The sequence below is a fragment of the Anarhichas minor genome, unplaced genomic scaffold (genome assembly GCF_050575085.1).
Source record: "Anarhichas minor isolate MPS153535 unplaced genomic scaffold, ASM5057508v1 ptg000049l, whole genome shotgun sequence".
Lineage (NCBI taxonomy): Eukaryota > Metazoa > Chordata > Actinopteri > Perciformes > Anarhichadidae > Anarhichas > Anarhichas minor.
In genome coordinates, this window is record NW_027466495.1 from 3,390,640 (window position 1) to 3,532,193 (window position 141,554).

The window sequence follows — 141,554 nt, forward strand, 5'->3', positions numbered from 1 at the left end:
GCGCGCTCCAAAAACTTGCTCCATCCATCACCGGCCAGATGTTCTCTGAAGCCCTTTCCTTTTCTCCTCAAGTGGGACCCAATCCCCCCTGAAAATTAATTCACTTCCCATTCCACTTGCGTCCACAACAAAGGCCTTCATGAAATCTAATTGGATAGTTTGCGGTCTTTGCGATCACGCAATCAGGCCAAGGAGCCGGTTTTTCGGAGAACAAGAGATGTTGTTGTTGACGGACGATCACTCGGGACACGTTTGCACGCCGTGACCCCACTTAATACTGCCATTAGACCCCCAAAGCTTCCCCATCCTGAAGACTTCAAATACACTGCGCCCGCTGCATTAGGACTCTGAGAGGAACCATTTCCTTGAATAAACATCAAAATCTGTTGCTTTCGTGGCCAGTTTCCTTTTTTGAATTCCAGCTGAGTGTGGCATCCGTACAATGCGATGAAGCCTGGCAGCTGACTTAAATCCATCATGTGTCGAAAGCAATAAATCATGTCGTTATTGCCATAACTTCTAGAAAAAGGAGAGCAATTTCATCCACTTCGATAGAGATATCATTGTCACAGCCTGTATGGTTTGCAGCAATGGTTTTTAGAGGCTTAAACCGATATATTCACCTGAATTTGTGTTGGAAAAGAATGAAACGGCGCACACACGCCCAGTTTGTTTGTCAGTTCAGTGTTATCTCTGTCCTTCAATGTCCCTGATTGGCCAGAGGACACTACATTAAATAGTTTCTAATTCCTCTGGTAAGCACAAAGCTACCGCTGATATTTCCCTCCTGTGATTACTTCCTGTTGTGACGCAGTGATAGGCCTTTACTGTGAGACTTGTTTACGTTCGCTAAGCTAGTGAGCGTTTCCCAAAAACTTTTTGTCGGGAGAGTGTTTTGACACTTTGCATGAACAGAATACGTTTTATTACAAGTTTGCCAAACGGTTATCTTATTGCCAACAAACTTTTAACATTAGGAATACAACAAAAAAATGTTGCACACATCAAAGATTTTACATTTTAGGAAAAGACATTACGGCACTTATTAGCTGATTTGGGTATTGGAAATGGTAACTGGAAGGAAAAAAAGCATGATTGATGCATTCTGTAAGATCAAATTTCACAAAAAATTTTGTTTTAACACAAAAGAAAATTGCAAAAAAAAGGCAAAAGCAATGAGAGGCACAGAGAGAAAAGTGCCAAATCAAACAAAATGAAAGCACACAAAAAGGATTTGCTTTGCTCCGTCGCCCTGGCAGGTGCCAGAATCCTGATTTACAGCGACTAACATTGGTGCTTAGAGAGATGCATGAGTGTCTTTTAAGGGTGCAGCCTCCAGCGCACCACAAGCACCTTCAAATCCCCATCCAGCAAAGAAAGGAAGAAAAAAAAAAAAAACCTGTTTCTGGAAGGTTCCACTTTGCTGCACAAATCAAGGGAATGGAGTGAGAGCAACAAGACCCTCCAAGAATCACTCGAGGTATGTCATTATGTCACCCACAAAGGAAGGCCTATTCCATTTAGGGTTGGAGCCACAGGCCATTTGGCCCACACACACACACACAAGTCACACGACTTCCAAACAGCCACGGACACAAATATAGAGTCCCATTCTTTAGTTCAATAGCAATGCAGAGACCCTGACCTGAGGGGCGAGGATGAAAGGACATGGCCACCGCATAGCAGAGAGGGCGGTAGGCAGCAACTGTTGACGGGCCGGTCTCTGGAGCGAAGCACTGGGTCACTCTGGTGTGTGTGAGAACAGATAAACGACCAGTGCTGACTCATGCCGCGCAGTCAACGCTTGCACAGATGGGAATGCTTGTCATGACCCACTTGAGCAAAAAAAAAAAAAACGAGTAATTGTTCAGTCTTGATATGTGACAGAGACACGAACCGATCAAACTGACGGCACTTGTTGTGACACAGTAGTCAGTGAGGGCGTATCACTGTTCAGCTCATGGAGATGATTCAATTATATATAATGCAGTTTCGTAACAGAAACAAAATCTGTTAATATAGGAGAATTAAGGACTCGTCTACAATCAGTCATTTGTGTTTTTGTAGGGAAAACACAATCAAAAGGTCCTCCATCAGCAGCTTCACACTGATGCTCATGCGCATTGTAAGTCCATTAATGTGCCAATTTTGTGATTTTCTTCCCAAGAGGCCTAATTAAAGTGCACATAATCAAGCCAGCACTGGACAGTGGCCTGGAAAAGAGTTGCAAAGCCTCAAGCGCTTCTCTTGTCACCGACATTCACTGATTGCAGCGTGGACGTGCTCAGCGGGGGGGGGGGCCACATGGCAGCCAGGGTGTCTAAAGCCCAAATCACCTTGAGGTGCCATTTGCACCTGTCGTGGTCATTTACACATGCTGACAGTGGCATCCCCCGCCCCTCTGTTACAGACCCAGAATCTGTCTGCAGGCCAAACAACTGCTTTGTGTTCCACTCACAAGCTCGTCACTAAGCATGTGTCAGCTTTTATTGTCTGCACGAACTATAGGCCCTTTAGGAGATAACTTATTTCGGTAGGAATTAACTGAGTGTGCTGATTTTATAAGTTTGTTCAACGCTGGACTGATAAATTTCAGGTCTGACATTAAAAGGTAAAAGGAAGGACGGTTGTTGTATATTAATTATGATAAATAAAGACTTTAAATACGCAGAAAATTCACCCACATTTTATCACAGTATTTTGAATGTATTCACACTCTCATTTTCATAGTTTCCTGTTGATTACTGCTTGTTTAAGATATTGTACCATTTTCAGATTTGTAGACAATACCACACTGTCCCATCACACATCATCTCATCCACTGTGCAGCAGCATTGGACCTGCTTCAGCATCACTGGAGGAAGAGCAGGACCACAGAACACTTCAATTCATCCCAAAAGAAAAAGAAAATCATAATGGGTCCTGTATATATCTGTAATATTAAATCAATCCTGTAAAAGATTATAAGCCTTTGCCGTTTGGATATAATAAAGATACACATACCCAAAGCACCTGGGTCCCCATTGCTTTACAATAGTAAGGTGTCATTTAGAGAAACTTAAAAGAAGTTGTAAAAATAATACTACAAATAAAAAAATAAAGATAAACAGCCAAAATAACAGCGGTTTTGTGGTGCATCAACTTCCCAAACGCATCTAAAACTGAAGCGAGGCGCCTTCCTTTCACATGTCCAATGACTGAATTAAACGTTGTGTGAATGTGAAGCTCACCTTCGCACAGACAGCGAGAAGAAGCAGTCCAGTCGTCCACAAGCAGCCCCCGGTCATCTCTGACGCCGCGAGCGAGATGTTATTTCAAACTGGAGAGACGCAGTAGTGGTTGCCCGCTCTCCGTCCGACTGTCCCACCAGTCTGTCCCAGTCTGCCCAGTCCCTCAGGGGGAGAAAGAGGTCCGCTCTCGTCTACGCGCTGCGGCTCCGGCTCCAGTTCAGAGAGAGAGAGAGGATGAAGGTAGAAGTCAGCCAAGAACTGCCGGAGACGGCATGACACTTCTCGGTGGCTTCCAGATATTTTGTTCCCCCCACAGCAAACACGTTGCTGCTAAATTTATGTTTGCATACCAGGCGCGCGTCAGGAAAAAGGGGCTCACCCACCTTACATTTCTTAAAGAAACACACTCCCGGTCCCGTTACACGCCGACAGGCTACTCGGTGCGCAGGCATGCTGGTGATGCTTGGTGGTTGTTCAACAAGTCCACCCGCTGAAAAGTCAAGTTTTTCATTTAAATTGTGTCCTATTTTTAATGCCCATGTGAGTTCAGGTGTTTGCATGTCCAATCTTGTTTTTTTTGGGGGGGTGAGATAAACAGGGTGAGGTCAGGGACAACCTTTTGAACCCATGATCATTTTATTGTGCACAAAGACTCTTTTGCACCATGAGGACTTCAGGACAGTTGGAATTTTTTTACATGCTTTGCCCTGAGACCTGAGACTTTCCCATGAAGCCACAGCTCCGGGAAGTTTGGCCTTGAGTTGTCAAAAAAACAAATATGACATTTAAAATGCACATATTTGTTTCCTTGGCGAGCGTTAGATGAGAAGATTGATACTGGTACTCTCACATCTGTACAGTAAATATGCAGTTGAAGCCAGCAGCTGGTTAGCTTAGCTTAGCACAAAGACTGGAAACAGGGGGAAACGACTTACCCGAACATCTAACGCTAACTAAGTACCATGTAACCTTCAGACAGAGCCAGGCTAGATGTTTTCACTTGCTTCCAGTCTTTATGCTAAGCTAGCCATCCACCTGTAGATTTACAGTACAGACCTCTAACACAACAATAAGTTGAACAGTTCTCTTCATGTCAGCTGCTTGTTATAAACAGTTGGCAATACATATTGTTTCCTTTGTTATGACCCCTCTAAATGTCCAATAATGTGTCAATGTAGATTCAATTCTTTCATTTCAAGCTGCATGTGGTTTCTCTCTTATATCACAATTTAAATGAATCAAAAAAAATGAGCTAAACATTGGCTTTAAACGTTGCTTTATTAATTATTCGCATACTTATTATCCTGATGGTAAAACAACATCAAAAAGTCCTAATTCTCTTCCTCAGGCCCTGCCCCCTACATCATGGGGACTCCAGGTACTTGGGCTTCAGTTGGAACGTGGACCATGTGTTGTCGGCTGTGCACCAGTTGAGGATTTCGCCTACTTTTCACAGCTTTAGATTTAGTCACAAGTATGAAATGCATTAGTCTTTCAAGTTATGCGCCCAGCGCTGCCAACCATGTGCCATTTAAGGTCAAGGGGAGTTTTAGCTGAATCAAGCTCTGAACTGCTTATGAACTGAGATCAATTGGAATGAAACATTCATACTCTTGGCCTTTGCATGGCGTATGAATGAAATCGGCTGTTGTTTCTGATTTACCTTGATGAGACCCATGTCATTCCGCTCCGGCTCCGGGGGGAAATAACAGCTCCCTCTGTTTTTGTGAGGATCGTATTTTTCTTGCAACTTAATGAAGGTCTGCATTGTATCTTTGGACATGAATGCCTCCCACACCGGCGAGATGCATTTTGAATGCAGGCCTGACCTGACGTGTTTCATTTTTCTGAGTACAGTAAATGACTTGTACTAACAGACCTACTTCGCTGTGATTCTATCACATTTAAAATAAATATCTCAGGGATTCAATAAGGAGTACGACATTTTCCACTTCAGTAAGAAAGGAATTCTGTATTCCAGTATAATTGATGGCTGGGGTCGGCAACTCCTCTTCCTTTTGATCCCATACCTTCATTAAAGTAAGAGACATTAAGTTCTTTGAAGCAGCAGCCCAAAGTGGTCGTGCATTAGGACTTGCGTGTCGCTTTTGAAGCTGTCCAGGACCACCGTAATAACAATGTTCCTAGAGATTGTCATCTGCCCTCAGCCAAGCTCAAAGGTCTGAGGGAGATGCCCATTGAGAGCCACACAAATAGTACAGGTATGTATGGAATGAGCCACCTGAATTGCTGTCTGACACGCAGGCCTGAATTCAGCTTAATCTCTATTAACACGCTGAGCCCAGGAATGTAAATGTTTACTTTCCCCGGGGAAGGAAAATAAATCTTTACCTGAAGCCTGAAGAGGGGGGCTTAAACTGTTTCCTTTCCACCTTGGGGTTAAATTATTGTCTTTAATAGCTCCTTGAAATTCAAAGACAACCTGCTCATGCCACTCATCATGCAAAGGCCACTGTCTTTGAAAGAGCAGGGACTCCGGGAGCCCCCTGGTTGAACTTTGACCTCCCACACGGCACCCCGAGAGCACAACAGACACCCCACAAAGCAGGAGCGAGCGGTGGATAATGCTTCGAGACATGAATAGTTCACATTCACTGCGACTGGCGGCGCATAGCTAAGCCACGTCCTCATGTTTCAAATGCTGTTGCTCTTATTGATGGACATGTTCAGCGGGGATCACTCGCTCAAAGCTACCATCAGCGGAGTTGCATAATCACTGCCCTGAGCACAAATGTATTTTTAGGGACTCTACGAGCCTAAATAGCGTCTGTCAGTTGTTCACTCGACAGATCTCACAGGGACTTTTCTGTGTGGGAAGACAAATAAGGGGTTTGAGGCAGCAGCTAATGACAGTCTTTTAGCTGACATCTTTTGTTTGAATGCAATGATGGGCTGGATGCTAGATGCTCATTGACACTGTTTCATGCTTCTAGGCCTTATTAGAGGCAGCTGCGTATGTTTTTTACTCTGCAATTTATATGCATGAACACACACGCATGTAGGTATGACTTTACAAGTGCAAAATAGGGCCACAGTATGTACAGTACATGTGTTGGTTTCCTAGCTAAACATACTTGCAGCAGGTCAGTGCCCCCCATATGAGTAACCTAGTTGTCCCCCTTCGGCTGACACCAAACATAGCTGTTTGATCAGTGATATTTGGCCTGAGAGTCAAAGCGCTGCTTGTCACATGTGTTCAAAGAGAGGGCAGGAATTTGCCGAGTACCAGCGAGAGAAATTGCCCTTCACGGGACACCAGCTAGCTTGTTTTTGCATTAAAGAGGCAGCTAACAGATTTGTTTTTTTCTCCTGCAAGCAACGGAAACTTCATGATTCAAGAAATACTTTTTGGAAGTACAATTATTCACTCTCCAGCCAAGAGTTAGATGAGAATATCGATACCAATCATCTGTTTCTGATATGAAGCGACAGCCAGGTGATGGATAGACTAATTTACCGTAAATACTGGAAAAAGGAGGAAACAGTAGGCCTGGTTCTGTCTAAGGGTAATAAAACTACAAGTTCACCAATCAACACTTCGACCAGGCAACCAAAACCAACACCTCTTCATGGCAACCTCTCGACACGACTCTTGGAAGTCACTGAGAAGAAATAGTCCTGAATATAACCCTTAAGAAAAAAAATTAACTTGGCGTTTCTACACTTCGGTTTTTGTACGAATCGGGCAAACAGGATATATCATGCTAACTTGTGAGCTTTAGAGGTGCTAATGAGTGAGTTTGTTACCTTTGACAGAGCCAAGCTAGCTATTTTCCCCTGCTTCCCGTCTTTATGCTAAGCTAAGCTAAGATTTGAGAGTATTATCGATCTTCTCGTCTACTTTCGGAAAGAAAAGCTAACAGTCATGATTCCTGAAACGTCACACAAACACCTCATGTTGTCGAGGCACCTCGTTATGGCTTCCAGTACCCCGGCATGCAGTTTACCGCCACTCGGTTACCTTTCCCATCTGCCCCTGATTGCATTTACGGCTCTGTGGAATTTGGCACGCTATCAGTATGTGTGTGTGTGTGTGTGTGTTTTTTCGTGTGTCTGCTCATGCTTGAGACTCCGAAGGAAACAAAAGCTCCCGCCATTGCTGGGCCACAGTGTCCCGGGCATGCCAGGCTTGCTAAGGGTACAGTAACCTGTGTGTCTGTCAGCGCAGATCGGTTTCAGCTACAGGCATCGCGTTACATCAGGCATGTCATATCCAGAGCGTGCTGTCTGAGGGCATCATGCCACAAACCACCAGTCAGACATGTAGACAGTGGGCACAACAAGATCTTCACGTTGTTGCCAACGATCAGTCAGCCTGTCTGAGAGCCCAAGGGTATAATCTTTTCCTTCTTTCTTTCTTTAGGGAAGTATCTAATTACGTACAAATCCTAGCTTGGAGCTAAAACCCCAAAATGCTGCTGGATGAATATTCATGAATCTGCCTGAACTATTTAGCGATGAATAACTGCCGATGAGTTCCACCGAAGAAGATTAAGGCATCGCACTACACAAATCCACGATTTCCTGTCATCAGAGCAGCAGACACGTATGTTTGTGGATTTGGGTGTCTGTTGTATCAGTGAATCTGCTGCAGGCTGATAGCTGGCAGAAGAGTTGAACGGCATCATTTAGGGTGAAGAGGACTAAACATCCCCTGGGATTACTTTAATCTGCGAGGATCGGGGAAATAAGTGCCCAAGCATGTTTTTCACATTTTCCTCCCCCTTAAGTCTTCGTCTTTTTTTTCTTTTTCTTTTTTAAATCACAGCTTACCCTATAAAGGCAGAGCAGTATTACAAAAGCAGTGATGTTAAAACAATGAGGTTTAACAACATTTTGACCAAATATGACTGTGTTTTGTCTTTGCAGGGCAGCATCATCAGATAATCTTGAACCTTTCCCTTTGTTGTATGAACAACAAAGGTTTGGCAATACTTTTTGGTTAGCATTGTAATTAGACAGGTGTTCCGTAAGACTTTTGGGGGATTTTGAAAAATATGTGTGCTTGAAATTGTGTAAGTACATCACAATTCATGACTCATCTCCTTTATTTCCAGGAATATGAAAAAAAAATGAATTGCTGTGTGGAGATAACGAGCATCGAGGGTCATGTAACGCAAGCCTGGACCTCACAGTGAATCCTGCTCCTGCCAGTGTGGTTGCCTCAAATTTCAGCATCTTTGTACTGGGCTGCAGACCACTGGCTACCCATACAGACCACCTGGGCAGAGGCCTGGTTGGGTGCATGTCGTCTGTTGACAACGCATGTGTGTGAAAAAGAAAAAAAAAGCAGAGAAGGAGAGTGAAATGACAGACAGCTTGGCCCCCGCTGTCAGCTGCCACTCGGTTCCCATTACGACTCCTCTCATCTCCGAGCCGCGCTCCCTTGGTTCCTCCACACTTCTGCACGCCTCAGGTATTGTTTTGGAGGCTCTATAGCTGAATGTCCGTCTGACAGAGATTGCAAAGGAGAAGCCCGGAGAGAAAGCAGAAATGAAGCAAGGGCCCATTTCCCACGTTGTTCTTGGCTCCTGTCTGCCCCAGAAGACTTAAGCGAACACTTCCAAAACAAAGAGATTGTCTGTGTAGGTGCCCAAATAGCTAACCCACGCATATATGCACACTTGCACACAGACAGAGACGCACTCATGCTGGGACATAAAAAATGTTATTCTAAATCCTTCTAAGTGCCTATTTAAGCAGCTGTTTTCTGTAAACACTGGCTCCGACAGCAGAGCTCGGACATTTGCTTTTGGATTACTCTCAATTATATCATAATTACCAGGACTCGGTCTGGTTGTCAGCAACAGCAACCAGAAAATATAGCTGTGAATTGCTGCCGCTTTGCCAGCACAAACAGCCGGGCCCGCTAATCCCAACACGGCTCTGTGAAAACTGCCTGTGGCGGGATATTGTAGAAACATGGCGGGGTCATGCGGGACGGTGTACGACCCACACGACAGATAGCCTTCTGTGGTCGTTGCCTCCCCTCCCATCTGACCCATTCAAAGCATGCGCTCATTGACCCGCGAGACCTTTTTTTTTGTCCGTCCTGAGAAAATCATTACTGAAAATCCTTAAGGTGGAAATGGGTCAGGGTGTGGTCCCACAGCGAATCTCATTTTAAAGAACATATTGACCCCTTTCTCACACTTTTAACCTTATAGTTGTTGACCCTTTTAATGTCCTGATCCTCGCAGTGGGAAATGTAGACGGTTAACTTGGATGTCTTAGCTAATGAGCCGGGGTCATTATCTGAGGATTACATCCGACAGGTGCACAGAGCCCTGCTTAACAAGGCCCTGGTCTTGTATATGTGTCTATATTGTAGCCATAAGTCTGCAGTTACTGGCCTGCTAAAGAACACATTGTCTGCGTAGATCCGTTGTTTATTGAAGGCTGAAGTAATGGTTATTTCAAGAGGGCAAGCATCATCTTGTTAAGATGTAATTAATTTCTGCATGCACGACCTCTCCAGCTCCGGGGTTGGGCTGAAGCTAATAGCGCCAAATTTAGCAGTCGGGCTACACAACATTTTGGGGCTATGTTGGTCCCAGATGTTTAAAATTCTGGTGTAAATTCACTCTCACAATAAGAAATCTGCCAATATTTATTGTGCAAATGTAATAAAAATGGTTTGATTCTAAACAGAACAGAAAATGCATCATCTAACTCAACTCAACAGAGATAAAAGATAATGGGTGCCTTTCAACAAACAGCTGCAATCATGACTGTCACCAAAAACATCAGTGACTATGAATTAAGATGTCCTATTTTGCAAAAAAACAAAAAAGATTTTTAAGAATTTGACTATTTTATCATCTTTGATTGGTCCAGCTGATTAACTTTGTTTTAGCATAAAATTAAACAACCAAAGACACTAAACATGTTTGACTGTCTGGCTTTGCTTAAAGCTGCTATAATCGATATTTTTTTATTAACGATAAATCGCATTACTACTTTTAGGTGAGAGTGGTCACTGGTAGTGATGATCCCACAGAGAATTATCACCAAACTGCAGTTCCTTATGGAGCTTTAGAGCAACTTTTGGCTAATTGTTTTTCTGTTTTTTTTCGGCCCACAATTTAACTACTTTGGTTTCCTCTCATAGCATAATGTTTGGCCACAAAAACAAACAAACATTGAAACAATTGTATGCCACTTCCCCAGCTCTAAATGACAGAGATACAAAGTTAGCTGCTAGCTGGTGAACATAGCGAAGCATTTAGCAGCTAAAGGAGCTAGCTTGGTTAGCGGGAAAGTTGTCCAGAAATTAGATCCCTGGGCAGTTAGCTAATTAGTAATAGCTAATCCAGGCTGCTAGTTCCTGTGTTTACTTTCAGTAAGACTGTGTTTAAGAGTTTAGGAGTATTTTTTTGGTTTATTTGGAAAATTTAAGAAGGTTTCTGCAGTTTGTCCTGACACGCAACGTTTTGCCAGACTCCTGAATCTCTACAATGGAAAAAAAAAGTAGTTTTAATTTCTTTAATCTGCATGTGACATCTTGAGAACCATAATACGGTCATTTAGAGAGCTCTCAGCTATCTGTAGTGTATCTGTATTCATAATCCCATTGCATCTATTGTATCCACAGCGACTTGTTACAGGTATGATGGACAGTCCAGCAGACTGTCGTCGCTCAGGCTACACTGTCTGTTTGAGGGTAGAGTTAACCAAAGCATACCGCTGCTCCAAAGACATGTCACTTTCTTTCTCCTCTGCTCTGAAGCCACATCTTTCTCTCTCTCTGTCTGTGCTCTTTCTTCACGCAACGCCTCTGACTGTGTTTGATGCGGAGGTGTGACACCTTCCCAGTAGCCCACAGGTATCCGTTACCCAGCCAGGGGGCCTTGGCATGCTGCCCACAGCCCTACCTGTCTCAGAGGGCACAATAGAGGGATGCCGTGTGAGGATCTCCTCTCCAGTCCTGCCAGACCCGGTAACCCCTTGCTGCCACCTGCACACCAACGGACCCCCTGGGGAGGGAGAGCGCCTCCATGACTGATCTTTCTTTTTATCTTGACTGTATGTAGAATGAGAGAAACAGTCCAGACTTGGCTCACATCACTACCGCCTGTGTTCTGTTTGGAACTGTGCACATGTCTTTTAAATTTGTCCCGAAAAGATGGATTTGCTTTCTCACCTAATTTTCATTTGAGATCTCGTATGCCCCACTTGTCAATGTTCCCTTGGATGCATGTCATTTTTATTACTGCAATTAAACCAATGCATTCCTAATTGTGCCCAATCATTTTTACCAAAATAAAATAATGAATAATTGTATCTACTATTTCTTTAATTTCTTGATATTTGCATGCCTGTCAATATTAAATAGCAGGCAAATAAATGAACTAGAACAAGGGGTGGCATGGAAGGGGAAATCCAGGGAAGATAGGCTGTGAACTTTTTCTACTTTGCTGCTCTCTAGCGGCCTAAATCTGCAAATACTAGGAAGTATGCTTGAACTCAAATACAATGACTTCTGCTAATGGTTGATATCTTCTTATCCACGGAGATCGAGGGACTACAGCTCAGTTAAACAGGTGGTCTTAGATTTGAATACATTTCAGTTTCTGTTCAAATTTAAAAGGAGTATTCATTTTTTTCAGTTAATTGGCACTCTGCTCACACAAAAATGGTCTGTAACTGCGTTCAAAACAATGAATAAAGAATTAATTCCAATATGTAGTGCTTTCATTGTGAAATAATCTATTGCAAGACTCTCAGGTGATTTGCAACATCAAGTTAGGACACTGAACTGAAATGACTCTGACTATGTCACTTTGAACTGTGTTTACGCAAGGTGAGTCAGAGTTGAGTCAGAGTAGCGCTCAGCCATGTGCACGGACATACTCGACTAAACTGTATTGGTCTCATTTAGCTGTGCTGTTCAAAAAGTTTGTCACTTTGAAATGTTAAAAGTATATTTATTCTTTGAGGGACACATTTAACATGTCTTCACTAAAACTGTTGATTTCTAACCCTTAAAACTGGACATTAAAACACAATAATTTCCACTATTTAAAATATGTTGACCCTACAGTAATCCTTATAAGCCCATCATCATTTATTTAAGAAGGTTTAATATTACAGAAAAACTGAAGGCTTATTATTATTATACCCCTGAAAACCCAGGAGTATGATAGAGTTCATCGTGTAATCCCAATGAGTCATTATTCTTGATCAACTGGTTGTACTTTGCTTTCCATCACACCACATAAAGCCTGATTAAAGTGAAAGCATATGACGTGGACAATAAAATATGAGCAGATCAATGTCCATTACAACGTGGTATCTCTGTGTGTGTGTCTGTGAGAGGCCTATGTTCTGTATGTTATACTATAATACCAACTAACTTAAACTCTTCTTCTGCAGACATTCCTTCAGACAGAATCTTATTAAAAATTAGAGTCTGTGGTTTACTGCAGCCAACATTTTCATATGGGGTCCATTTGAGTCATACAAGGGCTGATAAATGGGCCCAGACGGGTTCATCTACACAGAATCTAATGTGTCAGCCAACTGGAGAATCTGATCTAAGACCGTGTTTCCTCATCTGGCGTCCAAATGTGTTGAATAAACGATACTGCCTTAACACTTAATTTACATTTTTAATAACATAGAAATTCTTTGCAGAAATGAAGCACTGGTGCATAGAAAAAAAATAGGGAAGTGCTCTCGAAGTCAAAACAGGGTCACACATCTGGCTCCGATGAGCTACTGGCAAACACAGACCTGTTCATCGGTTCACGCTGATGTATGGTGTTTATTCAAGCCGTTAAGTGAAGTCATCAGAAATGTATTAAGCGAGGTGTTAGGTTGGTCACATTTCCTGCATTCATTTAACAAATAGCATATATGTTTCTCATAAATAGCATGACCTCAAATACACTGGCTGTTTTTAGGTATTTTCTCTTGGTGGCAAACTTTACTCTATGATGTGAATTTCTCAAAGCAGAAAAATATCATACAAGTCTCACTTCTTTTTAACTTTGAAAATACTTGATCCAATTCTAACAAAATCTATCCGATCTAGGATCGTCCACCATCGTCTATTATCTCTTCCAGTGTTTTTTTTTAAACCATGATGACTGTCTAAGGCAGGGATTCCCAAAGTGTGGTGCTCGCGCACCCCAGCTGCCTCTAGGGGGTGCGCGAGAGGAAAAATATAATGGTGGTCTAATGGTGTAATAATTAATATTAAATATAATTTTCGCAAAATAAAAACATGAATTATAAAAATTCCCTTTGTAAGATTTCAATTTCAAATTAAAAACGTACAATTTAATAAATAAATGCACTTTTACATACACTAGCTAGCCTAGCTTGTTCAGCTAACGTCAGCTAACAGCTAACTTCATTCATTCAGCAACATTCATGCAAATATGCTAAACTGGCTGAAATCGGGGAAACTGTCAGGTGGGACATTTGAAGCTATCAGTCATAAAAGAGGAGAGGGACAGAGAGAGAGAGAGAGGAATCGGAGGCGAGAGAAACGGAGAGGTGCGTTAGGGAGAGACCGGGAGAAGAAATCGACCCGGAGTCAGGGAAAGATGAGACGGAGGAGACCGAAAAGGAGGAAGGGATTGCACAGACAAATCGGGAGCACATGGCTGAACCTTAGTTGTTTCCTGTGAAGATGGAAGTTTATTTTGAAAAGACAGTATGCAAGCGAAAACAGACTCATGTTGCTGGACTTTTGCAGGAAAAACACACGAAAAGTGAGGAGTAATTTTTCGTAAAATATCAATAAAACGGGGATGAATTTATATCATTGTATAAAGAGAGTGACATGAGAAGATCAATCTCATGTCTGTAAGTTAAATCAGCTATAATCACTATTTTTAAGTGATTAGTGACTCGTCTAAAACATTTTAAAAATGAATAACTTCAATAGAATCATTCTATACACTGTAGCTTCTTTACATTATATTAGAATGTAAAGAAGCTACATTGTATTAGAATGTAAAGAAGTTACAGTGTTGCCTTTTCTTTTCTTTCCACAAGAACGCAATATTGTCAGGTTGATAAAAAAATGTCACTTTACTTCCTGACATTATTGTTATTTTACCGCAGGGGTGTCTAAACTTTTTTCACCTTGACTCCGCGAGTCAAGGTGAAAAAAGAGGAAACGAGAGTGAGCATCAGACTGGGAAAAAAAAGAGGAAATATGATGAAAATGATCTGGGCTTCACTTGGATTGGCAATGCAGATTGCCCAAAGCCAAAGTGCGTGGTGTGCAATGAGGTTCTGGCTAACAGCTGTCTGAAGCCCTCTTATTTACGTCGCCACCTGAACAACAAGCATGCCAGTGCAAGTCAAAAGCCCCTTACATTTTTTATATCGAAATTGGAGGAGTTACAAAACAGCCCAAAACAACTGCAGTCTCATTCTATGTATGGTTAATTGTAAATTAAATGTGATGCAATCTGCCTCTGAGCCTGTGCGTGTGTCCTCGCCATCCTTATTGCTCTTTCAAAGTGACGCCTTGTGTAACTGAAATTTATTGAAACTTTGTTGCAGTGTTTCAGGGTGTTTTCACACCTTCAGTTCGTTTGCTTTGTTCTGATTCAGGGATTAATACGATACAATGTTGCAGTTGCCCCTTTGTTCGGTTTGTGTTCACACTGCAACATTTAACAGCGGACTAAATATTGCAAACAAACGCCACGCGCGAGCAAACTGTTCTCTCATTGGTCCGATTTCTATGCGGCTATAAATAGGCTCTGTTGCTTCTTCTTTTTTTTAAGGTGTGGGGGATTGGGGGTGCGTGAAAACCCGGTCGGGATGTAGAAGGGGGTGCGTGGCCTAAAAAGTTTGGGAACCGCTGGTCTAAGGTATGTAAAGCATATGGCTTTGAGCCATGAAATGAGAGTAAGCCCACATGGGTCCCAAATGATGAGGCCTGTGCCACACAAAGTCCTCAAAGCTGAGTTTAATAAACAGCAGATGTCTCCAGGGCTTGTGAGTCACAGGGACAATCACAAAGCCCTCGGCTTCACTGTGCTTCACACGTTATAGTCGTCTGTGAAAAAGTTGATTAATCGCAGATTTGTTTGAGAACACAAACCACTAAAGCACGATATCATCTGAAGTAAAAAGGACCTTCAGCATTGTCTCAGGGCCCTTTCTTTTTGCAGAAGGGCCAATTTACCGTTGTTCGCAAAAGTTAAGTGTTTAAAAATGGCAGGAAAACTGAATAAATATGGTCAATTATGTGCACGGTGGCCTACTCGTGTACACTAGTGCACAGAGAATGAGAAGAAAGCCGGTCCTCTTGTAGTTTATGGAGGTTATGTGCTTTCATCAATATAATCTCAGAGCTGTGGTTACTGTAGGACTTTATGTTTTTCCAAGTACTGGCCTGTAGCCTACTTGAGCAGACATGAAACATAATAATGATAATAATCCTCATTTGACCAAAAAAAAAACCATGTAGCTGGCTTGTGTAATATTAAGAAATCAGACTTCTGTTGTGTGTCATAGCTTGTGCGCGTGACTGCCGGTCAGAGAGGAATTCCCCCGACTGAACTTTTACCCGTTCTACCTTTGCCCTAGAAACGTTTCTGTCGCTTACGTCAAAGTGCTGCGCTACATCTCGCGATAATTGCAGAATATAAATACAGCCACCGTCGTGTTGCAGTTAGTATCGGTTCAGCTCATTGACAGTTTGGAAACGCTTGTAACTACCGGTGAGTCTCTACTTGTCTCTTTAAAGCTACTTTGTAAACGGCGTCACAGCTGTAGTTAATGTTTCTGTAACAAATCCACGGGACCTGTCATTATACTGTAATAACTGCTGTAATACGGAAGTAATAGACCTTGTTCTTTTGAGTGGAGACGTTAATGTTGTGTTTTATCTATCGTAGGTTTTTGTTTTCAGCAGAAATGGCAGCAGCTACAGTTATCGCAAATCAGGTGAGTTTGCTACAACGAATCCAATCTAATAAAGGATATTTAGCCTATTTTGATAATATTTGTTGGAATGTGATAAAAGAAAAAGCTGCTTTTGGCCTTTTAAAAGTCAAGAAACGACTCTAGAAAGTAATGACACACTGTAATTCCATTTATTCCATTTTTTAAGTTTGGAAAAGTTTTCTCTATTACTCCTCTCATAGAAGCAGAAAGCCAGAGCAGCACAGTCAACTTGTGAATGAGCCTCCTATTCTGTTATTCCCTCACAGAACGTGGTGGAGAGGGTGACCAGCCTTCCTCTGGTGAGCTCCACCTACGGCTTGGTGTCCAGCGTGTACTCCAACACCAAGGACACCCACCCGTACATCAGGACTGTGTGTGAGGCAGCTGAGCAAGGAGTCCGGACCATCACCTCCGTGGCCCTCACCACCGCTTCACCCATCATCGGCAAGCTGGAGCCTCAGAGTAAGAGCCCTTGTAGTGTGGATGTTAGATCACCTGCTAAGTCATCTGTAGACAAGCGTACTGGATGTTAAGACAGAATGTGAAACTGTGAGGGTGATTATGTGCTGACCAGTTGAGTCACACAGAGCTTGAATCAGGAAGTTGAGGTCAGACCGCTGGTTCCTCCTCATCTTGATCTTTCACCTGTTTTTCCAGTTTTATTTCCAATCATCCTGATTTGAGCCAACAAAACTTTATGATCCCCAAATCTTTCACTTAAAGGAACATTTATTCACTTTTCTCCATAGTATTTTCAGATTCCATTTATTTATTGACATCTTTGTTACAGCTTGCCTTATTACATCTTATCTTAATTTTAAATTTTTTTTGTTTGCCTTCAGTTGCCATTGCCAATGACCTGGCCTGCAAAGGTTTGGACAGGATTGAGAAAACCTTGCCGATACTTCACCAGCCATCTGAGCAGGTATGTTCTGGATTAATGATCAATAGCATGTGCAGTTACATGGTGTCAAAGGTCACAGCAGTTATAATCAAGCAAAATTGTATTTGCTCAGTAAGTATTTGCTCATGATTTCCTCCCTGCCCAGATCATCTCCAGTGCCAAGGATGTGGTAACCAGCGCTAAGGGCGTTGTGACGGGCACAGTGTCCGGTGCCAGGGACACTGTCTCAGACACTCTGACCTGCGTCGTGGACAGGACCCGGGCCGTGGTCAGCGGGAGCGTCAGCACAGTGCTGGAAAGCAGAGTGGGCCGGCTCGTGAGCAGCGGCGTTGACACGGCACTCAGCACCTCGGAGAGTCTGGTGGAGCAGTACCTGCCTCTGACGGAGGACGAGTTGGGTGAGACCGTCATCTGGTTTAACCCACAAATACCATGACTCTATTGTTACTGGTGAACCACAGCCAATGATTTATCTTCCGTTTAAAAGATTTTAAAGAAAATAGCTTGCCGTTTTGGCTTCAAATGTCTAAATAAGCAAAATATAAGTAAGGCTAGTGAGATTAGGCTTGTTTTTCTTTAACAAGCGGCATCAAAGGTCAGTTACTAACAGGCAGCTGGAGTACATTGTTCAGGGTAGATTTAGTCCAGCTCCCAGGAAACAGGACTTGCGTGCTTAATAATGCGCTTCTGAGATTCAGAATTTGCATCAGCGGCTTGTTTTTCCTCCATCCTTAAAGGAGCTTTTGTTTAGAGTGAAGTGTGGTGTGCAGAAGTTTATAGAAAACAATCCTGTAAAACTATTTTAGTTTAAATGGATCCGTTTTAAAAGGATTGACTGGTGAATAACTCCATTTGTCATGGCTACAGATACTTTAACATGCAAAACTCAGCAGCAATTCGTAGCAGACAAGTCTCGTATTTCATCAATTTAAAAACACGAAGCAGTTATACTTTTACCTGTACCCTTCAAATCTTACGTCAGGATTTTCATAACAATAACAGAACTCAAAGTAATCCTATGTTGCATTTTTAATGAGTCGTTTCCCTCCCTTGCGACAGAGCTGGAGGCGAAAACTGTGAAAGGCTTCGACGACAAAGAGCCAAGCTACTACGTCCGCCTGGGTTCCCTCTCCACCAAGCTCCGAAAGCGGGCGTACACCAGGGCGGTGGCCAGAGTCAGGGACGGCAAGCAGCAGAGCATGGAATTCATCTCTGAGCTCAACTCGACCGTTGACCTGGTGGGTCTCCTTAGTAGACATAAGGAAGCTGAATATTCATCAACATTCTGAAAGGAAATATTTTTAAAAGGACAGAAAATAAAGATTTAAATGTTTGTTTTTCTAGATTGAATATGGCAGAAAGAACATCAACGGGGCTAACCAGATGATAAATGACCAGCTGACCTCTCTGGCGGCGTGGAGGTCCAACGGGCCAAACCAGCAGAACAGTCACAAGACAGAGGTAAGAAATATGCAATGAGGTAACATACTTAAGATGAAAAGCACACACTAATAAGTGTGTCAGGTTATTTATATGGTTTCATCCCCTCCTCTCAGGTTATCGAGTATCGCACCTTGAGCCTGGCCCATTCCCTCACCCAGCAGCTCCAGACCACCTGTCTGGTCCTCGTCTCCAGCCTACAGGGCCTCCCCAACCACATCCAGCAGGAGGCGCTCTCCCTCAGCCGCTCCGCCACGCAGGTCTACATCAGTTTCAGCAAGGCCGGCTCACTGGGAGATCTGCCAGACAGCGTGCTGACCAGCAGCAAAGTCCAGCTGGGCAAAATCAAAGATTCCCTCGACAACGTCATGGATTATCTGGTCAACAACACGCCGCTCAACTGGCTGGTAGGTCCTTTCTACCCCCGGCTGGCCCCGGAGACGACTCACGCGCCGGCTTTGCCCTCCAGCTCTCCCTCCACCCAGTCACACCAAGAGGAGCCCATGGAAGTGGAAATGGACACACTTCATTCCCAGCAGATATCCCAGCGATCCATTACAGCTTTATGTTCAGAGTAATATATTCCTCTTTGTAGGCAAAGGTTTGACTTTACCATTGTTCCATGTCAAACACCACGCTATTTTAGACTCTTTAATTCTTGCTGAAATCTCGTTTTTATATGCTAGCAAAACCTGTAACGCTTTGTCTTCTACATAAACTCTACTGGAATTAAATTAAATACATTTTTTACACTTGTGATAAGCATCATGATTTTTTAATTGGCCATACCAGACGCAAATTACACTCACAATGGTAGAATGTTAAGCTTTATTATAGATTAAAAAAATAAAAGAAACTTCTATAAATTAATTGAATTAAAGTAAAATGTATAAAATAGAATTAAATAAGAGGAAAGCCTGTTCACAGTGGATCCTTAGTCATCGCTGGCAGCGACCTTGCCTTGACAGATAGTCCATCAGACTCTGAAATCCAAAAATCAAAAAAGGTACATATCAAATGTTTAACAAAATACTCGCGTCACATTATAAGAAAGGAATGCGTATTACCGAAAGCTTCTTAATCTGGCACCATGCCACGTCATCCAGCACGTCCAAGTTGATATCAGCCTTTGTCTCGTCAGAGAAGCACACACTCTGGGAAGGAAGAGAAGAACATGGAGAACACATGCATACATATTTGGGTAAAATCTAATAATCCAGGTCTATTTTAACACTTGGAAATAAGTCTCTTGTGGGCTGGAAGGGTTTCAGTGCTTCATCCAAATGCTTTGAGGAGCATCGTCTCACAAAGCTCGGGGAAGTTCCATTGGTTTGAATGAAATAATGAAAAAGCATTGCTTCCTCAAAAGCTGGTACCAAGTGACAAAGATTAAAAAATAAAAAAATAAAACTAGTACCTGTCCCTGTGCTGTGGTTACAGTGATGTGTGCAGCAGAGCCCGCCATGGAACAATACAGCTCACCAGCAGAGACGACAGACCTGGGACGCGCACACAAGATTCACACATCTTATTTAGTTAAATACATTTGTACAAGTGCAACTCTTAACAGGTTTTGCTCCACTGAGGGCAATAACAGACCTGAGTTTAGGTTTGCCATTAGTCTTGGTCAAGACGCTTCCAGTTCTTTTGGCAGAGACTGAAGAGTCCCTGTAGAAAATAAATGCAATCTTATATTCCGTACTCCTTTACCACACGTAAACACAACAACGTCTTAACCTCCAGTATTTACCCGATATTTCCAGTGCTGCTACTATTGACTAGTGTTCTAGCCCTTTTTGTCCCCTTTCCTCCCTAGAATATAGAGAACAATAAAGTAAGCAAACCACAATTGGATACAATTCCAGAAGCGATGCATTTGTTTAGAAGTTGTGTCACTCAAAGCACCAAGTTAAAGCCAGTTTATCTCGCTGATGTGTGCGAACATTAGCCGCTACATTGCTTACCTTAGAGGCCTTGGATGAAGACCTCCAAGGTGGGGTGGACTGACCCGGTGAAGAATCTGTTGATTTTACTGTAAAAGAAAGAAGATTGCTGTTATAACAAAAGTTGAATTTCAAAAACAGGATTTTAAACTTTGCTTTTCACAGTCAAAATAAATTGTTACTACTACTTGGGTTTTGAAGGAAGTCGTTTTACCTCTTTTGCTGAGCGCCCTCCTGAGGGGCTGCTGCATCTCCAGGGACTCATTCTGCAACAGGTGATAATCAGGACAGTTATAAATCTAAAATTAAAACACCTCGAGATGGCGGCACGCGCGATTTAACAGACTCACCTTCATGGCAATTGACACCTCACTTGCTGAGATTTCCTCTAATAGAACAGAGAAGGTGGTGAAATAAACACGACAGGAATGACTGTCATCGTCACTCAATTCTGCTACATAAATGCAATTGACTTGACTTCTATGAGTGATGGCTCACCGCTTATTAAATCCCCTATGCGCGTCTTTTGAAGAGAATGGGGTATCTTCATCAGTTCCACTTTGAAGGCCTTGTCCACCGTTGCCAACAGGTTCTCCTTTTTGGCATACAACTCGTTCATACGCTCCTGTGCTGTGAGAGGGGAGAAAGGTCGCCATGTTTAGGACCACGGTGTTGTTTTGATGTGAAACCTGCTATTTGACCAGCAGTCACTGCCAAACCTTCTTTCTCAAACTGTAGAATGAAGAGATCCAGTCTGCTCTGTCGCATATCCCGGCTCAGCTGTTCTTTATTCGGGGTCTTTCCTGCGTTTCTCGTCCGCGTCGTCGACATCTTGCTGTCCCGTCTTCTCAAAGTTCACCGTGTGTGTGTACGACCGCTCCCGGGCCGGTTCGTTAATCCCACACCTGGCTGCGCAACGTCTAATTAAGATATCCATGCGCGTGTCGGCAATCACCCATGAGGTTTTAAGAGCTGCGTGTGTTGCGTGGCGGAAGGATACGCTTCGTTGTTTTTTTATATGAAAAGGGGCACTTTTGTGTCATCCCTGAGAATTCCTAATGAAGAAGCATTATGACACCAGAAGAAGGATTAGTTTCATTGCATGTGCAAAGTTCATTATTTATCGGGGAAGAAAAATCCACTATTTAGGAAAATAAAATGACATTCAACTCTTTTCTTTGTATCCACTGTGGATGGGGCCCTACTTTTTGAATACTACATAAGCATTTTGGCTATTCCAAGATATTGCACCTTGACAATTAGTCTACAAGAGCAGCCTCTCAAATGCAACACTAAACAACAGACGCCACAAAATAAAGGCAAACGTAGGCATCCGATTTTCACAGGCTGCAGCCATCACATAAAAGTGCCCTGTTGTCTTTTTTGGGAGACGGTTTCCATTGCAGTCCTACATGCACTCAAAAAGACAGGAGAAAAAAAGTACTGCATTTGTAAAGCACTCAGAATATTCTGGAAAATATCAAGAGTTGACTTTCTAGCTGTAAGATGACCCTTGATTATCAGACCTGCAGTGACTGCAATAAAAATCCTGGGTGACGAGCAAGTGATGGAGGACGAGATGAAGGAGACGGAGGAAGATGTCATTTAGGAAAGGAAGAGTTGGGAGGATATGGAGGTAGTAATGAGAGAGCATGACAATTTACTTTGGGAGGGAATTTGATGCTGACCATCAAATGAAAAAAGGAGTAAGGACATCAAGGCCTTCGCAGAAGTACTGACAAGCTAAAAGCAGCCATCAGAAAGATTTCAAAAATAACATGAATCACTGGAGCTTCTCACACGCGGCACTGAACAAAACAAATTCTTATCAGAATAGAGACAAAAAAAATGGATACATTTTGTTTTTCAATCAGTTCACAAACTCGTTTTATTGCAGCATACATAAGTGTAGACATTCAATTCCTTTCCACAGGACGGTAAGAGGTCACCTAAATCTATTGTTACAGAACGGTCTCTTCTGTACATCCTCTGCCATGAGGAGGTCAGATTTACAAAGTCAGTACAGGATGAGATCCTTTAAGACGGATTAAAAGGGGAAGGGAAGGCTGTTAATCATAAAAATGCTAAATTACACCGTCTGCAATCCAAATGTCAATGATACAAAAATAAATAATTGAGAATTACGTTTTGTTTCGGAGCAAAAAACGACTGTGTTAATTGTTTTCATGTGGTCTCATCTCATCCTCACCCTGGGTTAAGGTCAGGTTGTGATTGATACAGTGCAAATTGGATATTTCACAATATCATTGCGTCTGTACAAAGTCAGTCCATCTACACCCACCTCCCCAACAGCTCATCATAGCACTCTGCTTGCTCCTGTCCGTTTCTGCATTTACTGGAATGTCGTGCTGTGAAATTGTTTCTTTATTTAACAGTGTCAGCAGTACTGAAGAAGCCCCCGTGCAGCATAAAGCTCTAATTGCTACCACTAACCATAAAAGCAATCTCGTCTGCAAATGGTATACCCAATTAAAAAAAATAATAAACTGGTTTGTTCTATGCTAGATTAAGGCGTAGCCCCATTACGTGTGAGTTTTACAGTTCTAATTCAACATTACAATAAGGCATATTAGCTGAACGAGTAAAGTATATTATTGTTAAAAGACGCAGATATTAAAAACACAAGTTGGATTGAATGCTCGGTCAGCTGTCTGTCCCCGCAAGAGAACACACGTCTTTGTTTTAAAGTGTGGGAATCTGTAGCGTCCCATCGATGCGTTTGTGGATAATAGCTTCCTTCAATCTGCTGATTTCATTCTGTATGCTGCAGAGATCGCTAATATTTCTTTAAGACCTGTTTTGATTGCAAGGCATCTGGAATGTTGCAGAATCCATTTTTAGTGATTGATAATTAGTGATTGTCCTCAGTCCTCTCCCATTTACGCGTGTGCTTCCAATGCATATTTACACAGAGAGCCGCGCTCTGATCCTGTACACTTACAATGAAACAAACTTGAACATTCATTAAGACTCGGATCACACAAACAGTCAAGGCATCGAGGAAAAACCCTGCTTTCAGATTTCTCCCCCAAAGTAAACATTGTAATATGTACAAAAAGACGGGTGGACATGAGTTACTGTTATTTCTTTCAAAAAGTGCACAAACGAACAATCAGGGTACGTTCAGTCTCAAACAACTTAGACTGATGTAATGGGGAGACAGCTGGGACAGATTTAGGCAAAGTGGGCAAAAAGGCTACAACACACACACACACACACACACACACACACACACACACACACACACACACACACACACACACACACACACACACACACACACACACACACACACACACACACACACACACACACACACACACACACACACACACACACACACACACACACACACACACACACACACACACACACACACACACACACACACACACACACACACACACACACACACACACACACGATATATATTCTGTACAATGATTTATCAATCTATACACCATCTGTAAAGAAGCACACCTCAACTCGACCCAAATAATTCACTGCAGCTCTCCAAGCCACTTACAGAAACAGTCCCTCCTGTAAGTAGCTGCTTGGAAAGCCTCTGAAAAGCATCATACGGTTGTAAAAAAAAAAAAAAAAAAAAAAGCAGACGATGGGCATCTTCCAAGACGAGCGGAAGAAGAAGTACCATGTTCGGGCAACTGGAGGTGTTTCAACACTAAATCATTTTGCGCTCACACCCCGGGCCCGCCACCTGTCCTTCCCTCCTGCTGTCGCAATTGACCAGTCCGATTTTTTTCTTTTTTGTGTGTCAGATGACGGGGGTCCCGAAGCATTTAAGGCAGCACTGGACGCTGGGGCTGGGCAGTTGATCGATGCGGTGCAAAGACTGGAGCTGCTCGGCGCTCAGTTCATCGTAAGCCAAGCGGTACTCCCTGTCGAAGGCCTCTGCAGGTACACAGAGAGATTCACAAAGTCAGAGAAGAGAGTAAGCATCTTTTACTCTTTAAGGATAGTTAGTAGAGTTTCGTATATGAAAACCATTAAAAGGCTAAATGATACAACCTTCAGATGGTGGTGTGATGGAACTGGTTGACTTAACTTACCTACGTCGATGTTCTCCTTCCCCAACGCCACCAGTGAGAGGAACAATATTTCTCTATAGATACTCCTGAGAGAAATACACAGGACACAGGACATGAGACATGAGGTGCTTTCATTAACATTACACATATTACATACACATGTCCAAATGCTTGGCGGGAAAAATCTTGAAGAAAGGTTAAATTGGACACATTTTTTTAAGGAGGAGGACAAAGACGGACCTCTGCCTTTTGACACCCTCTGGGCGCCGTTTGATCTCTCGGATCAACAGGTTGATTGGCCCGTAGACGTCGTTGGTCTGGATGTTGCGAACAATCGTGTTGAGGAGGGTACGAATCTCCTGGTGGTCCGTCGGAGCCAGCATCCCCTTCTTCTCCACTGGAAAACAACACAAGCGCCATCAGAAAGACTGTTATCCTGTCCTTTTTAGTAAGGAGCCTCAAGTCTTCTGGCCAACAGTGATATTGTGACTTTTATTGTGAAGGTTTCGGCTAATATTAAACCCATAACAGCATACTCTATGTCAAACATTCATATTTAGCTCAATTTGCGACTAATACATCCCCACACTTCCTTTGTGACATTGCAAATACTTGTCTTTGTCTCTCCCTAGTGGTGTAGGTAGTTTCTACAAATAAAAAAAGACATTAAGAATCTTCATATAGTAGCATTAAAAGTGTATGATTCTGGATGTCAACACTCACACAAGGTCCTCCAGAGCTGGTAGAGGGGCTCTCCATGTTCCTGGTGTAGATTGATGTTGTCCCACAGGAGCTGGACGTATACCTGCTTCGTGTCCTGGGACAGTGACGTCAGGGGCAGCTGCAAAGATAAAACCTTTAGTTATATTACGGCAGAAGAGACCACAAAGGAAACATCTCAACAGTCTTGAGTAAATTGTTTAGGACAGGATGAGTTCGATGACTAATAGTGGATGACGAATAATGATAGATGACCCGTTAAGTCTCTCACCTGTACTCCCTTGTTGCAGTGCTCAGAGGTAAGGATGAGGCCAGGGAGGTGAGTGGGAAGGTCCAGGCGACGGAAATACCAAACCAGGTTCCAGAAGATGATGGGGTGCTGGCTGAGGAACTTGTGGGTGTAGATCACCTGGTTGGACATAGCAGAGTAGCTCAGCAGCTGTGTGGCAAACGTTTGCTGTAAAACCGACTGCAGGATCGCACGCGTGTGTGTGTGTGTGTGGGAACTTTTACCTGATCGCCCTCGTTCTCCAACAGGGTCTCCAGCTCCTTGCGCAGCACCAAGGGGCTGAGGTACGGTACGGACACAGGCTTTGGGTTCGGCCTTTTAGTCCCCATGCCATCCTGACAAACACACACACAGATCATTTTTCACTGTACTGCAGCTATGGTGGTTTTGGCAAAATATCTACACACACTGGTTTTGTGACAGTAAGGAGGACTGACCGACACCTCTTGCAGGCTGCAGGGCAGGCTGGTGGTGGAGACGCCGTGTCCAGGTCTCTGGGAGTAGTCCAGGCTCTGCAGCGGGCCACCGACACTGTTGCTGCGCGTCAGTGAGGTCCCACTGCAGCTCCGCTGCTTCCCCGCTGCCTGGTGCTCCAAGAGACCTAAGGGGTCCGACTGCACCGGCTCTGAAATCAGACTAGAAACACAACAGGCAAAGAGGACTCAGGAAAAGGTTCTGCCACAAAGTATTTAGCTTGAGGTTAATACGTTTGCAACATCATCATCATCCTGGCCATGGCTTTTTCACATCCGGTGTCAAACTGACTTCACATGTCACAACTTTGAGGGGCTTTCGTTTGGCGTGTACCTCTTATGTGCTCCAGGCAGAGTGTCTGGAGTCTCCCTAGGTTCCTCTTCAGGGAAAGCGATAAGGTCTGGGGTCTTTATGTCAGCTGAGCTGCTGGCTGTGGGCTGGGCACTGGTGCTGTGGATACTGTCTCCTGAGGCACTGGGTTTCATGTAGAACCTGAGATGGAACATTTTTCAGCCAGTTTGTATGTGACTCTCTCAGTTTTATACCTCATCTTAATATTACTTTAAGATAGGTACACAGGAGAAGTGACAGATTCTTACCCGGTCGTAGTTCGCAAGTCGTGAAACTCGACATGCAATAAGGGAAGAAAGGCTGTCTGACAGAAGGGACAGTTGGTGTTGAGGTTGGAGTCATCAGCTGTCCAGCCTGCCATTATCTCCTCGTCGTACACCAGGGCTTCACAAGAGCGGCACTGGGAGCAGCTGGACATCAGCACCTGTCAGCAAGGAAATGTGTCCAACCGGTTAGTTACGGCCATGTACGTGCTGGCGTAGAAAGCACAGCAGTGCAGCACAGAGCAGTTTACTGACCTCCAGTGCACAGTTCTGGTAAATGCTCGAGGAGGAAGCGTGATGCGAGGAGCCTTGCTCAGAGTCTGGACCCCTGCCTGCTCGTCCAGGAGTTGGATCTGCGGATAGAGCCAAAAAAAAACAAACGAATTTCACAGGCCAGCGAACATCATCGGGCCCTTTTCTTTCTCTCCCCACATATACGTGCACTACAGAATGAGTGCTTACGTGTCTGGTGGGTCCCTCGGCCCGTGTCACTGCTGCCACTGCTGCTGCCCAGGCTGGTGCAGCTCTGGTGGAGACCGTTGGCCACCAACCCCGGGATGACTCCTCTCTCGGGGCTATCATCTGCTTCATGTGCAGCCAGCATGTGTTCATCCATATGGGACGGGAAGCCGCCGCCACCCTGAGCTTGTTCTTCCTGCGGAGTAAAGTTAGACGGGATTAAAGAGGATTGCTCGAAATCATCAGCGGTGCTGACAAAATTCTGGGGGGAAAAAAATGATGCAGCTAATAAAATAAAAAGGAAAAAGCATCCTTTAATAACACTCACCTCGTCATCCGAGTAGGAGTAAGCTGAAGCAACTGCTCCCCACACTTTGCTGGCCACATTTGCCGCCTGTTTCATGCTCGACCGAAGCACATCTATCTTAGGTCCCGACAAGAGGTGGTCCATCTTGATGCCTGAAATGGAGTTGATGACCGAGCCCAACGACCCCCCCTGGGAGGACTTGACCAGCGCCGTCAGCGAGGACGATCTAGGACCGGGGCTACCCGTTGCGCTGCCGGGGGTCTTCGTCTTTGCTGCGAAAGTCTTGGAGCGAGTAACAGTGGTGGGGCTGCGCTTGGGTGTATCGCCTGGGGAGCCAGTTGGAGTTTTGACAGGAGGCACGGGGAGGCTAGACCTGCGCTCCAGAGACTGTTTGGGCTGTGGGGGGTCAGTTGAGTCTTCCTGGGCCTGCTGGAGCTCCATGCTGGAGGACTTCACGCTCAGGGGGCTTCTCAGGCTCATGTACATTTCGATTTCCTCGGCCAGGTTGCGGGACACCACAGCGGGCACGGAGCGCGGCGGCTCCTGGCTGCTGATAGAGGCCGACTCGTCGCTCTCGGTCACCAAGAGGGAAAGTGGGTCAGCACCCACCTCCACGTCTGCCCTCTCCAGGGTCGGCACTCGCAACCCCGGGTCCTCCTCGCTTGTTTCAGTGTGTTTCCTCTCTCGGTTCACCATTTTTAACTCCGTCCCGTCTAGCTCTTCATCCTCTCCCCTCCCTTCTTCTGCTGCCGCTCCTGCTGCTGCTCCCTCTTCCTCTGGCAGCTTCACTAATGTCAAGCCCTGATCGTCTTCAGGCTCTTCCTCCAGGTCTTTAAAAAGTGCTTTGGACACAATATTCGGGGGTGGACTTTGGCCTGCACAGAGCGCTGCCTCCAGGATTCGGGCATCGGCACCCATCTGACTGGCCATGTGGTCCACGCCTTTCTCTAGGAGCATCCCAGCGCGGGTTTCAGCGCTGAAGCTACAGCTGCGCTCACCAAAGGACTTATTCCGCTGGTGTTGAGTCTGGTTAGCCACACCCCCCGATGGCAGCGAGGCGTCGTCTCCTGGGAGAGACACGTTATCAGTCTTGCTGTGTCTCCTGAACAGCTTCCCTGTACCTGCAGAAAACATACAGATATAGTGAGGGTTGTCCTTTTCTTAATTAAACTTAAAGACCTCCTCTTTCTCCTCACCTGCTTCCCTGCCACCATCAAAGCTCCCCGTGGACAGCTTCACAATACTGGGGACAGGCGAGGGGACATCAACAGGACTGGGGGGCTCTGCTACTACTACAGCACTGTCCACTGAGCCAGCAACGTCACCTCCTGGTTATAAACGTACATTGTCAAAAGAACAATATAAATGTACAAGGAAGAAATGGGGTTTCTATTGCAGACACATTTAAATGCATAAGCACTGGAATGAGAGAAGCGTTTGTTACCGTTATGGTGCGCTCTGGAATCGTTTCTCTCCTCAGTGGACAGGACAGCTGAATGTGAAAGCACCTGGTGCAACTCATCCTTGGAGCCGTAGCCTTGATCAGACTGCCGTCCTGCGGAGCACACAAATCACACAAACCATGCTTTAACTGCTGTGGCCACTGGCGTCGCAGCCACTCCAGATCTCAGCAGCAGTCAGAGCCTCAAAAAACGTACCAGCAAATGTCGTTTTTTAAAGCCTTACACATGCAAAACCTGTCAACTTGAGTGGATCAGTACCTGTGCTGCAGTGGTTGTCTGCTGTGTCTTCCATGCCGTGGCTGTGGACGAACAGGTCGTGTTCCTCGCCGTTGACCTCACCTGAGCTGTCAGCACTTCCATGACTCAAACGGTCAGCGTCGGTGACTGTTGACCCGCCTATTGATGCTGCTAAAGACAGAAGGACACAAAGAAAAAAAAAAATGGGTGAGAAACAAGGCAACAGACTGAGAGGAAACGGTAACAGTGTCTCCAATTATCCAGCCCTATCATAATCTATGTTCCTACCTGTGGTGGGTTCCTTCTTGGAAGGTGTTCGGTCCACAGCGTTCTTGAACTGGGCCACTCCACGAAGCACATTACGAAGCTTGGTCCACATAAAGAGACCACTGCGGTTTCTGCTCGGCCATGGGCTCTCTAAGACGGCCTGCAGAGGGAGCAGACAGAAGGATGAGGACATGCGTAGGTAGACAGAAAGTCTTAAAATTGTCGCCGAAGTGGCTTATTGTCGTGCTTACATTTGCTTTGAGCTACAATAAAGATATATTTTAGCAATGTAAAGTGCTGCAGGTGACCTTGTTGTAGTATCCATATGTGATGGCGTTCGGCTGCACTCCAGCTTTCTTCATCTCAACCAGGACTCGCACGGCCATGACAGGAAGACCCCACACACCACAGAGCTGCATCATCACTCTGTAACACACCTGATAACCACAGAGATAAAAACATGAGAAAAAGCCACAAATAATGACACAAGTATTTCACCATGAGACAAAGAAGGTTTAAACATGAAGAAATATTAGTTAACTCTGACTGTACCTCATCCAGCACCTCCACCTCAGTGGTCCTCATCTTCAGGAGGACGTTGTACGCCTGCTGCATGGCACGGCTTTTGGACTTGGAGAGTCGCACGGCTGCTGGCAGGCAGATGAACCACAGGCTGTAGCAGTGACTGAACAGACAGCGGGCCCACAGCGGAGGGTTGGAGTGGAAACGCTTAGCCATCTTGTATGCTAGCTTGATCTCCTGTTGGACAAGGTGGACATTTAAAGCATGAATGGTTTGAAGAGTGCGATAGAACATCTAAAATAAACATCTGGTCCCTATAGGCAGATGTGTTCCAGTGACAGGGCATTGCTGCTACTTCTTCCGAGTGTGACTGTGCGAGCATGTGCCCACCTGTTTCGTCCTCTTAGCCAGTAGCGCAGGGCTGCTGGACAGACTGGCCCCCGCTTCTCTGCTGCTGAGCGCCGGGCGGAACTCCCTCGGACGGTCGAACAGCTCCATATCCAGCCTGGGGAAACTTTTATAGCTGGAGGATGAGAAGTAGGATTAGTGCAAGGTCACGTGCCTCAGACTTTTTCTGCTTTGGTATCAATATTTTTCTGTCCAATAAGGATCGTCTATACTACAGGTTTAAGACTTACGTGTATCTGGGGGCAGGTTCAGTTCCATCGCCCACTGGAGGTTCGGGGGGCATGACAAAAACAGTGTGTTCACTCCTCTGGGACTCGTCCAGCTCCAACAGTCTCGTGTCCTCAGATGACTCTCCTTCAACCTGCAGCAAGGATCGCATCCAGAGCCTTAGCGATACAGACTTGACTTTTACAGAAAGCGACCTCGGCAGGTCATTTCCTGTCTGATGGCAGGAAGTAAACAACTACAAGCGTAACACCATCTATTATGCTTCTCCAGTTAGGCAGTGAAAGACGTTTTTTAATCCGAGGTTAGGATTCAAGGGTGAGAACATTTATCGCAGGGAGAAAAAAGGTTAATCTAAATTACCTTTTAATGTTAGTCACAAACACAGAAACAGCAAGGCGTGAGGAAATCTGATTACAGTGTAAGCCCAGTTTTACCTTGGTGCCCTTGTCGGTGATTTTATCAGAGGGAAAAAGCTGCAAGAAGAGGAAAGAGAGCAAAGGGACCAGAATGAATGAGAGGAAATTTTGACTTCCTTACACACCCAGTGGACCAATGTTATTTTGCCAATAAAACATAAAACAAAGGGCCGTTCAACCTCCGGTGGAAGAGGAAAAACAAAAACAGCATAAAACCAGAGTACGGCGTGTACATATCGGAGACCGGCATGACGCCGGTTAGGTAATCACCTTCTCGACACAGTCGTCAAAAAAGGCCAGGCCGGTGTCCTTGTCACTGACAAAGGTGCACTCCTCGATGAAGCGGATGAATATCTGGGTCTTGGTGAGCTGGGAGTAGAACTTCTGGTGGGCTCGGTCTCTGCTTTTGAGAAACCCTGCAGGAAGGAGAGGACAGATTGTGTTGTCACTTCTTAAGTTCAACAGAAATCTACTTTGAAAAATTCACATGTCATTCTTATATTCACCTCAACATGTTATTATTAAATGAATGTGTCGCTGTTAAGACAACAGTATTAAAATATGCTATGTTACAAGCCCTTTCCTTCACTCCATCTGCATCGATCTCTCACAGTGTAGGTGAATGGAAGAGAGACTTAATTTCCCAGAAACAGACATCAGTGAAGTATTTTTACAGCCAAGGAGAAAGCTGATCGATTTGTAAAAACACTTAAGTTGAGTGATAAGTTAAGATGCTCCTCGAAATAGAAATGGCAATAACACTCAACATTAGGTGAAGCTATCGAAATTAAGGCCGGTAAATAAATTATGCAGAGGTTACAAAGCCGGGAAGCTATCAACGCACCCAGGTTTCTATAACATTAGGCTGTGCATAAACAAAACCATTACCTACATATTGATTTCTATGGTTTTACACATCATCCACCTTCATTTTCCCCTAGTTCCACATAGCCGTCACTCTCTTGCTCACCTTGCAGGTCGTAGAGGGAGTCTGCAGCCGTGGCCTTTTCGGAGGGCGCCTGGGTGATGGGTTTGAGGTAGTAGCGGTAGCCCCTCAGGATGGAGGCCATGAAGCGAAGGAAGGCCTCCTGGATTTCCGTCTCCAGGGCAGTCTTCTTCTTTTGCCAGGTGAAGTCCGCCTCGTCCACCGCCGAGTCTTCCTGTGGTGTTTGACGTACTGAAACTATAAACACACAACAAATTACAAGGTCGATTTAAACAACTGAAGTAAATTCTGATAGTGTTATATAAAAGGAGGCGATTGGCAAGGCAGTACATTGAAAATGATGCACATTATTAAACCAAGTACTATTAAGATTTACATATATAACTATGGATATAAGTATGGAGCCCCGAAAATGACTAAATGTAATACAAGTGTATCTTTTTTGAAACAGGGAGTTGTCTGACGTGAGGTTTCAGCTACAGGAGGAGGGGAGATGCTGTTCGTACCAGTGGCCAGCTGGTGGTGCAAGTTGCTCAGTGTGTTCATGAGACTCTTGCCGGGCTTCTTTGGCAGGTTCTTCCAGTTGCTGTGTCTCTTTTCGTCAGAACTGTAAACACACACACAACACCACAATGGCAGTTAGCTGGAAGTAACAGGATAATTTGCACTGTGCTCTTGGTTAAACAAATGTGTTGCTGCAATATTTGAGATCGTTGAACTTTACGAGAGCTGTAAATATATAGTAAAACGCTGGCAGCGACATGGGTTTAGTATCAAAGCACAGCATACAGGTAGATAGTGTTGGTGTCCAGATCCACACAGACAACATCCGGCGGGGGGTCGTAAAGGTCGAAGTAGCGGGAGTCTACGCCCACTATAAATGGACAAGGAGCATTGAGGACGCCTGCTAGGGAGAGCGGGCACAGGGGGATGTAGGGACACTGCCACTGGAAGGGGAAGATCATCTGAGGAGAGACAAGAGAGAGAAGCACAATTAAGAGCTTTACATTACAAGCTCTGGAGGTAGAAACATTGCAACACTTTAAATGCATTTTGGGGACTTTTAAAGATTTGGACATCCTGTGTTTTCAAAGAGGCATATTTGGCAAAGTTCAGTTAATATCTCGATCCAAACTAAATCAAAAAGCAGCCGATGCTGCTGAAACTCAATCTCGTCAGTAAGCACCACTGAACATGTTCGCGTGGTGGATGATACTCACAGCCACCACAGCCTCGGCCACTCCGGTGAGCACGGCGGGCCGCAGTGAGTGCAGCAGGATCTTGCTCTCCAGCAGGATAAAGTGCAGCAGTGTGGCGCAGTTCTCCGAGCCCAGATTCATCAGCAGAGTGCCGTAGTCCGCCCCGCTGACAGGGAGAGAGAGAGCACAGGTGAGATGAGTGAGTCTGTGCAGAGGGTGGAAAAAACAGGAAGCCGGGGAGAGGAGACATAGGGGATGAAGGGAGTGTGAAAATAGGGGTTCTGAGTTTGTAACTAGAGACAGATATTAGATAAGTAGGGAGAAAACAAGGCAATTAAAAACATACTAATGGTAGATAATGAAGATCCAAAAAGAGAAACAAATAGGTTGAGTTCTTTCAACAGTTTTAATTGTTAGTATTTTTTTTATCAACTTACACACATCTTAAAATATAATGTAAAACAACAAACCTGCAAGTCATACTTGCTTTGTGATGCTCATAATGAAAATCCTCTGTTGTGACTCTGCAACTGATTCAATTTGACAGGATGTCCAGTAGTTTCTAATGTTGTTAAGAGAATTTGGCCGTTAACTTTCATTTGATCAGTGTGGCCAAGAATCTACTTGATCCACTGTTTACATCTGCCGTCATCTTGCTGGGGACTGTTTCAGAACCTGATATGACCTTTTAGAAGGCTTGTTAATTGTGACTCAAAAAGGCAGCCACAGCAGTGTTATTTTTCAACATTGAGTTGGAAATAATTTAGCAATTATTCTTAGTTTTAACAAAGGCCTGACAATCAACATTTTTGTGGGTTTTCAATGAAAAAAAACAAACAGCATGCAGAGTTTTGTTTCCATTTCAGCTTGAAATAGAAACAAAATTGTCAATGTATAAAGAATAAATTGAAAGTGTCACCCAATGTTTGAAAAGAAAAAGTATTTCAACAAAGTAACATATTATTTATTGTAAAATCAATGTGTTAAGTTAAGCATTGTACCTGAGTGGTAAAGGTGTACACACAGGCTGGGAGAGGACCAAGGTGTCATACACCGAGAGCTGAGAGGAAATAAATACATAATGTTCATGGAAGGAATTATTAAAAACTAAATTGTACGCATGGTAAAGAACATATTTGACTCACAACATTATCGCAATAATAAAAAAAATAGAAAAAACATGTCACCTGGACCAATATTCTTGGCCTCTGAGGGGAAGGAAATGACACATTGTGCATGAAGTGCGAGATGTGCCTGTTGAGAGAAATACACAAAATGTGGTCTTTAAATTATCTTCAAAGAAATGCAGCCACCACATTTAACCTATCAAAAGGTGAACTTTGAGATGTGCATATTGGCATTAATGTCCCCAAACAACTGATATAAAAATGTCAAAAGTTGCAAGCAGATTTTTTACTTCTCAATAGGCAGCGGGTGAGGGCCGGAGAAGGAGAGCTTGTAGAGGAACATCAGGAACTTGCGGAAGGACTCAAAGAAGGGCCAGCGGGAGAGCAGGCAGATGCATTTATTGCTGTTCACGGGCCGGTTGGGGATCACCTTCTTCTCCACCGTGGTGAGCAGGCCCAGCTGGATCTTCTGCTTCTCGCTCAACTGATCCACCGGATGTGGCTCGTAGAACTGGATGGCTGATCCATACACCTGGAAACAGAGATACAGACAAATTCATGAATTCAATTTGTGGTATTTTTTGGCTTCCTGGCCAGTTTAACTTCGATAGAAATCTGTTTAACAATCTTTCAAAGGGCTTTTCAACTGTAGCCCAAGCCACAGCTTGCTTTTGATTGCTGCATTCTCACCTTTTCACCAGACGAGATGGTTAAAACAAACGTGGAGAAGATGGGCATAGGGTCAGGCGTGTTTGGTGCCCAACACTCGATCTTGGCGCCCATCGGCAAACAAAACAGAGGGACAGATTCTGACAGAGGAAATGACTCATAGTCCTCTTCTGGGTAACGAAAGATGAGACCTGGAGAACGGGGGGGGGGTGGAAGAGAACAAATAATTATGGCTTTATTTCTTTGCGAGGATTAACCAAAAGAGGCTCTAAGAAAAGGGAGATCAGTGTTTTTCAGGTCTGATGTAAAGTGCTAAGTACGATACTCGGAAGTTTCAGGAAGTAACTGTTCTACTTCACTGAGTAAACTGTTTGGTGAGATGTCGTTCCAACAAGACACACATTCTTCTGTGAACATGCGCATTACACAAACAAGCCTGCAGATACACAAATACTGGGCGTGGCAGGAAGTGCCGCTGTCTGAGATGAATACACAGCCGCCTCACAGGAAAAAGGCCGGACAAAAAGATAAAGCCAGCATGTGTGTGTGTGTGTGTGTGTGTGTCGGCAATGGGTGTGTGAGCATGAACACTGATTATACGCGTGTTACACAGCGAGCTGTTCCAAAGGCCAATCTGTTAAGGAAGCGTTCAGTCAGTGGAAATGTCACACAACAATTTAGAAATGCCAGCTGCAATAAGCAAGAACTATCTCGTGCAAGATCACAGATGCACTGAAGGTGCCGCTCGCCTGAGCTTTGAGACAAAGATGCAACAGAAGCCGATAGAGACAACACACAGAGCTGCACTATTTCCAACTACACTGCGTTTTTTCATATCAATACGTCAGAAAGACAAGTTATTATTATGGCAAAACATCTTTGACACCAATTGTTATCATAAAGGGAGTCTATTTACACCAGGAAACAGATGAATATGTTAGAAAAACATAAAAAAAACATTAACAAAAAAGACTACTGTGAACTTTTAACGTGGTAAACCATCAGAGACTTTTACTCACCAGCTTTGTAACTGATGGAATTGGATGCAGATACGGATTTCTTGTAACACAGGAACACATTGGAGCCCCACTGAAAGGTTAAAAACATAAATGTGACAAATCTGTTCCCCAAGGACGGATGGTGCACAAGTGCTGTAGCTTAAGGATCACAGTTGGACTCACCATGCCACAGTTGAGGTTCTTGTCGACTTTGCAAAAGGTATGTGGCGGTATCTCCCCTTTGCTCGTGACAATGACGCAGATGTCCGTCACCGCGAGGGAGTTCTGAGGCTGGACGGGCGGCGCTCGGCGTAAGGTGATGAAGATGCGCTGCGAGGTGGCGGAGCTGTTGTTGACGTTGGCGCAGCGGCCGTACGGTGTGGCCTGGATGATCTCGCAGCCCTGGATCAGGCGCTCCTTACCCTCGTACAGCACACTGGTAAACACAACAAACAGTAAGCAAAAAAAACACATTTTGTGTAAAAATAGAAAAATATCATAATTTCAGTGTGTTGCACAAGAAAAAACCAACAACCAACACAATGAATAATGGATGTTTTCTCCTGTTTCACAGCGAGGATCAGTGTGCGGTCAGCGCCACGGACTTTCTTCCTAAAGCGCTGGTTTCCCTTTGAGGCCTCGGTGAGGAGCCCGTCTTCAATGGGTGATGTGATTCAGACCTATTTACCAACTGACTCATTCAGATCCCAGACAGCAAAGGGGAAACTTTCACATCAAGATTCTCATATCCAGCTAAGAGAAAAATAAATGCAAGAATATGGATTGCTGCCCAAATGTTTTGTGCATCACTAGTTGCAGCAAAAAAGTTGCAGTCAGGAAAGCAATCAGTTTCCCACCATGTTGGATTTTTGTCTTTTGCATGACTGCAGGGCTTCTATGGCAGCATGCTCCATGCGCTCCCATTCCATCTGGACAATGCCACGTGGGAGGCCAAAAGCTGCGATCGCTGCCCTCTTTAAAACTAAGACCCCCTCCCCCCCCCCCTTTAAAACTAATTTATCTTGTGCAGGCTACAGGGCAGCCATCGCAGATACAATAGTCCTGCAACACTCCACTTATTCTGAAAAGAATGCAGGACAAACCCAGAGAGGCCAGGAGGACAGTTGCCAGCAAATTCTCATTTAGGCAAAAAAAAAAAAAAAAAAGAAGCCCGGCGTCCTAATGGGCACAGTGAGTCGTGACGCTTTGGAGCCCCCCCCGGGCTCTGCTCCGCTGGCTTCACTGGCAGAAGGAAGAATGAATGATTTACAGGTTGCACGTTTTTCCAGTTATTCTTTCGGTGGATGACGACCAGCAGGTGGGGACAGGAATCACATGAAGGAAGGCGCAACATGGCCAAACAATATTTACTGACCTTCTGTGTTGTAGTTCAACCAAAACAGAATGGTTAGGAAGTGAACCACACCATAATGCATTTGATTATGGTCTCTTTATGATATCCCTTTTTTTGCAGGGACACAGAAAATAGATCTGTGAGATCTGTTATTCAGTCTCATTAAACTGCATGATTGATTTGGTGCTTCACCCGATGAGAAAAGCAAAAACTATGAAGCGCATGCTTCTATTTCATCCACACCATATGTCTGTTGGCATGGTCAGCAGGATTGCGCAACCTCTTAAAGGAAACACGACTTGACATCCGATCTGCAGGGTTTCGTGAGGGGTGTTACGTAGTTCTGTAGTTTAAATGCCAAGTTTTAGCAGAAGGGGAAACACGTCGTCGACACGTGAAATCAACCAAATGAATCACAGAACAACGTGGATTAACGCTCAATGCGTTGCAGTCTTGTTCCATCAATGAGAAACCTGACATTAGCCGGGGGATTCTTTCAGAGAGTGAGCAGAGACTGACTGGAATCTCCAGTTTATTAGCAAGAGACACAGAAAGTTCAAGGTGTGTAGAAAACTGAAACGCCTCAGGCTGTTGCATCATTGCTCTCATTAAAGCGTGCCTAACAGATACAAAGCACTCGTGATGAAATGCGGCTAACGTTCTCTCGGCTCCTCTGTGAATAAGTAAAGAGCAGTTGTAGCTTCAGGCTTACTGGATTGGATTAAGTAAAACATGACGGGAGTTCCCTTTTCTAATGTGATATAAGGAAGCAATTGTATGAATGGATAGGAGCCAAGAGGTGTGGCTGAGGAGGGAGAGCTCCATGATGCAACGGGGCCGAGTGAATGGAGCAGTCAACGCACCTACTTCCTTCATCCTGACTAAACGCTTTGTCATCGAAGTTAAATCTAACATGACAAACACAAATGTTAGAAACATTTTCCTTGATGAAATTATTATAATATATGGATTAATATATCACTATAAGTAGTGACTGAACACTCGGCCTTTATACAGGCAGACATTAGCCGCGGTTTACTTTAGCTGCTGGATGTACTGACGTTACAACCAAACTCTTCTTCACTTCCCTTGAAGTCAACAAGCGACGAGCGGTTCTCGATGAACTGGATACAGCGTTGGAGGCGGGCCCTCCTTCATTCTTATGTTCTTTGGTGGCGCGTAGAGCCAAAACAAAAAGGTCAGACTGCCAGGTATAAAATGACCGTGTTTACTTTAACCCCGCCTCCCAACTGCTCATTCTTCCCTGGCTCACATGAGGAAGATAACTCTGCATTCAGCTTTAAGTGATTTAAATAAGATCTATTTCAATCTCCAAACTTCTTCTGTCCAACTGAATGATTCATACCAAGCTATTATCAAAACCAGACTCCAAACTGTTTATTGATTTGTTTTACTCACCCAACGTCAATGAGCGAGGACTTCCCCCGACCCCTCTTGTAGCACAGAAACAGCTCGGGGCTCTTCAGACTGCCATGATTGAGGTTGGCTGGCTGGCCGCTGTAGGTGCTGTCGATGCAGGTGAAGCCCTCGGGGACCGTTTCTCCCGCCGACCGGTTGATGACGGCCAAGTCGGTGATGGGCGCTTTGGGCCCGCTGGACTTGGTCTCCGACAGGTCCTGCTCCAGAGGGGTGGACTTGTCCGTCAGCCCGGCCACTACAAAGTAGTCGGTCACGCGGTGACCCTTGTCCTCGATCATGGCTGGGAGTACCTGGAAAGAAGTAAATAAGGAGGTATGAGATTCATTTAGAAGGAGATTCATACACCGGTGGCCTGGAGTCATGAAGGCCGATGTTGAAACAGCCCTTACATCTCGCCACGGGACAGCGGGATGGATTACAAACAGAATGTTAAGTAATACTGTGGCAAAGGCAACGAAAGGATCCTTTACGACCGCTGCACCGCAACGAAGCAAACAAACACAAGGAGTAAAGAAGGGGACTGGATTTGTTGATGTTCACGGACGCTCTTGTCATTATATATCACCGCGCTGCTCCGGTTATGTTGAGAGTTAAAGCTCCGTTGGCTACAGAGAGCCATGGCAGAGCAGCCGGGCCTGGTGGAATGCTAAGAAATGCCACCGTCGGCATGAATCAAGGAGACACCAAAAGTCTACAAAACACTTGAAATGTGTGTCTTTTGCCATTTTCTAATGAATGTATGCAAGCAATTTCCCAAGTATAGTCGGCGTTTCCGTTTTCTCGTTAACGTTTGAGTCATGACGCCAAATAGTTGATGACTCGGTAATCGAATGGACATTAACGACATAAAGACGCAGAGTTTCCATTTAGCTTTTCACAAGAAATGAAAGGGCACTTTTATCAACGCGCTGTGCCAATGAAAAGCACTTCACTTATCAAGCCTGGTCAAAAAAAACAACAACAGAGAGCAACTGGTTGTCTAAGGAGAAAAAAGAAACTTGAAGCTGACACGTCAAACGTCTTCTTCAAAGGGCTGTTTTAGGGCCAACACAGGAAGTTCTATTTTTCCAGTGGTGAGTCAGCTGTGGTGGGAGGGGGAAGAAGAAGACGAAGAAGAAGAAGAAGCCTCTTTGTGCGGCAACATCGAGCACAGACAGCTCTGGATTTTTATGACGCAGATTGAGAAGTGTCAATTGTAGTTTTTCTTCCATTTCTATTTTGGACTTTTTCCACCAGTCAAGACGATCACACAAGTACAGGCATCTTGAAAAGGCAACAAAGTTGTCGTGCAAAGAGAGAAACTAAAGGTTTCTAGTTTCTAGCAGTGTAGCTGGAGGACAGGAGTGCATGTGCTGGCGTCTACCGGCTGCAACGCAGTGCAGGACATCCGCTGGCTGGCGCTGTGGAAGGGGAGGCGGGGAGGCAGACTGACCTGCCTCGGAGGGAAACTGTTCAGCACGACAGCAAACAGCTGACACGTTACACACACTTTCCACACAAAAACAAAAAAATATTTTTCTAGACTGCGAGCCTGCTTTTTTAGATTTCCATCAACTGCACAGCACGCGGTCTTGGGACAACAATGGTGTGTGTGTGTGTGTGTGTGTGGAAGAAAAAAATGTTTAATTCTTAACCCGTATTTGAAAGCCTTATCTGATTTAATGATGAATTAGTTGAAGTGTAGTGCCAGCCTCACAGCCTCATGGCCCAGGTGGCTTTGAAGAACTGCAGCTGGATATTTGCCCAGAAAATGGCCCATATTTTCCCTTTTCCTTTTGAAAACAATGTCGGGAAATCAAGAGAGCAGAGAGTGTAACCTTATGAACACAAGCCTCGAGCGGCAAAAAAACAATACGGTTTCATGTCATATCCAAAAGCAGAGACTGGGCGACTTCCACAAACAAACATGGCAATAAAAGTGCATCAAGGAAGATTGATTCGCAGGTAAAGAAGAGAAACATCACACGGGATCAGCATTGTGGTATTTTTGCTGTGCTCGTTCCAAAAGTAGGACATTTACTCATTCTGAGGAATGTCACTGAGACTTATTTGTTCTTGTAAGTAAGAGTCGTAAAAAGCCCAAATGATTCCAGATGGGTGTTTTTTTTCGCTAAACAAAGAATAAAGTTTGTCCCACTCCAAGATCTTATTTTATGACGATGCGCAACAGCAATCTGGAGACATAGAAATGTTTGAAGACTCAATGTTCAAAAGCAAAATGCTGTTTTCAGACTATTTGTGCTTTATGACAAACCACATTGCTAAATGTGGTTTGTCACCAAAGGCTGGCCAGTAAACGTACTCTGATGGTCTACGTGTGTGTATGTGTGTGTGTGTGTGTGTGTAGTGAATCAGTCTGTTTATGGCTGAAACGAAACTCGCAAAACTGAACACACCTGTTCCACTCGCGTATGAATGAGGTAGAACGATGATGAAATCAATAAATGATTCATGCTTCGAGGTCTTCATCAGATATTTTTAAGGCGGTTGTTAAGTGCAGATGTCTATGCATGGGACATAGTCCCACACTTACTACATTAGTGCAAATAGAGAAGCCCACAAACCACACCGAGAGCTGAAAGCTGTGTGGAAGCATATGGCATCTAACCAGAAGTTAGAGTTCCAGCTACTCGTACGGATCAGGCAGTGCGTTGCACCTGTTTTCTGACACCTGTCGTGCACCGATAACATTTTCTCATTGGAATACTGCTGATTTCAGTCTCTGTTTCGACTGTTAAAGTCACACACATGATGCCCAGCAGCATATAAGCCAAGAACTGTTTTTGCTTTGCCAGGGGGCGGCGAAACAAGTGGTTACCATAAATTGACACGGCAAACTGGTGAGCAGATAACCTGTGGTTTACACGCCCAGCAGACGTGTTGCAACATTAGCTTTTACTTGGAGTCATGCGTCTTCCCACCTGACGAACACAACACCAATCGTAACCCCTGTATCATGATGCGTATCGTATCGCCAGATTCTCGCTAATGCACAGCCCTTGAATTAGCAGGTCTCAGGTCAGCAGGAAGGGATTGGATGTGGGTGTCGTGGCTCGCTTTCTCACTTCACAAAAGACCAATTTTTGATAATTTATGAATTAACAACCCAAGTCTGCTGAGTAATTTTAACCTTTGTCACAAACATTAGCCTCTGCAATAAGTCTGCTCTGAAATGGTAATATTGGTGTGAAAACATCAAGGCTGCGAGTCACACAGCTTCCCAACAGCACGGGTACAGATCACCACAAAGTGTCACAGCAGGGAACAAAGTAGAAGAAACAAAAAGAGAAAAACAAACACCAGCCGATCCCTTTGGTCCTGAATGGGCTTTGAACGCTGCCGGTGAATCAAAATGCACTGAGGACATTAATAAACATGGTCACAAATGACCACCGGCAACACTGAATTGAGTAATGATGTTTCCCTGCTAGGGCCAGTGTTAGCTGTGCACACAACTGGAACACCTTTGTGCCGGTCCCCCTCTGCCTCCACAACACACCCGACCACATCCATACAAATATCTCTTTGAGACAGCCCGCGATAGATAAACAGTGGCGCTGCCAAGGCAACCCAAAACCCCAAACAATGCCCGGCTGCGAGACCCTGAGCGGCAACTAGTGTTACTCCGGCTGAGGAAATCGATCTGCAAGTCTTTCAAGGGTACATTTAGTATGGCTGCCATTGTTCTCTGTAGCACAGCCTAAAAAAAAAGGCGAAATAAAGTCCAAGTCGGACCTAAAATGGCAGAGAGGGCTTGTTTTATTGTCTGGCGAGCAAATAAAACACGATAGTGGCCATAAACGGTGGTGGTGTTGACAGTGGATTAGACTAAAGAGCTTTAAAAGCTATCGTAAACAGAAGGGAGCATAACATTAAGGATTTTTCCGCCCTTCACTTGTGACAGCATGCAGGGCGGGAAAAAAAACATTCAGCAACCTCAAGGCATAGGCCGTGAGGCTTCTCGGGTCGAACGGTAAAACCGGTGCATTACATTTTCACAGTATTAAGTCTCGTGTTGAAACTCGAGCCTCTGCCTCCCAAAAAAAAGGTTGCACTCTGCTCTGCCCCTCCCTTCCCATGTGAGAACCTGTTCCTCTGTTAGTCCTGAGCGCCGGCGATCGAGTGTCACGCTCTTTGTCTGGGTTGCAACTCAGGGAGCGAGGTCACTGGGACCCGTAACAAAAATACTATGAAGCTCGAAGAGGACACGTACGCTGACCCGCTTCCTCAAAAAAAAAACGGGCTCTGACTGCCCTGTAGCTTTGGACTCTTAAATACACATTTACATTCACTTCCAGTACACTGTCACTTTAAATTTTGACTGTACACTTACTGTTTGTTTATTCATCACTAGAATTAGCTCAAGCTAGGTTTGGCATATGATGAGCAGGACTATTTAATGGTCATTTTGACATCAATGGAATAATATAACTTGATATTTATTTCATGATATTAAAGGTAGACTTCATCCACACAGTGCCCACTTCCGGCTCAAACCTCGGCCTTAACACTTTGAAGTGATTGACGCACTTTGCTTCAAAATTCACACACGCTCTTCTCAGAACCATAACTCAAATTTTAATAAAAAGGACATTGCATACGCACTCTTGGAATCAGCGCAACTTCCTTATTATTCCAGAGCATGTTTACCAAAAACCGACGTGCCAAATGACAGCATCTCTGAGTATCCTAACAACTTCCTCTGCAAAATAACAGCTTGTGGCATGACTAAGGGTCATAAGCCTCTGAATAAAGAGAGTGAAAGCCAAGCAAAAACAGCCACGCAGGACAGGTTCTTACCATTCAGGCCGCACTGACGTGACGGGTCCACGACTCGCTTGTCTGCTCTCATCTTACCATGTTGAGAGCACCACAGATGCTCCAACGAGCTAACTAGCATAACAGCTTACTTGAATGGTGGTCATAGAAAAATGAAAAGAAAACATTGTTTACATATTTCAGACAAATAAATGAAGCCCACAACATCAACTGCAATGCTCTGGTTAGCCATTTTTACCAGCTGTGGGAAACAGAAGTACAAGTTTGTTGTTTGTATCTGATCTTTCGAGCTGCTCTGTGATCAGCATGCAGGGGACGGAGGCCTATACTGTTTATACTCTGAGAAGGCAACACAACTTTGGAAGGTGTGCTGGAATACAAGGAGATGCAATGAATCCCTGCCTCCAGTACAACAGCCTATTCTTATTGAAGTCAGGAACTAGTAGTACAAGAGGAATACATTAACATCTCAGATTAGCAAGACCAAGCGAGAAAGTTCCACTTATCATCTGAGGTATTGTATTTTTTTTAAAAGGTTGTTAAATCGGTGATCACTCTCATTTTTTAAGATCCTGAGCGGATCGTTCCTCGAGGCCCCTGATTTCCCTGCACTGGAAACTCTTGTTCTCCGACGGCGGCACTGGTCTCAACTTGCTTGCGACCAGTGCCAAAGGCTGGCTCATGCAGCCCAACAGCCCCCCGAGGGCAGAGGAAAACTCCTTCGTCCGCCATGAATAAAAACTGGGGAGGTCCTGCTCTACAAACCTGGTGTGTGTGTGTGTTTACTTTTCGCACTTGTAGGGCGTTAATGGCGTTCACCTGGCCGGCCCCTTCACTTCCGAGGTACCAAATTCAAAAGAGGGACCGAGACATGAAGGGGACAGAGACATGAAGGGGACAGAGACCGAGGCCGACGTAGAAACAGAGATTTCTCTATTTCAGGACACAGACTGGAACCCCCTTACTCCATCTCCCCCATGGCCTGCCCCACAAATGATCTCATCCCTTTTCACACAAAAGAGCCTGGAGGCTAGTACCCCCAGGGGTGAAAGAGCCTGCCTGCCTGTGTTTGTGTGTGTGTGTGTGTGTGTAATGCTGGACAACAGACAGTGCCGTGTCTGTCCCGGTTATTTCAGCAGGAGCCACGCCATGCAGATCCACTCACAGCTCGACTGAAACAGCAGCTGAGCATGACACACGCACAGTTGTCATGCACCGAACCCTGGGACACTGCAAATGAGAAGAAAACGCAGTGTTTACAGAAGCGCGTGCAGAATGCAGTAATTATACTGGGCAGCGGGCCGACCCCTCGGGTATAAATAGGAGAGGCCGATCCTTCGAACCAACCCTCTCTATTGTGACAAGTGTGTGCGTGTGTGTGTGTCTGAGCTTCTCTGCAAAAGGAAAAGCTCATTTTATTGAAGCTGTAACCGCTTTCAACACATTACCCCACTGACAGCTCCTGCAGCACCGGCGTCCACCTCAAGTGCCACTCTGTACCTCCGCGCTTTGGAGGGTCCGCAGAGCAAAGTGGTCCTCCCTGCCACCTGTCATCACAGCGGGGCCCGTTAGCGGTGAAGGCCGAGGCCGTGTGAGAGGTGCCAATGAGGTGACGAAACCTCCATTTACTGGAGTGGCGTGCGGGTTTGAGGGGGAGATGAGCTCAAACCCAAGCCAGTTGCGTTTGCTTGTTTGATTGTGTTCATGTGGCGCAAGGCGAGCTACAGTGCGTGCGTGTGTGTGTGCACATAGTTGGCCGCCAAACTAGTCTGTAAAAGTGAATGGAATGAGCCACATCGGCCTTCAGTTTACGACACAGAAAATAAGTCTGAATGCCGACAGAAACGTGCTTAAGTGCACATGATAAAAAGCAGGGGATTTATTTAACTGTTCAATATTTGCTGTTCAGAGTGTTTGAGAGGTGGAGCATTCACAGCCTCTGTGTTTTTTTGGGGGGGGCTTCAGATAAGCCTGTGTGATAGCCTGTCACTATCATGTCCATATACTAACGACCTCTCTCTCTCTCTCTCTCTCTCTAGCTCTGCACGGCCCGCACAAAGCAAGAGGCCAACGGTGAACTCGGTTCCACAGATGCTAAAACGTAAAATCTAAATTTCATTTCGGGACTGATGATAGCCGTCGACACGCTTCTCAGAATAGGCATCCGACTGCCAAATCACACAGATAAAGTTTGCTGCTTTTTTCATTTCACTTTCTTCCTTTGGAGATGAGCTGTTCTGCTTGAACTGAACATGTTACTGAATCAGTGTCCTGATATTTTTAATTGTACCTTTACTAAACATGTTCACATTTAAGAAATTAGATTACTTGAAACATAATTCTCAAAACTGTCCATTAATTAACTGAACAACTGTTTCAGCACGAGAACAGACATCCACTAAAGCCCATCACAGAAGGCCCACGCTGTTCCCCTTTTAGTCATTCATCTCTATGCAACGGCACTGTTTTGTTTCATGTTTTGTCAAGATAACATCAAAGCAGGCCAGAGCAACAAGTTACTAGCGACTAACAACTGAAGCTGAAAATGTGCCTTTTCTTCCTTGTTCGCCGTGGGTCTGTAGTTTCCCTGAACACGTGATTTAAGACGCAGGTGTGCTTCCAAGAGAAAGTGAACACACTTGATCCGAAATATGACAAAACAACCAGGGCTGGTTAGACAACGAGAGCTCAGAGCAGCGAGGCTCAAGCGGAAACGTCACAAGACCGCCTCTCCCTCCTGGAGCGTGACAGCCCGGCGGACAGAGAGCATTCTTTCCACTCTAAGGAGAGAGGGCAAACTCATTGCCCTCACTAACTAGCTGGGCCCAGAGCGGCTCGAACCCGGGCCTATCGAGAGAAGACCACTGAGACACTAGCTGGCACATCACACCAAAGTACAAGGGTCAGAGGAAGGGAATAAGTAACCTGAGAGGAGGCTTTTAACCGGCTTATGAGATCCTCCTTGTTGCTCTTTGGCTAGAGACGACTGTCTGGAGTTAATATGTCTTAAGACGTGCAAACAGGCGGCTTAAATGCACCGAGGTGTTTCAGGTAATGGACTCGGCAAGACAAGAACTTACATCGCCAGCAGTCTCGGTTTAAAATCGGCAGTTATTTCTGGCTAATGAAGTAGAAACACCAATTAAAAATGTTGTTTTTAATAGCAATGGTGAGAGAGAAGATCAGCGCGTCCTTGAGCGAGACGATGACTCCCTACCGGCTCTGGTGCTGCCGACGATGATCTCGAGCCTCTTTATGGAGGAAGGCCTTCTTTGCACCGTGTAGTAATAAATATATATGTGACCATTCACAGATAAAACACTTGAAATAGTTGTAGAAGTTGAGGTGTTGGAACGCGGAGTTGCAATGTCAGTCAAAGTGCAGGTGATGAATTGACGAGGAGGTATGAACAGTCAGAAGTTGCAATGTCAGCCAAAATTCACCCTAAAGTGTCCGTTTTATAAGTGCCAGTTCAAGTGCAGACACTGAAATATGATGTCAGTTGAAGTGTTGGCTGACGTGTAAGCTGCTGCATTACCGCTTGAGGAGCGGGACATAAAATCGGTTGAGATGTTAGTTGACTGACTTCACTGAAGAGCTCTGCGCTTGTGTATCACAGCAGACATGTCAGAAACGGTCACATTTGTTGCTCTTTGGGGGGGAAACACTCCTCTCACTGAACCACTGCATTTTCTCACACCCGTCAAAATCCCCAAAATGTGACTTTTAGCCTAAACAAGCACCGAGTCCTTCAACAGCCCCGCTGCTGCTGCTGCTCCCTTTCGCCGATCTACTTCCCTTCCCTTTGTCACCTGACAGAGCCTTTGAACGCCCCGGCGGTGGTGACAAAGTGCAAGTTCAATGTACACAAAGCCACAGTGGAGCCGTGACCTACTTTCTACCTGCTGCCTGTAGCAGTTAGTAGGAGGCAACGGTCAACTCCACTCCTCTTTTCCAGCCGCCGTCAGGGCCGAGCCAAGGTCAAGAAAGGCATTTCTCTTCTTCTGCTGCTGCTGTGTTTCCACGTCCGTCAACCGCCCCGGTGCCGATGCGTTCCTGCTCGAGCAATCCTGCGGTTATTCAGTTATGAAGTGGACATTCCTGCAGCCACCTCAGGTAGCAAGAAATAAACTTTAAATATGATCAGTACAAGAGGAAGTGCCATTCCAGGCCCTGCTGGGACTTGTGCCTGGACTCTAGTAAAGGGAACATCACAGGCATGCCATGAATCACCAACGCGGTGATGATGGGGGGGGGTTAGTTAGACTGCTGCTGGCTGGCAAACAGTCAAATGCTGAGGCGTCGATATGCGAGCACCTCCACAACACAGGCATCTCACGCAACTCTGTGTCCTAGTGTTAGGGTCACACAGATGCAGACTTTGCATATTCAGAAAGAACCCTGGGTAAAAAGCGAGTCACGTGCCATTGGAGCTGGTCAGTAACTGCTCCCTGGCTTGCAGACACCTGCAAGGTTAGACAGGCTCCAGGAGAGCAGAGTCTGATTATCTGGCGTCAAGTAGGGGGGAGAGAGGAAGAGGAGGAGGAGGGGGTATTGTATTCCCAACTGTTGCATCCGACCTATAATCGGGTCAACTTTCGAGCAAGAAGCACACATCACCACACATAACAAAAGAAATGTCCTCCTGTGTATCAGCCCGTGCAGTGATACGTGGCTGCCTCTCTTTCCGCGGTTGGAGAACACACGATGAAAGGTGTAGAGGCATATATACGGAAAATATACGATATGTTTAACAGGGGAACTAATACTCACACGCAGCTTAAATAGTTTAACTTCTACGTCTTATTCTCACGATAAACTCCGCAAAGTCTCAGCTCTCTCCACGTTCAAACATATAAAAACACTTACCAGCTGTTTACACTGCGGCGAGAGACAATGTTGACATGTAGGCAACTTGCTGTTTTTTTTTTACCCGCTTGGTATATTCCGTATTTCTATTTCTGCAAACAGGTTGAAAACGGCACGGCGGGCGCAACAGAAATAAATAAAAAGGCACTTCGCAAATACTCCTTTGAAACTTTGCTGGACACTTCTTCGCCACACTTTCATCTGAAGTTGTCGGCGGAGGCGGGCGCCATGTTTGAGACTGCGCTGATAGTTTTGTTAGTGGGCTTTCTTCCTAAACGTCTCTCTCTCTCAGGCTGGACCCGCCCAGAGAGGAGAGGCCACAGTACGGTCCTTGCTGCGACTGACGGAGGCTGGCCTCCGGGAGCGCTGTCAAGCTAGCCGACATAAAACCAGCCATTTCCGGTGTGCCATTTCAAAGTAAACATGTGGGTCGCAGTTTTCAGAATAAAGTAATTTATTTTTGTTTAACACAAAGGGACATTGTCAATAAATATGAACTGTTAATTATAATATAGTAATTAATAGTATTGGTAGTAGAGGCACTACTTACTAACACAATTACAATATATTATATAACACATTAGTGTACGTTATATATTATGTCTTTTGTTTTATTAATTAGTCAAAGTTGTTCTGCCGTAATGTGAATTTCCCTTCTGGTAATCAATTAAGTGACATTTTCACACTTACTACAATGAAAGTGTCTCCTGTCACAGGCAAAACCCCTGTTGTGATGAGACTGAACAGTGCAAGCACAGTGCAGCTAGGCCTTGACGTCTGATTTAATGCCCAATTCACCCTATATTTCAATATAGTAGATTCCAAATATATACTGTATTTCTACCAGTTCATTTTAATAGGGTATGCAATATGCAACATATACTTAACAGACCCTTAAATCTATAATTCAACAAAGGCACATTTTGCATTTTATTGTGAAGTCTACATAGTTAGTCATCCTGGTTGTCATTGCTGGCTTGACTCTTATGCTTCACTGTTTAACGTTTTTAGACATGATCCAATGCATAAAATGCATCTTGGGCTGGTGGCTTAATATTCAATACAAGCCATCAATTTAAAAACGAGCACGCCCTTTTGTGAAATTGGTTTCAGATACACGGTATCAATCCTTGAGAGTATTTTTTCTCCTTTATTTCCAACTGTAAAGTTCCTTTCATAGTCATGGTTGCATACCTACAAACATTTTACATAATGTAAATACTGATTCAGAACCAAAAAATTAGGGAAAGTAGGGAAATTAAAAGGTTTCAGGAGTTTGGTCACTCTCTTCACAAGCATAACAACGAAGTAAACCCTAAATTATGTATACACAAGTAAAAAAAAAAAAGCCAATGAGCCATATGTCACAATTTTATTAAAGCAGTTCATGTCTTACTATTTTAAATAAAAGAAACGAGCATGAAAAAGAAATTAAGTATGAAAAAAGAAGGTTATTTTACAGCTATGAACAAATATTACATTATTAAAATCAGAGTAGACGAGGCTGAAAAGTGGTTTCAATATGAATGTATTCAACACTTCATGTCATCTATATCGGGGAGAACGTGATCAGCTGTGGGAGGCTGTACTCCTGCTTTTTCGGGGGTGAAGGCGTCTCCAGTGCGTCTAGGTCCAGTGAGAAGACCTTGTCTGTGGCTTCCACTGACTTCGCAGGCTCCATTTGCCAGTCTCTGTCTTCTGTCGGATCACAGGGTTTCTGGTTAAAACACTCGGGTGTCCTCTTCCTGCTTTCCATAAAGGAGCCATTACCGCACTCCTGCTGGATCTGAGCCAGATGATGACGCGTGGTCAGTGGCCATTGAGTCTCCTCGGTCTTCAAGGAGGGGATCAGGAGCTCCTCCTCCTCCTCGCTCTTCATGTCCACCGATTCGTCGTCGAGGCTCAGCAGACTGTCACAGCTCGGCATTTCAGGGAGCGTTTCGAGGTCGAGGCTGAACTGGATCTCACTGCTGCCTGTGCCACTCGGGCTGTCGAGGGCCGTGTGGAAGGTGTCCCACAACAGAGTGGGTTTGTGGGAGACTCCCTGCTCATCGAGGGGAGAGAGCAACTCCTTCACGCTGTCGTTGAACTTCACTAATCGCCCGATTTTCTCAGCTTTGTCTTCCTCAACTGCCTTGCGCCAGGAGTTCTTCACATCCAGAACTTCAGGAAGAAAAAAATAATTTTACCAACTGATGGCCCACCAAACATTCACACCATGCCAGTTTCATGAGACTGCATTCTTTAGTTATGCCATTCTAAATAAGCTCATCCCTTCATTATTTTCCCTTGATGGATTTGCACAGACTTTCCCTCAATTTAAGGCGGAGGGCAAATGCTTCAGCTTATTACTTACTCAAGCTCTCAGGTGTGCGTGTCAGCTGCTTTCTAGTAGAGAAGGGATCTCCATGAAGAGTGCCTAGAAGGCCATCCAAGTCCAGACCTTTGACTCGGCCTTCTGCGGGACTGGCTGTAGTTACAGCATCTGCAAACTAACACACACACACACACACACACAAACTAGTCAGGACTGTGTCACTATAAAATCCTCACCCCATATGTACGTCTCATGATGTCACTACCCGCCTCATTCCAGACTTGGATATAGTAATACAGCTTTAAAAATAAAAAAAAATCCTTTCTCAATTATATAACCAGACAAAGACCGTATTCATAATTCTAAGCTCCTGTATAGCAGCCTTTAAAAGTCATACCTGATCAGCGAGGTTATCACACTCCATGTCTAATATTGTGGTCTTGGTCCTCATTGGAGCCACCTTCTGGTGAAAATGGGCCGTCTTCCTCACACTGGCCTAAAAACCAAGCACGGCATTGTTAAATAGGGTTTAACACACAAATTTGAGTTTAACTCAAAACAGAGATCAGCTAAATATACTACTAGCCTGAGGTGGTGGTACTGATGGAGCCTTCAGAGGAGGGGAGGAAGGTGGGTCGAAAAGCCAGGCGAGGGAGCTATTTGCTTGCGACGACACATGAGTAGCGACGACAGGACTTTCACTCCTCACAGCTGTAGCAGGGCCAGAGCTGTTTCAAAGACAAAAAGCTTGATTAGTTATTCAGTAACAGTTTGCACACTGTGACGCACTGTCTGCACAGTAAAGTGTCATTTCCCCCATTATATTTCCCTCACAATGCAGTGAAGCTCAGGTACAGTGTCTGTAGCCAATCACAGCTCACTATGTGGCCTTGGCTCAGTGCGAACTCTGAGCCAAGTCGGCACATTGCCCCGCGCCCGTCTTCAATTCCACTGATGAATGGATGAGTGACTTCAAGGTCAGGCTCTTATTTTAGTAGCTTACAATGTCTGCAAGTAAACCGAGGTTTGATTACACCTCAGAAAAGCTGCTTTATTTATTGTGATGTGTAATAAGGTTCTTTTTAGACCCAATGTCTACACAATGACACTACCAAGTCATGCAGAATTAAAGTGTGTCTGCTCCGTATCTGTCCGTTGCGATTTCTCTCAATTCGCCTCGGTCATCAGAGAGCATGGATGCTGTAGGGAGGACTAGTGACGGACAGAGCACTGCTCGGGACTGCCCAGGTATCTGCCTCCCATCAGATGACAATACAACAAAAATGCAACATTACATTACCTCTTAAGGTTAGTAGGACTTGGTGGGATGCCCTCTGCTGATTTACTCTCTGCAGGCTTCTCTGAAAGATTTTAAGAAACATGATTAGAAATAAAAACTGATGTTACAGACCCAAATGAATGCATGCCTAATATGCATGTAATCAGATTTTGCTAACCAAGAAGCGTTGCAGGGTACTGAGAGAAGACACTACTTCTGTAGATGGCTTCAGCCGCCGGTTCAAAAGACAGTGGAGCCATTGGTGAGAGGAAGCCCAGAGCCTAAAAACAGTAAATTAAATATTAGACATGAAACTAGAGTAAAATGCCTTTTGAGTTGCAAAACATTTTGGCACCATCTGCGGTTGGGTAGATGATTGCCCTTTTAAAGTACATGGACCATACTGTGACATTAGAAAGACGAAGAAGGACCACTCACAGGATCTTCATTCAGAAAAGAGACTAAGGGAGTGTCTTTCAGAGTATCCATCCACTTCCTGTCCCACGCAGCCTCCAACTCTCTGATGGTATTCTTGACCTCAGGAATTTCTTCCTTGGAAATCCTCTGTCTTGGAAAAATAAATTGTTAATACACTGGTTCTCAACTCATCTATCCCTCAGTTAACAAGCAAATACCATTTCGATTATTCTTCCCCATGCTTACAAATGTTCCAACTATCGCAGTTTCCATATCACAAATGAAAGATCAACCTCATCAACCTAAAAATTAAGATGCATATTTGAGAAAACTAAAATAGCAAAGTTACAGCACACGTGGGTCAATGTATACCTGATGAGGTGAAGGTTCCACAGCGCTCGGGCCATCTGCCGACATTTCTCCTGCAGTTGCTGAGGACTGAGCTCAGGCTTTGGGGCATGAGAGACCCGACCTCGCTCCTCCCTCAGGAGCTGCAGCGCGTGTTTCATCAGCTCCAACACGCACAGGAGGTTCAGCTGGCCGGCCTCATACACATTCCCTGAACTCAACTGGGAAAAACACGCACATTCAAACCACAGCTACGGTGAGACTCGTCAATGTGATGCCAAGTAACAAGAGTGAACCGACTCATATCTTCATTCCTACCGGATGTGGGAGCTGTTCAATTCTCTCCAGCAGAACGCGAGGAATTCTGAGCACTCGATCCGTCCCGTCCAGGATGTACTGATCTACATCACCCTTCAAAACACTTTCCACTACATGCTGCTCCTCCTTGGTAGTTGACAGCATTCCATCAATGTCTGACCACAAGGAGCGCACCTTAAAGACAAACAAGTACGCATGTAAGCTCCAGGAAAAGTAAACAAATGCGTTTAGGTTTTGCAGGAAGTTTAACAAACATTAAATACCCTTTTGGTCTTCTCAGCTAGAGGAGCTCCCTCCTGTGTCGAATCACTGCTGTGACGTCTGAAAGTAGAAAGACAGATTGAACTACTGGACTCAGTCATAAGTACGGGGGGGGGGGAGAAAAAGTCATACATACTTGAGTAGCTCATCATACTTGGCCCCCTCTGCTCTTATGTCCCTCATAGACTTCACCAGGAGCCTTCAAAAAAGGGAAAACAAAAAAAACTGCTTAAAGAAAGAAAGGTGCAGTAGAAACCAACTTCCATGTGCAAAATAAACCTGTCCATGGCATGTTTAACATGCAAACTTCTAGAATCTTCAACATAATGTTGCTGTCTGTGCACATTTCAAGAGGCCCTTTTCCCAGCAGACATGTGGCATGTGATAGCAGAAACAGCACGGGAGTAACTGATAATATGGGTGCGCTGGCTCACTGACTTCATGTAAGGGAGCGGTCGTTAACTGAATTAGTTTCAGCTTTGATTGTACAGCTATGGCGAGTCAAAGTGTCTGAAACAAGGACACTGATTGCGAACACCTGCTGCTGTCAACTGGCCTCGTTAACCACGAGTTTACCAATTAGTTCACAAGAAACAGGTGGTGATTGAAACAAATATCCAATTAAAGATACAACATCAAGAGCGATGACCAAAGACTCCAACAGAAATACCTCATTGCAGTGATAGAAAATAAGATGAATCAAAGTAAACCAAACAAGAACAGAATAAGCAATAGAAATAATATGTCCACATACTGAAAGCAACAGGTCATACAGCGAATATATTTAACATGCCTTATGAAATAGTTTTTTTCCCAACATGGTTGTTAGTCTCAAGTGAAGTTCGTTTTATTTGAATTTCATTCAATTTTGTTTTATTTACAACTGAAATTGATTTTCTACTATGTGTATTCACACTTCTTTTTAATGCCAGACTTGAGCAAGTCAGAGAAATTGGATTTCATAACCTGACAAGTGGTATGTTGATAAGATTTACTGTAGTAACGTTAGTGAAGTCTAAGGCTTCTGGACCACGAAGGACTCACTGTGCTCGTCTCTGGTACTCGTGAAGAAATCGATCCTGAGATACGGCAGCCTTCAAAAACCTAGTATGGATCAGGCTGAGCCTCTTCACCGCCATGTCCAGGGAGGAAGCAGGCATCGCTGCAGCCTCAGGAACCCAGCTGTCATCTGACAATATTCAAGATTATGTGATATGAAAAAGAAAGAGAGTGAAACAATGCCTGGCCATTGCCGTGTCACTCTACACTTTCGGATTTAAGTCAGATTGTGTAATTGAGCAGTTGGTACCATCCAAAAATGAGATGGTTTTCCAACTAGACCTACCCGTGGTGAGTGTCTTCATTTCTTGCAGCATGACGTGATTGGCCAAGTGAAGCATCAAACTGATAAACTTGGGGCCCCCGGGTGAGAGGAACAAGGATGCTACCACTTTGGATCCTGCGTTTGCAGTTTCATCCTACACACAGATTAAAAATAGACTATCGAGTCACTAAATTATGCAGTAAACCAAACAACAAGCTCTTGTGTCAAATATATTTTCTTTCCATTTTAGATATTTCACCAGTGATGCAAAAAAACCCTAATCTACATACAGTGCTGGTGAGACAGGAAGTCTAATGTTTACGTCTACTGCAGTAGACAAATGTCTATTTATGTCCCTTTTTATGTTGTACAAAAACTACACAAACATTCATGGTAAGCGTGTAAGGAGAGGATGAGAGTGAGGAGCAGACATGGGTGAAAGGAAAGCCAGGAAGGAATTAAACAAAGGGGAAAAAAGATGGACACAATTTCCCCTTTGTGAGGACACAAATGGGGTATATAGTCTATAATAAAGATTATAAAATGGACATAGCAGTTAAACACTCTTACCATTATTTCTCGCAGCCAAGCGCAGGTTACTTTGCGGAACTCAGCATCTACTTTGTGGCTCAAAACAGGCCAGCAGTGCCTAACCAAAAACAAATTAAATTAAATTTTTTTGACAATAAATAACAGGCAATTTTATACATGAATAGTAAAAAGATAATTTCTAACTTTACCTGTATGCCTCATTAAAACGTGTCGGGTTGAGTCTCTCCAACAGGAACTGGGTGACTATGTAGAAGGCATCCTTGTTTGGTTTGTCGAACATATTCCTACAGGCCACACAATAAGTTAAGTTAGCAAACATTAACTGTTAATATCACACTGTATTCATATGCTAACGCTATCCACAATAAACTCACGGTCCCAGGTTAATGCGTTTAACATTGCTGGTTTGGCCAGCGATGGACGACACCGCAGTGTCTGGTGTAAGTCCGAGCCCAACAAGAGAAAACCACAGACATCTTCCACTCTTCTTCTGCAACAATACCGGGTTCGCCATTATTCCGAGATGGAAGAAGCAACGTGAGCGGGGCACAAAGCCTGCCCGGCTAACTTAGCTTAGCATTAGCTGCTAGCTACAGAGTTCACTGTTGGCTAAAGGTGTGCTAGCTTCCGGACTTGTTTGGAGTTTGTCAACATAACTAACGTTTAACAAACTGCTAAATAATCAACAAACACTGCAAAGGAAAAGTCATGAGTGTTATACGAGTAGGTCCAGATAAGCTACATTAGCTTTCACACGTGTTGAAACTAAATCTCATAACGTTTCGTCAGGAATAAGAAAGCGTAACAGCAAGAACACAAACCGCCAATTTTTTCCAATAGTCACCCGGATGTTGTTAACAACTACTTCCGGAGAACGAGCAAACGAGAAAGCACGAGTTTCTGTTATGTTTGGTGCGTTTATTTCTGTTACGTCATATAAGAAAGATATTTCTAATATATATAATTATGTGGGGGGCCTCGTGATACTTAACCTAGTGTAACTTTAGATTGTGGACAAGGCGAGCTGGTTCTACTGTACTAAAACTGGACCACATTAAAGGCTTTAGACCAGTGATTCTTAACCATGGGGCCGCAAAAAACTTTCAGTTTTGCACCTGTGGGCCGCGGGACTGCATAGGTTATCAATTGAAGACACCAGAGATATTACTGTTCTCCATGAGACGCTCAGTTACAATATAGCTTCCCACCACCCGGTGGCGGTAATATCAGGTAAAGTCCGTTGTTTAACAAGCTACAATAAGCAGAAGAAGACACTCAACTAGCCGCTAGCCAAATTACGGCCGTTGGCCTTTTTAATCCGGGCCGTCAAATATTGGTACAAAATTGACCAAACTATAATAAAGACTAGAGCTGGGCAGTATACGGCTTTAATTTCCCGTATGATATGAATTCTTCACACACCATTATATCGGTGCATAGCCAAAACAAATGCTGTCTGCTTTCAACAGGCAGCTAAATGTATTCTTTGCTGCTACTGTACAGCGGTCAGCGCTAGTTGTCTTATATGTATTGAGAGGGAACCCTAGTCATGGTCATAACTTTATAACACAACAATTAACAACCCACAACTAATGCTCTTTAACAGAGAACAACACAACAGCACACAACAGTCTGTGACACATAAACAATTTGTAACACTAATAATTGTACATTTATAAAATTTCACCGCCGAACTGCATGCTGGGTAAAGCTCGCTCGCGAGCCTGCTTGCTAGCACAACTGGGAGAGGCTCCGTCGCTCCAGTAACGTTACATTAAAGAACAGAACAGAGCGATGCAGGATGAACAAAGACAGACCGGAGCAGTGTTACATCAGTGTTACATCATTTAATGAATCATAAACATTATATGATTTAACCACTAGAGGGCAGCAGTGTTAAATCATTTAATGAATCATCAACATTACACGATTTAACCACTAGAGGGCAGCAGTGTTAAATCATTTAATGAGTAATAAACATTACACGATTTAACCACTAGAGGGCAGCAGTGTTAAATCATTTAATGAGTAATAAACATTACACGATTTAACCACTAGAGGGCAGCAGTGTTAAATCATTTAATGAATCATAAACATTACACGATTTAACCACTAGAGGGCAGCAGTGTTAAATCATTTAATGAATCATAAACATTACACGATTTAACCACTAGAGGGCAGCAGTATCAAATCATTTAATGAGTAATAAACATTACACGATTTAACCACTAGAGGGCAGCAGTGTTAAATCATTTAATGAATCATAAACAATACACGATTTAACCACTAGAGGGCAGCAGTGTTAAATCATTTAATGAGTAATACACATTACACGATTTAACCACTAGAGGGCAGCAGTGTTAAATCATTTAATGAGTAATAAACATTACATGATTTAACCACTAGAGGGCAGCAGTGTCAAATCATTTAATGAGTAATAAACATTACACGATTTAACCACTAGAGGGCAGCAGTGTTAAATCATTTAATGAATCATAAACATTACACGATTTAACCACTAGAGGGCAGCAGTGTTAAATCATTTAATGAGTAATAAACATTACACGATTTAACCACTAGAGGGCAGCAGTGTTAAATCATTTAATGAGTAATAAACATTACATGATTTAACCACTAGAGGGCAGCAGTGTTAAATAATTTAATGAATCATAAACATTACACGATTTAACCACTAGAGGGCAGCAGTGTTAAATAATTTAATGAATCATAAACATTACACGATTTAACCACTAGAGGGCAGCAGTGTTAAATCATTTAATGAGTAATAAACATTACACGATTTAACCACTAGAGGGCAGCAGTGTTAAATCATTTAATGAGTAATAAACATTACACGATTTAACCACTAGAGGGCATAAACATTACACGATTTAACCACTAGAGGGCAGCAGTGTTAAATCATTTAATGAATCATGAACATTACACAATTGAACCACTAGAGGGCAGCAGTGTTACATAATTTAATGAATCATAAACATTACACGATTTAACCACTAGAGGGCAGCAGTGTTAAATCATTTAATGAATCATAAACATTACACGATTTAACCACTAGAGGGCAGCGGTGTTAAATAATTTAATGAGTAATAAACATTACATGATTTAACCACTAGAGGGCAGCAGTGTTAAATCATTTAATGAATCATAAACATTACACAATTTAACCACTAGAGGGCAGCAGTGTTAAATAATTTAATGAGTAATAAACATTACATGATTTAACCACTAGAGGGCAGCAGTGTTAAATCATTTAATGAATCATAAACATTACACAATTTAACCACTAGAGGGCAGCAGTGTTAAATCATTTAATGAATCATGAACATTACACAATTTAACCACTAGAGGGCAGCAGTGTTAAATCATTTAATGAGTAATAAACATTACATGATTTAACCACTAGAGGGCAGCAGTGTTAAATCATTTAATGAATCATAAACATTACACAATTTAACCACTAGAGGGCAGCAGTGTTACATCATTTAATGAATCATGAACATTACACAATTTAACCACTAGAGGGCAGCAGTGTTAAATCATTTAATGAATCATAAACATTACATGATTTAACCACTAGAGGGCAGCAGTGTTACATCATTTAATGAATCATAAACATTACATGATTTAACCACTAGATGGCAGCAGTGTTACATCATTTAATGAGTCATAAACATTACATGATTTAACCACTAGAGGGCAGCAGTGTTAAATCATTTAATGAATCATGAACATTACACAATTTAACCACTAGAGGGCAGCAGTGTTACATCATTTAATGAATCATAAACATTACATGATTTAACCACTAGAGGGCAGCAGTGTTAAATCATTTAATGAGTAATAAACATTACATGATTTAACCACTAGAGGGCAGCAGTGTTAAATCATTTAATGAGTAATAAACATTACACGATTTAACCACTAGAGGGCAGCAGTGTTAAATCATTTAATGAATCATGAACATTACATGATTTAACCACTAGAGGGCAGCAGTGTTAAATCATTTAATGAATCATAAACATTACATGATTTAACCACTAGAGGGCAGCAGTGTTACATCATTTAATGAATCATAAACATTACATGATTTAACCACTAGAGGGCAGCAGTGTTAAATCATTTAATGAGTAATAAACATTACACGATTTAACCACTAGAGGGCAGCAGTGTTAAATCATTTAATGAGTAATAAACATTACACGATTTAACCACTAGAGGGCAGCACTGTTAAATCATTTAATGAGTAATAAACATTACACGATTTAACCACTAGAGGGCAGCAATGTTACATCATTTAATGAATCATAAACATTACATGATTTAACCACTAGAGGGCAGCAGTGTTACATCATTTAATGAATCATAAACATTACATGATTTAACCACTAGAGGGCAGCAGTGTTACATCATTTAATGAATCATAAACATTACATGATTTAACCACTAGAGGGCAGCAGTGTTAAATCATTTAATGAGTAATAAACATTACACGATTTAACCACTAGAGGGCAGCAGTGTTAAATCATTTAATGAGTAATAAACATTACACGATTTAACCACTAGAGGGCAGCAATGTTACATCATTTAATGAATCATAAACATTACATGATTTAACCACTAGAGGGCAGCAGTGTTACATCATTTAATGAATCATAAACATTACATGATTTAACCACTACACTGTAGTGGTAGAAAAAATGAAGACGACAGTGGTGCCATACCCCCCCCCCCCCCGCCCCCCCCCCCCCAAAAGTCTAAATGTGTGCGCAAGTACAATCCTGACTTTCTTAACACTTTCAGTGTGTGGAATGTGGGCTAATGCTATCAAACAAGCACTGAAGCCTTCAAAAATAAAGCGACACCTAGCGACGAAACATCCAACGCTCGTGGGAAAGCCTGTTGGGCTTCTTGTTGTGTATGCAGGTTTACATACACATGATAAATAAATGTCTTTGTGATCATCACATTGTATCATCTCATTTATTTGACAAGGGTTTTGCCTGTTCAACTCCGCGAGGACGCCGGCGTCCTCGATCCCCTCCCCTTCCGTTCCGTTCCTACGGCTTGCTTGCGCAAACTACGTCACAAAAAATGGCCGTGTTTGGTATCCCAGCATGCCCAAAACCCTCATCTTTGCAAATAAATCATTTTCATTTTCTTTCATTTCTTATGGATTTTTCACAAAAGGAGCCCAAACACACACTGTCCAAAGTCGCCATAACCGCTGCAAGTCGGATCTTGCAGCATTTCGACGGAAAAAGACACATTACAGACCCAACAATGTGCTAGCGGATGTTACCATGGAGCTAGCAGCTTCAGAAAACGCTAGTACTTAAAGTACAAACCTTATCTTTCTCTTCTATAATCTGTCAACCAACGTATAACGTTGCGTAACTGAGCTCGCCTCATACTGAAGCCTTCAAAATCCTGCGCTCAGTCGCAGCCATTACGCACAGTAAGTCCGCAACTTACATACCACGTCTTCGACCATACATATATGGTTCTTGCAATTTGCGAAGGCTAAAAATAAAAGGAAAATAATATAATATCAAAATATAAAGGGAGAAACACCTTTAGTGTGTCAGAATATCATTTGGTTACCACATGTCCATTTGGGTCTCCAAATATCCTTTTAGAGCTCCGCCTGGATCTCTTCATGGAAGAAACACTGTAGAATCGTCATACTTTGTCCAATCTTCTTCAAATTTGAGGCAGTTGTTCACTGATAGTGTAGTTACAGCCCTATACTGTCATTTACCTGTACAGATACAGCCACAGGCAGTTATTTATACTGAAAGATACTTTATTTTATGCAGACAAAAATCTTCAATTTTTACTGACTCCAAAGGCCCACTGCTCTGTTTCTGTATGACCTACAGGTTTTCTGACACTTTAATTTGGGTATGTCATTTTAGGCGGTTTTGCTCCAAAATAGGGGTGGAGTTGAACAGGTAACAATATAGTTATTGAATACAAATCAAACCAAGAGTGAGATCAATTAGTTAAACTAATAGTGTTAATATTTGAATGGGCCCCGGGACACTTTGTACTTGAAAAGTTGGGCCCCGAGGTCAAAAAGGTTAAGAACCCGTGCTTTAGACTCTTTTTAATAATTAAACCACTGAAAGAACAGTTACAAACTTGGAAAAATATTGTGTAGCATTGCAAATAGAGCTCTTATCCCGAATAAGTAGTCTATAGGTTAGCAGTTGGTTAATTTAATAAGAAATTAAGAAGCGTTAACCCATGAGGACATTTAATCATCACAATATCCACGTCCCTCACCAAAGCTGTTTTTCCCCAGTTACAATTTGCATTTCACTTGCTCTGTAATAGTACTTTATTCAGGTATTATTTCTCCAAGTCAAAGTGTTAAATGGCAGTAGCAAATCACACACATACACATTTATAAGCCATTATTACATGCATTCGGCCCACATTTACCCAACAAATTAGTCACGGGGCTTTAGAAAGGTGGTGCAGTAATAAAAACACAAGCTAAGTATATGTAGAGATTTAATTTGTCCTTTTTTATTGCAGAACATACAATTATTTAGGTCTCCACCACAACTGAACAGAGTGATAGTAAGAAAGAAGTGGCCCTTTTTCCCCCTCACATCATTGTAGTTCTTTCAAAACCAGCTGGCAACACTCGGCCACCTTTGATGGATCAGACACCGATGAGAACTTGGAAATCTGAGAGTTGACACCCAGGGAGCGAGCCAGGTCTCGGGCTGTCTGGTCTGAGGCCACAGTGGTTCCCAAGGCCACCAGCAGCCTAAACACAGCCTCCTTGTCTTGTACCGTCTCCAGAGCTCTACTGGCCACAGACAGGCACTGGGCCTTGGCATCGAGATCGGGTTGGCTGTGCAGGCAGCTGGCGTAGTTAAGCACAAGAGTGGCCAGGGCAATGTGGATGTTCTTATTGCAGACGCCGGCCAGGTCGGCAGCGCGCGATAGCACCGCTTCACGCTGGGCCAGGAGGAGGGCTCGGCCGTGGCTGCCTCCGAAGCAGTTGCACAGAGTCCGCAGCGCCAGCATCTGGTTGGCGGGACGCCCCTCAGGCCTCATCAGGCTCAGCAGGTGGTTGCACAGCTGGACTCCCTCCGACTCTCCACAGAGGCTCTCGTTAACCTGCGGATGGCGCACCGCCAGCCTCATAATGTCCAGGACAGGAAACACAATGTCTAAAGTCCAGGGGAAGGGAAAGGGCCATTTGGTTAGTGAACCAAATAATAATAAACTGAAGAACCTTAAAGGGACAGTGTGTAGGATTTGGTGGCATCTAGTGGTGTGGTGCAGATTGAAAGGGGTCATATGATAAAAATCTCACTTTATCACTAAAAATAAACCATAAAAATCAATCCGCAAATATGAAACGACCATAAATTGTGTTGGAATTTCATTTTTTGTACCTTCGGGCCAGTGAGCAGCCTTCCACAGCAGGTTGATCTCTTGGATGGTTGGGGGAGACTTGGAAGAGTTGGGCTCAGAGACGGATACAAGCAGCCTCTCAAGGCTTTCCAGAATTTCTTCGGAAAGCCGGTGCTCCTGAGGTGCATCTCCATTCAGCTCCTTTATCTTAGCTGGCGAGGAAAGAAGAAATCATTAACCATGACACAGTTGAAAACACAAGTGTAAAGCTAAAACAGTTTGATAATTAAATAATTTACCAACGTTTCAGCATGACAATACTGAAGTCTATAATGTGACATAATCTAAACTGTTCTAACTTTGTCAGAAATGGCCGTGTTCCCAAATGATCCCATCACACAGTAAGAAGCTGATCAGGAAAAAAGGTTTTTAGGGCCTTTGGACACAATTCAAGTGTCACTCAAAATCCATTAATAAAGTTCTTAGAAAGATTTCGTCATTCTCAACTGAGGGAATAGATATCCGCACACTTAAATCTATACAAAGAACACTGTATTTTTAGCTTTCGGTCTAAAGAACCTTCATGAGACCGTATGCTGACAGAAGAAGATGAAGCATACACTCTGATCAAGGTCCTTTACACCGAAAACTAAAAATAAAGTGTTCTCTGCATTGATCCAAGTGTGCAGATATCTATTCTACCAGTTTGAGCTTTTTGATGCTTCCAGCACCGTATTTAAGACAAAGCCGGAGGAAGCGTTGGTTGCATCAGTCGCCCTCAACTGACACATGCAGACTTAAAATGCTCACCAATGATCTGCGAGGAATTGGCTTGCTCAAAGGTCACACTGTCGGTCTTGGGGAAGTAGATGTTGGTTGCCGTCTGTCTGTAGGCACCTCCTCCTGTAGAGTAGGGAGCAGAGGGATCCAATGAGAGAAACACTGAACGTTAAAGGATTAACAAACACAACTGCCTCGTGCTGTCTTCATGTAGGAGAAATGTTTCTGTGAGTCTACCGCTGAATAGCTGTCACAAATCAATCCCTGGTCAGCGGTAAGACCTCATCAGTGTATCAGTTTGTCTATTGTTTATACACAATTCAGAGGTTCCTTCAGTCAGTAACTAACCTGTGAAGGGATCGGCCACGCCTCCACGAGCACTTGGGTTCGGACCCGACCCTGGGATGTAGCGACCGGAGCCTGTGTGGAGAAAAAAAACTGCTGTGAAATAATGTCTCTGGTGATATTCAGATTGTGAGAAATCTTTCAGTAAACATACTGTACCTGTGAAGGGATCACCTCCAAAACCTGACCTTTCATCAGAAGCCCCGGGGATGTACCGAGCCCCTCCTGTCAGAGGAAGAATCAAAACACCTTCAGGAAAATATCAATTCAGTCTAATAACCTTTAATTACTGTAATCAAAATGTATAGTATAGAAGACATTGTCTGTTTCTGAAAGGCAGAAAAACAAACCCAAGTATCAATCATTTGGCCTCACCAGTGAATGGGTCACCACCAGCGGGCGGGGCCGGTCCCACCACAAGTCCTTTGGTGTTCTCTATAATAAAATTGGCAACCTGGTCGAGGAACATGGCGCTGAGGTCGTTCTTCTGCAAGAAGTTGTGTGCCGTCAGCCAGGGGTCCTCTGACAAGTTGTAAGGCAGCTTCATGGACGGCCCTCCCTCGTTCACGTCAATGGTGAAGACGTAGTCGTATTCCTGAGGGGAGATCAGGAGTCATGCGTGACTGTTCTCATGCCTGCATGCATAATTTGCCTCATCACTAAGCCTACAGCCTTTACCTTTCCTTCGTACATCACGCTCTTGGAGGTCTGTTGGTTTGAGCCTCCGACCACATCTCCGATTTTCATCCAGCGGTCGTCGCTGACACTCCACTGATATGCCTCCACCTTCTGTCCATCTTTGATCAGACGCGTCTGTCCGTCGCGATTCCCTTTGAGGAAATAAGCAAAACAAATCTTAATGGAGGGAATTGGATGTGTAAGATGTGAACCAGAAACACCAGATACACAGTGGTTATAGACAATATGATGACATAAATGTCAGTCTATTTCCTAACCAGGCTCATTAAGGTGTTCCCTTCCAGGGAGGTCCTCTATTTTGATGTCTCCAAGATCACCCGTCTTGGGGTCAATGGTGGTCTTTGCGAGTTCATCCTCAAAAGCCTGCAGGTCTTCTACACTCGCCATGCGGTCTTCAGCTGGCGTAAAGACGCGGATAATGCCGTCACTGTGGGCAGACAAGCAGCGTCTGGGTTAGCCACAAAATGTCAGAAGTGAAAGCGGTGAACAGTAGAAGGACACGGTGTTTAAATATTTGTTCAGGGAACACGATCACGGACTCTAGACTGACCGCACAGCATGCCAAACGCAGTTCTTACCTGGCCCCGATGGCTATATCGCCATTAGGCAGAATACAGCAGCACCAGACAGACTGGGCAGGCAGACGGATGGTCTGGGAGCACTCTCCCTGTCTCCATATCCTCAAAGTCCTGTCCTCTCCCGTGCTTATGAAATCTAAAAGGGAAAAGCACCAGTATGAGGTCAGGGGGGGGCAGCTACCAGCTGACAGCAGGAGAACAAATGGTTCCATAAATGACCATGGACCCGCAGTTTGTTACATACACATTACAAGTCTCACATTCAGCTCTTTCAAAGGCATTTACGTCTCAAGATAAATAAACAAACCTTGACTATTGGGGAAGACAGCCATGCTGTAGATGTAGTTGGTGTGGCTGTAGTAGACCTGCACACATTCGCCTGTCACCAGCCACCTTCTGATACTCGCGTCATTGCTGCAAGAGAAGAACTCCGTGTCGCTGATCACTGCTAGCCCCCTCACACAGTCCTCATGACCTGGAAAGAACGAAAAACAGGTTGCGTTGTAATCATGGATTATAAACGATGGAGCCCCTGGATCCCCAGACAAATGTTTGGAATAGTCAACCCGCTGCAAACTCTCACCTTCATACGTCTTCTCACAGCGGCCAGCTTTCCAAAGCTTTATGGTCTTATCTGCTGATCCAGACAACATAAGGCCTTGTTCAGGTAAGATGATCACGGCCCACACTGCTGCCGAGTGGCCCTGTAGTCAAAATGAACAAGCATAGATTTTGCTCCATCACAACGATAGATAGATTCGGGGAAAAATAGATTTACAGAGTAACATCACAGAAGCTTCAGCATACCTCTAAGGTCATCATGCACTTCTCATTGAGCCAGACTTTGGCTGTGGTGTCCCACGAGCCGCTCAAAAGTGTCCCAAACTTCCCAGAAGACAGAGTGCAAACTGTGGGGATTCAATAACAAAAGAGCAAATTAGATGCTTATTAGATTGTAATTACCCTGAGAGTATACAGCTAGGCACAACCAACTCACCTGTACTTTTGTGACCCGTGAGAGTGAATAGAGGCTGTGATTGGTCCATTGTGAAAACGCATATGTTGTTGTCATTTCCACCCGTGGCAATAAGTCCGCGAGGGTATGTATCACTCGGTGCAATGACACATACACAGGATACAAAATTGGAGTGGCCAGACAAACTGTGTATCTCTGTGAAACCTTTGTCTGGGCTGTCAAGAGAAGGGGAAAGAAGAGCAAAGACATATTAAATGATTACTTGTGTGGGAACAAGTAGTGGAAAATTGTGTGATTATTACTTTCAAGAAAAGGCCAATAAATCAACTAACAGGCAAAATACATAATACCAATCTGAACCTGGTGAAATTTAGCAAGTACTCCATCATCCGCGCTGCTAACAGTCAACACTGAGTTGCAGTTGAATGAATGACAAAGCTAATTTGAGTAAACGTTAGCAAACCGCTTGCTAGCTAACTTAGCTACCCACGTTAACACGACTGTATTACTGTTAAATAACTTCACGGGGGTCGTTAATTGACTTGCAACTAATCTTGGTCCGGGTATCTATCCTAACGACAGAGTTGACGTTGCGTACAAACTGAAATAAATCCAACAACCACAGTTAGTTAGTCAGTAGCAGGCTAATGCTAGCTACCTTGAGTTTGGTACCCAGACTCTTCCGGTTCGGTCTCTGGACACAGACACGAAGGCTCCATCTGGAAAAACGGCAGATGCGAGTCCCCTGACGTCCATTTCGTGTCCCGGGATGGAGCACCTGAGTTTGTATGAGTTAGATGATGCCATTTTGCCCCGACGACACGATAAAACTACCACAGTAGAGTTATGTTTAAGCGGCGTTGCTGTCAACAAACACCGGCCGCTAATGCTAGCGGAAGTTGAATGACGTCACTGACGTGTCAGGTCAGACAACTCACCGTTCAAATTAATATGTTTTAATTTGATTTAAATCATATATAGTACATAATTATAATACAATGAGTGGTGGTAAGTTTAAAGCATTAATGTCGACGTACTATTTAAAAACACAAAAACACAAGGGAACGAAGCGGACTGCCTCTACATGTAGTACTCATGTTGCACCAGAGGGGGGCAGCAGACTGTTTTCTCTGTTGCCGATGGTGCACTGCGCTCTCGAGTCCACCGCCCACCTGTCCAAAATAGCTTAGTCAAGCTACCGGCAATCAGGATACAACAGGAAACTCGAAAGATGTTAAAATAAAAGCCCAAGGGGGTGTATAGTCAAATCGGAGTATCCTCATTCATCATCTCCCACCAAAAGAGTAAAAATTATTCTCTAGAGAGTTTAGACAGCAGTTGTCAATATCAAAACAAGATTAGCCTTTATGTGAACGTTAAAAATGTATAGTCTGTTCACCAACCATGACATGAATCATAAATAGATACATTGATAATGCTAATTATGCTAATGCTAATTCATTTTCCATACACTGTGTAATCCTTTAAAGCGTTTTTTTTCCTTTATAGCTTTTCTTTATATTGAGGGAATTCAGTAACTAAATAAGTAAAACATTTAATAAAAAATAAGTTGAAATCATCTTATAAAACTAAAAATGAAATGTATCAAATAAGCCCCTTTCAGAGAGCTACTTAAATATGTTTTTATATGTATCGCTAGAATTCAGTCCCATCAAAAAATGTTTTATTTTTTAAACATAGGTAAACCGGAAATACATGTTTTTTTATTGCAGGTAGCAAACTACTGCTCCTGTCCAGCCTACAGAGGCTCGGATGAGGAAGTAGCCACACTGATACGTGCGCTGAGAAAGACGGCAACAAAAAGAAGTAGGTATGGTTTTATTTTAGCGTGGGAAATAATGACTGACGCGTAATACGTTGAATTGTATAATGTGCGAATGAATACGAGGTAATTAATTCACGCTAGCCCGCTGATGTCAGCTAACACAGTAAAGGCTACAGAGCCGAGCCCATCGCGCCTGTCAGTGGTATCAGTAGTGTGAAGGATGGAGCACGCGAGGTTGGGCAATAACAAGGTATTTAGTGCAGACTAGCAGGTTTATAAGGGCCGCTTGTGCTCATTTTAGACTGGGTTGGATTAGCAGATAATGCTAATGTTAAAAAAAAAATCATTGTAAGGTGTTGTAAGGTAAAGGTTGGGCTTGTTTATCCACACAGGTCTGCTTTATTACACAGTAGTAGCAATAGTAGGCCTGTGTTTGTGCCCTCCTCAGAACGATAATACTACTTAATATTAATGGTATCTCAGTCGTATCATCTTACTGTTGGTCAGTCATCTATACAGACTAACGTTCACAGTTATAAAACAGCAATAGGCCTATACAAATGTTGTCTACATGATGTTTATTCAGCCGATACCTGAGATCTGTTTCCCATCAACAAATCTCCATTGTGGTGTGTGTTGGGGTTTCGCTGTAGGTTCCCCCCCCCCCCCCCCCCCACTCTGGAGTGCCAGCAGCCATGAAGCTTCGCCTGCACTTTGTGGTGGACCCCATGGGCTGGCTGTGTGTCAGCATGGTGTTTGGGATCTGGCTCTACAACACTTTCTTCATCGCCAAACTGGTTCTGCTTCCGCACTACAACGAGGGACACATCCCATGGGCCATAGTAGTTTGTGAGTGTCCTCCTGCAGGAACGTCTTTTTTGACACACATTTAACTTGAACTAGAATTAAACACCGCACACTCCCTCAGGTTATTACATCGCGTCGACCCTCTGCATAGCGGCCCTGTTGAGAGCTTCCACAGCAGATCCCGGCCGTCTTCCTGTGGACCCCCACATACCTCACGCTGGTATGGATCCACATGTGACTGTTTGCCCATGCATCTTTATACCAGCATAATAAATTCTCTACCAGTTTAGTATCAGCTAATACCTCTCAGTCGGTCTTTAGACCACAGTAAATGGGTTTGAATATGTTATTACTGTGTCACTATGTCTGTAATAACCAACAGTTTGTTTATGTCACAGAGCGAGAGCACTGGGAGTTGTGCAATAAGTGCAACTTAATGAGACCCAAACGGTCCCACCACTGCAGTCGTTGTGGCCATTGTGTACGCAGAATGGACCATCACTGTCCTTGGTGAGGATGCACACACACACTAATAAAGCTCTTACCGTACACATCTGACGCCTATTGAAAAGCATGTTGACGAGTAGAATAGAAGGCTTTCGCTGTGAATATATTTCTGGAAAAACATATTTTTCATGAAAATAGCCCAAAAATGATTGAAGGTCATATCTTAAATCCTGTTTGTTTCCTTCCAGGATCAATAACTGCGTGGGAGAAGACAACCACTGGCTCTTCCTGCAGCTCTGTTTCTACACTCAGGTCCTCAGTTTGTTCACTTTGGTGCTGGACTTCTGCCAGTACTATTACTTTCAGCCACTTACAGGACAAGACCAGGTACATTCCACAGGAATATGAGTAAATCATACCCTAAGTCCACAAAAAACAAATGTTGTCAGAGCTTACAGATTGCCTTTCAGACATGCATGTGTAGCAATGTTTTGCAGCAGTATTGCCTGTGTTTATTAGTTATCTTAAAGTGCTATGTGAGGAGGCTAAATGCTTTGTTTCATTCGTTGCCATTTTGCTTTCTTCTGCCAGGAGAAGTTTACAACGCGCCATGAACTGGCTCTGCTGCGAGTCTCAGCGCTCATGGGTTTGGTCATGTTTGGAGGCATGACCAGCATGTTTTACACTCAGTTGACAGGCATCCTCTCTGTGAGTACTGCGTAATGACCAGCAGACATGACATTCACTGCCGTAATTATGTCAATGTGATTATGTCTGCTCTTAACACACTGCTTTGTTGGATCTATAGAACAAGCATGGTGGTACTTATTTGTTTGTCTGATTGAAAGCTAATTCTGTCTTTTCAAGAACAATCTAGCGAAAAAAGAGGCCGCAGCACACAAAGCTACAGACGGAGCCGAATGACATAGTACACAAAAATAAACCAATCAATGGCAGTAATGGAGCGATCAATAGAAACGAAACAAGAGAGAAAGCCTGGGGTCGGGCTTCGTGCATGCGTCTTAATATCTTTGATGCCATGATTTTGTTACAAGCCAAAGTAATTTGAAGCTTTCATCAATAATTTTCGACAGAGCTGTAATGGTAGAAACGTCTGTACTTGATCTGTTATTTACAGAAAAACTGTTTTCAATAGGTGGAGCTGTCTACAGGAGCAATAAATGAAATGATCATCATATTTTACATTGTCCTTCTCCCCCCCCCCCTCTTACAGGACACTACCACCATCGAGAAAATGGCCCAGTTCTCAAATGAAATGTGAGTCTGTTTATTAACTCTGTTTGTCCTAAAGCCCCACTTATTCCCATGTCTGTCCGTTCAATGTGAAGCTAAGCTTAGTTTAGCATAAGGACTGGAAACAGTGGGGAATGGTTAGCATGGCTCCTTCCAAAGGTAACAAAACACATCTACCACCACCTCTAAAGCTCCCCCAAAATGTTTTATAAAAACGACAGCTTGTGGTTTTTTGGGGATTATGTGCTGAACTGGTTCTTAGCTGGGCGCAATGACTTCTGGGAGTTTTGTCGTCACCTTGAGGCTGTCCGTCAGCCAACAGAGACTCCTCGCGAGAATATATCAGTTTGTGCGCCTTGGAAGCTGCATGTAGGCAGATTTAGTTTTCCCGTGGCTAGCTGTTTCTCCCTGTTTACAGTCTTCATGCTAAGCTAAGCTAACCGGCTGCTACCTCCAGCGTCAGCTCGAACACGAATATGAAATTAGTATCACTCTTACTCAGTTTTAACACAAATAATTCATTTTTTCCCTTCTTCTTCTTCTTCTTCTTCTTCTTCTTCTTCTTCTTTTTTTCAGATATGGCTCAAAGAAATCTTGGCAGCGGGCGCTAGCGGAAGTTTGCGGCACTCGCTGGAAACTCCTGTGGCTCATCCCGCTCCGAAGCAGACAGCCCATCCAAGCCGGCCACCACTTCCGCACCCACGTGTAGGCCGGCAGCGCTACAGCACCACCTGTTCGCACAGACAGGAGGGGGCTGGCTGCCGTGATGAAACACTCGATGCACACTTTGGAATCCATCTGCTCGCCTTCACCGTCCTCTTTTGTGCTACGAGAGCTGGGCAGCAGTCTTTGTCTCCGGAAACTCTAAGAATTTTAAATTTTTTGTTTTGCCTTTCTCTACAAGGCCCAGACTGGCAGCAAACAGGGTGAAGAAACAAGGGGAGTGATGGGGGGAAATGTTGCTTTTTTTTTTACTCACTGTGACTGCTACTTTAAACATTTGGAAACCACTTTTAATGGTTAATTGCATCAGAAGGATAGAAGTCTTTACCTGGAAGCAGCTGGCGAAAGGGACCCCTCTCAGGTTACTTTAACAAAGAGCCTTTACTACTGACCTTTAATCAGCTACAGGCAGAACCAGTGTGTCTATTAGGAAGGTCGTTTTTTTTGAATAAGGTTTGTGCCTTGTTTCTTTTACTGTCACTGTGTCGGTTTTATTTGTCATGCATGCGCAGTGTATTCGTTTTTATGATTTCTTCCGGTTGGGGTGATCCTCCAGCTCTCTTGCGAAGTGATCCGGCGTCAACTGCGCTCCTGTTGTCATTTGAAGATTCATGAATGTTTTTTTCCTGCATTGTTCTATGAACCTTTTATCTATGAAGTGATTGTTTTATCAAGCATGGCCACAGAACAAAGTGCACAGCTTGAATACTGATATGTGACACTTTTACGACACACGTGACCGGGGCCGGCTATGAAGCAGAGCAGAGAGTAACACTTCACCAAGTGTGTGCTGTCAATATTAGGCTGTACATGTCGTAGACAAAACCTGCTGTATAATCGAGTCGTTTCTCTGAGCATAACAAACATTCCACGGCCAATTGATACCACGACCTCATCGTGTGAGTGTCACATACTATCAAAGATATTAAGAGAGCTTAAATTACTCTGGTTATCTTTAAAGCGTTTGACGTTTTGGGATTTATACACGAGAAGGTCGAGACTCTCGTGCCGGCAAAGAGGTATCGAGTTATTCATTTAACTCTCTGCAAGAAAGCAAATACCCCGTAACTCCAAAAATGTGTAACTGTTCCTTTAAATCGAGTCTGTTTAGCTTGTCCGCTCCGTCAACCATAGCACTTACAATGCAACGGTCGCACATTACCACTAACACGTCTATTGTGCAATATCATTTGTGATTTTTTTTAGTGCTGTAGCTGTCACAGTTAGGTCTTAAATGTGTCCGAGCCAGTGGCTTTATAAGCGCATATCTTTATCAGTAAAAAACTAGCGGTTTAGTATGTGATGACATACAGCTGGTCGACACTTGACACTGATTTATTTATGATGGGTTTGCTGTAACGCTATGGTACAGTTTTAGAGGTTTTTATTGAATTCTTTCACAGGATACTTAAGTAGAAGATGATTCAGTGCATAATAATACTGGCATAGCATGGTTGTCACTGTCTTTAACACTTGGCAATCGCATAGATAAACCTGTATGTAAACCAAGCTTGCCATATGTGGGAAATATAACAATATCCAAGTAGTTTTAAGTGCCTTTCTAGGTCTTCTTCTTACTCTCACCGTACATCGTCGTCATCATGTTGCGTCTCCATAAAAGCCAAAGACCTGGGGAAATGTTGCAATAGTCAGCAGGCGGTCAGTAAATGCATGTTTCACCAACTTTGTGAAGGTAGCAGTTTTAATATTATGCACTGATTTTCACACTTAGCACACAGTCTGTTTTGCTGCATCGATGGTACTCGTGAGAGAAAGTCTCCACTTAAAGTTGTCGTGTTTTACGTGTAAATTCTGTTTCGTTCGTATCTGAAATCGGGATTGTTCGCATTTTGCATGAGTGTGTGTTGGTAACTTTGCTCAGTGGTTTTTATAACAGATTCAGGGTTCTTGGATGTTTGTGTGATTTCTTTTGGTTTGGTCGTGGGATGATGTGTGTGAATGGCATTAAATAAGGGGGATGGATCACATTCAGTTTCTTTGACAAGTACTTTTTGAAAGCAATAAGCATTGTGTAGAAGTAAAGCCATCTGTATTGTTACAGCAGTAGTGAAAAACACGTGATTATTGTGAAGTAAACTGGGTTTAAAAAAAGTTTCACTTATTACTCACTAACCAGGGATTACCAGATTTAAACACGGCGTCTGTACTTCGGTAACCTCAGCCAAGATTAACACTACTGTAGCTGCTGTGTATAGTTTTACATTATATCCTCCTATTACACCTGATGTTGTTAGTAATTCGAATGCTGCAGGAGACTTTCAGAGGGCCTGCGCACCCCTCACAGCTGTTAACTGGCGTCCCACAGGGCTCTCAGTTTGGACCTGTGTAGTTTGGTTCACATTGTTCATTTGCTCTTTTCAGAATGTGTTTTCAAATTATTTTTTTTCCGTTCAGACCTCAAACTCTGGAACCGTTAAGTTTTGGGGAATTAAAGGAATACACCATCAATAATGTTATCCATTTCTTTATGTCCAGAAAGCCTATGAAATGTGAGAAAACTATTCATTGTGATTATATAATGAATACAAACATCATATATTAGGTATTCATATTCTAATAAATTAGATTCTGGATACGTTTGAGCTGATTCTTTTCTCCTTTCTTCTACTTGATGTGTAGCAGCCTACATTAGGGCTGCAGCTGAAGCTTTTATTTTAATGGAAATAAGGATATAAACTAGTAAACATGATGTCAGTATTTTCAGAAACAGATGGAGACCTTGGCTCTGAAACTAGCCCCATACCCAACATTACATCTTTTGATATGACTACAAAATTGTTGTCCGCTTCGGGGCTTCATAACCCGACCAAATGAACAGGAAGGCTCTTTCATGTCTTGGAAGCTAGAGCAGGTAAGAAGGGACATTACTTTTCACGAGCAATTTCTAGAAAGAAGTTGAAGGAGCATATAAAAAGACTGCAGACAATGGTTTCCCTTTGTCTGTCAAGTGATGTAATCAGCCGCAAAATGTGTAATGTGATGACACAGAGGCCCACAGTCAGACAAGACAAGATTGATCTTAGTGACCTGTTCAACACACCCATTCCCTTAAAATAGATGATAACTACAGCATTAGCTGTTTAATACGCACCTTAAACCTAGTAGCATTTCAATGGACTCATAATAACGTCATGAAACGTAATGTTTTCTGCCATGGACAAAAACATTTTTGATCTAATTTTCAGCCAATTTTGCACTAAATACCTGACTCTGCAGTATCACAGTCAGACTGCCCTGAACGCGGTTCAACTCGGCCTCAGTACGACGTGTCACAGTGTAAGAGCCCGAGCAGCAGTTCAGCTGTCTCCAACCAAATGGTCATTGTCTCGAACAGTTCTTAAGTGTCAGTGAGGCGTGTGTAATGTGTGCATGAGCCGTGAACATAATCTATGTTGTGTTGTCTAAAATGGTTAGATGTTTTAAACACACACTGAACACCCGCACATACACATTTTATTGCCCTCAGCAGACCCAACCGCTTTGGGCTTGATTAACCAAAAACCTTGAATATCTAAATCCATACAGTTTGTCTTTACAAGAACAAATAACATATCAGTGAAATTTTAATTGAGACCTCACACCTCATAATCCCCGGACTGCAATTTGAGCGTCCCTTATATACTATCAGGGTTGAATATTACAAAACATCACTGTCAGCAATTACAAAATGCCTTAAAGTTATCTCTCTTATTATGGTGGATGCTTGATGTTGATGGAGCTGCTTAATATCTTTGAAAATATGTTAATTAGAAAGGAAAACACAACAAAACATGTTTGGTCCTGGAAGAAATTCCGCTTCTGTTGCTGTTTTTAGAACTAATATCCCAAAACCGGTTTTCGTAATGAAATATAACACACCAGTATGTTTTAATGAGCCATGGGGTGACATTTAATTTGGGAGTTTGGGCTTTGGGACGGTCTGGGTTAAATGTGCTCTTAATCTCTGGTAATGGTTGGTCAAATGGCCTAATTAAATAAATGACCACCTGCTACTTGTGCAGTCTATGACATCTGGCTGAACAAAAGAAATAATTAGCCACATGCCTGATAAACATAAACTACGCTTGGAACAGTTATCTCTCAGATACGAGGCTGTGTACCTGTCTAGGATTGGAGTTAGTGGCTTGGCGTGTTCTGCTGCCATTTTGCCAAGCCTAGACAAGGATTAAGTCTCGGAGATGGAAGATAAATTTATGATCGGATCACAAATTATGGGTAGCATGATCATTTTTAGATTTTTATCCATATGGGGCATTTATCCTATTTGACTTAGTGATAAGGGTCATCCCCAATATCACGCTTTTCTTACTCAGAGCTTCAGTTAAGATCCCACATATTTGACAAGAAATTATTATTATTTTTTCTCATCATTCAGGCAACTAAATGCTCCAAAAAAACAATCCAATTGTCTTTTTAAATCTCTGAAATTACCCTGACTCTCTGATTCCACATGACATATTAAGAAACTATTATTGAATTCTTTGTCACTGCTCATGAAGTCATAATTAGATTTTTTTAGACCTCAGCGATTCATGTGGATGGGTCGCCAGTGTGGCAGGTGTCCGCTACACGTTCCTCCATCTTCAGCGCCGCAGCTGAACTTCCTGAACGTCGGGGGTATTGATTGGCCTATTGATTTTCAAATAAGCTCACATTGTAGAAAGTAGAAATCCAATTAGAAGTTGAACTTGCAACAGTTAATCCAATCAAGACGATGAAATGTATCGATTTTACCCTCAAAATCAATAAGGTGCACGCGGCTCTGGCGTGAGCTTGGCTCAGAACATTTTTCCTTTCTCCAAAAGAATGAAGAGCTCACTTTAGGTCAGCTGCACAATGTGAGAAACACACGGTACATTATAAGCCACTTGTACATATTAAACCACTTCTTCTTGAAATGCTAAACAATGTGCTGATTCAGCAATAATATGTAACAACATAGAACCATACAGAACAAGCTGTGCAAAAGCCTCACAAGATGCTGAAAACAACGATATAGACTCACTCCAAATTTCTCAGTCATGAGCTGACATTTGCCTTCCACGTTGACTGCTCGGCGTCTGTTTGTTCTTTGCGTTTAAGAACCAATTAAATTGGCCCGGCTCACAACAGGGCTCCTAATTAGTGCTTTATTAAAGTCAGGTGCGCGGAAAAGGTCTGCTGCAAATGTACTTATTAAAAGAAGCCATACAGTGCAATCAGCGCTGTAAGGCAAACATACCGCATGCTGTCTGTACTGCAGGTGCTTCATTACAGAGTTTAAGTCCTTCTATGAATTGCCAATTGTGTTTTGTGAGATTGAACCCCAAGTGCTAAACTTCTGTCCTGAGTGTGTATGTGCTGAAAAAAACCACAATGAAGTCAAGTGGAATTCTTCATTTTCCACGCATTGCAGCCCTGTTTTGGTTCACTTCATCTGTTTGTTGTAACAAATGCTAAGTAACTGTTGCTAAGTCCACCCACCATCCCATGTGAGGAAATCCAGCCGCCAGCGAGCGGCCTCAGTGAGGAGGATTGGAATGTGGCAGGAGAGAAAAGGTCTTTTCTGCTGCCATTCAGATAACATTTACATGGAAGCGCCAAATGTCTTAATTCATGGATCAAAGTACAGTCGGCCAAAGTAAACCCAGACATTGAATATAACCGGTCTCTTGGTGATTACTTCGGCCTTCGTGACTGCTTCACACAAGTATTAGATCGGACCGTTTCTTTGAAAGAGAACAATCGTTTTCAGTGGCATTAGGAAATCCTCGAACAAAATCACCACAACAATGCGTTTTTATATGCAGAAGTGTTGAGACACCTCACTGTTTTAAACGACCTTTAGCTCAGTGACACACAGTGGTATCAGGCTGCTCTCAGTCAATCCCAGCACTGGGGGGAGAAGGGGAGGAGGTTGGTCTAGGAGGGGGATGGTGAGGGTTGCAGGGTCTTGTAATTACCACTGGTCATGTTCAAGTCACTGGTCAAGTTGTTGCAGATTTTTTTTTTTCTTTCCCATGATGCAACGTCGACGAGGACTGGCCTACATGTAGCACAGCATGCCTCCACTGATGCCCCTTTGATTAGGTGTCCTGTCTTCCACCGGGACTACGTGCGATGACAGCCGGGAGCACTGCAGCGATGGCTGGGAAACTGACAGAGAGGTCCATTAAATGGCAGCTTTGTTATGACGTGTCAGCCAGGACGTGGTGGATGGTAAGTGGAGCTCTTTTGTCTTGATTTCTTCCTCTTTTCATCACCTTTGTTGAGAACTTTGCCATCAAGCAAAATCAACTTAATTTCATGTGATACCCTATCCAAAATGTTATGCTGACTTCTGACATTGTTTGGGTAATATATCATATTCTGCTGATTACCCTCTAGGAATTTAATTGGCATCATTTTGTGTTGCTTTTAGGAGTTGTTTGTGTCTTTGTGTGTCTGTGCCCAGGTCAAGATTGCCTACATTTGCAGACGTGAGGGATATTGTGGAGGAGGTTATTCTAAAATGAACAATTTTTCACTGCAGCACTTTACTTCACATGTTACATTTAAAAAGAGATATTTTTTTCAGCTTTTATTAAACACAATATTCTAGGAGCATCCCTGCACTAACATTCATTTCAGAATGATTGTGAACCTCAAGGGTTTTAAACCCAGTTTTTTAAACCCCAGATTTTAAATGGCGAGGAGTTATCAAAATGGGCTTTAAAAATAAAGTAATTTTTTGCCAAGATCAATAACCAAAGGAACTATTCAGCCTCCCTTCAGTGTAAGAGAGTTCCTCAAGTGCACCTCTCTGTCCAACCTCTGCAGTGTTACTTTGATCGTGTCGGACAAAGAGCCCTTTCTCCAGCCCGCGCCTTTCCCATGCTGAAGAGGCAACGCAGGCTGACATTTCTTTCTGAATATTTATTTACTTGTACGACTACAGGCAAGCTTTTATTGTGCTCCACCGCCACCGTTTAAGTTGAGGTCTGTTTGTCTGCCTCAGTGGATATGGGCTCGGAGAATTAACCTTTTCTGCTCAGGCCGTGCTGCTGCTGTTGCTTTCTACTCTATTTTATTTTTTATTTTAGAGATATTCATTATTTTCTCTTTCAGCAACATGTTTATACTTCATCCATTTAACTAATGCTTTTTTTTTAAAGGAAGATTTGAAATAAAAATCAAATCAGCTTCAATACCTGCAAGTAAAGAAAGAGCTTTAGTGCTTTTAAGAACTCAGGAGGGACTTCAAGAGTCATTTCAGCAAGCAGGGACAGAACATGATGCAATGTGTGTCATGGTCACAAATGGCATTCAATTCAAAGTTCATATTAAGATTAAAGTTTTGAAGGATTTAGCAGAGACCAGCGGACCTGCTGTTTTACCAGCTGTTGTGAAATGCCCATAGGAAATTATGTAATTGGTAGGAAATGGCATGATCACACAGATCACACCTGCTGCTATTAACAACCTGAGCTTAATGGACAGAGGATCATTATTCACATCATCTTTTGCTGTAAGAACATCACTAATAAAAGAAGTGGTAGCAATAGTAGCCTAGAACGACTGTATGGTTATTTTTCTTGAGAATCCAAATCATATTTCTTATTGTCTGACCAGACTTTTGTTCAGTAAGGTAAATATTCAGCATTCTGATATAATAAAATGTACTAGATTATAACCAGATGACACAGACGGCCACAACAGGGACAGAACTGGTACGTCGCCACCTAATGGTGAAAACAAGACACTGGTATCGTGCATGCAGGCTCGCTGACACACTGAATTTCAATAGAGAGCCTTTGTTAATTAAAACCCTTTAAGCTCGGAGCCGTTTTTGAGGTCTCTGAGCGAAAAAGCATAGCCCTACAAAACTGACCATAGCTCTGTAACTACAAGGTCGATTTTAATAATTTTTGTTGATATAATCAGATCACAACACCTGTGACATAGTTTACATAGGTCATATTGTGAATATGTTGCTGGTTAATATAGAAAATAAGACATAACACAGCTGAAAGTGAAAATATTCAGCCTCGCCTGGGAAAAATGCACTTTCAGTGATAAAAGGTTATTGAAATAATGCAGCTAGCTCCCTGAAACTTTCCCAAGTCATAGCATAACTGATCAGTAGTTATTAAAAAAAGGTTAAAGTGGAATAAAGTGGAATAAAGTTAAGAATAAGAGGTTTTAGTCAGGCGAGGCCATCATTTTCGAACCAGCTGTTGCAGCTCTTACATTGTACTTTTATACACTATATAACTATATATTTCACTTTCTTTATCACTCATATGATTCAATACATCCAAATACAGATAATAGGAATCATATTCATATTCATAACATCATCAGAGCCAGTTTTGGCTGTCATCTGTAGGATTTTCTCATTTCATGTGTGTGTTTGTGGCTGCATGGCAGCCTATCCTCGGTCGACGTGTCACAGGCTTAGGAAGACTCATGCCAAGTTTGGTGGTGATCGTCAAAAGATTTCATACAATAAAGTTGCCAGAAGTGACGCGTGTACCCCGGCGGAAATTTCCGGTCGCAGGCAGTCTGACCACTCGCCCAAGCCCCCTTGACCGCTCTTATTCTGGAAACAAGTCGGAAGTCAACAGTATGCAGTTGGCAGCAATGACTACAGCTTTGGAACGGAAATTCTCCGACGTTATTATCCATATTTTTCATAAAACTTGGGCGCATAACCACGATTTTTTTCGGCGAAGTTCAGCATGAAGGTACGTTTGATCACTCACAACTGTTTAGTGTTTATACGGATCGTAAAAAAGAAGTTAGTTACGTGTTCCGCCACGTGTGCTAATGCTATTACATGCTTTGTATGACTTGGTAGCTGTTAGCATGAGGGTACAAACATTGATTTACTGTACTCATAGCGCCGATTTCTGGCCCGGATTTGGTGCTTTTATGCCACGATATACTTTTGCTTATATGAGTAGCCTATAGTTGTCTTTGGAGTTTATAATAAGTGACTTATATGATGTTGTTGTCCAGACATTGCTGGTTCATCGAAAAAAAAAAGTGGCCGTGTCCACACTACTGGCTAACAATCATGCTATTTTCCGCATGTGAGTTTGAGGGGTTCTGAGCCCGAGTGCCCCCAAATTTGGGGGCGTCGTGCTTTTCCGGCCATGTGATCAGGATTTTGTTTTTACCAAAGAGTGTTGATTTGTTCAAATGTGGCTTGTAAACTCTTTTTATTATACGGACTGATTGACCATTTTTGTGCCGGTGTCTTTTTTTAAATGTGGCCTAATGGTGCCAATATTCCGCAAATAGAGAAATACAGAAAGTAGATTTTGTGACACTCCTGTAGGCTTGTGCATAATTTGTGTTTTAAATTGCTCAAACGCTCTAATAAGACTCTCTTAACTCTAAACTAAAATTAGAGCCACAACATAAACAGCACCTCAGGTTTAATTCTCCAATGGGTCCTGCACAAGCAACTCGCAGTTATGTTGGTGACCACATGGGGGCGGTACATCCTCATTCAGAGGAATGGACTCTGAATCTGTGAAGGCTCATGCCTTGTGCGCCAGGAGACTAGCATGATACATGGAGGCAGAGAGAGTATGGAGTCAGGGTCTGTGACAATGATAGTCTTTCATCTTTCCCATTAATAGAAATTAAAATTAAAACGCACTCAATTTAAAAGGAAAACATTCTTGTAAAAGAAAAAATACTATTTGTGTATAAGTAATGGGTGAATAGCAAAGTATTCCAAAATGTATTAGGTACGCTTGAAATTTCCATTTAAAGGACTGTTTTTAAAGACAGCATCATCGGTCTGAATTTCAGCCTTGAAACGATCATTGATCAGCCATTTATCGCCATTTGTTCCACAAATGAATGCTCTTAGCTTAATTGTTTTTGGATGTGAATCAAAACGGATGACTAGGTGTGTGTGTCATGTAGATACTGGACCCACAGGACAGCACTGGCATTTTTAGATAGTGTGTAAACTGTGTTAATGTCATGATAACGGGGACGAGAGAGAGCAGTGAAATCTATTGTCCGGCTACCCATTCAAGTCGTATACAATCATGTTGTCTGCAGAGATTGTTCTGGTGTACTGTGATTGGCTTCCAGGGCAGGTTACTGTTTTTAAATCAGTCAGCTGCACTGGCACCGTTGCACCATTGGCTACTATACTACAGTGCTATGACTTATTGCTACAACACTGCCTACCACTGCTATCACTGCTGTTCAACTGCTATTCTTATTACTTAATGAGCACCATGACATCAGAATAGCATTATATCATAATTATGATATATTAGGGCAGAACAATGGCCTACCCAAATCAGTGCTTTCAACACTATTTTTGTTGTTGATATTTGATGGATTGAGGGAATTACTTTTTAATGATGGTGAAAAGTATGTGTTATAATGAACAGAATACAGGGATATTATAAGGATCATGGCATTTCAAAAATAATTACCTGGAAAAAAGTGCCTTTATTAGTATACTATAGTGCACATGTTTGGTCTGAACATGGTTTGACTTGTAAAATGCTTATTGGAAATGTCTAGATGTGTGTGTGGAGAATATCTGATAGTAGTTTAATACTGGCACTCCTCTTTAAACTGCAAATAATAATGATAATAATAACGACAGTCAAAATTATCTAATTTAGTTGTAGCAGTAATTACTGCAGTGATTTCCACCATTAGTCTTTGACCACACAGCTTTTCTGGCCGACTGTCCAGCAGCGGCTCGTCAAGCCCCAATCAGCGCGTCAGAGGAGCGGAAGTGAGGGGCCCAGGGCAGAGAGTCCCGGGGCCACTGATTCTGGCCAATGAGAGGCAAGAATGCAAACATTATTACAAAACGGAGCTGTGTGAAGCTTCAGGGAAACAGCTCGATGATACCGGGGAAAAGGTTGAGTTTTTGCTTTCAAAATAAGAGGGAGAATTTGCCTAATTTTGGGATGAACAAAACTATGTATTCCGGTAGGCTGTTACATAGGCTTATTATTACACTATTAGTTTACGATAGGCTTATGAACAATATTAACACCCGTATGGCTACAATTATCCTATGGTATGTAGCCTACTAGTCTACGTTAAGACATGGCAGTACAATAAAAACATTTAATTATTCAGTTAAAACCATTGGCTTTCTACATTTTTGGGGATTTTTAGGTTATAGCCTTTTAATGAGTTCGAATTTTGTGGGATTTTTTTTTGTATTATAACACTCCAAAACAATCCCACTACAGAAGCTGAAGAGATTGGTTTTCAATCCTATTTCGTGAAAACAACAATATAGTCTACATGGGTTGCATCGGACAGTGGTACATACAGTATATGCCATATGAGCCATGACACAAATGTAATAAAGTAATACATGTCTATATTTCATCTATTACAAACAATGTTCACGTTGATTGGCATTGCATTCATGTTTCATATTGATAGGTTTATAAGAGAAATTGCTCAATCAGTTCCCTAGAATAAGGATTGTATTTGGAAAAGTCTAACCGGAAATGGTCTAGTTAGAATTAAATCCAACTTGATGGTTACTGCTGAGAGCCGGAGGGGCGGCAGTCAGACAGACAGTGAAAGTGAAGGCGGAGACCAGCCCAGTGCCGAAAACTCAGCCTCTTCTGGATCACGTTCAACTTCACTGAACAAGCCCAAAAAACCCGATCCAAAAAAGTAAGACTAGAAGAGGAAGGAAAACAAGACTAAAAAAATAATAAAAAAAAACCGCGAGTTGCTCCCAACTTCTGTTCACTGCTGCAAAGACTTGTCTTCCGGTGTTGACTTTTTTTTTTTTTTTTTTTTTTTTTGCGAACACCGCAAGAGAAAAACCCTCCAAAGCACAAAGTTGAACGTGAGAAATGTGAAGCTACCGGCTTGTGTGTGTTTCAACCAGGCTCCAGGATTCCCTATTAATCCATGCAGTACAGTGCAATGGTACGTGAACACGGGTTCTTACTGCTTTTCAAATGTTGTGATAACGCTGATGATAATATTTGTGATACAATTTTTATTTTTTTTTGGTAATACTGTAAGTGGGGTTGAGTTAACACGGACCACAACACCCTGGCACGGTCGGGACAAAAGCGTAGCGGACTAAACTTGGCACAGGTTTCTCCGGCAGCCCATATTATAACGTCCCATTCCCCTTAAATGTTGGCAGATGAAACTCTACGTGGACCGCTGACAGCTCTGTAGGACACACAAAACGCACGCGCTGAAGCAACAAAGTGGCAATTTTTAACTTCCAGTCTTTCCAGCTTTACTGGCGCGCTGTTGTGACACACACCTAGCTTTGTTATGAGTGTTTTAAAGCTGTCTATTAAAGAGGTATTCACGTGTTCAGTTATCCCGTTCACTGTATGACGAACTGTATACGGCCATTTTAAAAGTCAATATTTAAACAACATCCCCTCGATACACTAATTGTAACGTGACAAAGTTTTAAGCCAGGTCATTTTTAAAATATTTTTTTACCTGTCGTCTGTAGAGGATTGCGGGCAAATTCTGCAGTAGCCAAAACAATAAAATGTATAAATGTCTTGAAAAGGCAATGCATTAAAAAAAGGTCACATTTTCATAAAATGTGCCTTATCTTTTATATGATGTACTATTGATCGTATCCTGATTTATTTCAGGGACCTTTCAGGACATTTTAAGGCGAGTTCACGTCGGTGTGACTGGCAAATTAAAAAAGACAGTAGGTTCGTTTTTGTATTACTGTGAACCACAGACACTGCGTTGAATTATCTAAACTGGAAAAAGAGCGATCGCATGTTGTTGACACGGAGCTCGGGGGTAAAGGGTGCCAGAGCTGCAGGAGGGAAATGTCCCTTTTCCGTTTCTGTGTGACCGAGGCTGTGCTCCAAAGTCCCCGAAGCACACACACACACACACACACACACACACACACACACACACACACACACACACACATAGACACGGAAAAAAATGTGCTGGAGCGATATGTATGCTGTGTTTTCAGGTCGTCTAGGAGGAGAAGAAGGTGCTGGATGGTGGATAGGGGTTGTGTGTTAGAAGGAGGAGGAGGAGGAGGAGGAGGAGTGTGACTGTGTAATTACGTGGGTGAAAAAAAAAAAAAAAGTTGGGTCTGATTTGCTGGAATCGCGCAGGACTGAAGGTGCACCGGTCGATTTCACATCAAGTTTGGTTAAAGCAAGGGGTGAACATCACACACTCGGTGCCCTCTGAAGCTTCCCACAATGCTTTTATGAACGAGATACCACAGCACCGAGACGCGCAAAGAGCCCGTGTTGTAGCCAGAGGAGTACGCCGCAGCCCCGTTTGCACCGGCTCTACGGGTAGAACTTTGCAAGCGCTTATACCTGCATGTCAACTTTAAAAACATCTCCAGCATAAAAAATCTTCTTCTTTTTTTCTCTGCGGAGACGACAATCTTTGGATCGCAAAAATTAATGGATGTTCTTGGATAACCTCGTATCGTTTTACGCGGAGAGCTGCTCCACAGTCTTGCACGGTGCACGTCGGTCCAGGAATGGCGCGATAAAGTGATCAGAGGAATCAGTCCAAGTCCATTCACGTTTTGTGTTGCCGTCTCGTCATGTATTCTCCAATTTGTCTCACTCAGGTAGGCTATTTGTGTCATTTATTTATTTTTTAAATATACATTTAATTGCTGTGGTTTGCACATTTGTAATACAAATGTTACAGACAGTGGCCAGGGAATTGGAAGTTTTGTGCCTGGATTAGTTCAGTTTCAGCTCTGCTTTTGAAATACTTTCATAATTAATAACAAAAACGAAGTTTTGCTTTGAAGGGGAAAATGTTGCGTTAGAACTAACCACAAATTTAAATCGTTCATCCAAAACGCACGTGTATGTGCCACGATTGTGTTGATTTTTACTTTCCAGAGCTTAGATTCTAAGGAAAGCCCCTTTCGAAAATTAATTTATTAGTAGTCTAGGCAGTTAAAAAGCCAGTGAAGTGCCAATCTTTATGCGCACTTTGTGTGCGTAAAGTTATGCGTAAATATGAATTTCATGATAGCATTCCACGACTGTCATTTGAATCGTCCTGGCGCAGGTATGCAAATTTTCTCTCAGGTTTAATTAGGTTATTTGCGTCCTCCAATAACCTCACACACACCTCACAGCCCAGCTTGAGCTGTGTTTATATATTTTTCCCCACGTGTATATTTTTTATTTAAAGTAAAACCCCGAACTTTTGGGAAGTGGAGTTGGAAGAAGATAAAGCCACTTTCACTGCAGGAAGATCAAACGCATGATAAGGTTGATTCAGCGGTGGGACAGAGTAGCTGACTGTTTTGGCTGACTCAGTTTTACTGTTTATATTTTACTTGGCATAAGTAAGTGATTGACTGAGATGCGGTTTAGTTTATACTTAAGAGGATTGTACTTTTATGGCCCCAGCTCAAGTGCACTGCATAGGCCCCCAAGTCATTTATCTTTACAGCATTTGGCTTTAGTCTGGCTGAAAGAAATGAACACAATATTAAAGGTGTTTTTGAACAGGAAACCATGAGTGAAAAGGACTTCAGAAACACTTGCTGTCGAGCACATTTACTAGCATTTACTGCTTACTTTTGTCAGTTTAATTGGCAACATTATAGTGAGGAGATGACATTTAAAGCACTTCTCAATTTATTTTATTTATTTTTTGTGTGTCTCTAAATTACTATGGATAGGTATATAGCACCCACAGTAAGTACAATACATGTCAGAACCATCTGTAGAGAATTAAATATTTATTCACACTGTTTAATAAATGATTCTAATTTGACGTTGCTGTAATGGAGCAGAGTTTTATTGGCCCAAAAGTGCAGACCAGAAATGTGGCTTCTCAGAGCAGCACCAGCGGCAGGCGCAGATAGGGAGTGGATTTCTGTGGCTTCCTATAGCCCGCCTGCCTGGCTGCCTATACGAAAAGAACAATATGGGGTTTAACTCCTCAATCGCCTGCTCAGAAGGGGCTGCTCATACTTATTAAATTTGACAATTTAATGACCTAAAACATAGATGGGTTCATGTTTCCACGTGTCACTCGGAGCTGCTGTAGTCCTAAATCTCCCCCACCATCATGTATACATTCCTTCACCTATAGAGAAGCAAGCATTAATAGATTGTTAGGATTTGCTTTAGATTTGCTGAAGTATTATTGATGTAAGAGCCCGCAGGCTGGACAGCTGCTGTAGAAATGTTGGTATTTTGCTTTTTTTAGTTGTGAGAATGAAAAGAAATTCTGTCAAATGCGCATTGAAAAAAACTTTTAATTTAGTTTGCAGTCATTTTACAGTTTAGAGCTAAAGATAATGTGGTATAAAGTATAATCTACTTTATGTATAGAACATTTGAAAAGTAAAATTTGTGTTGAAAATAATTACCATTAATATTAAATGAAGTCTGATCATTTATCATAAAAATAAGTTTCAGCATATCATTATTTTCTTTTTACTAAAGTATCGATGGGAAATTAAAAAAGTAGGCCATGATTTGAATGTCACTGGCTCAGGTTTTTGGAATGAAGCTGAGCAAGTGTCATTCTGCGCGTTAACACTAAAAACCCTGAACTTGAAATCGAGTCCCAAGTCAACCTTTGCAAATACCTTTCATGGACTGCTTTAACATGCCGCCCTTCTCCTCTGCTTGCATTTTTTGAATGCATTTCGAACGTGCAGCCTGTATACGAGGCTGTTCCGTGTGTGCCAGGAGAATGGGAATCTCCCCTACTTCCTATTTTGTGACTCCAGCTTATCCTGCATCCTTCGTGAACGTGCGATAAGGTCACGTTGGAAAGCGGATAGTTTGATAAGAGACATGCAATGGTGAGGGGGGGGACGCATGCTCCCAGCAGCGGCACAGAGTCACGCTCGGAGCATGTTCGGGAAATGAGAGCGGAGGCGCGAGTGCATTCAGTCACTGGGCTTGGTGCTATTGTAGTCCTGGCAGTTGATATAAACAGTGGAATGTCCTTGTCATACCTGCAGGACGCCTGATAAATCTAAAATGATAAAACCAGTGTTGCAATGTGACGAGGAACTTCTCGTGTTCAAGCTGTTCAAACTGCCAATATGATGTTATGGGACTGATTATGAGGAATTGTTTATTTGTGGTCTGACTACTGCCTCAGATTAGTAGCTGACTGAACCCATATTTCTCCTCCATGTTTCTGATTATTTCTCCCCTTCTCTCTCCTCACTGTGTCCCTTCACTGGCTCCAGGATGAATTTCATCCCTTCATCGAGGCGCTCCTTCCTCACGTCCGCGCCATCGCCTACACGTGGTTCAACCTCCAGGCCAGAAAACGCAAGTACTTCAAGAAGCACGAGAAGCGGATGTCCAAGGACGAGGAGCGTGCGGTGAAGGACGAGCTTCTGGGCGAGAAGCCCGAGGTTAAGCAGAAATGGGCGTCCAGGCTGCTGGCCAAGCTGCGTAAGGACATTCGGCAGGAGTACCGGGAGGACTTTGTCCTCAGCGTGACGGGAAAGAAGCACCCGTGCTGCGTGCTGTCCAACCCGGACCAGAAGGGCAAGATCCGCCGGATCGACTGCTTGAGGCAGGCCGACAAAGTTTGGCGTCTGGACCTGGTGATGGTCATCCTCTTCAAAGGCATCCCCCTGGAAAGTACAGACGGGGAGCGCCTCGTCAAGTCTCAACATTGCACCAACCCAACACTTTGTGTCCAGCCACACCACATAACAGTATCGGTCAAGGAGCTGGACTTGTTTCTAGCGTACTATGTCCAGGACCAAGGTAGGTTCAAGCTCATGCTTTGTGTATGTTTGTTTCACTGTGTGTGTGTGTGTGTGTGTGTGTGTGCGTGAGCTAACGCGCATGTGTGAATGATGGCTTTGGCAAGGTCAAGGGTCACATGTGTTACTTTTTGGCAGTCCTGCTGAGACTGGCTGAAATCACCACTACAGTCGCCAGACAAATAAACACTGGAAACTCGATAGTCAGTGCTGTATATATATGCAGCGTACATTTTTATGTGGCTCAAGTATGACTCATTACGAAACAAAAAATAACAATCGGTAAATGTAGAACATGTTTTAAATGTGTTTTTGCTCTGCTGTACTCCAGCAGCGTGTTTAGTAATTACTCAGTATCTCGTACACACACACACACACACACACACACACACACACACACACACACACACACACACACACACAGGCTTGTACTGTTGCGCACACACTGTATACATTTTCTAATTGTCTGGATATTAAGTAGTGACAAATGTGGAAAGTTGCCGTATAGACTGGTTAAATTTAAAATGAACCCACTAGTAGTGTATTTAATAATACTGAGTCTATGTACCATTACCACAGGATTCCTATAAAGCCCTTGTCATTATAGCTGTGGTGTTTATTAATAGCATATTTTACAAATGTGGTTCTCCTTACTATAGTAAAAAAGCAGCAACATTGCCTTCGTCCCCTTCATATAATGAATGTAACATAACATTTTAATCACAATAGATCAATATTGTTTTAAATAAAAGCTAATAGCAACATTATCATATCAATAAATGTATTGCTGTAAGCCACAATACAGCTTAGCATTGAAGATATGAGTAGACCTAAGTAGGGCTTTTTTAATATTTGCAAAAACATTTCAGTATATATAAGATATTGTGTCTGTTATAAATCATGCGTGTGATCGCGTTGGCCACCAAAATGCGGCTTTTCTTAATTCCTGAAAAGCTGGTTTCTTTTACATGAAAGCCTTTTGCGGACACAGAGATGTGCTCGATGTGGAGACTGACTCCTGCTTTTTATTCAGCTCGGTGTTTAATAAGAGGTTGAAAGAATGTGGTGCCAGGTCCTGGGATAGGTTTTGAAATACACATTTTTGAATTGGATGTGTTAAAGCCTTCTGCCTGCCCGCCCTTTTCCTTTTTTTCAGAATTGAATTATCACAATTTATTTTTCACATTTGTACACAACCAAAAAGGCTGCCACGCACTAATGAAATACTGGCATTTACCAAAACACGGAAGATAATTTCCAACACTGACAATTTAAGCCAAAATGTATTACTAGAAATGATTTAGGAAAAGCAGTGAAACTAATTGTGTGAATTTTTACACACTTATCCGATTCCACACTAAGTTTGAAAAGTAGGGGAGCAGTAATTAAGGACAGACAATACACAAGTTCAGGAGAAAATATTGTTTAGTTCGCTATTTTTCATTCTTATTTGGACACTAGATCCATAGATTTTATTTAGCTGTTGCCGAATTTAACATATCTTTCAAAATGAATGCAAAATAGGTTTGTTTTAGTATATAATTACATTTCAGTCTTTCATGTCCCTCTCAGTGAACTTCCTCCCTTTATCCATAGGAATCCCCCCCCGTAGTATTCCATGTTCAAATTCCCCTGTATTAAATCTATTGACCGAATAACCACCAATACTTTGCTATTGAGAGAGAGATGACGGCGTAGCTAGCTCATTATCATCAAACCCTGAGCGCCATTTTGTGTTTGATAAGTGCCAGGGAAAGCAGAAGGCACAGCACACAGACAATAATGGTTGCCACTGGCACCGGGGTTGGCATCAGACCCTCTTTTGTGTCTTTTGTAGGATGCCACCGCTTCTCTAGTTTGCATCTGCTGCATTTTTAACTGTTCAGTACCAAGTTGAGAATGGCTCTTTGGTGCACTTTCTTCACAATAGACACCATTTAAATGATAAGTTGGTGTCTGTATCGTAGGTTATGGACGGCATTTTTACCAGCTTTTATTTAAAAAATGTGTCCGCTATGGAGGAAGAGCAAATTATCATTTGATAAGTCAAGATAAGTCATTTTAGTGTTTGAAATAAATGGTGAGCACAATGTTCTCCTTTCGCCGGAGAATAAAGTCGCTGCGATTCAACGTTGCATTGCGGATCAGAGCAATTGTTTACCGTTTTCTGTGCGTTGAAACTTTGGCAAATACAGAATAGCATTCTTTTACCGGGATCACAGAGACTGCCGTGCTTTTTTTTTTTTCCTTTTTGTTTTTTGCAAGCTAAAGCGTCTTTTCCTTTTCCCTCAAGTCACCGAGCGGTGCCCATCTCTAGACAATGCAGCCATATTGTGGTAGCGTGTGGTGCGGCGCCATTTTGTTTTGCAACCGTGCCAGGGAGGCAGGCAAATCACCAGTAATGGTTGTTAGAGGTTTGGAGGTTGGCATCAAACCCTCTTTGTCTGCTTTGCAGCATGCCTTTGATTCGTTGGTTGGCATCCGCAATGCAGTGGGCATGTTGGAAAGTTTTTTGACAGTGGCAGAATGGAAGCCCGCTGCCTTTGTTCTGCTGCAACTGCGTGAAACAAACAAACACATACAACCAAACACAAAGAAAATGGCAAACGGCAAACAGAATCTGGTATTTGTGCGAACTGCTAAAAAAATACCCTTTGCTTTTATTATCGTTCTCTCCGTCCTGCAACCTGGCAGCGGCTCGCTTCCGCAGGGTCGTGTAATCGGATAACAAAAAAATATTTCACACAACGGAATTTTCTTCTTGTTATTTTTTTTTTCCCTCCTGCTAAAAATCAATAAGTTCAGAGTGTATTTGCTTTTTATTCTGGTGGGTTGCTGCCTGAGAAAGGTCGGCGGGTTGGCAGCGAGTGTGCTGGGTGAATTTAGAGAGGGCACTCAGCCCCCTTGTTCTGGGGCACAGACGCGTTTAGCCAGGCAGGGCTGTAGCACCCATGTGCATGCCCAGATGAATGCCCGCTGGGAAGTGGGCAGGGGGCTGAGGGTGGGGGTTGTGGCATCCATTGTGCCAACTGGCAGGCCGTGTTCAATACAGGGCCCTGGCTTCTCTCTCACACACACACACACATACGGCCATTGTACTCCAATGCACTGCTTTATTGTTATCTTATAAAATCAAGAAGTGATTTTTTTTATTTGAATCATCGCCTCATCTCACCTGGATTCATATTTGGCATATCCAGTTTGACAGCTTGATGGAATAGCTGTAAGAAGACATGGAGGCCATGGTCGTGTTAGGACTTGTCAGGATACTGTAGGACTTGTTTGTATTTGGCTTTGTTAATAAGCTGCACATCAATATTCCCTCAACAAATATAGAAATGTCGTTGATACAAATCTCTCGGCCCTACATATTTAAATGTCTTGTTCTTAATACATGCCTGCAATTAATAGAATATAAAAATAGTCTTGGAAAATGTTATGTGTACATTTTCTACCTCAATTATTAATTTGTCAGTGGAATATAGTAGAAATTGTCGTAGAAATTTGAAATGACTGCAAAGAATTCTGAGCATTGTTGAAAGTTGCCGGTGGCTTCTAACCAGTGACAGAAGAGGAGGTAGTCCAACAAGGTCAAGCAGCATTCCCATTGCTCCGGTGCTGAAAGTTAACAGCCATAAAACATCATTACCTTGACACCCCCCCCCCCCCACCCCCCCCACCCCAGTAACTATTTTTTTACACTGTCATGACAGTTTGTGGAAATGGATGGATTACCTCTGAATACACGCTGCCATGTTAATGGAGACCTTGTTTTACGAGTGGCCGACTTAACCTCTGCCCCCGGGGTCGGGACCTTTTTCAAAGAGATGTGACGGGGTGTCCTGTGAAGTTTAATTGAGCAAAACAGAACAGTGAAAACGCGCCGTTTGCGGGCCCAGGGCACGTGGAGGGGGAAGGCTTTTTTGCCTGGGGGGGGGGGGGGGGTGGTGGTGGTGGTGGTCAGGGGAGGAGACGGGGGAGCTTTGCGTAAGCCCCCCTTGTTGACCTCCTCTATCGGGGTCAGACCGCGGCGGTCGCGAGATCACCGGTGGTCTCTTGGCAACTGTTTGTCTCCACTCCCCCGCCACTACTTCTGGTCTGGCTGGTGGTCCCTTGGTTGACTGGCCTAAGTGAGGGGGAGTAGGTACCACTGACTCCCCACATCTCGTCACACTCCCCCTCCAGACTGGGTCGTCTGGCCGGTCCCTATCTCCAAGATTGGCCGTTGCCTGCTCGCCACACTGCGCGGGGTGGCTCCTTGCATCTTGTTTTCCGCCCGGCTGCCTCAGAAGCTTTGGTCAGGCGGCCAGTGCGGAAGCCTGACCTTCTGGGTCACAGTGGAGGCCTGTGACTAAGCACAACATCTATCCCTCCCTCCCCCTCGTCCCCTTATCCTCCTCTGCCATCAGGAATCACCCCTGCGGCACACTGCCCGGCCAAATGACTCTCTCACTCCTTCTCTCCCCCAGTCGCTTTTCTTTTCACACTCTCTGGCTTTCCCTCAAGCCAGAAACTCTGACCATGACAGCTGTCCCAGGCCCAGGCGCTCAGCCAGAGAGGGTGGCTGGGTTTCTGCCAGAATTGTGAAACAAAAGTTGTTGTAAGCAGACAGGGTTTAGGATACTACTGTTGGTCTTCCTATTTTTGGCTTAGTCAAGTTATTAAGCGGCCTTTAATCTGAAATCTTTCCTGGCGAGGTGATACTCCGCATGGTTCTTTTGGAAGTTGAGTAGAATTTTATTCTTGGAATTTTAACAGTGAACATTCAGAACAAAATCAGCAGGGCGGTAAAATACAACTCCTGGGGAAAACCTTAACCGATGACTCCGGAGCCATATAGAAAAACTCTTCAGACTGAACTGCACAACCCTGTGCTCAGCTTCCATTCTGGCTTCCTTATTAGTATGCAATAGAGCCTGCGGTGTCTGGCTACCTCTCTGTCAGAGCCATAACCTATCGAACACATTCTCTCAATCTAATCCACTTAGAACTCCCTCCCAGCTTCACCGCTTGCCTTATTGATTTCCGCTTCCCACTAAATGTCCTCCCGATCCTTTTTCTCTTAACCCGGGAGCTATTTATGTTTTTGCAGTGGTCTTTCTTTCTTCTTGTGTCTTGCTTCCTTTCTTGTCTCTTGTCTTCTTTCTTTCTTGCCTACTTGCTGACTTTCTTTCCCTCTTAATGCCTCCCCTCTCTCTCCAGGATCTTTTGGTAGTTTGTGATCTCCATCTGACTTTCCCTCTGCCTTCCTCTCTCCCCTCCTGTTCTTTCTCAAACACTAACCTGGGTGCAGTGCAGCCAGGTTGCCTGGCTCAGTATGAGGCTTGTGTTATTAGCAGCGGGGTTTTGCTCGAGCAAATACCTCAAGGCTTAAACAGGCCGTGTTACCTCCTTGGCCCTCTTTTGTGTGCCATGTGTACATAAATCTCCATGGAAACAAGGCAACTCGGAGCAGAGGCCACTGAGAAATGTGGATTCCTTCTTTCTCAACAAAATGTACAACTCCCTCCTTTGCTCTGCTGCAGTGTGTTGAATTTGCTTGTGTCACAGTTTGCGCTGTTGCAGCCATCAAAAAAATGGGACAAGGCCTTTCTTTGGCATTCTAAGGCACAGGCATTGTGTTGAAAAGGCTTTTCTTGTGTATTTCAGCAGGAGACTCAATTTTGCGTTTGTGGCTGCACTTGTTTAAGGACTGCCGTTTGTGTCATTAGTCTATGGTTAAGATCTCAGCTTCACCACACTTTCCCAGGCTTTTGGGGAGGACCCCAAGTGCATTTCAAATCCCCCTGAGGCCACTTGACTGGAGGGCCGGCACCTCCCACTCCTCCCGGATAGATTCCCCACCCCCACCCTGTCTGCCGTCCCTCCCAAATGAAGACAAATGGGTACATTCACCCCCTGTCCCAGGCACTACACTGTACCTCACTGTCCTGCCGTACAAAGCAGGCCCTCCCTGTTGCCTGAGTTTCTCCATCCAATGACTGCTCGCTCTTCTTTGCCATCGCATTAGCACAACTGCGAGAAAAACGTACTGTTGGCCCATCTGCGTGCTAGACTGGTCATGTTAGACGACAGGGTCTGTAGCGCAAAGAGGGACAATGCGGTCCAGAGAGTTTTTTTGACCTCCCATTTTTTTTTCTCAAGTCAACCAGGAGAAAAGCACCCTCAAGTACCAGACTGAGACTTTCATGCTAAAGCCAGTCCCCTTCACCCAGGAAGGAGCCTTTTGAGCAACCAATGAAGGGAAGAAAAAAATGGGAAGGGGCAGTAGGTGGGGTGTGATGGGGAACTTTGGGCAGGGACAGACAATCAGAGTGGTTGCCCAGGAGACACTAACTTCTCTGTGCAGCAACCCCCCCCCCCCCTCCCGCTTTGCCCCATCAAAGTCTTTTCAGCCCAGACAGGGTCGATCAGTGGCCCAGAGTGATGGTTGTCTCTTCTTTTGTCTGGCGGTACAGTACGGCCCATCACTGTGACGGCTCGACAAGACCTGAGCGGGACAGAAAAAGAAAGGCCCGCCATCGCAGCGCTGTGCAAAATGTACTTTTGGGTGGGCGTGTTGCTGTTTGGGGGTGGTGGGCGAATCCCCCAGAGGATTTCATTCTAATGTCAGTGCAGCGGGTCAAAGAGGGGATATGGTGTCTGGGGCTTGGGAATGGCCTGCTTGGGACGGATTCATCAGAGCCCCATTGAGTTGTCAAAGCTAGCCAAAGGGCTTCCACTCCTCCCTCACATATGGCAGGTTCACTTCTCAAAAAGCTCCCAAATTTAGAAACCGCAGATTTAGAATCAACAGAAGATGCCATATATTCAGTGTATTAAACAATACAACCCCCAATATGGTTGTTTATTTTTATTGACCCATACAGAAAAGTTACAGAACAGCAGAGAAGGCAAGGAGAGTAGGAGAATAAGTCATTTATATTTTTAGCACTTCCATAAACATGTAGTCTTTTATGAGGGACAGCATCTTTGAGCATTGTTGTGATTAAAGTGAGTAATATAGAGGGAATGACAGGAAGAGAGGAAATATGGACACATTGTTGGTTGGAACGACATGAAAATCTCATATCTCAGGATCACCAACCCAGCAGGTGTTACACATTTTCCACAGAGGTACTTCCTCCACTGTGACAGACAGAATTTCACACTGCCTCTTTCCATCAAGTCATTAAATCAACAAACTGATACAGTGAATAAATAGAAAAAAAGCACCTTTCCCACGTATTTCGTTAGAGATTTCTACGTAGATATGTAAGAATTAAATGGAGGCATGGCATAAATACAATATGCACAAACAGCAACTTAGATCAGAAACTATAATATGCTACTATAAGCATCCCCTTTTGCAAAATGTAATTCGATGTGAATTTAGATATATGGATGTTTTTCTAACCAGTAAGTCGGTGCGTAGTGATGAAATTGTTTGCTGCTGTGTAACTACTTGTTTTAGGAACATGCAAGTCCAGCACTATCTGGACCCTGTGATTAAAGCCGGCTGCAGCACTAACAAGACGGTTAATGAAACCAGTTATTTTTACTGGGGAAGAACGGGGCTCATTTCCGTGGTGCCTCCTGAAAGCCTATATGATCTGGCTCCAGAAAGCTCCAGAAGTGGCCCGGTTCTCTCCACTGGCACAAGCCTCCAGCTGGTAACTTTGCCGCACTTTCAGAAAAACATTCCAAAATGTTATATAGCAAACACACGCGGGGACACATGTTCACAATCACACGCCCACATACATGCGAGTGTGGAAAACCATGTACAGATTAATGCTCACCTGCACTTCAGCTCAAAAGACTGCATTTAGATCCAATGAGCCGCGACTTCTCACAATAACAACAGTGCTCCGGCATCTGTCAGGGCAGAAATTGAAAGTGGGAGTGCTTTAAAAGCTTGTTCCGGATTTACCGAGTCAAGATTGTAATTAGGCCTCCAACATGTGCGTAGACCTACAACCCACAATTACACTGCGGAGTCTTACCAGAAAATAACTTGTCCCTCTCTTAAACATCATGTTGTAGCCGACATTACCAAGGAAATTTGGCTAACATCACATTGTCTAATTTGAGGGCAATGCTGTAATAGCTATATTACAATATCTTCTAATTGTTCTTCACAGAATTGTTTGCAACCTGTGCTCTGGGATTTCTACTTGCTTAACACAGCTTTTTGAGCAGTTATGATAATGACCCCAGTTGACCCACAGATGGCTAAATGAGTAATGCTCAAACTCATCATTTCTGATGGGATCCCAGCTGAGTCTGCAATGTGGTGTTTCCCAGGAACATCTTCATCTGTTTATGCACGTCTGTTTCACAAACTATTAGACGTTCGCCAGACATTTTTTCTCCCCTTTTTCTGTAAAAACCTCTGGCTGTAACTTGGGTTTCCATGTGTGTCTTGTTAAGGGCAGTTATGACAAATGGCAGCAGCTGTACAAACTAATCCCTCTGTAGCTTTCACACATAGCGCCCAATTAACAATGGACCACTGTGGGGCCCTAATCCACGGTGCAGCCATCCTCTGGTCCCGCTTGCTGGGCCAACTGCCCCAGGAGACTCTTCTCCTCTGCACTTCTGTTAGCCATCCTGTAACTCCATTCAGATGGGAGCCCGTGAGCACCGCAAGGCATGCTTGGGTTGGCGGCGCGGTAGCCATCTTGTTTCTATGTTTGGCATCTCGATTCCCGACGCTAAAGACCCTGGTTTTTATTTGACACACTGGAGTTCTCTGGGATTGGGTTGCAGCCCTGAGAGTGTTTGGACTCAGATGCTCACATGCACTATATGAACTCACGTGTATTCAGCTTGTGTGCGTGCATTAAAACACATGCACGCAGCTGCAGTTGATAGATTTAGCAAAGTGGTTGCTGACCGGGTGGGTGGGATCAATGTCTGTGTGTATGTGGGATATAGCTTTCCTGTCAGTGGGCATATTTCCAGTAGTTGCATGATGATAAACTGCTGTTTCTTGGGACTTCAGATAGCTGAATCCACTGTGTAATGCACTTAAAGTGTGTGTGTGTGTGTGTGTGTGGGGGGGGGGGTGTTCATATAGTATATTATAGGATAATATACTATATGAAGGCAGGGGGATGTTAGCCTACACTTACTTAATGGTTGGTTTTAACTTTGGATGTATTCCAACACTGCTACTCACAATACACAAGTAATATCCATCCACTTTCCCAGGAAAGGTTTCAATGTGTGAAGTCTTTCTCCTCATCCAAGAGTGTGTCAGCATGGCGTTTGCATGGCCTTGTATCTTAATTTCAGTTTTAGATTACAATGAATAATTCCAAAACTGAAATACTGTAAGTCCACATCACTTGGATGCAAACCAGTGTGAATTGTTTCCTTCACTCTGATGCAAAACAAAGCCACAAACGGGAGGTTGAGACTCAAAAGAAGGGTGTCGAAAGGTCGGCGGCCATCAGGAAAGCGGTGCAGACCCCTGCCAAAACTATGACATGAATGAAACAAATGGATGAAGGAAAATGAAAATGGTTGGGGTGTGATCTCTGGCAGGCAGTGCAAAACCAGTGCCAACTGTTATGAATGGGAAACCGCTGCTGAGCTAATGAAAAAGAAAAAAGAAAAGAACTCACTTTTTTCATCCGCCATCCAAGAATAATTAAGCGCGCGCAGGCCTTCTGGTGAGGGTGGAGAAAGCCACTAGACACTTGACTAACATCTCACCGCAACGGAGGACAGTGAAACACATGAAAGGGGGAAATAGAAGCAACAAAAAGGAGTTTTGTTCGGGCTAAAGTAGAGTTCTTAGCTATGAAAGGAGTGCAGGTGGAACCTGAAAACTGTCAAGAAGCGCTTCTAAAAACACTTTATTAAAGAAAGAAAGCATAAACATGAAACATATAAAAATACTTTACAGCCTCATGAATACAGATCACATGTAACATGAAACATTTACTCTATCATACAGAAAAGCACATAATGATTGCTGGCCTGCCCTACCATACCTCACTTAAACTAACATCAGTCACACACACACACACACACACACACACACACACACACACACACCTTCAACTCTTAACTTAATCCCTGCTCGAGGTGTTTGGTGATGGGGCTTAACGAATCTGCAGGGATCATGTACTGTACTGTATCGTAGCGCTGATGTGATTAGTAGATGAATCAGCTGATTGACAGAAAGTTCACTTCAAGTCCAATAATCATTTAAACGTCAGAGCTTTTCAAATGTGAGGATTTGCTTCTCTTCAATTGAATGTGTTTGGGCTTAATTCGGACAAAACAAGCAGTCTTCGTGGGCTCTGGGAAATTATGATGGCCATTTTTCCAATATATATAGATTTTTTTTGTTGGCCAAAAGAAAAATAAGAATCAGTCAAAAAGAATCAATCCTTAATGAAAATATATTTTTATTTCCAGCCCTGCTCTACCGTAATGTTCTGTACTGTGTGTATGTATCTCTTTCAGCCTTCTCTGTAAGATGACATGATGGAAAGAGCAGAACGGGGGCCAGATGTACGTTTACATATAGGACCTGACAAGGGTACAGAGCAGGACACCAGGAAGAGGCGTTGCATATCGCATGTACCCTATCACGTACGCCACATGTGCTGTGTGAAGCAAAAAAACCCCCCAAAAAACCACTGATAATGATGCATGCTGGCCTGCTGCATGAAACCAGAGGGTTGCTGAGAGAAGGTGACGAGGCGAATTACAGGAGTTACAGGGTATAATTAACTATATTTTTCAGTGTGAATCTCTGTGTTAGTTGCATTTCTTTTTGTCACCGAGGGGGCGCAGACTTTATTTGAATCCATTATCAACTCGCCCCGGAGCCAAGGGCAACAACAACGTTTTTGTTTTACCGCTAAACCTTTTTTTTAATCGGCATCTTGTATGCCACGAACATCACCCATGGCTGACAAAGCGCTCACTGTTTGGAGGCAAACGCTCAAAACAAAAAGTGGTTTCCCCATTATGGCAATCAAAGCAACGTTATCAGCGATCAACATATTCTCACCCGGAGACAGAGAGGAGAAGAATGCCCCATTGACTGATACTGCCTGCTAGGCCGGTCGCGGCTGATCTCCTGAAGAAAAGACCAGTGTCGCTGGTGGCCCCCTCCGTTCCCCCCAAACTGCCTCCCCACTCTTTGCCTTCTTCCCTCAATATATGTCTCAATACTTGGGGGATCTTAGAAGGCGGAGGGAGGGGGGGGGGGGAGCTGAAGAGGGCTGCATGTGTGTGTGTGTGTATTGTCGGGGTGCTGCCGGGCGACTCTATCCCATGCTGGTGGTGTAACGGGTGGGGGGCTGAAGGGGGGTCACCTGCCAGACTGCTGGAATGTTAATGCCGTGGCTCTGATAATTGGATTTTGTACACACCGTCTGTGAGGAACGTCCAGCAACTTTCCCCCTCTTATTGTTCGACCGGGCCCTGGACCCTCAATAGGGCTTGGCTATGTTTATACAAGCACTCACGTCTCAATAAAGACTGTTTACAATGCGTGTGTGACCGTGTGCGTGTGTGTGTGGTGTCGGGACTTCTGAATCGCGGCGCAATCGTGTGTGACAGGATGGCTGAAGTGAAAGGAAGAGAGTGTCAGATTATCAAGATTTGGCAAATATTTAAGATATTAAGAGATTTGTCAGGTCTTAGAATAGGATTTCCCAAGATTTCAGGAGTGTTGCAGTAAGATTTAGCACATACTTGGATTAAAGACTTTTCACGATGGGACATTCAAACCTCAAAGAGGATTTTTAACCAATTATCCCACCACACTGACACCAAGCCTACATGCCCCGAAGTGCATGCAGAATCAAAGGTAGGCACACCCACTGTGAGGTCAAAGGTGAAGAGGAGGCGCTCCTTATTGGTGATCTGGGATCATTAGGGAAGTTATGGCTGTTGTTTGCGTCGGTGAGGGGGGGGGGAGCTGGAAACGGGCCGGGAGCTGTGACGCACTGGTTTCCCTCTTCCTGGCCTCCCATGCTATTTCCAACCAGGCTGCAGCGGCTTGAGCTGGTTAAATGTCTCGGTTGCACTGACCTAAATTCCTCATATTCACCTCAGAAGACCTTTGCCTTAGCCAACCAACCGTTTTTTTCCCCATCCCTATAGTGTTCCTATGCGACGAGCATACGCTTTGTTTGTGTATAAAAGTTCCTTCCTGTATATAAGGAAGCTACGTTTGAAAAAAAAAAAAAAAAGTCATCCTATTCCCAGCTGTAATGCCTCAGAGCAGAACCGCTAGAAACAATGACAGGTTTTTTTTCTGTTGGCAGAGAGACTTGTTGTGGTTAGATAAACAGCCTCTAATTGCATTTAATCTGTGTTAAAGTAAGGTATTTGGAACAATTACTTTGGTATGTTTACCAAACAGCTGGTGTGTGGATCTTTTTTTTTCTCCCCACCTCTCTCTAAGATGTAATGGATTTGGTTCACCTCGCTGGTTAGTGGGAAAATAAGATACAGGCGCTACATTAACTTATGCATGGGTTTGTATTCAGGCTTCAACTGTTACACAAACAACAACGCAAAAATCTGTTTAGTTTGGGTACGATTTCATTAAAGTTAAATGGCTTTGGCTAAGGTGCCAGATTCCCATTTTTTGTCACTGTGCCACATCTTGTGGAAACAAACACAATCTAAAAGCATAAATCATTCCCTCAAATATAAAATGAATTTACAGCATTATTCTTACTTAGCGACATGTTCAATTAAACCGTAATCATCAGCATTTTACTAAGTGGCGGCAATACTTTATATGTGCAAAGAAGCAGAAATTAAGAATATGCTTAACTCCTTTTTTGTGATGGAAATAACATCTTTAAAAAAAATTATCTTATGAACGATTAAAACAAATCTACTGTTTAATAATAAAATGTCTCACGAAGCTGTATTTGTACAGGGAAGATTAACAGCGAGCATTGCTCCGTAACAGGCAGGAGCCCTGCATGTTTATCAGCTGTCTTTCCCTTTAACCTGGCAGTAGTGTGCTGTTGCATAAACAATGGTCTGGGCAGCCACCTTTGGGCTATTGTAGCCTTCCACGTGGGTTGAACTCTGGCCAAGTGGATGTTGTTGCAGGAGACGGCCCCGCAGCCAAACGCGCGAGCCAACCAGGGGCCTCCATTCCAGGAGGCGAGCACTCACTGGACGACACCCGAGGATAGTAGCGCTTGACAGCTCTTGGATCGCGTAAAGGAACTTGACTTTGAAATTCAAACAGAGACGGGTCTAGTTGGCCGCAGCCCACGAAAATGACGCATTCCCTGCAAATGTCACAACTAAAATCAAAACTCAAGCCACACTTTGGACAAGGGATAAAACGCTTGTGTGTGTGTGTATGTCTGTGCGATTTGACATGCTGCATGTGTTTAGTATTCATAATGAGGTGTTGCAAAATGCATGCTCTCTGCATATCTCGCTCGACTCACCCGCCACCTGTATAAACAACAGTGCTATTGCGAAACGGTTCCAGGGAAAGGCTCTTCCCGGGGCTTGTTGTCAGAATGAGGTCAGCGAACACTACTCTTTTCTCTCTGACTCTCTCATTTTCCCTCCTTCTCTCTGCCTCTCTCACACTGGCGCTCTCAGTTGTACTCTGTCCTTCTGGAACCCAGGAGGAATAAGGCCACTAGATCAACTTAAAGGGATTTGTATCCACACTCTTCATCGTGCATGTTTGTTTTCGAGTGGAGAGAGGCTTAGTCATTTGTACCATTGACAAGAAACAACTTAGTGATATTTGTCTTTGTATCCCAAACGGTGTTATTCTACGGCAAAGTCCAAAAATCACTTATGCCATGTTCTGATTCAGGATTATTTTGTAACGTGCTTTGAATCCTCCCAGAATTACCTGGTATTTCTCATGTAGGAACAGGCAGAAGGTGCTTGAGCAATAACGCAATTATTATAGCAATCAGCGCATGGACTTTGGGGAATCCTGCTGGATCCGCTTGTATATTTTCTTTGGTTGGTAACGGTGATGGGAGGTTGCTGTATCTGAATTCCCATGGCATGACATCATCTGACCCCCTCGCTGATCATTTTACCCCGTCGCAGCACAAAGGCGCGCTCGGAGACGTAAGAGGAGCGCACATGTATCATATGCTTGAAGCTGAGGAAGCCCCTAATCGAGCCGGAGCCCCGCCGAACGCCGGTGCTCCCAGAGGCACCGCCGGTGGACCGCGTCGTGTCTGGAACACTGTAACATGATCTCCAGAGAGGAGCACAAAATGGGCGCTTTGTGTCCAAGATTTGTCCAGACAAACCAAGATAAGGAAACCCAACAAGGGCGAGCCGAAGGAGCTGCCTCTGCGACTTGAGCAAATAACCTTTATTCTAGGTCATGCAGCCCGATAGGGGCTGCGGCAGTGATTGCCTAAGTACCAGCAATGGCACTAGTGCTGACGTAAGTGACAAAGAGAGTTTAAAGGGGCCACTAACATGTTGTGTCTGAAAACGCGTGACAAACGCCACCCGTGCCGCTTTCATCCATGTATCCGAGGTGTTTGGGAGTATGTTTGGGAATTTGCGCTCCTGTTGTGCCTGCTGTCCACGAAGCAACCCAATCCTGCGTTGCGATCACGAGGATGAAGATGCGGTGATTTAGCAGTAAGTAACACTGACTAAACAAAACAAAGTGCTACATGGATTTGAGGCCCCTAATGTAGTCATTTTTGGGAAAGTTTTGTTTTATTTCTACATTGCCTGAACCTTGCCGGTACGAATGACCAAGCACTATCTGGTTTATTATTCCACACACCGGTTGCAGCGGTGGCCCGACTGAGCCCAAATCTCATTGCAGTCATAACAAGACCCATACACGCCCGGCCATAACTGTGGCCGGCCCCTGGGGCTGTGTATGTATTCCTCTGCCCACATCTCCCTGCTCGTCCCAAATCGATCGATGGCGGGGGGGAAACGGGGGGACCGGACCAGATCGCTACACGGACCATATGTGTCGGCAGACCACAATATGCTGAAGCCATTACTCGGCCCACTCCGGTGAAATTGAATGCAGGAGCCAGTAACAGCAGCGGCAATAGCTAGTTTTGGCTGAGTGCATGGGGGCAGTGCAGGGAAAGCCCAGTCAGATGGTAGTGCTCATGCTGACTTGTTGACGGCAGCAGGCTGCAGACGGCCGATGTCTTGTTGTCATTGCGCCAGCTCCTCCCTCTCATGACCTCCCAGTGATGATGTTTATGTGCTTCTTTCTGTTTCAAGTTTGCAAATGTGTCTGCCTGTGGTTACTGAACCGCTCATACGGGCTTATAGACCCCTGCTATTGCTGTCTTTTGGATTCTGTAACATTTTGCAACGTTAATAAAATGATGTGTTGTATTTTATAAGGAACAGAGTTCTCTCCCTTGAAGGATCTCTCCCAGACAATATTCTTCAGTCCAGCTACAAATCCTACAGATGTAAGATTGCATTACATGTGCTGAAAACATGTATTTAGGCAACACTGTCTCCTGTTCGTATTATATAAATGATGAAACATTCGTCCAACCACCGTGTCATTGTAAGCCGCAACACTACTCTTGGCATTTTTAAAAAGGTACAGTAAGAACGGTATCCCCTTGGCATTAGTTAGCTGCCCCCGGTATCCAGCTTTCCTTCGGTCTTCACGCTGCCGTACGCCTCGCAGGAACCGCATGCATCTAATGCATTAGTTCAGGGTATTATGTTACGTACTGCATACATCATGCTTTGTGATTTTCGGTAATTTATGTGCAATGCGCGATGATTTGCGGGAAAGTTTACTTTTTTTGGAAATGTGAAAGATACTGCACTCGGCAGCTGGTTGATTTTATAAGCGATTTGTTGTCGTGATCACGCTTGTACTGTAAGTTAACAGCGGTTTGTTTGCCATCTTTGTACGCTCATATATGTTTGAGTCTGCGTTTGTCCTCTATTCTAATGGTGGCTCACTCGCTCAACTTGGCCCGTCTGGTGCCAACGGTTTTAGGTGTCACGTTAAAGGCGCTTTGCTGTAAAGGGGAACATTTACTTGCTAAAATACACCCTTCACTTCCCCAGTGGATGTCTTCAAGGTGGGATCCCATTCTGTTGCATTTGTCATTTGGTAACCCGTTCATGTATGTCTGTATTTGGTCGGACGGCGGGTGTTCGTGGGATGAGGGCCTCATGGCAAAGACTTATCTTCAAGCCCGCGTCTGTCATCTGCTGCTGCAGACAGAGTGCTCTTTCATTCGCTCCAGTGAAAGAGGGTTCACAGAGATTTAAGGGCCCAGCATTGTTTGTGCTCTGCGATGCTTAATCACTTTTGATTGGACACCATATAAAAACTTGGGCTCCAGACGGGAGAGGGGCTCTGACGTCTAAAAAAGGAACGAGCCACCGTCCTCCACGGAAAAAAGGAACGACGCTGCCTCGCAGGGTGGACGACGGGGACAAAGACGCGCTGACCGAGTTAAGCCAAGAGACGGAGGAGATGAGGACGGATGAGAGTGAAGGTCTTCAGCGGAGTGAAAGTTAACACCCTAGTTACTAACAGTCCCACCTGCATTTATCTTGCTGATTTTATTTATTTAAAAAGTCGTCTGGATTCACGCAAACAGTTCTTTCCTGATTTAACTGAAAAAAAAATACCCTGTATATTTTAAATGAACAACAACACATAAGTTAAGAGGTTCTGCAGCTCTGCCTCAAACGTCTTATCTTTCCTTGAGCTCAAGGAGTAAGATGGCGGCTTATTCCTAAAGCACTTCACTTTCCCAGACCCCCCCCCCCCCCAGCCCCCTGCACTCCATTTCACTGCAGCACTGATTACACATAGTGTTTACATATTCCATAGAGCACTGTGACAGAGATAAACCTCTCCTGATGCTTATCCCCTGGCCACAATGTGGAAACCACTAAGATATAATGTAAACCAAACGTCGCAGCTGCCCTTTCAAGTCTCAAGTGCAAGTTCTGCGTGCTGAGCGAGCATTTTGAGAGCTCCGACTTTAAGTAGCATTGGTTAAATTCAAGTTAAAACCATCACGTTTTTTTTTCTTCTTCTTCTTTTAACGACATTGGCATGGTCCTTTCGTAAGTGTATTTTCAGCCTTGTTCACGTGGTGGCCCAGTAATACTGGTGTGGAGGTACTAAAATCCCAGATTTGAATGATCTTTCAAAAATACTCTTTTTATGCACTTTAACCAGCTCCCCTCTCTTAATAATTGACTGTGGAAAGTGTGAGTAGCTTGCTCTGGTGAAGAGGAGTGTTTGACATACATAGCTTTTGAGTTTTGGGAACGCATATCTGTGGCAAGGGATAGGCGTTTGATAGGAAATGTGATTAATGATCCACACATCAGCGAAAGAAGGGAGCGCTCCCCATAAAGTGGGTTGTGGGATTATACAGAGGGCTGCACCCGGAGGACTTCTCGGCATTAATTGGCCCCGTCTCTCCTGTGGCCCCGAGTATTGCTGTCACTCTCCTCGGCACGCTGCGGTTTGTGCATGAAACTGCACTGGTTTAAAAACACCCTCACATGTGCATTTCCCATCGTCTCACATTTGGGTTGCTGAGTGTCTTGGGCTGCTCGGGACCCGCCGCCTGCGTTCGTGGATGAAATTCATCGGCTGAAATCCCCGACATGTTTCGAGGATTGTTAGCATCTTCTCGTTCCTAGCTCACACTCCGTGACCTTTGCGGTTGGGGTGTAATCTATAGGTTCCTACACACTCCTCGCACAGCACCTGTACCACACCCTTGTTTTATGATGTGCTCATCAGCGCGAGTACTTGCCTTAGGGCTTCCGCTGCTCAGTATACATAACCTGCTACCAGGACACACACACACACACACACACACACACACACACACACACACACACACACACACACACACACACACACACACACACACACACGTGATCTCACAGTTGAGTTTACAGAACAGGTTAACTTAAGGAAATGAGGTTACAATCCTTATTAGTGAGAAGTGCTCCATCAAGTCGAGCCGGTTTGTAATGTAGCTCAGATCCTTTTTTCCACAGCCAAACAACTCAACAACAAGTCTCGTAGTCTTTACTGTCAGTAAATTATTATTAGTTACTGTAACTATGTGGACGTCTTTACAGCTTTGACAGACTTTGCTTTCTCCCTGCTCTACATTGGCTCCAAGTTAACTCCATAAATCTTAAACTAATCCACCAAGTGTGAGCTCATCCCTCTTAATTTGTTTGCGTCCATGAAGATGTTCTCCAGCGACATCTAAGCCATCACGTTGACAACCCCAAGTGGCTCCTAATACTCCGCCTGATTCTCCTCTATGGCTGCTTTGATGCTCCCTTTATTATGTTCGACGGGGCTATTTCGTCCCCTCCTCCTCTTGTTTACGAAAGTGGCCCGATAAGGCCTTCACTGCGCAACGCTTGAACTTGCAGTCTGCTGCTTGGCCACTTGGGCAAAGCTGAGGCCTACTTTAATCAAGACATGAGAATGACCCACTTCATCTTATGCTAATTTGTTTTTGGGGGAAAAGTTGCTGGGATTGACTGTGAAGAAATGGTTTTTTGCTCCCTTTCATAAGCTTATGCCAAAGTGATATCTGTGCATTGAAGTAGGCTGTGTTGACATAATTCCTCTGTGGCTTTTCCCCTGTTTTCCATACTCCATGTGATAACATTGAATCACTTTGCTTGGTTTGTATGAAAGCAGGCCTAATCTGTTGTAAAGCAGAGAAGTGGCCCTTTTTACAAGGTGCTAATGGCGTGCTGATTCTCGGGGAAAGGCAAAGTGACCGGTTCCTACAGCCGGGGTTTTACTACCTACTGCCCTTTGATCCCTTCCTGTCAGGGTGAAGGAGTCGAACGCAAGTTGTCGTTCCGGCACAAACGGCACGTTTACATTCCGTCTTGACATGTTGACTTTACGGTCTTAAATGCTGTATACCGTCACATACGTATTACTTTTCACAGCAATGATATACGGTTGTAAAATGACCTTATCTATATCATAAAGAGTGTTTTACAAAGACCTGTCATCTTATACAATTGAGTCATGAATTAGTGTCAGAGAGGTTTTACGTTTTAAAGGCTGTGGTATGTTATCTTTGTGTGAAAGTGGACCCAATGTTTTTTTTCGTCCCCCACCATGTAGAGATACATGTGATCCTACAAATCACTATAAACTACAACCTCAAAAGTGTTATGATACCAGATTAGATTCCATTGTACTGTGCAGGTGTTGTAAATGTATAATTGTCTTGAGCTTAGTGTGTAGACGTATCGTATGAAAAGCTTTTTATTTCCTAACTCTCCATATCATTCAATTAGCTAATAGCCTGTCCTCCCTTCCTTCCAGCAAGCCTCCTCAGATGTATTTACTAGGCCTTGTTGTCTTTATGCTCTCCACTGGCAGATCGTGTGCAAAAAAGCAGTGGATAAAACAAGAGGTGATTTAGTGGCCTCGTCACAATGCGCCCTGCTCCGGTGGCCGCTTCCTACCTTTGTGTGGTCAAGGGCTCAGGGGTGCGGCAGCGGATATGCGGCCCGGGGTCCCGGCAGGCTCCGAGGAGGGAAGGAAACCTGGTGTCAAAGGCGATCGCTTTGCTGCTTCTGTTATCTGAGCAACAGACAATCGCGGCAAGACTCAGATCAGAGTAAAATGTGTGGCTGGGGAGGCCATTAACTAGCTGTATTAAATGTCACGGCACAGGTTTTTAATCGTAACACGTGTGTTAGCATGAACAGGAAACTTCAAATAGACCATTTCTCAAAGTGAAAGCAGCAAAAAAACAGAGTGCAGTTGAAACCTTGATTGCGTGCGGACTGCTGCTGCATGGTTTCTTTCTCTCGCTCCTCTCCGCACAGGCCTCTCCTGTAACCTTGAGAGAAGCCCGCGCAGGCCCCAAGTTCAACGAGTGCATGAGGCATATTTTCGCTGAGCGCGCTTGGACCGCCCCACTAAACCCCTCGACCCCCCCCCCCCCCCACCCCCTCCTCCCTCCTCACCATACATACAGCTTCTTTTTTTCTTTTCTTTTTTTCCTCTCCTCCTCCTAAAGAGGACTCCCTGTAGGCCTCGCCTTTCACAGCGCCTGCAAAGGAAATACATTACGTGTAAAAAGAATTCCATATGGTGTCATACGATCTGTGTAATCACCTTGTATGCACAATTCTGTCCTTTGTGAAAGGCACTGTAGGCTCTGTACACTATGTACTACCTTGAAACATTTGGTCAACTTGTTTCCCCCCAGTTACAAACATGTTTATACAAACATAATACTGCAAATGGGTTCCACATGAGCGTTAATGTCTGCATTGATTAAGAATGCTGACTGAAAACAACCAGTTCAACCAGCCCATTAGGGACAAGTTGTATTGTCACTTCCTTCTTCCTTGATAAATACCTGGACGTCACTTGTAGGCAGTTGTCTGAGGGTGTGCTTGACATCAGCTGTTGTAGCTTACAGTGAGGCCTCCTGCCTTGGCTTAGGTGAGGGTGGGTGGGGTGAGTCTGTGGCAATCCTACGGGTAGGCTGTTCCAGGTACGCCCTTGCCAAGTTCAAGTGGCTTGGAACAAGCCCCGCACCGCAAATGGGAAATGTTTCTGCAGGGCTGCCAACCTTGTGAGAGCTGTGATTGCAACAAGCCTATTGTGTCAGGCAAAGAGATAGTGTTTTCAACATACACTTTCAAACAGGCCCTCAGGAGAGAAAAGAAGGGAAAAAAAAGGCCAAGTAGAGATGTATATATATGAAGATGCTTGCCAGGAGGGGGATTACAGAGTCTGCTGCAGTGGTGGCCCTTTGATATTCCTTCCAGCTCCCATGATGCAACACTGTGGCTACTATGAGGAGAGTATGTTTTCATGGTCTTTGGACAGATTCCACACCAAATTCAGTGCCACTATAATGTCAAATATGACGTATTGCATTTGTGTTGGTTCTTCCTTGGTCGGAAAACGTAGATTTATAGTACGTGTTCACTAAATGAGCAAGAACAGGGTAAGTGAGCACAGCAATAGAGTGTTTTAAAGGGCTGGGTAGACGAAGGAATGACACCTGGAGAAAAACTCAGTCAACGACAGCATCGTACTTCTGTTAACACAACACCACCGAGAGTTTAAGAGAGGTAACATGGACAGTCATTGTGAGTGTGTGATTATGTGTACTGTATATTTTTGGTGGGGGTGAGCAGTCGAATGCAAACAGGGGCCACTTTTTTATGGTTTGTGGCTCACAGCTCAGGGACGAAACTGCCAGAAACATTGAACATGAACAGCCGCGCTTGCCTTCCTGACGCAGAACAGGAACGACCTCTCGGCTCATCCTCCTGCAGTATTTACCCCAACCCGGTTTGCCCTCGCACCCACCGCTGATCTCAGTGAATGAACCTTTGGCATCTCTGATAAAGTGAAAAAAACAACACGCTTGGGCGAGTCGACAGCAAGGACTGTGGGAGCTGGCTGTGAGGCGGTCGTAAAGGCCCCTGTGGCGTGGCCCTGAGTGGACAAATCCTAGCAGGCTGAGGAAGTGGAGGAAGGAGTGCTGGGCGGGTTGTACGGATTGGTGGGAGGCGGGCGGGTTACAGGGAAAAGTGGCAAAAGGGGAATTCCCTTTCCTGAACCGAGAAAGCGATGGAAAAAGTGACTGCTCGATCCCCTTCATGCCGCTCCGTGTCAAAACAGCCGAGCGCTGGCGTCATCTGTGCAAATATTTCAAGAGATTATGGTTTTGGAGCCTCGTGGGAAAGGCTGAAGCAGCGCAGCGAGGACAACCCGACTTAAACTCGCTTCAACAGAAGGCCTTCCCCTTCTTAACTTCATCAGAGCATGAATGGGATCACAAAGACAAAATATTCAAGGAACCTGCAAACACAAACCTGCCAGTTGAGGCCTGACGACAAATGCCTTTGTTTGTTTGTCTGGTATCATCATAACATTTTGGCAGCAACCCAGAAATTATTTTGAAACAAAGGGCCCTTTACATTCTCGTCCCAAATTGCGAGGGAGGACCAGGCTTGCCGTGCCCAAGGACACAGCGCGCATGCATACCTGCTACACACCTTTGTTTCATACAGTGTGCTCAGTAGGACCACAGTTTGCCCCGTCAATCTGATTTGCAACATCTCAATACTCGCGTTACGGAACAACATATTCCCAAAAAAACCCAGACAAGCCGCTGACGCAACGTGTTCCAACCATGTGACCAAACACTGTGGCCGACCCCCTCTGGAAGCTACGCTTTCCTGTAACATTGTTTACGACTCTCAAACAACAGAATCTGAATTTAATTTAGCACCTCTCCTCTTCCCACTGTAAACTGGCGCTGTGCAGCCAAACCACATGTTGTTATTGCTACAGTGGCAGAGGGGGCTGCCCCAGCAGGCCTTAGTAGCACAGAACAGATTTGCTCTCTGTTTTTTTGCCAGGAATGTGGAATAGAGTTCTCTCTCTCTCTCTCTCTCTCTCTCTCTCTCTCTCTCTCTCTCTCTCTCTCTCTCTCTCTTTCTCTCTGGCTGTGTGTACTTGCTTAGCATGCACTTAAGTATGATTTATAAATCACACACTTGTGGTGTGGCAAAGGGAATACTCTGTTAAACCTGAGAGATCAGATTTGCATTTTGATCTCCTATAAGACCAAGATGTTTTGTCACGATTATATGGTGCTTTGTTGTGGTTAAGTGACAGGGCTGTTGACTGCATTGGGTCTCTGGGTGTTTGTGTTTGAATTGTGCACCGGGGACTCACAATCACAAAGAGCTAAGATGGTTTGCACCTTAACTGCTGTTAGCTGGATATCTCCAGACAGTTGGAGGGTCCATGAGGAGCGGAGGAGCTCCACTGTCTCTGGATGGCTGCCAACACTCTGACCTTGTAGCGGGCACAGCCGCTGTCACTCCCTCTTGAGTTATGTGAGAACCTGTTTTTATGATGCAGTTTTTTATTATTTTTTTCAAACCACTGCTCCGCATCTGACTATGGCTCACCAAATGAGCACATAGTCAACGCCAACACTTTTCTTAATATGCGTCGTGGTTTCTGTGAAATTACTCCAATCATTTCCCTTCTGCCCTAAAAGCCTCACTCCCTGGTCTTGTGCCAGTGGAGACCCCTTACCCCCAACTCCCTCTACAAACCCTCTTTCCCCCCTCAGCCCCGATCCCCACAGATGCTTTGATTCGGGGCCTGCTCCGACTGGGGGCCTCCGTCTCCAGGCTCATTAACAGGAATAGGGTGATTTTACTGGCCATGCGGCAGGCAGCCGGCATTTAAACCACCGGCAAGCTCCTCCATCGGCCTGCTGCATCTGAACAACACACCCTAAAGAGTTAAAACATCTTTCTGTCATTACTGCACTTATTGGGAGTAGGACGTTTAGAAAGGTGTGGGCGTTATTAGAGCTAAAGCGCTTGAAGATTGGTCTACACCTTGCCAGAAGGTACCGCCCTTACCCATGTGGTACACAAGCAATATCTAATCCACATGTAGGATTGGGTACATAACATTTTCGATGCCTGGGCCGTTACAATACCTGAGGTAGCTTTTGGTGACTGATTTTGATACTGAGACAGATTTAGTTAACCAGCCATATCTGTATGATGCAAATCCGAGTAACCGATCAGGAGAAACGATGACGCAGCAGCACAGTAGCTTGGATAGTGAAGAAGAAAGCTACAAGACTGTTTATTTGCACCTGCAGCTTCATTCCCTGCTGGTGTTGTAATGACAAAAAATAAACTGGCCCGACATCTGTTGGCAATGTCTGTTTTTATTCTTGTAATGACACATTAAACTCTGTGGTTGACTCCCCCCCCTTCTTCACCCTATGTCCCGTTCCAGGGGAGCAGTGCCAGCAAAATCATCTGAATGAGTGCACGCTTTGTTTTCTTTGTCTGTTTTGGGCCAAGATCTGGCCTTAGATGTGGTGGCATTCTATGATCGGATAATTCCTTCCACGTCCCCAGTTTAAGGTGTGTATGCACGTGTGTGTGTGTGTGCGCGCGCGCTTTACCGCCGCTTGCTTGGCAGAGCACAGGGAGTGCAAACAGTGGCAGTGGGTGGCAGGGATCCTCGGTGGCCTCTCGCCCAGCTGGAGGAGAGCCATTTGCCCCGTGAGGGAGCACCCACTCGCCCTGGCTTGGCCCGCTGCTCTTGCCAGTGGGAACTCCTCTTGGCTGAGGCCTGACGCCGTCGTAAGCGCTGACAATCACTGACACATCACTGGCTGAGGCCTCACAGACACAGATTACACAAGCCCTGAGTGAAAAGTGAGTCCGACATTGTAATGCAAAGAATGTTCATCCGTGGATATCAAAACTGGAAACTATTGACATATTTGAAATAAGAGCGTGTTCTTTTCCTCGCTTTCATATTTAATTTTGAATCATTTTCACATACAAGTAGTTTTACCAGTTTTTTACAGATTTTTATTGTAATTTGTAGTGAAATACAATTGACTTTTGCACGCATGTTTGCTTTGGGGGTAAGGCTGTCGGGGTGTAAGTGTGCTTGCTGTGAGATAAAGATGTAGGTAACATTGCAGTTCTTAACTGTGCTGCCTTATCAGTGGCGGCCAGAGCGCCGTCAAATGCATTAATTAAACAACACGTTGTGAACTGGTTCAGGCGTGTACTCCGCCAGCTGCAAGTCAGAAATCAGGGAGCATATTTCAGATGTTTTTCAAAAAGGTACGTCTGAAAACCAAACAATGCAGTATTTATTAACTGTGTGTGTGTGTGTGTGTGCATGTGTATGTGTATGTGTGTGTGTGTGTGTGTGTGTGTGTGTGTGTGTGTGTGGAAGTTGAAAAGAAATTGGCGGTTAAAACTAGTTAAGCCTTGCTAGTATCACAACCAGGCTGTCCCTGAACTATGATCCGTGGGCCAACTTGTCCCTCTGGGGAGAGTGGGGAATTTCCCAGACCCCTAAACACCCCCGCCATCTCTCTTTCCCTCTGTCCCCCCCCCTCCAGACCAGTCGAGACGAGCAGGTTTGAACCCTCTCCCTGTGTTGCTGGCCTCCCATGCCCATTGCCACTCAAGCAGCAGGGGTCCAGTGCATTTGTCTCATAATTATCCGACTGGATGGGGGGGTTCTGAAGATGAAAGAGGCGAATCACAGAGCTCCTCTGTCAAAGGTCTGTCTGCCTGACTGGGGGGTTTTGGATCTATCTCCCTTGTCCTCTCTCTCTCTCTCTCTCGCGGCATCCACCGCCCCCCCCCACCACCTCGACTCCATCTCACACACACACACACAGTCTTACTTTTCCTCAAGAGCTGCCTCCACAGAGCATAATCGCCGACAGTGAACGCTCGTGCACAGCCCCCCCCCCCCCCCACCCCTCCTCTACCAGCCACCCCGCTGATTCATTCACAACTACAAAACTGCAGAAATACCCCCCACCCTCACATCCTGAAAGACTTCAGACTCTCGTCTTTTTTTTTTCAACCCCCCCCCCCCTCACATGCTCCGCCTACCAACCCATCGGCTAGCCGCCCACCTCACCCGCTTGCCCTCCCCTCCTCCCTCACCCACCTCCTCTTTTCTCCTCTCCACCCTCCCCACCACCACCTTTCTCCTTCTTCTCCTCTTAACTACTGGCTAGGAGTTAATGGACTGTTTTGGCTAGTCTCCAGACGGTGAGTGTCACCTCATTAGCCTATACCGGCTCGCTCCCAGACTGCTCCTTGTGTGTGTGTGTGCGTGTTTGTGTGTGTGTGTGTGTGTGTGTGTGTGTGTGTGTGTGTGTGTGCAGGAGGAGGACTACAACGACGGAATGTCATTGGTCTGTCTCCCCCCCAACCCTCCCACCACACACCCCCTTACCCTCTCCCCTTCCCACCACTAGAATGAATGAGAAAACATGCATGCATAATTAAATCTATAGTCTCGTCCTCACTCCACCCTCCCTTCCCTCCTTCCTCCACAGCCGTGCATTTAAAAAAAAGCTCCTGCTTGGAAGTTTGCCACCGTGAAAAAAAAAAAAAAAGCGGTGTCTTCGAACCAGAGTGATGTGGCCAACCTTCCACCCTCGTATGGACCTATTCTTTTTTATCCCGGCCCGCCGAATGGCAGGGTGGCAACAGCGGGCGAATGTAAATGCCACCCGGTCCTGCCAGTCAATTACGCCGCAACAAAGCTAATTGTTTGTTTGGTGCATACCAAAAAGATGCCGAGGTTGGCCATTGATGGGCCCATTGTTTCAACGCAGATGCGAAGTTCTTTTTTCTCACAGGCTAGACTTGACGCTGATTAAACTTGTGAATGATGAGACCACACTTTCGGAAGATTTATGCAACTGTTATAAGTTAAACATTTAAAGTGTAACTAGATTTAGGAATTATTTCTTATCAGTGAATCTTTTGATTCACTGATATTTTCAATTAATAAATTAGTTGTTTTTCAGGAAATAGTCAAAAAGGCCCATCACAACTTCCCAAAGCCCAAACGGAAGCCTTCAAATAGCTTGTTTTGTCACATATTTCTAATATATTTAATTTGCAAAGATAAAAATTGAGAAAAATGTACATTTGAGAAACTGAATCCAGCCAGCGTTTGTAATTTTTGCATAGTAAATTGATTTCAAAAGATGATGTTAGGGAACCTTTTTTCCGTCGATCCAATAATTGATTAAAGAATCTGCAACACTTCATGCAATGGATGGTTCCAGGTGCCGCAAAGGAGATTACAAATCTTGGGCAACATGCTAAGAGGGAAGTGACAGGAATGTAAAGAATGAAAAGGGATACAGAAAGAGGAAAAGAAGAAAAAGTAATGTAATAAAAATAAAAAAAATCGAAAGGAACGGCTACATTGTGAGAAAAGGACGAACAGAGAGAGAGTGGGAGGAGGTGGAAATGTTAAGCAGGGCGCAGTGTGCTGACTGGAGGCCAGCCTGCTCATTTTTCATGGGACAGATGAGCCACTGTCGCGTTGCTGTTGTGTAGTTTGTCTGCAGCTCGGCACGCTGACTGCATCGCACACCGCGGGATGCTGGGTGTGTGCCTCGGGCTGTGCATGCATGTGCGGTGTGTCAGCCTGTGGGTTAAACGTGTGTGTGTGTGTCCACGTGTAGTACAACATTATAGAGCTAGCATTGGGAGCTTGCTTTTGATCCTGCGTCTCTATGCACGGTATATGCGTCCGTGTAGAGGTGGGTAAACTTTATTTCTCAAATTAAAAGGTGGGGAAGTTGAATTTAGATGGGTTAACCCTCATCTGCATCCTTGGTTTTGTGGCTGTGTATCCCCTTTGTGCTCGCCAGGTTCTTCCTTCTCCTCTCCCGGGGCCGGTGTGGCTAATGATCCGTCAGGGCATTCAGTCCCTTGTTCAAGGCCCACTCGCCACTGAATGCGCTCCCTCCCCGTCCACACTGTTTGGTGACCTCAATGAGGAGCCTGTTGTCCTGCCGGCTCGGTTAAAATGCTCTCCTCTTTTCACTGCCGTGAGAGTTTACTGAGGAGAAGGCACAGAGACTCGGCGGAGAGAAAAGAGGGCCCGCTCTCCTCCGGCATTAGTATGCGCCGACTAGAAACAAACACACACTGATGATTCCACGCACACACGCACATTCACGCCGAGGTGGCAATGCACACATCGAGAGATGCACACGCACACAGAGAGGTACGAGTGAGCCGGGTCACACACAGTCAACCGCACACACATACACTGTATGGCTCCTCATTGTTCTTGTCTGGGCTGGGATCCCACTTGATTCCATAAGTCTCAAAACCCTGACAGTCCTACTGTGTGTGTGTGTGTGTGTGTGTCTCTCCCCTTCTGCTCTATTGAACAAGTCTGTGGTGTCTGGCTCGGAGAAAAGAAGGCAAAATGTCATTGTTCTCGCAGACGTTTCAACTTTGCCCCTCTCACTTTCTATCTGCCTTTCTCTCGCTTTTCGTCTGAGAGTGTGTCTGTGTGTGTGTGTGTGTGTGTGTGTGTGTGTGTGTGTGTGTGTGTGTGTGTGTGTGTGTGTGTGTGTGTGTGTAACTCATCCTACTGTACCTGCATTCCCAGTCAGTGGCAGTCATTCGATAGGGTAGCTATCCGGATTACCAGGTGCTCCTTTAAGCCAATAAGAAATACTTGCCTTGTTCCAATTATGAGATAATCATTACAGTGTCACACAGTGTATAGGCACCATTGGGAGAACACAGGGAGTCACAGTTTGTCAAAGGGAATACAATACTATGCATATCTGTCTGTGCAGAGGTATCACTGATAATAGAGTTACGCGTGGAAGAGGTTGAAGAGAGGTACTCAAAGAGTGTTAGAGTTCAACACCCAGCCCTACCAAATACAGATAAAATAGTTATAGCAGGAATTTGCACCACATTTCATTTTTTACTGCTTAGCTGCAGCTCATCGTTACCGCTGAGACAATGCCACCCCAAGATGGCGTCCCATTCGGCTGCAGCGCCTGTCTTCCCTTCACCCTCGGCGCCAATATCACTTTCCTTTCGGCCAGGTCAGGTGCCAGCCCTTTGCAGAACGCCATGCATGGGTCCGGGTGAGGAGGGGGCGGGCTGAGATGCCAGAATTTGGTGTGTGTGTGTGTGTGTGTGTGTGTGTGTGTGTGTGTGTGTGTGTGTGTGTGTGTGCAGGGAGGGGTCGGCGGCGGCGGGGGGCATCGCCAGTTGGCAGGCTGGCACACAATGCCTGGCACGATAAGATCCTCCCTCTTCTGCGGGCAGATTTCCTCGCCCATATCTTTTGTTTGGCTTGTTTGGGTTGCGGCTCATCCCGATAAAGGCCACTTTGTTTAGACAACAAAGCGTGAGGGAGGGAGAGAAGAGAGAGATAGAAAGACAAAGAGATAGAGAGAGAGGGGTATTAAAAAAGGCGGCAAGGGGGCGGTGGGGGGAGAGTGCCACCACAGATGGAGACATAAAAGAGAGACGTAAGTGTTAAAAAATAGGAGATATGAGGGGAAAAAAAAATCTAGAAATTTGAAGACATGGTGTGCACTTATCGCCTGATAAGATGATATCGTCATAGATACACACTGAACAGTAGATCTACGCCGAGGCGGGTATGAAAAGATACAATAGGGGAGGGATACTGTTGCAGGACACGGACGGCGATAGATAGTGAGGAGAAGAAAGACGGGAGATCTGGAGAGGAGAGCAGGTTCTGCCGGCTGCTGGAAGCTGGCCCGAGCGGCGTGAGGTCATCGGCAAAGCTATGAGTGATAGAAACCAGGAGCAGGACACGGGACAAAGTACACACACATTCCACACCGACACATGTACAGTCATTTGCGCACACTGTCAAGACTTGCATGACCCCGTGTGCAACACACACACACAAACAAACACACACACACACCCACACAGACATATTTCGCCCGTGCAGTTCCAAGGAAGGACAAACTGGTCTCCTGCAGCAGGAAGGGAAAGAAAAGCAGGACGACACTGAGCAGAAAGTCTGCTCGGCCACATCAAATATTTACTCAGGAGCAGCTGTATTGTCGAAACATTACGCATCGGAGCTGCTCCGTAATTAGGTCGATATTTTCTGCCCCTCTCTCTGTTTCCCCAGTTCTCCCGGAGTTCCACCCCTCTCCACCTCTCCTCCACGCTCCCCTCCCCTCCCCTCAGCCTCCCCAGGCTGCTGAAATGTGTCTTGGCTCGGGACCCATTGCCTCTGGCAGCCAGAGTGCTATACATGTGCACAGAACCCCGCTCGGCATAAAATGGCTGCCAGACAGGCTTCTCCTCCTGAAATGTCGACAGCGGTATGCATCTGCAGGGTGTGCGTGTCGCGCGTGCGCACTGTTTTTTCTTCTTCTTTTTTCCGGAGGATATATGTACGTGTCTGCAAGTGTTTGCAGGCTAGGAGCGTGCACCGCCACTGTAAAAAAAAGAATAAAAAAGAGAAAGTTTCCCAAACTATGTGGCTAATTTAATCCACACTGTGTGTGTGTGTGTGTGTGTGTGTGTGTGTAGGTGTGTGTGTGTGCATGTGTTCCGCAATTTAGTGGGAGAAGAATGGGTATGATGCCAAAAAATGAGAGGGTGTGTTAGGAGAAAGTGTGTGTGAGTGTTTTAGTGATTATAAAATCCAGGTGAGTAACACACATGGGCGTGAGGAAGAACCCTCAAAAGCACTGAGAAACATTCTTGCAGAGCCAGATTTCTGTTGCCATTACCCCTAATTGCCCTAATCGTTACAGTGGTATGATAAGTATCCCACTGGACAAGAAGGTGTAAGAACTCGTGGACACGTCCCAAATACCCACAAGCCCTCTCTGCTACTTTTTTCCCTTGCATTTCTTGTTTGTTTTTGCTGAGTAACTGCAGATAATCTGATTCATATACGTGGTGCTGTTTTTTTCCCCTCTTCCTTCATGAACCAGTTTGTTTATTTAAACAAGTGGCAGGGACGGAGGGTGCCAAGAAATGTTGTTTTTGGAAAAGGGCCGCGTGCGTACGTGCGTGTTGATGTGTATGTGTGTGAGAGGGCGTGTGTGTATGTATGTATGTGTGTGTGTGTGTGTGTGTGGTGTCTAGCCCTGTGATCGAGGCCTGCCAAGCTCCCAGGGCAAATCCCAGCCTCCTCGACCGCAAATCTGTTTATTTACAGGTTACACTACTGTTTATTTGAAGACTATCGGATTGGCTGGGGTTCTGCACAGGACACCTTTTAGATACGGACACCAGGCCTCAGGCTCCAAATGTGCCACTTCTTTACTTTATCTCAGACACTTTAATGTACTGCATATTATTTTTAAATCGCAGGCAGTTTATACACTTTTAAATCCAGAATTATTTTTATTTGAGGCTTTATACCTGTTGAGGGACAAAAGTGATAAATGTAAAAGAAAAAAAAAAGTGAAGTAAATATAAACAGCACACTTGCGGCCTGACAAATGTGCAAGCGCTGCTCTAAACAATGTCATAATCACCCTGAAAGAAGATGAAGGAGCATGAAGCTGCCCTTTTCGGGTCAAAGGTAGAATGTAATGCAATAGGGGAGGTGTTTCCAGCTCCGGTGCAGGCCTGGCAGATGCGCCATATGCTCGCATCCCACCTTGAGTCATCCAGGTGGTCTCTCCTGGTGCTACAGTGGGGCCTCATGCTGGAAGATGCTGCCTGGGATCTCTAATTGCCGCCACCATCTGCTCTTTTTGTCATGGTTGCCTGTTCCGCCCTCGAAGAAGGGGGAAAAAAAAACAACAACAACCAAAAACACAGAACTCTGATCCGATCTAACCTCTCCCGCCTCCACCTTCTTTGCTCCTTCTCTCCCCTCGCCACCTTTTCAGCGTTTACCTCATCTCCACTCTCCGGTGCTCTTTTTCCTCTCCCCTGGCCTCGTTTCTCTCCCACTCAGCAGTTCTCGGGGCGCGAGCGCAGACTTGGCAGTCGTAACGAGACTGATGGATGACTCCGAGAGTGGCATGGCGGGGGGGGGGGGGGGGGGGAGAGAAGACAGGGATACAAGGCCACTGAGCTCCCTGCAATCACTTTATGGACGTGTGCTGTGCCAAATCCACACAAACCTCCGTCCGCTCACAAAAGCTGCTTTGCACACTGTGTGTGTGTGTGTGTGTGTGTGTGGTGGTGGGGGGGGAACGACAAGGCAAACTTTGCTGGGACCAGACAACATCTTGAACATGTTGTTCAAGAGTGTCCAACTTGCAATGATATGGATTTTATTATGGACACGATTAAACTGAAAATAATTTTGATAATTGATTATTTGATGAAGAGATTTTTTGAAGATAAATGCAAATAGTTTTGTCACTTCAGCTTCTCAAATTTGCAGCTTCTCTCCGTTTTATATATTTGATTATTTTTGCCGTTTTGGAGTTTGACGGGCGTATTTCATTACTTTCTGCAATCTTGTAGAAAATAATCCTTAGTTGCAGCCCTATCTGCTTTAAATATTACAACTTTTCTACGTGTGCACATGACAGATTTGACAGAGATCCCTTATAAAAAATGTGGGACTTCACGATGGGAAGGCATAAGTCATCCATATGTTTTTTAGAAAGCAGAGCGGAGGTGCATTGTGAGACTATAACTTCTACGTTACTTGTACGTTTTTAGGGCTAAGAGTACTGGAAAGAGGGGATTTTTTTATTTTCTTCTTAATGTATGGTCCTGTTCCCTCCCTACTTTGTCATTGTTGAGCTTCGGCCAAGAACATTCTGTTTTTGCAGCGCTGTTTAATAGTCAAATTTAGGAGAGGGGGGAACAAGAGAGAGAGAGGGAGAGAGACACAGAGAGAGAACAAGTAAGGGATAAATCTTTCAACTACTTTTCTTCTCTCTCTCCCACCCCACCTCTCCTTCCCTCTCTCCGTTGCCTCCGTAACACGGCTCATGAGAGCTGCGGCAGGAAAAGGGGTGTTGTTGCAAGGCGAGGGTATCTGAGTTCACTGTCTCCAGCTTCTTGTCTCGGCTCTCTCGCGTTAAAGACGTAGAGGACACTCTCCCTTCTGGTTCTCATTGGGCCCTCTCCGTCTCAGGGCGTGTGTGGGCTTTGGCCAGTTTGGGTCATTATGGGGGTCCACTCAGACGCTGTCCGGCACCGTTTGGCACGGCAGTAGTTCAGTGCTACTTTCAGTCAGTTTTTCCTCCCAACACGAAACATACAACGCAAAGTACGCACAGATTGATATCTGACTCTGATGAATACAGTTCATTTTGATGTTTCACAACTTTTGCAGTTGCGTGATATAAAATGAAAAAAAAGGCTCATTTGCCTTGTCAGTCATCAATCAGGGCAGCAAGCTTCGAGGTAAAATACGTCAGTCCAGGCCATCTCATACCAAAGTCTGCGCGCTGTACCCGATGGAAAGAATTCCACTCATGTTTCCTCGTAATTCCCCGCCCCTCCTGTCCTCTCTCCACGTTTTGTTCTGTACTCGTACCTTGCACAGCAGGACCGAACACATTCTGCACTGCCCTCTCCCCCCCCCCAACACTCCCTTAGCCCCTTTGAAAAATTACCCAGAGGTCTGCTGGTAAAAAACTTTTAGGCTATCCAGTGTCAGACAGAGAGCTCTTTTCTTCGGTCTGCCTTCCCATTAATGATAATGCTGTTCAAACAAAACTGTCTTGTTTAATGTACAGTGGGTATGCTCGCCTTGACTGCTAGATAAGGAAAAACATTAATGCATCAGGAAGTCCTGAGTCCCCTGAAATGCACTTTGTCTTTTTGAGTGTCTTGACAGAAGTTGTTCCTTAATTTGAATTGACCTCAGTGAGTTTGTGGCTGTTGAGAGACAAACTGTAAATCAGATTAAAGTTCTGATTCACTTATTTTTTAATTACAAGTTACAGGATACAGTCTCCTCACCCAGCCACCAGGTGACATTTGCTGGAAATAATCAATGCTGACAAGAAACCAGTGTTTCAGTAAGATCTCCTCCTGCTTTACTAAGCCCCCCCCCCCCCCCCCCCCTCCCTCCCGTCTCTCTGTGTGTTTGCAGACTCGCGGCAGTCAGGAAGTCCCAGTAACAATGAGCCAGGCAAGAACCCTCTTCCAGGTATGTACAGTACCAGTCATCCTCCCTCCTCCCTCCTGTCATCGCTCTATTGTTCCTCTGCAGCTTGCCCTCTGTACAGCGGCCTATGTACACCGTCGCTTACCTAGTTTCAATAGTGTTGATCTGCCGTGAACTCAGTGACTTGCAGTCAAAATAGCAAATCCCTTACTGTCGAAAAACAACCCCAAACAAAACTGTACTGTACTGCCTTAGGTTCATACCATGTAATACCTTTGAAACAACAACAAAAAGAAAATTTTATTGGATCATTCAATTTGAATCGTCATCATCCGAGTGGCAACATCCAAAACGGCGTAAAAAAAAAAAAAAAGAGACTGGAGTGAAAACATTGCAGCAGATTGCACCTTTCGGCTGGCAGCTGAGTGTGTCATGGTGAGCCAGCTGTAGGGAATATTCTCCATCAGCGCCGCCGTTCCCTTGGACTGACCTGCACTGTGTCGTCACAACATTGGAATGAAAATAGTTTGAGAAGTATAATTAGTTGTCTACCTCAAGAGCTGGTTCCGCCGATTCACGTGCCAAGGAAAACATGCTAGCGAGCCAATGACTCAAGCCTCGGAGGCCCCCGGGCAGTGGCATGGTCCCCTGCGAAAGCCGTTGGCTCACTGGAGGCATGAGGCTTTGTAGGTGCCAACCGAGTCCGCCCGCCTATCTTTCTGGCACGGGACAGAGTGCCCTTGGCATTGCATCAAAGCCGAGCTTGGGTCATTTGGGTGTCAATAACTTGTCTGGCTATTTTACGTGTTTGACCTATAGCCTCTGGTTAGTGTTGCTCAGTCCTGGGCAGGTTATACAGAACACTGCAAACAATATACATTATAATTACTTGGTCAAAAAATACTTTTCGGAAAATTATAACCATGAATATAAATATAAATACTGCAGTTAATGACTTTTTAAGGTGGATGTTTATTGGTGTGATACGTCTTAGTGTAACGGTGTCAATATTGACAGTTATGAAGTTTCGCTAGTGTATCTGATCGAATGGGCCGCGCCTGCGGCTCAGCGTGGGCTCATTCATTGTGCTCTCAGCAGCAAGAATGTCACTCCCTCCTCCCCACACACCTGTCCTGTCACTCTTAACCGCACCGTACACATAGACTTGCTGCTGTTTGTTTGAACACTTCAACTGAAAAAGTACAGCACAGTAACTGATTTTCTTTTTCTCATAACGCACTCATTTTCAAGTCAACAATCCACAGCTCAAATCTCATGGAAACTAAGACCCTAAGACTACAGAAAGACAAGCGTGAAAAATACTTGATGTGGTATAAAACTGATGAATTCTCCTTTTTACCATTTTTTAAAATGGGTTGCAATCCCTGTGTGGTGATCTGTACCTGCGTATTTATCTCGTCTTTGAAGTAGTCCACTTGTTCGTGTGAGACCTTTGTGCTCTTTTCTAAATCTAACAAACCAAAACGGCCGATCATTTTCAATCTTCATACAAAATGAAGCAGAATGATTGAGAAGAGTTGGAGGACCTATTGACCTCAATGCTGCTGTTGATTTCACATTCAAAGAACGTCATTATGAGCATTTTTCAATTGGTATGAAAGTGTTTAATGAATAACAAAGCATGACTGTGATAATGATGTTCTGTATGTCCCTGTGTCTGCAGTCTACTTGGAAGACAGCTTCATCAAATCAGGAGTCTTCAGTGTTACAGAACTGGTGCGAGTGTCCAGAAGTAAGTACATACAGTAGCCGCCGTCATATTGTCATGTTGCACACAGGTTAACTAACCTGCACACCCACACAGGTGTGTTCAGGTATTCCTTCACTTATCACTGATTAGACCTCTGCTCACATTGATGATAAGCGGCGCTTCGCTGGGAATCACATCAGGACAAAGTCCATGTACTTACAGGAATGTTGAAGGTGTAAGTTTCCCTGTCCTAACAGGTGCAACCTAGTTAAAATGAGAGTCAGGGAGAAGTCAATCAATCACAGTCTGTACACGCCCACACGGCCTTAAGAAGAGGTCTAACCGGGTAGCTGCAAACACCTTTAGGTCTGCCTTAGTTTTGCTCGAACGCAGACCGATGTATTTGCGTGTTTACATGTAAACAGAATCTGTAACTCGCAGCTTTTTCTACAAATCCCAACCTCTGTGTATTTACTGAAATCCACAATACAACTGTGGCATGGCAAATCCAGTTTGTCCGGTCTGTCTGTATGAGCCTGTGTGCAGCTGTATAGACATGTTTGCCCTCCGCAAAGCCGTTAAACGGTTGTCCCTCCAGCAGTCCTCTGATAACTGAAGGCTCCCCAAGGCGTCCTTTTCCTGTACTTTAGCTCTGGAACATGCCTGCCAGTGCACAAAGACTCCAGTCACCCCCAGTAACCTGTGTTTAAGAGGAACATACCGGTGTCATGCTGTCTGTGTGTACCAGTCTATTCCCATCTCATGTGAGACTCAGAGTGGTGTGTCATTCCTGTTCAGTGCTGCGGTCTAAAGTAGGTTTAGAGTGGGTTTGAAATAAGTCAGGTTAGTCTACAGAGAGTTATTTGGCAACTATTTTGATGATCACGATTGTGATTGTGAAATTTTGTTTTGGTCATTCACATGTTAACGTATTGAGAGCAACAAATAGTGTTTAAAGCGGACCTTTGTTTCCGTTCACCTGGCGTGTCAAAGTGTTTCTGATGTAGGAAACATGGACCAGGTTGTCTCTGCTGTCTCATACATTAAGCTCTGAAAGGCAGAACCTACTCATTTCGATGCTCTGAGACTGACTGTCCTTTGAAAGGCTGTGTTTGTGTTTAGCGTTTAATTTGCCCCCTGACCAGATGGCTGCTTGCGGTGGTGTCTTTGCTCTCATGTGACCGAGCCCGGTTTCACTAAAGCCAACTGAAGTCGAGCTGGAATTTTAAAAAGGTCGACGGACACACAGGAATTGTCACTCACTCAGCCGTTCACTCCCTGGGAAGATATCTAAGCAGCCGCTCGTCCGTCATCGCGCCTCTCTCCCGACTCTCCGGCCCGCTGAGACATTCTTTGAAGTCCATCAAAGGGGGCTGCGGAGTTCAAGGCTGACTTGGAATCTAGCATTTCGACGGGGACACTCATTAATACAACAGGAGCCTCCACTGCAAGTGTAAAGACATTTTGTCAACCGAAAATGTGGACATGCACAGGCAGATGAAACATTACATTTTCCCCTCATACAGAAAGACAAGGTACTCCGCTAAAAGAAGCACTGCGGGGCAAACGCTGCATCATTGTTTCATTTACAGTTTTTTTTTATCGTCTTAAATGAGATGACAGGCAGGGCAGCCAAGTGCCAAGAAGAGAGACAGTAAAGAGAAACCAGCTCAGACAGAAGTGGTTGGGGGTATCCTCATCCATGAATGAAAACAAGAAAAAAACCAAAACAATGGTCTTGTATTCGGCGTCCTCGGGCCGGATGCATTCCTCCACAGGCAGCTCGGTATGGGTAGCAGCGGGTAGGGGCCTTTGCCAGGGCTACAGTGGGCTGCCAGGGCGGAGGCTGGCGGAGGGATCGTGCCAGTGGTGAACCTCAGACCACAACAGACGGCGCCACACACTCCATCCTCTCATCGACTCCTAACCAACCAACCAACCGCTCGAGCCGCAGGCGGCCTCGCGGGCCACACGCTGAAGAGCGAGAGGCGTGTGGGAGACAGAGGAGAGAGAGAGAGAGTGACGATGGGTGGTGAACTCCTTTTGTTCTGTAAACACTGGCGCGGCCTCCCTTGAAACAATATCCCTCACCTTGACCGCAGTGAGAAAAACAACACCTTTCCCCACTGTAAATCACTATGTCAGGAAACTGCTGAGTGTTGCACTGGACCGTAGAGAAGAGAAGAAAAAATGTTGACGATTGCGAATTCAGTTTTGACAACAAAAAGGCCTTCTTTTGGTGCTATTAGCTATACAACACGGTTGTATTACTGCTGTATGTCTAAATATTTAATGTATATTCAGTGTGTCTTCTTAGTGCCACATATAAAACTTAGCTGCTGTAAACATTCTCGTGAAAATGTCCTTACCTGCAGCAACAAGCGCGTTGGGAAGCATTGACTTGTTAATCAGAGTGCTCAGCAGAAATGCCTGTGATGGTCAGACAGTTAACCTGTGAATGGGGAGCGCTTAATTTGATACACAGGGCCTCCAAACACTAAGCGTCAATAACAGTCAGTCAAGCTATCGTGCAATTAATTGTGCGCCTCTAGATGCGAGTAGAGGGAAAGACGCAGCACTCAGTCTGACAACACTGCTGACACTGGACTCCCTCTTTGCAAGTGATTACAGAGTAACTGTCTCTCTTTGTTTTCTCTGTGTCCTCTGCAGTGCCCATCACCCACGGTGCTGCGGTAAACTTCTCCATGGCCGACATGCCCAGCCAGCCCTACTATCATGACCTGAACTCCAGCGTGGGGCTGCACCGCTCCCTGTCCTCCCCTCCTGGCAGGTCAGTGGAAGTTACAGCGACGAAGCCCTTTTTGGGCAAAGTTGGGGGAGGAAAAGACTTTCTATTATAGCAGTGACATTGTGTATTATTATCAATACAGAAGAAATATGGCTCCTAGTATTAATGCTAAGCTAAGCTAACCATCTCCTGGCACTAGCTTCATCTTTAGCACACACATATGGGAGTGGTATCAATCCTCTTGTCTAACTCTTGGCAGCACCGTGAACATGTGTATTTCTCAAAATGTCAAACTCTCCTTTGATTTTGTGATCTTGAAAGTCATAATGCCAAAAAAATGACTGGCTCTGCTAAACTATGAAATTGGCCGTGTCCCACAGCAAAAGGCCCAAAACCGTCAACATGGAGGAGAACATGGACACCAGCCCGACAGGACCTGACTTTTACTCGTCACCCAGCTCGCCAGCCAGCAGTCGGGCCAACTGGCATGATAGAGAAGGAGGTGATTTTCCTGTTCTTATTTGACCACCTTTATCCACTTATGGGATTTTTTTTTATCAGGCTTGGATGTACTTTGTCAGTAACACCCTCCAACGCATTCACACAGTTACACATACGGGTTACACAGAGTCGGGGAGCAGCCCTTGTGCGACTACAGGCTCTTGCACAGTTCGCCGCTGCGCAGCAGCATGTTGACAGGATTTAACGAGGGGTAGGAGAGCATTACCCGTTTCGCCCTCATCGCATGCAAATAGATTTGATCAAAGCAGACACCTCACGACGCTTTTGAACAGCTGAACTCCCTTTAACGCTCAGCCTTGTCATAAGCTACTGTACATCAATGCCGCCAGCCGTTTCGTTGCAGACGAACTGCATCTGGTTTCTCTGCACATGAACCGGTTCCACCCTCTTAAAATACATACCATGACAGAGATAGCCCCAGGCATCGCCAGTCATATAAGTGTTTGAACCCATTTCAACCGCTGTCTGAATGTAAATCTGATCGCTCACACCTGTCGCTTACACAAGACAAACATTGGATCCCAGAATGCAGAGAATCTGAGAACAAACTGTTCCAGCTGAAGTTCACAACTTGCGTAACGGCACTCCGGTCATTTTAATGGCTGATACATTGAGGTTTTACATTCATACGAGTGCAAAGTTGTGAGTGTTCAAATGTTGGGTGTATCATTTTTCTTCATATGCGGAGAGCTGAAACACTTTTTGGGTGGCGTTGATAGAGGAATGCCTTCTTACAAACGTCATGTCGAGCTATTAGACCTGCAGGGCAAACGTGTCAGATGACTTCTCATCAGGAAATCAGGCTGTAGATCTTGGCTGAACTTGAGAGGAATCTCCCCGTCAGTAGAGTTTTGATGATCATGTGCCAACTTTAAGGCACAGGACTAGTTGGAAGGGAATTAAGAAATAAAGCTCACCTAATGAGCTCATGCGTAGGGCTTACTGGATCTGGAAAAAGAAAAAAAGAAAAAGAAAAGGGAGAGCCGCGTGTAGCGAGAAACAAGCTGTCCTTCGTGCTCGTTTCTGCGTGCGAGAGAAAGCGAGATCCTCGCGGGACAGCTTGCATGTCTCATTACGTTGTCTCCTGGTGCAGAGCAGAGCCCGTCACCCTTTTAATTAAGGCCTCACTGTCCCGTGTTTCCGGATCATTCTCACTCTCTGCTGACTTCTCTCTACACTCTGCTGCCCGCACTGCCTCTGGATTTTACTGGGTGGTAGGAAACGTTTTGTTGGACTAAGTGATTAGAAATAAAATGTCCCACCTTTTTTTCTCTTACTGTGGTTTTAGTTTTAACTTTGTAAAACTCCTCGTTTTTTGTTTCTCTACCAAGTCCTCGTTTTTTTATATAATAGGCTGAGAGGAAAACACCAGCTGGCACAGGAGAGACACAGCACTGGTGGGATTCAACCACAGCCCAATGTGGCTACGGGAAAATGTAGCCTGTCCCTTTGCACAAGGCCTGAGAGTATTGCTCTGCGTAAACTTAGATGCTTTGGGGCGAGGAGAAAGGGAAAGCAGTGGGTAGGAAACTCTCCAAAGACAGCCATTATTCTGTCAGGAGAGAATAAATGAGAAGTGGGGTGATATTAAACCCATATGAGGCCTCTCGAGTGCCAAGCGGTCATTTCTCGCACATGGTTGTCGTTCGACAAAACCTCTCCATGTAGAAGTAGAACTTGTTTCTCTCTTTTCTTTCATTAGGGAAAGTACTGCATGAATTAAGACCTTTTTTTTTGAGGATTTTTTTACGTGAACGTACACATTCACAACTGGGCTAAATGCAAAAAGAAAGAAAAATAGCTTTGGACTTTTTATTTAAACTATTTAAAGTGTAATTTCTGGTAATTAATTGTTTAGTTTAATTTCCCCAGGCGGTGCAGTCGATTCCCTGAAGGATTTAATTAGCACAAGAGAGGAAAAGCTGAATACCTTCACCACAGAAAATATTTCCTATTTATACATGGAAACATTTCGCAGTGATCAATCTTCTCTTCGGCATTTCTCCCTCTGACACAAAAATGAAAGCACTTAAGCCTGTATCCTCTTGCAACCTCAGACTGGGAAATCCCCCTGAATTCCAGCCACCTTTGTCGCTCTCTTTCTCTGGAGAAGACTAATTTTCACCCATCACTCGGGTGGATCCTTCCATGTCCTCGGAGGGGAAAAGGGGCGGTTAATACTACGGGAATGACCCAACAACAGGGTTTATAGAGCTTATTTTTTGGGGGGAATCTGTGACAGACCAGAAAAGCACTTGACGAATGTTCATCTCGCATATTTGTTATCACGTTCCCCTCAGACACCTTGTCTTAACACGGAAAATTGAAAAAATACGCACCGCCGTGACAGCAGAACATTGCTCATGACAGTGTGGCGCAGCGTTATTGTGCAACTTTAAGAGTTTGTGCGCATACTTTTAATTTATAAACCGACACTCATTTTTCAAACACATCTCATGTCTTCTGCAGAGCCTTCAGGATTATTCATGGGGAATTACAGTACAGCTTGTCAGACACCGTGTAAAGGCCGAGGCGAGCAGATGTTACAGTGTAATGTTCTATTTAAGATTACGTGAGGGTCTCGAAATTCCTCAATCCCATTTGAGCGACCGGCTGCTTTTGCAACTGTGCATTCGATCACTGGATTTAATTGTCTGCTCAGACTTGACAAAAGCCGAATTTTCACAGGACTCGTATTACTTAGGGATGTCCAGTGATTTGTTATGATTCCAGAGATGATGAGTGATTTTGACCCTTTGCAGTGCGTCTCTAATTTGCAAAATACATGTTCCATTTTTGTCTACTGCATTCGCTAAAGACCACTTGGTAATACTAATCCCACGCAGATCAAATTCTGCTTAATTTCAACCGTAATTCATTTTTGGCACTTAATTCCTTTCATTCGTAGAGAAATGGAAGCATTAGTGGAAGCTGGAGGGAAAAGGTTTTGATTCATTTTCAGCCTATTTATGCCAAAAAAAAAAAAGTTGCAGTGTTTATTTCTGTGCACCGGTGATGCCATTTTATTTCATTTTCCTGTAAAGAAATGTTAAACACGACACAGAAGCTGGAAATATTGCTGCCATCTGGTCGTGTGCAAATATGCTGAAAGAACGGATCAAAGACTTTTAAGAGCCTAGATAATCAATAAGGCATGTAGAAACGTCCTGACCTTGAGCATGCAGTCATTTGTTTGTGTGTGCTTGTGTGTGTGTTTTTCCCACTAGCAGACATGTCCTCTCCTACCATGAAGAAGCCAGAGAAGCCGCTGTTCAGCCCCACCTCCCCGCAGGACTCCTCACCACGACTCAGCACTTTCTCTCAGCCTCATCACCCAGGACTAACAGGTGTAGGACACAGTGGTGAGTTACCGCTGACTTTAACCACCAGCTCTCTCTCTCGCTAAATCTGGAGTTGTAATGGACTATTCCCTCATAAACACGGTTGGGAAAAAAATCGATGTCGATACTTCATTTACCCTCTCAGATCAATGATGATCGCTTTATCTTAACCCTCACAAACACTCAATCTTCATCATCCTCTCAACTCCTCTGTCCGTCTCTCTTGCAGTTATATCGACGAGGAGCCCCCCTCCACACTCGCCCCTGCAGTTCTCGGCATCGGCTATCTTGCCCCCGGCGCCGTCGCCCTACTTCTCGCACACCACCATCCGCTACCCGCCCCACCTCAACCCAGCCGATACCCTCAAGAGCTACGTGCCGTCATACGACCCGTCCAGCCCGCAGAGCAGCCAGGTCAGTGATTTCTTTTTCGTCTTTGAAGAAGCCGAGTTTGTTGGCCAGACGTCGGGAGGCTGGTTTGGCAAGAGTTTCGTGGCCTGAAGTAGTCTTTTGTTATCTTGTTTGGCTCTATTCCCATCTGACCTAAGATAAATTACAGCATGCATTTGTCATTATTTCATTACTGCCTCTTTGGACTATTTGTAAGTCGAGAAACATCATCCTGTTTTGCTTGTTGTTGTTTTTTCTTTTATCTGAAACCTGCTCCTGGTCATTCATTATGTCATTAGAATGAACTGCTTTTTCTCACCACTTTTTTCCAGAAAGTCTGAAAAGAAGAATCATTTTACAAACCCCAAATAAGACATTTTCAACTCTTAAACCTGACCACAGTATATATTTATAATATTGGTCAGAAACCTATAATCACAGAAGCAAAGAGTTAAGTAATTCGATTAATTCACGGTGAATTAAATCACAGTTAAATCATTTTTCAACCCCAGACTGAACTTTGCGGACCACTTTATGTGACAGAGAAGCATATGTTTTCTGTTTGATATAACGCTCATGGCAAAGGTTATAGTACGCTCTCTGCCTTATATTTGTAGTCGTGCTAAAAAAAAACAGCTCAACATAAAAAAAGTCAACCAAACTGTTGCAATCGCATTCACACGTGACGTACAAAACTGTATCAGGACATCGTAGTAAATCAAACAGCTTAGGGCTCTTATATATTCTGGGCATTCACTGCAGCCAGTGTGTTGGAGAGAGAGCAGGCGTCTCTATAGATGAGAGAGCCGTGTGATATTTATGTGAGTTTTATATCCCCGCTGTTCTCACTGTAAACAAAGGCCTCGTAGACGGCTCCATCTCCAGAGCAGGGAGCGGGCTAGAGGGGTATGGGGGGGGGGGGGTTGGGGGAGAGATTGTTACTCTAGAGAAAAACCGCGGGGAATGATAAAGGTTGTAAATATTTGCCGTTGCCGGGGCCTCGACTCTTGTGCAGAATTAACTGGCCCTCTGCTGGGGTGCTGGAGAAAGGAGAAGAGGGGGTTAGTGGCGGGCTAGTGAGGTAGGGGTCCGGTAGGGAAGAGAGAACGCTGGAAGACCAGTTGGGGCCGGGGGGGGGGGGGGGAGGCTCAGCAAATAACAGCGCTTATAATCCCATGGCTGAGTGCCAGAATGTTTTTATGCTTGCTTTAACGCAGATTATATTACACTCTAATTAAACATTCTATTCACGTGGAAGGGAACCCTGTGGACACAATTCTTTTCCAAAAAGGCCTGTTTGAGTTTTGAACATGGGGCGGCCCTGAAATGAACGCCCCAGACAGTCTCCTGCCGTCTGCAAAGAGTAGCTCCACACTAGCTTCCTTTATTTCTTTCTCTATATATATAGTGTCGCTGCCTCGCTCTCTGTACTCGCACATTCACGCCATTGTAACAGGTCCCTCCACAGCTCTCTCAGTCTTTTCATGCCCCGAGTCCTCCTAAACTTCATTTATGAGCAGCCATTAAAATCATTGTTTAAAATCATGTAGGAAATCCATCGTCAGTGACTGAGGATCTATTGTTGCTCTTGCCCCCCTACCAGAGTTTTAGTAATAACTGTGACAATACAGCGACTGAAAGTACTTCAAATCTTTTCCTCAGATGGAGCATTAAGTGCAAGAGTGAGCGGTCTAGTCACCTTTTGTTGTTGATTTTGTGAGGACAAAACCGAGCAGTTAAGAGGAACTAACTGCCCCAGAAACAAGCCTCGGACATTCAGTTCCTTTAGTGCTAACCGTTTTGGAAAAGTGTTGTTTGTTACATGCTTGTATTGTTTTATTGAGATCGGCCCGACTGCACATTTACAAGCAAACAGGAGCTTGTAAACACAAGTGACTGGACACAGTTTGCCTGTCCTCCTATAGGCAGTTCTTGCTTTTGGAGCACCTTTAGCTTAATTCACCATACCTGTTTTTTTTATTCTTGAAAACATAAGCAGATATTAATATTTAACTTTTCACGACAAAAGCTGCTTAACCACAGAGATGGAGCAAGCCACTCCGCATGTTTTGCACGAATATATCATTCTATAAAATCAAGCGCTCATGTTGAACAGTGTCTTGTTGTCTGTACCCCGACTGCAGCCTAACAGCAGTCAGGTCGGAAAGGTCCCAGGCCACTTCACCCCAGTTCTGGCTCCCTCCCCACACCACGGCGCTGTGCGACCCGTCTCGCTCTCCATGCCAGACACCAAGCCCATCACCACATCCACAGAAGGTGAGTCCGTAGCATCCTGTACTGATAACCCATACCCATTACCTACTGCACACCTTGAGTAAACACCTACGTCAATAACCAAATAGTATTTATGAAAAACGATCGCATGCTTGTCGAAAAAATGTCCAAATGGCTGAAGAATGGGAGTGTGCCCAAAGTTGAACGTTGTGAGACTCCACATGCACTTCACTGTTGGTTGTTTGTAACGTTGTCAAACGACTGATGGTACGCCAATGTGGATAAAAGCAACAGCTCCGTGTGAATTCCTGAAATGCAAATTGTAATGCAAGCATGTATTTGTATTTTTGTGATGGCATGTTACCCAGGCTACTCAGCCCCTGGCACCCCGACGGCTAACCGTTTTGTAGGCCTGAGCCCAAGAGATCCAGCCTTCCTCCACCAGCAACAGGTGAGATCTCTCTCCGCCCCCCTCCAGAACTCACCTCACCTGCTCCTCTTATCCCTTCATTTTCTGTCCCCCATCTCCCCGAACATCAGATGTGAAATCCCTGCCCTCTGCAAAAACCTGTCGCACTCTGAATTTGATCCTCCAGGCGCTTCTAGATCAGATCAGAGCACTCATAGGCTGAGGTCAAGCATAGCATTCAACTACTGGCATAAAACATCAACACGGTTTTCAGACCTCAAAAGGATTGAGCCTTCACACAGCTAAAAAATGGCAGGTTTTAGTGATAATCAAATATATATTTTGCTTTCAATTCAATGCAGTTCTGTTTTTTTTACAGCTATGTTAGCTGTTTTAGTATTAACACTTCTGATGGAGTGTTTGAAAGATCCTAAATGACCTACAATTTAATATTCCCAGTTAATCCACAAGCTGAATTTGAGTAGATTATATCCATTTTATATTGCAATTTTTTTAAGAAATACACGTAAGCAGTGTAGAATTCACCTCTTGTCAGTAATCCATGCAGATGTATCTAAAAAAAACAAAAAAACAGCTCTATTACATTTTCTCTTGAATCTGTAGTATTGATTATTATATAAAATATCATTTTGAGTGTGTGTGAGGGTTTAAAACCTACAGTCTAGCATAAAGAAAGGCATCGAATTCCTTCGGTTTCTTTCAAGTAAGTCAGGAAATCCATTGTCATCGTGTGGCCACCACTCAGAAGACGGATGGGACATGTGGGTGTCTTCGAGAGTGTAATGTGCTCAGCTCTGTTTCCTTCACACATTACTTTAGAAAACACTCACATACACACATACCACATGTAATCAGCACACTCATTTACGACACACAAGCTGAATATTTAGCGTTGGCGTCACGCGGTTGCCCCAACAGCAGTCCTAGGGCAGATGTGGTCTCCCTGTGTGTGTGTGTCTGTGTGTGCGTACGTGAGAGTGTTTGCGAGTGTTGCGGTGTAGTCGGACGGCAGACAGTGCTCTCTCCCACCCCGTCTTATTGAAAGCGCTGGTCTCAGGCCAAGGCTTCTCCAACCACAACTAATTGAATGCATCTGCACGCGGCTACATAATGATCGCTGGGTTTCTCCTCAGCTCGTTTTTTTTATTTCATTTTTTTTAATGTTTAGTGAAAATGACAAAGCTGGCCTCTGTTTCCTCACTCCTTTCTTTCTTTTTCGCTCTATGCCTTTCTTGCTCCCCATTTGCTCTCACATTTTTCCTAAATTCAGAGTAGGCAAACGATATCGGTTGATATTTGTTAGCAGTCATAGGATGATTTTATTCCACTCGGGAGGAGGAGGAAGAGGAGGAGGAGGAGGAGGAGGAGAGGGAGGATTCACTTGGCTGATGTCGCGCAGTTTGTCTTCCACATTTTCGTGTAGCCTTGCTATTTCTTTCAGTGAGGCACAAAGTGTCTACACACACAAGACAGCAGCAGTCTGATCAGAGCCGAACGGCTGAATTTTGTCCAAAGCCTTGCCCCCAGAGGGCTAAATCAGCCTGATATATATATACAGTATGATAATTGATTTAAAAAAATACAGTTTCTTGATAATTTCTAATTAGCCAATTATCCTAAAACATACTTGTGTGATCCTGTCGCACTACCAAGACGAAACAGAAAGTATTTCAGGCCTAGCAAAGACAAACGTATCAAATCTTTGGACTTGCCCGGTAGGAAAGTGTAGAGCGACAGTTGCTTAAAATGTAAAGAAGAATGCCATATCTATATCGAGATGAGTGTTCTCGTCAGCTTAAGGAACTCTAAACAATCCTCCAATTGATTCATCATGCTTCTGCTTGTCACGGTTGTTTTTGTTTTCTGTGGTTTGATTTTAACGGCCCGGGGTCTGGCCCGGCGAAGCGGGCCGACGCCGGGCCAAGTTTCTCAGGACTAAACACTTTCACCGAACACTCTGTCATTGTCCTCATCTGGCTGTGGGGATGTTTATTGTGTGGGATCTGTGAGGCTTACCGACACTTTTACGTGTTTAGTTGCAGCCGTTTGTCGCTGGGCTTGGTAGGAAAAGGGAAGCAAGTCACACACGTATGGCGAGAGAGTTACGCTTTTTATTAAACGTGGTCTCTGTCTGTCTGTGTGACAGACAGACAGAGGCCATGACTTGCACTGCATCAAGCTCTGCTGCTGTCAGAGCTTCTATTTATTTATTTATTTTCTTAAACAGAGGAAAAGCCGATTCATTTTAATTTAATTGGAACACTGGAATCATTGTACACTGTTTTAATTCCAAACTATGAATGATAATTATATTATTTAATTACTATAAAATAACTTATAATAGTCATCTAATAACTTGACTTTTTAGAGCAGTTTTAAATGATGGCACCACTAAAATAGAAGTCCCTGGACAAACACACACACACACACACACACACACACACACACACACACACACACACACACACACACACACAAACACACACACAGTAGGCTTCATAAATAAAAAATAAAAAACCAAACCAAACAACACCACCACACGCTCCCACACCTGCTCCACGATTCCCAGGCAGCGAATGTGTGAAAACCCTCCATTCATCTCTCGCCTTGGTTAACCCCTCGAGGGAATGCCACCATCTAGCATTCCGCAGGGAGAGATCCGTGATCAGATGTCATTTGGTATTATCTAAGGAAGGATCCTAATCCACAATCTGCCCGCATCTGTTTGCTAACGTTCCCCGGCTCAGTCCCCCCTTTTTCCCCGCTGCCCGTGCCACTCTGATGTGCCGGTGCCAGCGGACAGATGGCGAGCCCCTCGAGGAGTGGTGGCACCGAGCGTCTGGCCCAACCCGCACATTCTCTCCAAGCTTTTGTCAGGCGGGAGAGTGCGAGAGCGGCGTGGGGGCTTAGTCTCCCAACCTTCCCTGAATACAGAGACAACACACTGGATGGAACAAGATGCATTGTTTCCTACTAGAGTGTTATTTTAGCAGCTATTGATCAAATAAAACTAATATCAAACTGTAACATAATGAAACGTTAAAAAACATAATTTAAAGGCCTAAAATTCTCTTTTTCCTTTCCACTACTTTGCATTTGTTCCGAAATAAAACATCCAGCCACATAACCGAACCACAACACTGTATTTAAGTACGGCTTAAGTGGGAAACCATCATCGTCTCCGGATGTGTTCACCCAGGTGCTCGGAGGAGAAAGAACACATTTCTTGACCGCTGCAAATGGCTTTGAATATTCAGTGTATGCGCATATCTGATTAAATCCCTCTTAAGAGCCTCTGCGAAAACGTCTGCCACTGCGCGCAGAGTGCTAACAGTGCAGTTTTATCCCGATGCATTACCAAATGAATGTGTTGACCACAGGGCAAGGTTAGGTTGGTATTGGCAGAGATAGCTCTCAGCTGGATTGCCGACACGTGCGCTTGCATAATGCATGCAAAGGAGACACCGTTTGTGTGTGTGGCTGTTTTTGTTGCAGTAATTTGTAATCTGTATGTACGGTTGGCGTGTCTTAAAGAGGGGTGGGGGGGGGGTAGTGTGTGCGTGCGTGTGTGTGTGTGTGTGTGTGTGTGTGTGAGTGTGCTGTTTAAATTCAGTGTAATTTTGACCCCTAATCAATACAAACAGTTTAGCTAATGAAAAAAGTCTGCATGCTTGAGGGCATGCGTACTCCTTCCTCAATCCAAAAGTGCACTTACAGTGGAGCGATGATTATCGACAGGGTGCATGCATCCAGTGGATTGCATGGCTTCATTTGCTAACCATCTTACAAATGCAAGTAACCCCTCACGGATGAACTACCAATATGATGCCACTCACTTGTGACTAACTAACTCAGTTTTTTGTTTTTTTACTTCCAGGTTAGCTGTCACCACTAACTGTGATTGCATGCGTTTTTCTTTCTGTCTGTTTTATCCATAGCTTTGATTTCACTGTTATTTTCCCCAGTAAATATTGAATTCCACTATTTTTACATTGTCATTAACAGCTAGGACTCGTTTTTTTTGAATAATTGCTGCTCCTGCTCTAGGCTGTTCTGCATGCATTTGTGTATACAGTGTTGAGTTGTAGTGTGATCTGAAGTGAAAGTTGTCTTGGCCCAGTGAACTGACTGCTAGGTTTCAATTGACAGCTGAGGAAGTGTGACTGGAGCGTGACTCAAAACGGCAGGCATTATGGCCCCAGTGCCACTGACGACACTTTGGGGATTACTTGGCAAAGGTAACCTTTTCATTCTTTCATGTCGTCTCTCTGTCTCTCTTACACCACACGAACACACACACACACACACACACACACACACACACACACACACACACACACACACACACACACACACACACACACACACACACACAACTTCCATCGATAACAGCATATAATGAAAGCTTTTCTCAATTTTAGAAATGCACATATACATTCACATAAAAATCTAATTTGTATGATCTGTGGTTGTGTTACGACTAAAGTGGTATTATTATCCCAGTAATTTATAATTTATTGCTTTTTTATTTTTGTTGTATTTTTTTCCTATTTTAGTTTGTTTCTATTCTGCGACATCATTTTCCAGTTTCCCCCAGAATAATATATATTTAAGAGATTGGTGTGAACGTGTCGAACTTTATTTATTCCAAATTTGAATTTTATTCCAAAGCTTTCCTCTTGGATTCACACCCAACCTCGTTTCATAACAAACCTTTTGATGAAGGTAATTAGAACAAATAAAGTGCCACCATGTAGAACAACTGAAGTCATTTCAGGTCAGCTTTTTAGCCACGCGAGGATGTTTTACTTTGCACATTTTAACAAGCTTAACTTTGTTTGACTTTCTGCTAAAGACGTGCTTTACTCTCGGTAACTTAAAGTTACAGAAAGTCCCCCCCCCCTTCATCCCCCCCTTGCCTCCATACTGTATCTCTCCCTCTCTGGGAGAAAAACCTGAACCATTCCACCATGGCAGGGCGAGCAAGCTGAGCTAAGCTTGTTCCTGTTACGTCTCCCTTTTCCCCTTTTCCATGGAGGTGTAGATCATCTGTGTATGAGAGAGAGTGTGTGTGTGTGAGTGTGTGTGTGTGTGTGTGTGTGTGTGTGTGAGTGTGTGTGTGTGTGCAGTGTGTGCCCGCTGAAGTTACAAACTCTTTTACAAACACACATGCACACAGCAGAACCCCCTTGAATAGGCCTCCTAATAGACCAGCGGAGGTAGCAGAGAAAATGTCCCCTGCAGCAGCGCGAGGTCTCTTACTTTACTCGCACAGCAGCTCACTCCTCATTTCGACATGCAAGTGTACAGTAATGAGCACAGATAAAATAGATCCCAACTGAATTTAGTTAATTTTGTTACAAAGACGGGATGGTAATTCCATTCTATTTTTCTTTTCCCCTCTATGATGGATTATTCACGTAAAACCATTCAACATATAGATGGAATCAGTCGGATTTCTCTTTTATCTCGCTTGCCCTTTAAACGGAGCGCTCCGCTATGCCTCTTCAGTACTAGCCCCCAAATTAAAACGCTGCCAGACTCGCATGTTGCCATTGTGCAGGAAATGGGTCAGCAATCCATTAAGATGCCATTAGATAATCTAATTTAGGGAGCTAATCCTTAAACGAAGCACGCTGTATGCCCGGGCTGTGCTGGCAGGGAGTAGAATTAGTGAGATTTGGGAGCTTGGACGAGGCAAGGGGAGGCCATCTTGAAGGTTACCTAAGGAAATACAGCAATCGAGGTCAGATTTTTCTTATTTTAAAGCAACAACTTGGATGTAGACAAAATATATAGAAATAGTAGCATTTTAAAGCAAATTTTCACCATCTAGGCAGGCAGAGATTACAGCGAAAGGGAGCTGCTTGACAAATTGGAACAACAACACCCAGAATTCCTGTGAAGTGGCACCAAAAAATGCACTTTCAACACGGCCTGTGTGTGATTGCATCATATCAAATAACTTAAAAAGGCACAAGAAGCAAAATATCAATCATTGAAAGATCTGGCTTTCTTTGGATGGAGCCGTCACTTGCTGCATTTTGAGACAGAGTTTGTAATCAAAGTTCAGTCACGCTAAAAAAAAAAGGCAAATCTGCAAGTCTCAATTAATAGTGACGGGAGGATTCCAGCCCCCTACTTTGTGATTGAGCCTGATAGTAGAGAAGTTCTTTCCATAAAACTCCTGCCCAGCGCAGCTTTAGGTGATGGGATGCAGATACGGACTGACAGCCATCGATTTTAACAAGATTAAAACCGATCTGCCGGTTTAGTGCGCACAAAGGCCCGCGAGTCCACTTTTGTAGCTGTGTGGTCCCCCTAATGTTAGCCATTACCTGAGAGGAGTCTCGTAAGGACAGGGATGGAAGAAGTGAGGGAGGAAGATAGAAAGAAAGAAAGCAAAATGTGAAAGAGAGAAAGCTGCAGCCCCTTGGCCACTCTGTGCGCTCTTTGTTCAGCAAGGTAGGAAAAACTTAATCCCCCCTTTCCTGTCGGATGATTTTTGGCAGGGAGAAAGAGAGAAGGAGGAGGGACGAAAGCAGGAGAGAGAGGAGAGCATGAGGACGGGCTGGACAGGGGGAAAAACTCCTAGAGGGGATTAGCCTTGAGGTTGTTTTTAACTCTTTGCGCACTCAAACCCAATCTGAAACTCGAGCGATGTTTGTTGTTATTTTTGAATACATCGTCTCTTCTCGTTCTTTCTTTCTTTGAATCGTTACTGGAGAGACTGACTCTTTTAGGCCACGAGGTGAATTGAATTTGCACTTCCATTGTTTTAAGTAAAAGAGCAGCGACTAGTGATTTGTATAAAATGCAGACTGGTTGATCAGTGGCTTTCATGAACGCAGACAGTGTTGTCCTGTGATGATGCTTCACAAAGAATCACGTCTGTGAAGCAGCATCTTCAGTCTTAAGCCTTGTCCTTTTCGTTTTTGTTACTTTTGAAAACGACTCTCCTCCTTGTCATCCATCTTCTCCCCAAACATTTCTTTTTTTTCTCCACCTCATTTTTCCTCACTGTCTTCGTCCCACCGTCATCCTTCTTTCCCTTCTCTTCTACATCCTGTCTTGATTCCCCCAGGACTTTATCCACTGCTGTTGCTGCACTTCAGCACGTCGATAAACAAAAAGTTAGGTACCGGGGCGAATATAGTCGAAAATGTGCGACACAGGTACTCTCAGACTTAGAGCGGGTGATGTGAGAGGTGGGAGGGTGTCAGATGAGCGCACACTGGGGGCCTGCGGGGGAGAAGGGGGTGGGGGTGGTGGGCTAATTATCTGACATCTACGTAGAGCAGCACCCCACGGGAACAACATGCTGTTTGTTCCCGCTCGCGTTTTCAGTTAGCACCGTTGCTCCCCAGGAACAATCACTGTGTTGTTTTTCCATTAGCGTGAGATGAATAGGGATGGGACAGCTTTGTGTGGGGACCCCCAACCCTCCTCCTCCACCACCACCACCACCAATAGCACTCTCCCCCCTCGTGCTTTTCTATACTGCCATCAATGCAGAGAGGAGGGCCTGCGTCACGGCCCTCTCACATGATGTCCTTCACTGGGAATCAAGTGGAATCACCTCAGCTTAAATTAATGAGCTAGTGCTGCCGTTTCTCTTTTTGTTCGCCCATCTTCTGTCTGAACAAAACAAAAGTAAGACCTTGAGCCTTGATGACTGTCAGCAGAGCAGTCATGCTGTTTGTTAGCTAAGCAGTGTTCAGGATAACTGACAGAAAGAATCTGATTTTGACTAAACTGCACAAACAAGTTAATGGCATGTGACTAATCTCTCCTTCTCTCTCTGTGTATTTTCCTTCTCTCTCTTTGCCTCCCTATCTCTCTCTCTCTCTCTCTCTCTCTCTCTCCACAGTCCTGGTACCTGGGCGAGCTTAGTTCCATTCCAAGTGTCGAACGGGACTCCGATTCTGCCAACAAATGTCCACCAGAACTACAGCATAAACATCATTGGTGAGCCCCTGGTCCCCGCTGAGACAGGGAACTGAACACACGGAGGCCGGAGGACCCCCCCTCCCTCCCCCCTCGGGTGAATGCGTTGACGGGGGTGTTGGCGGTGCCCAGTTAGCACTAAAGGTGTCCGCAGCCATGGATGAAACCAGCAAGCAGCACGAGCTGCACAATCGTCCCCCTCCCAGTCTCGTCCCTTCCATGACCCCCACCCCCCTCCCCTCCCGTTCCATTTCCCATTAAGGACACTGGCCGCGAAGTGAAGAAGAGGGTCGGTTCGGAGGAAAGAGAAAAAAAGCAAAAGCTTCAGGTCTGCTGTCTCCTCGCCCTGCCCAGCCCACACATCCACCACCCACCAGTCAGTTGTTGTGTTTGCAGAACTTTTCAATCCATTCAAATACTGTGATGTATAGATGCCTTAATGTTTTATTGCATGACACTCTAGTCTCTTAGCGGCAATTCCTACTATTTTTCCATGTTGAGGGAAGTTGTACAATCTTGATTCGCATACACACACACACACACAAGTGAAGAGGTCTGCGTATCGACACCTTCTGCCTGGTGGATGGCTTCCGAGACTCTAAGCTCTCCGATCAGACCTCTTGAAAAGAGGCTTTCCCTCGTCAAACGATTCACTGTGTACACCATAGGAACAAAAAAAAAAATTGTGAATTCAGAGTGTTTCTTTTGATTTTGATTTCAGTTTACTGTGATACGACTCTTTGTTCAGAAAAAAATATGTGTTGACTTTGTTTATTCTTAACTACTACTTACTTCAAGAATTAACGTAAATGCTTACGGAAAGAGTTGAGAACTCTCGGTGCGGTTTTCAAAAAACACTAAACGTTTGGCTTGAGATTGGACCCCTCATTAAAGAATTTGCAACTCCTTTACAAAAGGATTTAAAAAGACGGAGAATAAGAAAATCTCGATAGAGGCAAGTGCAATTGAATTTTTGAAGGGAAGCTATCAGTCTGTCAGCCCTAAGACTCTAAAGGAATGGGGGATAAATATTAAATGGTTTTATGGGTAAAATGTTGAAGAAAACATTTGAATTTGATTTCAGTCACATAATCCGTCTTCTCACATGAGAACAACATCAAGTGGCAGTTGAAGGCAAGCACTAAGCTACCTG

The 141,554-nt window shown here is 44.2% G+C and overlaps 7 protein-coding genes and 1 non-coding gene across 18 annotated transcripts in view; 3 read left to right on the plus strand and 5 right to left on the minus strand.

Annotated features, from left to right (window-relative positions):
- Positions 1 to 15,866: 15,866 nt before the first annotated feature.
- plin2 (perilipin 2) lies at positions 15,867 to 19,275 on the plus strand. Its single transcript, XM_076112451.1, has 8 exons — positions 15,867 to 15,943; positions 16,121 to 16,169; positions 16,436 to 16,631; positions 17,012 to 17,094; positions 17,219 to 17,471; positions 18,133 to 18,311; positions 18,418 to 18,534; positions 18,630 to 19,275. The coding sequence occupies exons 2-8, from the start codon at positions 16,140 to 16,142 to the stop codon at positions 19,089 to 19,091; spliced, it is 1,320 nt and encodes a 439-aa protein (XP_075968566.1). The 5' UTR covers positions 15,867 to 15,943; positions 16,121 to 16,139; the 3' UTR covers positions 19,092 to 19,275.
- cdca9 (cell division cycle associated 9) lies at positions 19,202 to 21,724 on the minus strand. Its single transcript, XM_076112453.1, has 9 exons — positions 21,176 to 21,724; positions 20,955 to 21,086; positions 20,807 to 20,844; positions 20,671 to 20,722; positions 20,478 to 20,545; positions 20,264 to 20,325; positions 20,113 to 20,181; positions 19,931 to 20,012; positions 19,202 to 19,667 (listed from the first exon to the last, which is right to left on the minus strand). Exons 1-9 carry the CDS (start codon positions 21,285 to 21,287, stop codon positions 19,557 to 19,559), a joined length of 726 nt encoding a protein of 241 aa, XP_075968568.1. The 5' UTR covers positions 21,288 to 21,724; the 3' UTR covers positions 19,202 to 19,556.
- A 589-nt stretch (positions 21,725 to 22,313) lies between these two features.
- On the minus strand, positions 22,314 to 48,584 carry dennd4c (DENN/MADD domain containing 4C). Of its 7 annotated transcripts, none has more exons than XM_076112280.1 (34): positions 48,312 to 48,584; positions 38,643 to 38,953; positions 36,053 to 36,305; positions 35,891 to 35,960; positions 34,893 to 35,062; positions 34,493 to 34,734; positions 34,263 to 34,329; positions 34,077 to 34,135; positions 33,097 to 33,241; positions 32,666 to 32,841; positions 32,383 to 32,483; positions 31,901 to 32,113; positions 31,201 to 31,346; positions 30,949 to 30,987; positions 30,517 to 30,647; positions 30,269 to 30,401; positions 29,909 to 30,115; positions 29,665 to 29,793; positions 29,378 to 29,516; positions 29,111 to 29,260; positions 28,834 to 28,944; positions 28,586 to 28,717; positions 27,411 to 28,510; positions 27,086 to 27,278; positions 26,879 to 26,976; positions 26,609 to 26,784; positions 26,343 to 26,501; positions 25,973 to 26,171; positions 25,760 to 25,870; positions 25,518 to 25,655; positions 25,250 to 25,367; positions 24,767 to 24,923; positions 24,548 to 24,612; positions 22,314 to 24,389 (listed from the first exon to the last, which is right to left on the minus strand). In XM_076112280.1, the coding sequence occupies exons 2-34, from the start codon at positions 38,939 to 38,941 to the stop codon at positions 24,253 to 24,255; spliced, it is 5,763 nt and encodes a 1,920-aa protein (XP_075968395.1). In that variant the 5' UTR covers positions 38,942 to 38,953; positions 48,312 to 48,584; the 3' UTR covers positions 22,314 to 24,252. The 7 variants fall into 7 exon arrangements, with proteins under 7 accessions (XP_075968395.1, XP_075968394.1, XP_075968398.1 ...); XM_076112279.1 differs by lacking the exon at positions 48,312 to 48,584 and adding an exon at positions 43,464 to 44,560; XM_076112283.1 differs by lacking the exons at positions 38,643 to 38,953; positions 48,312 to 48,584 and adding exons at positions 36,409 to 36,622; positions 36,727 to 36,931.
- A 1,082-nt stretch (positions 48,585 to 49,666) lies between these two features.
- Positions 49,667 to 55,988, minus strand: haus6 (HAUS augmin-like complex, subunit 6). The gene is made up of 16 exons (XM_076112434.1): positions 55,502 to 55,988; positions 55,316 to 55,411; positions 55,146 to 55,224; positions 54,597 to 54,729; positions 54,296 to 54,440; positions 53,388 to 53,450; positions 53,254 to 53,311; positions 52,991 to 53,164; positions 52,697 to 52,893; positions 52,346 to 52,475; positions 52,086 to 52,188; positions 51,929 to 51,989; positions 51,215 to 51,356; positions 51,026 to 51,124; positions 50,668 to 50,803; positions 49,667 to 50,474 (listed from the first exon to the last, which is right to left on the minus strand). The coding sequence occupies exons 1-16, from the start codon at positions 55,639 to 55,641 to the stop codon at positions 49,861 to 49,863; spliced, it is 2,370 nt and encodes a 789-aa protein (XP_075968549.1). The 5' UTR covers positions 55,642 to 55,988; the 3' UTR covers positions 49,667 to 49,860.
- On the minus strand, positions 51,760 to 51,890 carry LOC142971809 (small Cajal body-specific RNA 8). Its single transcript, XR_012959412.1, has one exon.
- Positions 55,989 to 61,657: 5,669 nt separating the features above from the next.
- On the minus strand, positions 61,658 to 66,803 carry plaa (phospholipase A2-activating protein). Its single transcript, XM_076112339.1, has 14 exons — positions 66,559 to 66,803; positions 65,922 to 66,115; positions 65,732 to 65,832; positions 65,508 to 65,628; positions 65,232 to 65,399; positions 64,925 to 65,060; positions 64,604 to 64,773; positions 64,326 to 64,477; positions 64,023 to 64,242; positions 63,807 to 63,872; positions 63,651 to 63,722; positions 63,333 to 63,425; positions 62,564 to 62,734; positions 61,658 to 62,335 (listed from the first exon to the last, which is right to left on the minus strand). Exons 1-14 carry the CDS (start codon positions 66,705 to 66,707, stop codon positions 61,767 to 61,769), a joined length of 2,382 nt encoding a protein of 793 aa, XP_075968454.1. The 5' UTR covers positions 66,708 to 66,803; the 3' UTR covers positions 61,658 to 61,766.
- Positions 66,804 to 67,685: 882 nt separating this feature from the next.
- Positions 67,686 to 73,389, plus strand: zdhhc21 (zDHHC palmitoyltransferase 21). The gene is made up of 7 exons (XM_076112419.1): positions 67,686 to 68,535; positions 68,615 to 68,713; positions 68,892 to 69,003; positions 69,189 to 69,327; positions 69,532 to 69,648; positions 70,175 to 70,218; positions 70,771 to 73,389. Exons 1-7 carry the CDS (start codon positions 68,382 to 68,384, stop codon positions 70,901 to 70,903), a joined length of 798 nt encoding a protein of 265 aa, XP_075968534.1. The 5' UTR covers positions 67,686 to 68,381; the 3' UTR covers positions 70,904 to 73,389.
- A 9,066-nt stretch (positions 73,390 to 82,455) lies between these two features.
- LOC142971666 (nuclear factor 1 B-type-like) overlaps positions 82,456 to 141,554 on the plus strand; it is a 63,871-nt gene continuing 4,772 nt past the window's right edge. The window contains exons 1-12 of one of the 5 annotated variants that reach the window (XM_076112271.1): positions 82,456 to 84,517; positions 87,128 to 87,659; positions 121,062 to 121,118; positions 122,761 to 122,829; positions 125,458 to 125,578; positions 125,917 to 126,038; positions 129,286 to 129,420; positions 129,629 to 129,813; positions 131,934 to 132,066; positions 132,393 to 132,475; positions 136,604 to 136,692; positions 140,325 to 141,554. The exon at positions 140,325 to 141,554 is cut by the window's right edge and continues 4,772 nt beyond it. In XM_076112271.1, coding sequence (XP_075968386.1) covers positions 84,491 to 84,517; positions 87,128 to 87,659; positions 121,062 to 121,118; positions 122,761 to 122,829; positions 125,458 to 125,578; positions 125,917 to 126,038; positions 129,286 to 129,420; positions 129,629 to 129,813; positions 131,934 to 132,066; positions 132,393 to 132,475; positions 136,604 to 136,692; positions 140,325 to 140,457 — 1,686 coding nt within the window. In that variant the 5' untranslated portion in view covers positions 82,456 to 84,490 and the 3' untranslated portion in view covers positions 140,458 to 141,554. The remainder of the gene's footprint in view (positions 84,518 to 87,127; positions 87,660 to 121,061; positions 121,119 to 122,760; positions 122,830 to 125,457; positions 125,579 to 125,916; positions 126,039 to 129,285; positions 129,421 to 129,628; positions 129,814 to 131,933; positions 132,067 to 132,392; positions 132,476 to 136,603; positions 136,693 to 140,324) is intronic. The other 4 variants (XM_076112272.1, XM_076112273.1, XM_076112274.1 and 1 more) reach the window with 4 other exon arrangements.

What these genes read in the sequence shown, in the direction of transcription:
- plin2 (XM_076112451.1), top strand. Translation starts at nt 16,140, where the DNA reads ATGGCAGCAGCTACAGTTATCGCAAATCAG. An exon ending in CTACAGTTATCGCAAATCAG is followed by an intron (nt 16,170 to 16,435) that starts GTGAGTTTGCTA and finishes ATTCCCTCACAG; the next exon opens with AACGTGGTGGAGAGGGTGAC. An exon ending in TCAACTCGACCGTTGACCTG is followed by an intron (nt 18,312 to 18,417) that starts GTGGGTCTCCTT and finishes TTGTTTTTCTAG; the next exon opens with ATTGAATATGGCAGAAAGAA.
- cdca9 (XM_076112453.1), bottom strand. Translation starts at nt 21,287, where the DNA reads ATGTCGACGACGCGGACGAGAAACGCAGGAAAGACCCCGAATAAAGAA. An exon ending in CATAGGGGATTTAATAAGCG is followed by an intron (nt 20,845 to 20,954) that starts GTGAGCCATCAC and finishes CTGTTCTATTAG; the next exon opens with AGGAAATCTCAGCAAGTGAG. An exon ending in AGGTGTCAATTGCCATGAAG is followed by an intron (nt 20,723 to 20,806) that starts GTGAGTCTGTTA and finishes CACCTGTTGCAG; the next exon opens with AATGAGTCCCTGGAGATGCA.
- dennd4c (XM_076112279.1), bottom strand. An exon ending in ACTCCTACTCGGATGACGAG is followed by an intron (nt 27,279 to 27,410) that starts GTGAGTGTTATT and finishes TTTACTCCGCAG; the next exon opens with GAAGAACAAGCTCAGGGTGG. An exon ending in ACTGCAACAAGGGAGTACAG is followed by an intron (nt 25,368 to 25,517) that starts GTGAGAGACTTA and finishes TTATCTTTGCAG; the next exon opens with CTGCCCCTGACGTCACTGTC.
- haus6 (XM_076112434.1), bottom strand. Translation starts at nt 55,641, where the DNA reads ATGGCGAACCCGGTATTGTTGCAGAAGAAGAGTGGAAGATGTCTGTGG. An exon ending in AAACGCATTAACCTGGGACC is followed by an intron (nt 55,412 to 55,501) that starts GTGAGTTTATTG and finishes TGTGGCCTGTAG; the next exon opens with GAATATGTTCGACAAACCAA. An exon ending in TAGCTGAGAAGACCAAAAGG is followed by an intron (nt 53,165 to 53,253) that starts GTATTTAATGTT and finishes TTTGTCTTTAAG; the next exon opens with GTGCGCTCCTTGTGGTCAGA.
- plaa (XM_076112339.1), bottom strand. Translation starts at nt 66,707, where the DNA reads ATGGCATCATCTAACTCATACAAACTCAGGTGCTCCATCCCGGGACAC. An exon ending in GTCTGGGTACCAAACTCAAG is followed by an intron (nt 66,116 to 66,558) that starts GTAGCTAGCATT and finishes TTCTCTTGACAG; the next exon opens with CCCAGACAAAGGTTTCACAG. An exon ending in CGTGGCCGATCCCTTCACAG is followed by an intron (nt 63,426 to 63,650) that starts GTTAGTTACTGA and finishes CCTACTCTACAG; the next exon opens with GAGGAGGTGCCTACAGACAG.
- zdhhc21 (XM_076112419.1), top strand. Translation starts at nt 68,382, where the DNA reads ATGAAGCTTCGCCTGCACTTTGTGGTGGACCCCATGGGCTGGCTGTGT. An exon ending in CACTTACAGGACAAGACCAG is followed by an intron (nt 69,328 to 69,531) that starts GTACATTCCACA and finishes TTCTTCTGCCAG; the next exon opens with GAGAAGTTTACAACGCGCCA. An exon ending in GCCCAGTTCTCAAATGAAAT is followed by an intron (nt 70,219 to 70,770) that starts GTGAGTCTGTTT and finishes TCTTTTTTTCAG; the next exon opens with ATATGGCTCAAAGAAATCTT.